The 144179-nt window shown below is 40.9% G+C and overlaps 3 long non-coding RNA genes across 3 annotated transcripts; 1 reads left to right on the top strand and 2 right to left on the bottom strand.

The window, feature by feature from the left end:
- Positions 1-70663: 70663 nt before the first annotated feature.
- Positions 70664-101904, bottom strand: LOC105482346 (uncharacterized). The gene is made up of 4 exons (XR_987553.2): positions 101708-101904; positions 98287-98527; positions 78194-78388; positions 70664-70793 (listed from the first exon to the last, which is right to left on the bottom strand). It is a non-coding gene; the product is annotated as an uncharacterized lncRNA (long non-coding RNA).
- Positions 101905-105390: 3486 nt separating this feature from the next.
- On the top strand, positions 105391-121152 carry LOC139363716 (uncharacterized). The gene is made up of 3 exons (XR_011624514.1): positions 105391-106249; positions 118516-118963; positions 120966-121152. It is a non-coding gene; the product is annotated as an uncharacterized lncRNA (long non-coding RNA).
- A 4805-nt stretch (positions 121153-125957) lies between these two features.
- Positions 125958-128528, bottom strand: LOC139363564 (uncharacterized). Its single transcript, XR_011624208.1, has 2 exons — positions 128109-128528; positions 125958-126121 (listed from the first exon to the last, which is right to left on the bottom strand). It is a non-coding gene; the product is annotated as an uncharacterized lncRNA (long non-coding RNA).
- Positions 128529-144179: the final 15651 nt, after the last annotated feature.

Here is a 144179-nt window from a genome sequence, read left to right as displayed (position 1 = left end):
AGAAGATAGCAGATAGGAAACAGTACTAACATGCAGCTCTCACTTGGATGGACAGAACAGCATGTGGAGACTCACATTGTGAACTTTTGCACAGGAACATACCAGGAAAACTGAAAGAATTAACAGACTCTTTGAAAGAAGTGGCCTGCCACTACAGACTTCACAAGACAGCTGAAAAACTGAGTTCCTAAAGTGTGAGCGGGAAATGTCTGCCTCTGTACACACCTTCCCACTGGGGAACCTGAAAATCCAGATCATGGGAGAAGGATTTAACCTTACAGAGAGCTGACATGGATTTAGGGAGTTGAACAAAATATAACAGTAGAAGAAGCAGTGGGAAGAGCCTTGTAGGTACTCCTGGTCCCCAGTTTGAGCCCAGGGAAGCTATTTCCAGCATTATCTCACAGGGCTCCTACGGAAGGCAGCCGGTGGAATTGAGGAGGAGCCACAGAGTGAAGGAAGCTCCTAGCTGAACTCTAATAATTGCGACTGAGCATGAATTTTCCTGAGCAGAATCTTGGAGGCAAGGATAGGGGTACAAATGAGAAGTACTGATAGGGGCGCAGAAGTGCAGCCATCTGTGTGGGCAGGCAGGGAGGGGCAAGGCCTGAGAGCCCTGCTTGCTTTCTCATCAGGGAGGCTCATAGCCTGAGGCAAGATCTCAGCCCTGCTCACCAGCTGCCTCGTGAGCACAGGCATAAACTCTGTGCTGTTGGTGGAGCACAGTGGAAGTGAGATTGGCCTTTCTGGCTGTGTGAGACCTGGGTGAGGCCTGTCACTTCCAGCTTTCCTCCACTTTCCTGGTGACCTGTATTACACAGCAGAGATAGCCATAACTGGCCTGAGAACTGCCCTCCATCCACCACAGTGATCACAGTAAGCCCCACCCATGGAGAGTCTGAGCTCAGACATGCCTAACGCTGCCCCCACCTGATGGTCTTTCTCTATCCACCCTACTAGCTGAAGACAAAAGATATAAACTAATGGGAGCTCTATGGCCCCGCCTATTGCCTGAGAAACCCAAATACTTATCCAGGCATCTTAGGGCAAGCTTGTATCCCCTCTATACTACCACAGATGATGCTCTCTTGAAAGCCCTATCTTTTGGCTGGAGGTCAACCAACTCAAGCCATGACAGCAACTCAGGACAGAAAAACCCTGCTCCAAAGAAGGAGAAAACAACAGCTCATTCCGCTGCCTGCAACACCCTAGCTAACCAGAGGTCCTGAGTGTGTCCATGTGACAACTTCACTGTTAGCATAACCAGCATTCAGAAAGCTAGTGCACTACACAAAACTACAACCGAGGACTCCCACAGAGGCCACTTCACTCTCCTGTCACCTCCACCAGAGAAGGTGCTGGAATTCATGGCTGAGAGACCTGAAGACAGATGACATCATAGGACTGTCTGCAAACCTTCTTCAGCACCAACCCAAAACTTGGTAGCCTGGCTGGGTGGCTATACCCAGAAGAGCAATGACAGTCACTGCAGTCTAGCTCTCAGGAAGACCCATCCCTAGGGGAAGACACATCAAGGGATCATCCATGGGACAAAAGAATCTGAATAGCAGCCTTGATTTCCAGATCTTTCCACTGAAACAGTCTACCCAAATGAGAAGGAACCAGGAAAGTAATTCTGGTAATATGACAAAACAAGGTTCTACAACACCCCCCAAAAAATTACACTAGCCCAGGCCGGGCGCGGTGGCTCAAGCCTGTAATCCCAGCACTTTGGGAGGCCGAGACGGGTGGATCACGAGGTCAGGAGATCGAGACCATCCTGGCTAACACGGTGAAACCCTGTCTCTACTGAAAAATACAAAAAAAAAAAAAACTAGCTGGGCGAGGTGGCGGGCGCCTGTAGTCCCAGCTACTCCTGAGGCTGAGGCAGGAGAATGGCGTGGACCCGGGAGGCGGAGCTTGCAGTGAGCTGAGATCTGGCCACTGCACTCCAGCCTGGGCGACTGAGAGAGATTCCGTCTCAACAAAAAAAAAAAAAAAAAAAAAAAAAATTACACTAGCTCTCCAGCAATGGATCCAAACCAAGAAGAAATCTCTGAATTGCCAGATAAAGAATTCAGAAGGTTGATTATTAAGTTTCTGGATTCAGAAGCTTAATAATCAACCTTCTGAATTCTTAAAAGCTTCTGATTAAGTTTTCGCCATACTATTAAGAAGGTACCAGAGAAAGGTGAAAACTAACTTAAAGAAATTTTAAAAAATACAGAATTCGGATGAAAAGTCTCCAGAGAAATAGATTTCAAAAAGAAAAGACAATCAAAACTTCTGGAAATGAAAGGCCTACTTAAAGAAATGCAAAATATACTGGAAAGTTTCAACAGTAAAATCAAACAAGTAGAAGAAAGAACTTCAGAGCTTGAAGACAAGGCTTTTGAATTAACCCAATCTGACAAAGACAAAGAAAAAAAATTTAAATGAACAAAGCCTCCAAGAAATTTGGGATAATGTTAAGTGACCAAACATGAGAATAATTGGTGCTCCTGAGGAAAAAGATAAATCTAAAAGTTTGGCAAACTTATTTGAGAGAATAATCGAAGAAAACTTCCCTGGTCTTGCTAGCAGTCTAGACATCCGAACACAAGAAGCTCAAATAACACCTGGGAAATTCATTGCAAAAAGATCATCACCTAGGCACATAGTCATCAGGTTATCTAAAGTCAAGAGGAAGGAAAGAATCTTAAGAGCTGTGAGGCAAAAGCATCAGATAATTATAAAGGAAAATAAATCAGATTAACAGCAAATTTCTCAGCAGAAACCCTACAAGCCAGAAGGGATTGGGGTCCTATCTTTAGCCTCCTTAAACAAAACAATTATCAGCCAATAATTTTGTAGCCAGTGAAACTAAGCTTAATAAATGAAGGAGAAAGTCTTTTTCAGACTCACAAAAGGAGTTCTAACTCTTGAAATAAAGCCTCAGAATACACCAAAATAGAACCTCCTTAAAGCATAAATCTCACACGGCCTATAAGACAATAACACAATGGAAAAAAAAAAAAAGGTATTCAGGCAACAACTAGCATCACGTGTAGAATAGTACCTCACATCTCAATACTAAAGTTGAATGCAAATGGCCTAAATGCTCCCTTTAAAAGACACAAATGGCAAAATGAATAAAAATCCACCAAGTATCTGTCATCTTCAAGAGACTCACCTAACACATAAGGACTCACATAAACTTAAGATAAAGGGATGGAAAAAGATATTTCATGCAAATGGAAACCAAAAGTGAGCAGGAGTAGCTATTTTTATGTTAGACAAGACAGACTTTAAAGCAACAACAGTTAAAAAAGACAAACAGGGACATTATATAATGATAAAAGGATTATTCCAACAGGAAAATATCACAATCCTAAACAGATATGCATCTAACACTGGAGCTTCCAAACTTATAAAACAATTACTTCCAGACCTAATAAATGAGATAGACAGCAACACAGAAATAGTGGGGGATTTCAGTACTTCACTGACAGCACTTGGTAGGTCATCAAGACAGAAAGTCAATAAAGAAACAATGGACTTAAACTATCCTCCAAAACAAATGGGCTTAACAGATATTTACAGAACATCCTATCCAACAACTGCAGAATATACATTCTTTTCATCAGCACATGGAAATTCTCCAGGACAGACCATAATATAGGCCAAAAAACAAGTCTTAATAAATTTAAGAAAATCAAAATTACATCAAGTACTCTCTCAGGCCATAGTGAAATAAAGGTGAAGATTAACTCCAAAAGGAACCCTCAAAACCATAAAAACACATGGAAATGATTATCTGCTCCTGAATGATCTTTAGGTCAACAATGGAATTGAAATGGAAATTTAAAAATTCTTTGAACTTGAGGCAGGAGCATAGGGTCTGGGGGCAGGGAACCCAAGGACTTCCTAGAACTAAAGCAAATGGAAAAACCCCAACTTTCTACAACCAAGTAAATAACTTTGTAACTCTATTTCAGCTATGACAGGAAACATCCTCTTCATTTGCATAGGTTGTACACCAAGTAAATAACTTTCTAACTTCACTTCAGTCTCTTCATTTACATAGAGCATACACCAAGTAATCAATGGGAAACTTTTGGAGAGTATTTAAACCCCAGAAAATTCCGTAACCCAGCTCTTGAGCCGCTTGCTCAGGCCCACTCCCACCCTGTGGAATGTACTTTTATTTATATATTTATTTATTTATTTATTTATTTATTTATTTGAGACGGAGTCTCACTCTGTCTCCCAGGCTGGAGTGCAGTGGCGTGATCTCAGCTCACTGCAAGCTCCACCTCCCGGGTTCTCGCCATTCTCCTGCCTCAGCCTCCTGAGTGGCTGGCACTACAGGTGCCCACCACCATGCCCAGCTAATTTTTTTTATTTTTTGTAGAGATGGGGTTTCACCGTGTTCTCCAGGATGGTCTCGATCTCCTGACCTCGTGATCCACCCGCCTAGGCCTCCCAAAGTGCTGGGATTACAGGCGTGAGCCACCACGCCCGCCTGTACTTTTATTTTTAATAAATCTCTGCTTTTGTTGCTTCGTTCTTTCCTTGCTTTGTTTGTGCATTTTGTCCTATTCTTTGTCCAAAATGCCAAGAACCTGGACACCCTCCACTAGTAACAGCCTGAACAATAATAATGACACAACCTATCAAAACCTCTGGGATACAGCAAAAGTGGTACTAAGAGGAAAGTTCGTAACATTGAATGCCTACATCAAAAAATCTGAAAGAGCACAAACAGACAATCTAAGGTCACACCTCAAGGAACTAGAGAAACAAGAAAAAATCAAACCCAAACCCAGCAGAAGAAAAGAAATAACAAACATCAGAGCAGAACTAAATGAAATTGAAACAAACAAACAAACAAAAAACAATACAAAAGATAAGTGAAGCAAAAAAGCTTGTTCTTTGAAAAGATAAGTAAAATTGATAGATCATTAGTGAGATTAACCAAGAAGAGAGAAGATTCAAATAAGCTCAGGAGATATTACAACCAATACTGCAGAAATACAAAAGATCATTCAAGGATACTATAAACACCTTTATGCACACAAACTAGAAAATTTAGAGGAGATGGATACATTCCTGGAAATATACAATCTTCCTAGATTAAACCAGGAAGAATTAGAAACTCTGAGCAGACCAGTAACAAGTAGCAAGATTGAAAGAGTAATTATTTTTAAATGTCAGCAAAGAAAAAGTCCAGGACCAGATGGATTCACAGCTAAATTGTATCAGGCATTTAAAAAAGAATTGGTACAAATCCTACTGAAACTATTCCAAAACTTGGAGAAAGAGACAAGCCTCCCTATATCATTCTATAAAGCCAGTATTACCATAATACCAAAACCAGGAAAGGGCATAACAAAAAAAGAGAACTATGGAACAATATCCCTGATGAACATAGATGAAAGAAATCCTTAACAAAATACTAGCTAACTGAATCCAACAGCATATCAAGAAGATAATACGCCATGATCAAGTGGGTTTCATACCAGAAATGCAGGGTTGGTCTAACATACACAAGTCAATAAATGTGATACACCACATAAACAGAAGTGAAAACAAAAATCATATGGTCATCTTAAGAGATGCAGAAAAACATTTGACAAAATCCAGCATCCGTTTATGATTAAAACCCTCAGCAAAATCAGCATAGAAAGGACATATCTTAAGGTAATAAAAGCCACCTCTGACAAAGCCACAGCCAACATTCTACTGAATGGAGAAAAATTGAAAGCATTTCCCCTGGAGAACTGGAACAAGACAAGGATGCCCACTTTCACCACTTCTATTCAACATAGTACTGGAAGTCCTAGCCAGAGCAATCTGACAAGAGAAAGAAATAAACGGCATCCAAATCAGTAAAGAAGTCAAACTGTCACTGTTTGCCAGTGACATGATTGTATATCTAGAAAACCCTAAAGATTCATCCAAAAAGCTCCTAGATCTGATGAATGAATTCAGTAAAGTTTCAGGATACAAAATCAATGTACACAAATTAGTAGCACTGCTATACACCAACAGTGATCAAGCTGATAATTAAATCAAGAACTCAATTCCTTTTACAATAGTTGTAAAAAATAATAATAATAATAATACTTAAAAATATACCTAACCAAGGAGATGGTAGATCTCTACAAGGAAAACTACAAAACACTGTGAAATAAATCGACAACACAAACAAATGGAAACACATCCCATGCTCATGGATGGGTAGAATCAATATTGTGAAAATGACCATACCACCAAAAGCAATCTATAAATTCAGTGCAATTCCCATGAAAATACCATGATCATTCTTCACAGAAATAGAAGAAAAAAAATCTTAAAATTCATATGGACAAAAAAGGAGCCCACATAGCCAAAGCAAGACTAAGCAGAGACAACAAATATGGAGACATCACATTACCCAACTTCAAATTATACATAAGTCTATAGTTACCAAAACAGCATGGTACTGGTATAAAAACAGGCACATAAGCCAATGAAACAGAAAAGAGAACCCAGAAATAAAGCCAAATACTTAGCTGAGCATGGTGGCTCATGCCTGTAATCCCAGCACTTTTGGGAGGCCGAGGCAGGCAGATAACTTGAGGTTCCAGACTAGCTGGGCCAAAGTGGTGAAATCCTGTCTCTACTAAAGATGCAAAAATTAGCTGGGAGTGATGGTGCATGCCTGTAGTCCCAGCTACTCGGGAAGCTGAGGCAGGAGAATCACTTAAACTGGGAGGTGGAGGCTGCAGTGAGCCAAGGTCATGCTACTGCACTCCAACCTGGGCAACAGGGTGAGACTCCGTCAAAAAACAAACAAATAAACAAACAAACAAACAAAAAGCCCGTCAAATATTCATATCCAACTGATCTTCAACAAAGCAAGCAAAAACATAAAGTGGATAAAAGATGCCCTATTCAACAAATGGTGCTGAAATAATTGGCAAGCTCTGCATAGAAAAATAAAACTGGATCCTCATCTCTTACCTTATACAAAAATCAACTCAAGATGAACCAAAGACTTAAGTCTAAGACTTGAAACCATAAAAATTCTAGACCATAACATCAGAAAAACCCTTCTAGACATTGGCTTAGGCAAAGACTTTATGACTAAGAACCCAAAAACAAATATAAAAAAAAAGAAAAAAGAAAAAAGAAAAAGAATAGTTGGGGCTTAATTAAACTAAAAAGGTTCTGCACACCAAAAGAAGTAATCACCAGTGTACACAGACAACTTACAGAATGGGAGAAAATATTTGCAAACTGTGCATCCAACAAAGGACTAATATTCAGAATCTACAAAGAACTTAAACAAATCAATAGGAAAAAAACAAAACAAAACAAATACTCTCTTCAAAAAGTGGGCTAAGGACATGAATAGACAATTCTCAAAAGAAGATATACAAATGGCCAACGACCATATGAAAAAATGTTCTATAGCACTAATTATCAGGAAAATGCAAATCAAAACCACAATGTGATACCACCTTACTCCTACAAGAATGGCCATAATTAAAAAATAAAAAAATAGTAATAGACATTGGCATGGATATTGTGAAAAGGGAACACTTTTACCCTGTTGGTGGGAATGTAAACTAGTACAACCACTATGGAAAACAGTATAGACAGTCCTTAAATGACTAAAAGTAGAACTAACATTTGATCCAGTAATCCCACTACTGGATATCTACCCAGAGGAAAATAAGTCATTATATGAAAAAGACACTTGCACAAGCATGTTTATAGCAGCATAATCGCAATTGCAAAAATATGGAACCAGCCTAAATGCTCATCAACCAATGAGTGAATAAAGAAAATGTGGTATATATGTATACCATGAAATACTACTCAGCCACAAAAAGGAACAAAATAATGGCATTTGCAGCAACCTGAACGGTGTTGGAGACCATTATTCTAAGTGAAGTAACTCAGGAATGAAAGACCAAACATCATACCTTCTTACTTAGAAGTAGGAGCTAAGCTATGAGAACACAAAGGCATAAGAATGATATAATGGACTCTGGGGACTTGAGGAGGATGGTTGGGAGGCAGATAAGGGATATAAGACCACACATTGGATTCAATGTACACTGCTCAGGTGATGGGTGCACCAAAATCTCAGAAATCACCACTAAAGAACTTATCCAAGTAACCAAACACCACCTGTTCCCCCAAAACTATTGAAATAATAAAAATAAAAACAAGAAGGATGATTTTTCTCACTGTGGGAGCCAATGTCATTTAATGCAGCAATGTATCAATGATGCAAGTTTTTCTAGAACATTTTGGAAAACCTGCGGGATGGGGCAGAACAAACATGGCCCTATGCATTAGAAGATGAGACTTCCAGTTCTCTGCCACCATCATTGGGTCATCTTTGATATGTTTGCTTATGATGAGTCTCAATTTTCTCATCTGTTGGAAGGTGTGGAGCTAAACTTCCCAAGAAATAGTATTTGGTTTCATCTTTTGGAGTTAAGAACAATTCTGAAGTTTGATCCAAGTTCAGTGGGAAAGAACGCCATGGTAGATAGTGATGTCTGCCATAGGTGCAGAGCTGGAAATGGTGAGATGCATGTTAGTTATCTGCCATTCTTAGATTAGAAAATCTCCAGGTTGCCCCCCCAATTCTGACAGCCTGTGATTGTATAATTTAAATAATCATCCAAGAGCATGTTTGGCTTGCTTGTGACTTATGGCAAATTATGAAACAAGACAATTTTGGTAAGTGATAGGCCAACAAGTCAGTTCCGTTCAACAAACACTCATCTAGCACTATATTATGCCAGGCTCTGAGTTGGGAATGCAAAGATGAATAATAAGACTTAGTCCCTATCTTAGAGGAGCTCACAGTCCTAAGCAGTGTGTGTAGGAGGCTTGATGACAGAAACCTAAACAGATGTCACAGAAGTTTCAATATGATGTAATAAGTACTGTGCTAGAGGCACATGTGGAGTCCTGGGGGACCTCAAGATGCATTCAAAGGATTCCTAGAATTACATCCTGACCTGAGGGATGATGAAGTTATTATGGAAGTTCTCAGAGATTCATGGGAGCCCACTGTTTTAGGTTGAATTGTGTTCTTCAACAACTTATGTTGAAATCCTAAGTCCCAGGACCTGTGAATGCAAGCTCATTTGGAAATAGGGTCTTTGCAGATTATTAGGGGTTGAAGTGTGCCCCCTCACTAACTGTCCCCCCAAAAGATATAGAGTCTTAACCTCTGATACCTTAGAACTTGACTCTATTTGAAGATAAGCTTTTTACAGTGGTAAGTAGAGTAATAAAGTTAAAATGAGGTCATCGGGGTAGGCTCTAATCTGATATGACTGGTGTCCTTATAAAAAGAAGAAATTTGGACACAGAGACAGACATGCACATAAAGAAGGTGATGTAAAGAGACAAAGGAGATGACAGCCATCTATAAACCAAGGAGAGAGCCTGAAACCTCTCTTTCACAGCCCTTGGAAGGAACCAACCCTGCTGACAGCTTGATTTTGGATTTCTAGTCTCCAGAACTTTAAGACAATAAATTTTTGTTGTTTGAGTCACCCACTTAGTGGTATTTTGTTATGGCAGCCCTAGCAAACTAATAAACAGATGTAACTAAGTCAAAATGAGGTCATATTGGATTAGGATAGGCCCTAATCCAATGACTTGTGTCTTTATAAGAGAAGGAAATTTGGACATACAGAGACACACACAGGGAAGAATGCCATGTAATACTGGAGGCAGAGATTGGAGTGATACTTCTACAGGCGAAGGAATGCCCAGCACTGCCAGCAGCCACCAAAAGCTAAGAGACAGGCACAAACCAGACTCTCCCTTAAACCCATTAGAAGGAACCAGTCTTGCCAATCCCTTGATTTCAGACTTGTAGCCTCCAGATAACTATGAGAGAATAACATAAATTTTAAGGCACCCACTTTATGGCTATTTATTATGGCAGCCCTAGGAAATGAGTGCACCGACGCTATCTGTATCTTGCCCTCTCCTTCCACCCCATCCCACCCTAAATAGCCTCTTGTTCCTCCTTCTTCGGGAAATTTGCTCACAAAATAGGTTATACAGGCTACCAAAATGAACACCATGTTTATCAGATGAAAAGGTGAGAAGGTTGTAGTTTTGAGATATTGGCCTGTGGTTTTCCCATGGTATTTTCTGTAACCACAACCCTCCTCCCCTCCTTGCCACATTTGGACAGGTGGGTGCCAGCTCTCATTGCTTTGGAAGAATGCACAAGGCAGGTCTTGGTTTTGAGTCTACCAAGTAAAGCTAAAGAGGTCTTATGATAGGAAGTGAGGACAAAGCAGTGACCTGTGTGGGCAAATAGCCAGAGGTTGATGAGGACAGGGCCTTCTCAGTGCATGTCACCTGAGTGCCAGGCTATGACACCAAGATCAGCCTTCCTCAGCCCACTCTAGCTTGTACAGGACCACTAAAGCTCTGACACAATCCAGGGAGATGGAGGTGAGAGAGATGTATAGGCTTGACTGATATTGTTTCTACCACTGGCAGAATGGGACGTGCATGGGAGGACAGGGTGAGAAGAGGTACTGAGAATACAAATGAAGTTCAATGTAGAGAGCCAAAAGTGGCATTGTTTTTTAACTATCCAAGGTTGAGCACGGAGATATGTACTTGCTGCAAGAATGTGACTCTTCTTTCCCTTGAGGGAAAATAAGTTCAAACATGATTTGCATATTTGAGCTTTTATTTTTTGGTAAGTTTATTGAAGTATAACATATATGCAAATCAAAAGTATATAGCACAATTAATATTCAGAAAGTAAACTTGCCTGTGCAACCAGCACCCATAGCAACAGAACATTACCAGCACTGCAGAAATCTTAGGGTCCCCCTCCTAATCACTAATCCTCCCTAAACGGTAATCATCTCCTGACTTCCAACAGATTAGTTTTTATCATTTTTAAGTTTTATATAAATGGAGTCAATCAAAATATACACTTTCATGTCTGGCTTCTTTTGCTCATCATGTTTGTGAAATTCATTTATGGCTTCGCACATAGCTATAGTTCATTTCATTCTATGGCTGTAGGTGTTTCATTATATGTATATACCAGGATTCATCCACTCTATTCTAAGCAGGCATTTGGGCTATTTGCAGTGCTGGGCTACTGCATAGAGTGCTGTCATGAACGCTCTTGTACATGTCTTTTGGTGCACATGGATGGGTATTTCTATTGAGGATAATCCCAGAAGTGGAATTCCTAGGTCTTACAGTACATGTATGGTTCAGTTTTAGCAGACACTGCCAAAGTTTTCCAAACTGGTTGTACTATTTACACTCTCACCAACGGGGCATGAGGGTGCCAGTCTCTCTACATTCTTCCCAAAATTTGGTGTTGATTGTCTTTCATTCTGGCCATACAAATCTTTGTTAGGATTTTAGTCAGCATGTTTCTAGGGTGAACACAAATAATGAGGAGCTAATTTCAAGATTCTGCAAGGCTTTTTCTAAGTAATTCCCTATTTTAGGTAGCCCAATCCCCTCCTCCTTTCTGTCTTTCTTAGCCCATTTGTGTTGCTATAAAGGAGTACCTGAGACTGGGTAATTTATGAAGAAATTAGACTTACTCGGCTTATGGTTCTGCAGGCTGTACAAGAAGCATGGTGCAGACATCTGCTTCTGGTAAGGACTTTAAACTGCTTCCACTAATGGTAGAAGGTGAAGGGGAACAGCCATCACATGGCAAGAGAGGAGAAGAGAGAGAGGGGAGGAGGTGCCTGGCTCATTTCAACAACTAATTCTCATGGTAACTAAGAATGATAACTTATTCAGTCCCACAAGAATGGCACCAAGTCGCTCATGAGGGACTTGACCCTGTGATCCAAACACCTCCCACCAGACCCCATATCCAACAATGGGGATCAAATTTCAACAAGAGATTTGGAGACCACAGATATCCAAACTATATAACCCTCTTCCAGAGAATTTTAGAAAATGGAGACAACTCTGTTCTTTACCATTGTAGAATATTGCAACTGAAGAGGTGCGCTTCAAGATCATCTATCCCACCTCCCTATCATACACATGAGAAAACTAACCAAGCAGGGGAAAGTGAGCTCTGAAGAATCTTACCACAAGCAACTGCCTGAGACAGGACTAGGACTCAGGTGCCCATGATGTGTCTACTGCTTTATCTGCCTCCTTGTTCTATTTCTCCATTATAACTTCCAAATTTCACTGCCAAACCCAACAATAGAGGATATTCTTTGGACAGAGTGATAAGTACATCTTAGCTGCTGTCTAGACTGCTCACTCACCCGTGCAGCCCATCCCTTTGGGTGGTAAGGACAATGAGGGTGAGGTTTCTAGACAGAGTGAATGAGCTGCACCTTCCAGCCTTGTAGTCTGCCTGCAACCTGAGGTAAGATTTGCATCTCAAAGCTTCCGGTAGCCTCCCTAAATTTCATTTCTTACCACCCTTGGCATCTGCTCTGAAACTCTGTTGTCCTAGTTCCCAGACAGAGCCATGACATTACACTGGGGTAGAATGTGGTGATTTATGCTTTCTCTTTCTTTCTCTCTCTTGCCCTCTCCTTCTGTTTATGCATCTTTTTATGTCAATAAACTGATCTAGTCACTTTTTCCTATGTGAGCGTAATATCAACACTTACTGAGTGCTTACTATGTGCGAGGCATTGTATCATTCAATGCTCACAATAGCCCTTTGAGGCTGGTATCATTTTATCCACATTTTCCAGACAGAGAATGGGAGCCTTTGAGAAGTCATCTTGTCCAGACCCACTGTGAAGTGGCTGAGCCAGGACTCGAACTTAACAAGTCAAGGCCACACCCTCAACCATGACTCTGCAGCCTCCGTTACTGGGAACTATTAACATGGGATTGAGTAGGGAGAAAATACTGGCTTAGGGCATGCCTTTCTTTAAGAAAGCCATATAAAGGAAAATCTGAGGCTATAAAGCAGATGTGTTGTCTTGCAGGAGGAATGCAGTTCAAACCCACAGCTCCACCGGGAGCACTTAATTGTTTGTTTTCACAGAATTTACTGCTTGACTTGGGGGCTTGGCAGAGTCAGAGAAACTCAACCAGAGTGTTGGGGAACCTCTAGCCTACAGTAATCATTGGGAAACCAGGATAAAACATCTCTTCTTTGGAAGAGAGCCAGAGAGGCATTCGGTAATTGTAGATTTGGGAGCTGCTTCACAGGCAGGAATAGCTACAGGTGCACAAGGTAGTAGGGAAAGGAAATTGAGTTGCACAGGGCAAATTCAAGAGGGCTTCCTTTAAAAAATGGAAGTATACCTGCCATTCTTTTCCTGGGAGTAGAGAGGAGCCTATAAACAGAGTTAAGGTGGGAGATTCAAAAGGAAGAAGTCAGATGTACATCTGGCTGTGATGGCAGACTGGAGTAATAGATCAACTTGCATTAGGGAGAAGGATGTTTAGAAAACAGGGTCAAGAACCTATAAAAATTTATGTGGAATCTTAACCGAGGGTAGAGGTCAGTGTTGAAAATTTTGATTTTAAACATCTGAATCCTGCTTCCCACAGTATCTCTCATGTCACTGTCCCCACGTTTCTGCCTAAAACATTCCAGTGGTTTCCCATTGCCCTTAGAATAAAACTCAAACTCTATACCATGACTGATCTGGCTCCCGTCTGCTTTCCCAGCCTTTCTTCTGTCACTCTCCCCTTTATTCCTCCAGCCGCCCTGGTTTTGTTTCTGTTCCTTCAACATATTCAGATTCCTCCTGACTCGAGTCCTTTGCGTTACTCGTTCCCCTCCTTGGAATGCTCTTTTCTGGTTCTTTGCAGGGCTGATTCCTAGTCTTTCCAGTCTCAGCTCCTAGGGCACCACCTGAGAGAGCCTCACATTTATCAGGTGATCCTGCTTCCTTTGTAGGATTTATCATCATCTCTAATCACCTTGTTTATATATCTCTTAACTTTTCTTTTCTTTTTTTTTTTTTTAAATGCGGAGTTTCACTGTCGCCCAGGCTGGAGTGCAGTGGTCCGATCTTGGCTTACTGCAGCCTCTACCTCCCGGGTTCAAGTGATTCTCCTGCTTCAGCTTCCCAACTAGCTGGAATTACAGGCACATGTCACCATGCCCAGCTAATTTTTGTATTTTTAGTAGAGATGGGGTTTTACCATGTTGGCCAGGCTGGTCTCGAACTCCCAACCTCAGGTGATCCACCTGCCTCAGCTCCCCAAAGTGCTGGGATTACAGGCATGAGCCACCACACCCGGCCTTCTCTTTGTTTATTACTTGTCTTCACCCACTAGATTTCAAGTTCCAACAACAACAAAAAAAGTGTGTGTGTGTGTGTGTGTGTGTGTGTGTGTGTGTGTGTGTGTGCATGTTTAGCTCAGAATCATCAGCACCTAGAACATTGCTAGGAATTTCTGGACATTTGACATAACTGTTGAACGAACGAATGAACTGCTGGTAGAACCAGACATCTCACTAACGGTGAAAGGAATATTCAGGCTTCTAGTTTCTACTAATAAACACCAATTATAAAATGAAATAGTATCAGTTATTCTTTGAAAATCAGTGTAAGTCTTCTCTAATGATCAGGAGTACCACACATCACAGATCTAAAACTATCAAATAAAAGATCTTAAATGTAGACCATAAAATTGATTTCTGAATGACAGTGTAGGGAGCTTTGTGGGCCTACTACCTAGTGAAACCAGTGAAAATTATTTAAAGCAAACATTTACAGCCTCTGAAAATGGCCCTAAGGGCATATAACAAATGAAAAAACATCTATTCAAGACAATCTATGAAAATTCAATAAGAACCAGGTGCGGTGGCTCACGCCTATAATCCCAGCTCTTTGGGAGGCCGAGGAGGCATGGATCAGGAGGTGAAGATATAGAGACCATCCTGGCTAACATGGTGAAACCCCATCTCTACAAAATACAAAAAATTAGCCAAGTGTGGTGGCACGTACCTGTAGTCCCAGCTACTCGGGAGGCTGAGGCAGGAGAATCCCTTGAACCCGGGATGCAGAGGTTGCAGTGAGCCGAGATCATGCCTTTGTACTCCAGCCTAGGCAACAGAATGAGATTCCACCTCAAAAAAAAAAAAAAAAGAAAATTCAGTAAGAAAAGTGAACCAAGTATTGATATTTGAACAAAGACGGCTTCCTTCATCCTCTCTCCCAACTCAGTGAGGTGGAAATTCTACTCTAGACTGGTACAGTCAACACACAAGGCACCTTCTACCCCCAGCTGCCTGTCCGGGGCTTTCTTCTTAGGAGAAACAAGACATCAGCATTTCTCATCCTGCCCCCAGTTACCTGTCACTAAGGCTAAGTCCTGAATTAGTGTGGTCAAGGAGTTGGGAAGCTCCCTTGTTCTACCCATTTCCCACTCATGAAATGAGGGTCTAGCTTGGACACAGTGTGCTGAGAACACTGGAGCCCTGATTGTTCTAGCCTTGGGTTGCAAGTTGGAGATTCCATGCCAGAAGACTTTAAGTTACTGAATCCCCTCCACTAATGCTCAGTTCCCAAAGTTTCTCTACTCCCAGCTCCAGAGCTCTGGTTCAGAAATTCTGCCTGGGGCAGAAACAGGGGCAGAAACAAGCCACACTATTGCTTCTCTCTTCCCAAAGGAATCAACTTTGCTTGCCACAGAGTATGAAGAAATTGAAATCAATGAGTACTCTCAAAATCAGTGGAGGTAGGTGTGAAAAATTATTTGAAAAATTTGTGGCTGAAAATGCCTCCATTTTATTGAAAAACACTAACCTACACATCCAGGAAGCTCAATGAACTCCAAATAAGATATACACAAAGAGATCCACAAACAGATAAATCATAGTAAAAATGCAGAAAGTCAAAGACAAGGAAATAATCTCAAAAGTAGCAAGAGAAAAACAACTCCTTTCTTACAGGGGAATCACAATAAAATTAAAAGTTGACTTCTTAGCAGAAACAATGGAGACCAGAAGACAATGGGATAACATATTCAAAGTGCTCAAAGAAAAGAACTGTCAACCAAAGATTCTGTATTTAACAAAACCAGCTTTCAATAATGAAGGCAGAAGAAAGACACTCCCAGATAAACAAATACAGAGAGAAATGTGTTGTTAGCAGACCAGCCTTATGCAAAAGGAAGTTCTCTCCACTAAAGGAAGTTATTCAGGCTGAAAGTAAGTGACTCTGGATGTTAATTCAAATACACCACACACATACACACACACACACACACACACACACACACACACACACACACACACGTACTTATAAAAAACAGTATAAATGCATATTTTCTCTTTTCTTGTCTTAACTGATTCAAAACAGAATGTAAAAATAATATGTATATAAGATATTGGATCTGTAACATATAGATATGTGACATATTTGTAATATGTTTGCCAATACAGTACAAAGGAGATGAGTGGTAGTGGAGCTGTATTGGGCAAAAGAAATGACTACAGATGGTAAAGCAATAATTATAACAATGTAGTGTTGGGTTTCTAACATTAAGATGCAATATGAATGAAAATACTGTCACAAAAAGGTAAATAAAGCTATATATGTACAAAAACATTTCTATGTATCACTATAACTAAGCTATCATAACTCTGAATCTAATTGCTATAAGTTGCAATGTACATGGCATACCCTAGAGTATTCATTTTGGAGAAAACTCAAAAAATAGTAAAAAAATTATTAAAGAAATTTAAATGCTTCATTAAAATTATTCAGTTAATGCAAAGGAAGTAGTGAAGGAAGACTGGGGAGACAAAAAACACAAGACACATAGAAAATAAAAAGTAAAATGCCAGACATAAATCCATTTATATCAATTATGTCAATAAGATTGTAAATTTATTAAAGAGTCTAATCAAAAGGCAAAGATTGTCAGCCTGAATAAAAAACAAGATCCAAGAATGGGCTATCTACAGGAGGCACATTATAGATTCAAAGATACAAAGAAATCAAAAGAAAAAGAGTGGAAAAAATATACCATGCAAACAGCAACCACAAGAAAGCTGAAGTAAGCTATATGAATATGAGACAAAATAGATGCTAAAATGAGAAATATTACTAAAGACAAAGAGAAATATTTTATAATGATAAATGAGTCAATCCTTCAGGCAAATATATCAATCATAAACATATATGCACCTGATAACACAGCATGAAATACATGAAGCAAAAACTGACAAAAAAAGGCAAAAATAAATAATTCAACAATAATAGTTGGAAACTTTAATACCTCATTTTAACAATGGATAGAACAACCAGACAGAAAATCAAGAGGAAATAGAAGCCTCCTAACAATATTACAAACCAACTAGACTTAATAGACATCTACAGAATAGTCTACCCAAAAACAACAGTACATTATTCTCAAGTGTATAAGGAATGTACTCCAAGATAGATCACATGCCATGTGAAATTAGAAATTAATAATGGAAAAAAAATTAGGAAACTCATGGATATATGGAAATTTTAAAATATACTCCTACATATCCAGCAGATTAAAAAAGAATCAAAAGGAAAATCAGAAAATACTTCAAGATGAATGAAATTAAGACAAAACTTACTAAAACTACGGGATGCAGCTAAAGCAATATTCAGAGGAAAATTTATCATTGTAAATGCCTATGTTAAGAGAGAAAAAAATTTTAAATCTATAACCTATCTTTTTACTTTAAGACACTTAAGACAAAGAAGTACAAACTAAACCTACAGAAAACAGAAGAAAGATAATACTAAAAATTACAGTGGAAATTAATAAAATAGAGAACAGGGAAGCAACAGAGAAAAAGTGATGATGCCAATCTAGTTGTTTTAAAATATCAACCAAATTGACAAACTTTTAGCTAAGTTGACCAAGAAAACAAGACTCAGATACTAGAATCAGAAATGAAAGGATATCAATACTGACCTTAGAAAAATAAAAAAGATTATAAAGAAATATTATAAATCATTGTATGCCAATAAATTAGATAACTTAGATAAAATAGATAAATTTCTGGAAAGACTAAATAACTGAAACTTACTCAAGAATTAGACAATCTGACTAGACCTATAATAATAAGTAAAAAGATCAAATTAATAATAAAAATAATAAAAACCTACCCACAAAGTTAAGCCCAGGTCCAGGTGGCTTTCCTACTGAATTCTACTAAACATTTAAAGAAGAATTAATACTATCTCTTTAAAAACTTCCAAAAATTTAAATATTTTCTAGAAATTTAAGTATTTATTTAATGATTTTAAAGAAAAAGGTCAGTATTACCCTAATATCAAAGCCATACAAAGACGTCACAGGAAAACAAGAGATGAGTATCACTCATGAATAGGGGTATAAAATTCTCAACTAAATACTAGCAAACTGAATCTAATAACATAAAATCCAGGAAATCTAATTTTCAGTCAAAACAAGGAAAATTTCTATTTTCAATGCAGTTCTGCCTCCATTTCTGATTCACAAACACACTTTCTGGGGAAGTAAGCCTCTTCTATAGGTATACATCTCGTGCTAGTGTGCATGCAGCTTGAAGAAGTCAGCTGCATGGAGAGGAGCTGGTAGAAATAAAAATTTTTCTGAAAAATTCAGAGAAAACAACAATTGTAACGTATGTATCATTTTGCACAATGACCCTTGGCCTCAGAAAGTTATAGAGAAAGAACATAGATGATGTGGAGAAAAAGAATATGAAGAAAATTAATTTTTGTTGGGTTTTCAGACTTTCTTGGGAGAAAAAGTTTTTTTTTTTTTTTTTTAATTATACTTTAAGTTCTATGGTACATGTGCATTACGTGCAGGTTTGTTACATATGTATACTTGTGCCATGTTGGTGTGCTGCACCCATCAACTCGTCAGCACCCATCAACTCATCCTTTACATCATGTGTAACTCCCAATGCAATCCCTCGCCCCTTCCCCCTCCCCATAATAGGCCCCGGTGTGTGATGTTCCCCTTCCTGAGTCCAAGTGATCTCATTGTTCAGTTCCCACCTATGAGTGAGAACATGCGGTCTTTGGTTTTCTGTTCTTGCGATAGTTTGCTGAGAATGATGGTTTCCAGCTGCATCCATGTCCCTACAAAGGACACAAACTCATCCTTTTTTATGGCTGCATAGTATTCCATGGTGTATATGTGCCACATTTTCTTAATCCAGTCTGTCACTGATGGACATTTGGGTTGATTCCAAGTCTTTGCTATTGTGAATAGTGCCGCAATGAACGTGCATGTGCATGTGTCTTTATAGCAGCATGATTTATAATCCTTTGGGTATAAATGGGATGGCTGGGTCATATGGTACTTCTAGTTCTAGATCCTTGAGGAATCGCCATACTGTTTTCCATAATGGTTGAACTAGTTTACAATCCCACCAACAGTGTAAAAGTGTTCCTATTTCTCCACATCCTCTCCAGCACCTATTGGAGAAACAGTATTTCTTTCCTCATATCCATACATGTTAGGAATTCCTAGGATGTCTCAAGCACTCCATCAACAATTTACAATTGTCAAGCCACAATTTGTGGACACTCACAACTTTAAATTAAAAGAAATTCCTACAGAAAAGTTATAATAATTAGTTCTCATATTTGTGTTGTTTCAGTTAGGATGCTTTTGTCCATAAATTATAGAATATCAGATGAACAGTGGCTGAGACAATAAAGTCATTTATTATCTCACCTAGCCTGCAGGTAGGCAGTTCCTGGGCTAGTTCGTCATCGCAACAATGGCACCAAAGATTTAACATATTTCTACTTATTTCATCATCCTTAACTGTTGATATTGTGTCCTCATGCTCACTGCCTTGTTGTCATAAAACGGAAGCTACAGCCCTAGACATCACATCTGTGTTCAAGGCAGGAAGAAAGAAGAGATAATACCAACAAACTCTTCATTCACTTGTATCTTTTATTTAAAAAACACAACAAATGATTTCCCCCAAGGACTCTCAGCAGACTTTTGCATAAATAGTTGACCCTGGAACAACATGGGGGTGAGAGGCACTAATCTCCATGCAGTTGAAAATTTGCATATAATCTTCAACTTCCCCAAACTTAACTGCAAATAACCTACTGTTGACCAGAAGTCTTACCAATAACATAAATAGTTGATTAACATGTATTTTGTATGTTACATGTATTTTATACTATATTCTTATGACAAAGCAAGAGAAAAATAAAATGTCATTAAGAAAATCAGAAAAGAAAATATACTTACTATTTATTAAGTGAAAGTGGATCATCACATAGGTCTTCATCCTCATTGTTGTCACGCTGAGTAGGCCAAGCAGGAGGAGAAAGAAGAGAGTTGGCTTGCTTTCTCCGGGGGCAGAGGCAGAAGAAAATCCACGTAGAAGTGGACAAACACAGTTCCAAGTTGTGCTGTTCAGGGGTCAACTGTATACGACTAGGCTGAACTGGGTCTCACAGTCATCCCTAAATATGAGTAAAACTGGAGAAAAAGCCAATTAGTAAAAGTGAAAGGCTGCCAAGACTGGCTTAAAACAACCATGATCTAGTTCTTGAAGCAGGAAAAAGTACTTCCTTGAACAAAATCAGGATTCAGTAGGGAGGAAGTTGAGAATGGCTGTTGCTTGGGCTCCTCACAGTGTCTGCCACAAATGCCATGTAATGTTCTTTTCCCTGAGCTATTTTCCCTTCTATCTGATCCCATTCTTAGAGTCTCCCAAGGAGTTAGATAGGTTCTGTGTGTCACAGATAAGTAAAGTTAGACTCTAGTAAGTGAGCGGCTCAGAGTGCTCTACAAATCTTTCTAAAACATTTCTCAGAATGAAAGCTTAATTCTGTGCTTAAATTCTTTTGAGGAAATACTATGTTTAAAACATATAGCACTTAAGCATCTCTTATAAGACAAGAGGTATGCTAGATGCCTTAGATGTATTATCCAACTTAATCCTTTCAGCAAGCAGATGACACAGGTCCTGTTATGATCATCTTATGTAGATAAGTAACCCAAGCTTTTGACAGGTCAAATAACTTTTTCAATGATGAGCTGGGAACAGGCAGAAACCCCACCCCATTCCAAGTTGGCAGGGTGGGAGCCTCATGCTCCCTGAGTGCAGCTGCAGCTGCCCAGCCATGGTTCCGGACCCAGGCATTCTTATGTTCTTGGGGGCCAGAAGCAGGCAGGAGCTCCACCCTTCCAGATGCAGCTGCAGCTGCCCAAGATGTGGGCTGCAGACCCAGGCATTTCTGCACTCTCACTCGCCCAGGAAGACACACCTCACCCTGTGATCCCCGCAGGCTGGGAAGTGCCTGCTCGCACTGCCTGGCCTCTCACAGCTCCTGGCATCTGCTCCAATCTTGGAGCAAAGCTGAGGCTGAGTTTGGACACTGTTGCAACCCACTGGGTGTTTGTACTCTCAGGGCAGCACTGACTCTAGACTTTGGATGCCAATGAGCATGGGAGGGAGGCTGGCAGAGGGGCGGGCTAAGGGCAGCTTGGCACTAGCCTGCAGGTGCCCCTCAGCACAAACTGCCTGGGTGCCATGAACAGCCACAGGAGGCAGACAGGCTCCAGGGCAAAAAGGGGTGGGTCCCCAGTGAAGCCCCACCTTCAAATCCAGGAAGGCCTAAAGCCTGGGGGCTGGGCTGCCAGTCCAGTGGACCAGAGTGGGAACTTATGGTGTTTTTTCCATGCCCGCCCATAGTTGTCCATGGACCAGTCAGCACATACTTCCTTCCCTCTGAAGCCCATAAAAAACCCAGACGCAGGGAGATGACAAGATGGCCAGCAGAAAACAGCTACCTACTCCAGGGTCTCCTCTCTGCTGAGAGTTGAACACTCAGTAGGATGACCTGCCTGTGGAAAGGAGCTACCCACTCCAGGGTCTTCTTTCTGCTGAGAGCTGAATACTCATCAGGACACCCTGCCTGTGGAGAGGAACTACCCACTGCAGATCTCCACTGAACTGTTCTGTTGCTCAACAAAGCTCCTCTTCACCTTGTTCACCCACCACTTGTCCTTGTACCTCATTCTTTCTGGATGTAGGACAAGAACTCGGGACCCAAAGAATGGCAGGGCTAAAATAGCTGTATCACAAACAGGGCTGAAACATGCCCCTTGCTTGCTATGTTGCAGGTAGCAAGAAGGAGAGAAGAAAGAAGGAAAGAAGAGCTGTGGTTCTTCGGGGAGTCTAGGCCTAGGAGCTCCCCAAGCGAGGGCTGTGGCACTCTCTTTGGGGCTCTGTGGTTCCTGGAATCTCCAAGTTTCTGGGTGTCACCAAGTTCCCCACTGCCAGCTGTGGGAGCTGTTGGCTGTACACCTGGTCCAACCACAGCCTCTCAGGGAGCTGGCGCCCTCACCAGCACCTGGAGCTGCCTGCCTCACCTCAGTCAGCATGCCTGACTGTGTGCAGTGGCCAGACCCCATGCTTGCTGGCTCACATACCCCTTGCCATTCCACTCACCCTTGGCAGGCATAGGATCCAGGACAGTAGTGTAAGCCAAGCACAGCTTGCCAGGCTGAGTGGGCAGAATGAGCCCAGTGGGCCCGAGCAAAACTCAGGCAAAGGTGTCACTGGCCACAGAGGTTTCCAGTTGGAAAAGCATCACCCTAAGAATCTCGTGACAATACCACTGGTCAGTGGTAGAATCATAACGCAGATCAAAGGAATCTCTTTCCAAAGCCTATATTCTTTACCAAAGAGTGCTGCAAAAAGATTGCCTTGTCTCAGGACTTCTCAGAGCCAATTCCAATGCATTTTATTTTAGACAGTACATTTTAGTACAGTAAAATGTATTGGATGCCATGGAATCTCCAAGAGAAAGATCTAAATGATTGATCAGAGAGCTCTACTCACTGAATGTCTAGGAGGACTTTGAAGCATTAGTGTCCTGAGTAACACACTTCTGAAAATACTGGTGCAGTGAACAAAATGTTGAACCATGAATTAGAAAACATGAGTTCCCATTGTCATTTCCCATCCCAGTAAACCTTTTTCTTGTAACTTATTCCTATTTATCTTTCAAAATTTCAACACTGCATTTCAGCACCTCTTCTCTAGGTAGCTTTTCTGGATCTCTAGGTCTGATTTTAGTGTCTTTTCTGTGATTTCATATTTCTCCATGTAGTTGTTCCCACCAGGGGGCAATTTTGCCCTCTCCCAAGGGGACATTTGTCAACATATGGGGATATTTGGCAATGTATGGGGATATAGTTGGTTGTTATAACTGATGTGAAAGACAGTGTTCTATTGGCATTTAGTGAGCAGAGGCCAAGGATACTCTGAACATTCTACATTACACAGGACAATGCCCTCACCCCCACCCAGCAAAGAATTACTCAGCCCAAAATGCCCAGAGTGCAGAGGTTGAAAGACCCGTCTCTATAGGACTTTCACACCACCTGAATCTTGTATTTTCTTGTGTGTGTTGGTCCCTCTTTCAATTGTCAACATCTCGACTAGAGACCTGGGTTTCTTAGAATTTACTGGGCACAAACAGATCTCAATATTTCCTGTTGAAGGAGAGAAGTTAGTAATAGATTTTAGTAGGTGCATTTGGAGGTGTCTACCTACCTCATAGCCTCCCATTCTCAAGTTCTACCACACATTACATTGGTGGGTCCCAGCAGCCATGTTTGTACTACACAACTCTATTTATTTGTTCTAGTCATTGGAACAGAGGTGGACACTGATCCTCACCTCAGTCCACTGTATTTTCTCCACAGTGAATTTAGAATTAATACTCAGAGGCACTAGTTAGTTGCCAGTGGTTGAGGGCTATAGAATAGCGTCTTTGGCATAGTAAGTGATAAAATCTGGTCAATTCCAATTGAGAATTGGAATTGATAATCATTAGATTGATGCAAAAGTAATTGTGGTTTTACCATTACTGTCAATGGCAAAAACCATAATTATTTTGCACAAAACGAATAGCATGCTACAAATAGTAACCTTGGTTTTCACAGTGGCTTTCCACTGAAAAGCCATTGCTGGTTCCACAGAACCCATGTGTTCCCCCTTGTACATTCTGGGGTTTCATTTCTTTACACTATATTACATTCCTTCTTTTTTATTTTGGTCAGAGTGAGTTTCTGTTTACATAGAACCAAAGAGTCTTGATTAAGATACAAGTTGGAAAACATAGCCCATTGTTCTTAACTTTAATATAAGATTCTTCCTTCTCCCAAAACATGAAAGTTTGAAGGAGGAAAGAAATAGTGTGAGAGAGTCTATTAAATGGCCCTAGAATACTATCATATCACTTTCGGTGTTCTACAAACAGTAGCTGGAAAGGCCATTCCTATTTTTAAATGAACACCCAGAAAGGGTGACTAATGCCTGGGGGTCTTGCTTTAGACTCTAAACTATATAATGTTGCAGAGGCATAAATTCTCCTCTGTAAATGAAAGGCATTACAATCTACTTCAGTTTCAATACATCAAAAGAGGCTTGTGGAGACAATTATTTGCTGAAGGGGCACATGACCTTGTTGGACCTGACATTTATTTTGTCTTCCTTTGAAAACAGTTAAAATTGCACAATTGATATTTTTCACTTCTAATCTTTTGCTTCTTGATGACTACCACAAAGAAATAATAATAATAGATTAAATCTGGCTGTTGGCTTGAAATAGACTCTGTATTTTTTTTCCCCCAAAGGAAAACAAATAGAAAACTAGCTGTACAATGTTTCATGGATATGGCCACACAAGTGTAAAGTGTTCCTGATCACCTCTAGCTGTGATGGCCTGGAAAAGCACAGAAACAGCAGCTACAGTTGCTGGTCCAAGTCCAGCCATCTTCAAGTGCAAGTTCTTTGCCTGGCTCCAAGTTTGGCATGAGGACAGATTTCTGTCAATGGTGTGGTTTCTAGTACAAGGGTGGCCATTTCCCTGAAGTGGATCTATCCTCTGCTTGTTCCTTGACCTCCTCCCAAAAAGCTGGGAGAGTTTTCTAGATAAATACCCATTATATCCCCCCACTTATTTTGTCCTTGATTTACCCAGCATGGATGCCAAGGAACATTTATATGATGAATTGAGACCCTCTGAGATCATCACTGCTCTTCTCCATGGCAGACTGTATTTGCAAGAGTTTGACTACACTTTCATCAACACCAGCCATTTGTTCTTTTCTTTACCTATTAGAATTTCACTCATACTTCTTTTCCCTTTCTAGGCCTATTCATTTTTTCCAGATCACGAAATAATTTTTCCCAATCTGTTTTTCTTTGGTGACCCCCAAACACCTTTCTTCTTGATGCTAGCTGAATTATTATTTTTTAATCTTGTTTTTTTAGAGCCTTGATTTTAGACTATAGACTTTCACTGATGTAGCCTCTGACACAGGAGGCTGTTTTCTGCTTCCTAAAGCTCTGGTGTCAGGCTTAGATGTGGAATAAAGAGTTTAAAGCATCTTATTAACTTGGTAGTCAAACAATAATCTCAGATTCAGGAAATGTTCTATCTGCATGAAAGGATTTTGTATATTGATTTTTATAAAATAGACAAAAAATAAGCTGATTCCTTGGATGTAAGGTCAATAATCAGAGTCAGGACTTCTTGGACTCTCTGGAGACAAATCCCACACTAGCTCACTCACACTTTTTCCCCAAAAGCCTGTATTAGAATGTGGAAAGCAGCAGGGATGGCGGGGAGAAGCATCTGTAATTTTAATGGGACTGCAGAGACCACTTTGAAATATTGAACACCTCCATGAGAACAAATATAACAGCTTTCACCGATGTCATAGTCACTGTTCTCTTTAAGGATCCAAGTGTGCAGGCGAGTTTTCTTGACGTAGAATATGACTAGGTCCTTTAGGATACTGCAGGATGTCATTTGCAGGTCGCAGATGACTCCCTGCTCTGTGAATCTGCCATGAGCCGGGGCTTTGATTTCAGTGTTCCTTCTCTAAAGCCATGGCCGTTGCAGGCGGGCAGTGACTCAAGCAGATGGCTGATGGTGACAAGCCCACTCTGATTGGTAATAAAAATACCAGAAGCTAAACTGCATTGTGTACAAATACGTGAGGCTATTGCTGATTCCTTTGTATCTCTAGATTCTATTTTGAGAACGAGTTGATCTTTTCCATGCAGAACTCTCACAGAATGAGCCATCGCGCCAGGTGTATTTGAAGCATCTACTGCCGTTTGTGAAAGTCGGGATTTTTTTTTTTTTAAATTAGGCTTCAAAACCACACTCTTACCCTCTAAGGTTTCTGGCAGACTACCCATGATTTGGGAGTGGGGAAGAGAAGTTCAATCTTCTTTACAGAAACCATCAGAGGCACTCCCAAACTGAAAGACTAAATTGTGTTGTTTCTCTCTTCTCTTAAGAGATATTGCTAATGAACCCCCAAAATGGGAAAATGTAGAATTGGAGGCAGAGATGGGAGAGAGAGCAGAATGTAAACACTGAGTAATCCATTCCCTAGGTAGAGTCCAGAAATAGTTGAGAGTCGATTTTGAACTAGGCAATTCCTGTGGTTGCTTTGCTTAGTTTATTACATTGCTTCTCAAACCTTTGAACATCAGAATCACCTGGGGAGCTTTGATAAAATTACAGCTTCTGGGGCCCCACCCTTGGAGGGTCTGATTTAGCACATTTAGGCTGGTTCTAGGAAATCTGCATTTTTGAACAAGAACCTTGGTGAGTCTAACCTGCTACTACTGCGTCAAAATGCGATATTAGTGAGTCTGAAAGTCTCAGGTCCAATTGCAACACCAAGTCAGCTAAATGCTCATTCTGTGGCCTCTATCTGCCAATCATGAGCATTCTGGTAAATGGAGTGAGAAGCAGGGAATGGAAAGAAAGGATAACAGATGAGAGATGGGAAGGTCCATTATCCAGTCCTTGCTCCATCATTTATTAGCCATATGACCTTGGGCAAATGTCTCTGAGAGGCTCAGTGCCTCATCTGTAGAATGAGGATTATAATTCCTGCCTTGCTTACCTTATTGGGTTATGATGACCAAATGAGAAATAACTTTGTAAAACATTACATGTTAGAAGTAGCAATATTTTTATAGAGAAGCTGTATTTTTTATTCCCTTGGATCTCATGATGACACACTCACACTCAGAATCCCCAGACCCAAATACCTTCATTCAGTAAATCAAAGGACATTTGCTTTATTGCAAGGGCTGGTTCCTTGAAAACAGTCATTGTGGCTGGGAAGGCAGTGGTTTTCAGAGTCACCAGCTGCACATGGGAAATGGGAAAATGCTGGGGCTCCTTCTTGAATGAGAATCTCTGAGGGTGGGTGGGAATTTGCCATTGTAATAATGCCAGAGATCATTCTTAACATATTAAAAGTGAAGGAGTCACTGGGCATGGTAGTCACAAAGGTTGGGGGTTTCAGAGTTGAACATGACCTTGAAGGCCTCTTTCCTACTTCTTTTGGCCCTGAAAAAAAAAGTGTCTTGTTGCCCAATTCTCTCCTTCCCCACTCCCCCCTCCACCCACCCTTCTCCTCTATCCTATTTACTCTTTTTGCCCCTACTCTGCCTGGTTCAACTGCATACTCCTGAAGACTTTGCCCTCTGCTCGCCTTCCTCCATCAGAACTCATTTCCTTCCTGCCAATGCTCAAGCTGACTTTCCCCAACCAATTTCACATGAAGGGGCCAGTTACAGCTTCCAGCACTCTCAAGTGTCAGCTTTTGTTTTTAAGCAGATCTTTCATCACTTTATCAAGGCATTCCTAGAGAAATTCCAATAGAAGGATATCCATCATCTGTCCCAGGTCAGTGAAGAATATACTGTGGGACAAGGGCCCCATTCCCCAGCCTGTGTAGCCATCATAAGCCAGGCCAGCAGGTCCTCATACCTGACAGCCTGATTCCCAGATGGCCAATTCCTGGACTCCTTCATCCTCTACCATCTCCTACCCTCCTCTGCTTTCTAAAGCGAGCAAATAAGTTGTTTCCTTTGTGCACAGGAAAAGCCTCCTTCCCTTGGCCTGTCTTCATCCTATTACCCAGCTCCAGATCTCAGATTGCGACCTAGATTTCCTAATGCCTCCAATTCATTTTCCAGGGAGCTGACCGCTTCCCTCCCGGGCAGGACCTGGCCCATGGAGCCCTATTCTTCTGTTTGCTGATTTCTGCTGTGACATTCAGCTCATAATATCAGAATTTTCAAGGCTGATGCTTCCCCAAAGAATTATTAGTAAGAACCCATTCCATGAGTTTTTTGTTCTATGAAGGGAGTTGTCTTCAGCCTATATATATATGGGTTTTTTTTGAGATGGAGTCTCACTCTTTTGCCAGACTGGAGTGCAGTGGCACGATGTTGGCTCACTGCAACGTCCGCCTCCCGGGTTGAAGCGATTCTTCTGCCTCAGTCTCCCGAGTAGCTGGGACTACAGGTGTGTACCACCACACCCAGCTAATTTTTATATTATTACAAAGAAGTTTTTTTGAACTTCTTTCTTTTAAACTGAGAGGAAGAATAAAACAGACCCGAGGGTAAAAAGATAAAGATAGTAGGTAGGGTTGAGGAAAAGACTAGTATTTAGCAGTCCCCATTGGGGGATGGGAGATGGTCAGCCTTCCAGCTGGGGAGAAGCCAAATTCAGGGAGTCAAGAGTGAGAATCCTGAGAACTAGCAACACTGAGACTGGCCAGAAGAGTCACTCTTTTGTGGTATGGTATGTCTTACAGAAATACCTTCAGAAAGAATAGGCTGAAAAAGCCCTGCTGCACCTCATCAACATCTAGAACAGGGGTCAACAAACTATAGCCCGCCCCCTATTTTTGTAAAGTTTTATTGGAACAGAGCTACACCCAGTAATATTCTCTACAGCAATTTTCACCTTACAACAGCAAGAGTAGCTGTAACAGAGACCATATGGCCTGCAAAGTCAAAAATATTTACTATTTGGCCCTTTACAGACAAAAAGTTTGCCAACCTCTAGTGTAGAATGCTGTATCCTGTAATGCACCACTTTACAAACTTGTTTCCTTAGCAACAGAATGCATTTCTGTGAAAAATACTTTAAATGTGGAAACCCATGAAAAAGATAAGTGCAGAGAAGAGATAGCAGTCACAGTCCCAAGACCTCAGTCTTCCCTTTGCTCCCCTCTCCTAAGGGTGTTTCTAGAACCCAGGGTTCCATGAAATTGAGTTTGAAAATAGCTTCAGAGCACATGCTTTTTGAGGGCAAGACACTGGTTTAATTTCTTGTGTCTATTTAGTGACTGGCAGATAAAATATACTCAAGTTTGACAGGATGAGGGATGAAGTGCTTCCAATCAAGACCCAAATCCCCATGGTTGCTGTTGAACACCTTTCTGTCTTCTGTCATCCAAACTCCCCTCAAGAGTGACTCACACCCACCATCTTCTCTTCCTATACCCTCATGTCACTGGCTTTTGACTTTAGCCCCATTGCTCTGCTTGAACTCCTGTCACCAAGTTCCCTAGTGATATCTTTAACTACTACAGTCCATGGGCATTCTCCAGCTCTTCTCTTCCGGTGACCCTTTGAACATCTGACAACTCCTGAATCTCACTATGCCTTTGGGTTCTTTTTTCTAACACCTTAGTTTACACATATTTTATTTTATTTTTAGTTGACAAATAATAATTGTATATATTTACGGGGTGCCATGTGATGTTTCGATACATGTAGACATTGTGGAATGAGCAAATCAGGCTAATTAACATACTCATTACTGAAACTTTCCTTTTTTGTGGTGATTACATCTAAAATCCATTCTTCTTGCTATTTTGAAATATATAATACATTATATTAACTGTATTCACCATGCTATGTAATAGAATACCAGAACCTATTCCTCGTGTCTACTGGAAACTTTGTACCCTTTGGCAAACATCTCCCTTGTCCCCGTTCACACCGTCCTCCCACCTTCTATTCATAGAATAAGGGGTTAATATCCAAAATATACAAGAAACTCAAACTACTCAATAACAGGAAAACAAGTAACCCTATAATAAAATAGACGAAGGACTTGAATAGACATTTCCTGAAAAAAGACATACAAATGGCCAGCAGATCTATGAAAAAATTCTCAACATATTGAAGCATCAGAAAAATGCAAATTAAAACCACAGTGAGATATCACCTTACCCCTGTTGATCAGCAATTGTAAAAAAGATGAAAAATAAAAAATGTTGGTGAGAATGTGGAGAAATAGGAATGCTTATATACTATTGGTGATATTATAAGTTAACACAGTCATTTTGGAAAACAGTGTGAAGGTTCCTCAAAAAGCTGAAAATAGAACTACAATATGGGGTGGGCACAGTGACTCACACCTATGATCCCAGCCCTTTGAGAGGCCATGGCAGGTGGGTCAACTGAGGTCAGGAGTTTGAGACCAGCCTAGCCAACATGGGGAAACCCTGTCTCTACTAAAATTACAAAACTTGGCCAGGCACAGTGGCTCACACCTGTAATCTCAGCACTTTGGGAGGCTGAGGCAGGTGGATCATGAGGTCAGGAGTTCAAGACCAGCCTGGCCAAGATGGTGAAACCCCATCTCTACTAAAAATAAAAAAATTAGCTGGGTGTGGTGGTGGGTGCCTGTAATCTCAGCTACTTGGGAGGCTGAGGCAGGAGAATTGCTTGAATCCCAAAGGTGGAGGTTGCAGTAACCCAATATCGTGCCACTGAACTCCAGCCTGGGCAACAAAGCAAGACTCCATCTCAAAAAAAAAAAAAAATTAGCCAGGTGTGGTGGTAGGTGCCTGTAATCCCAGCTACTTGGGAGGCTGAGGCAGAAAATTGCTTGAAACCAGGAGGCAGAGGTTGCAGTGAGCCAAGATCGCACCACTGCACTCCAGCCTGGGCACAGAGCAAGACTGTCTCAAAAAAAAGAACTAAAGAACTATGATATGATCCAGCAACTCAACTCCACTTCTGGGTATGTATCCAAAGGAATTGAAATTAGTATGTTGAAGCGATGTCCGTATTGTCATGTTTACTGCAGCATTACTTATAATAGCCAAGATATCAAAATAACTGAAGTGCTCATCAATTGATAAGTGGATTAAAAATGTGGTCTACATACATGACACAGTACTATTTAGCCTTTAAAAATAAAAAAATTCTGTCATTTTCAACAACATGACATGGACCTAGAGGACATTAAGCTAATTGAAATAAGCCAGACACAGAGAGACGAATACCACAGGACTGCACTTACTGTGGAATCTGAAAAGTCAAAACTCTTGGCTTCTTGTTAGTCCACAATCTCCGGTTATTTTTTACTCTCTTTGGACATTGCATCCCTGTGTCTGAAGTGAGCTCCTCTTTCTCTGACCTCTTCTTAAATGAAGATATACTTTAAGCATTGACATCATCTCAAATCTAAATCTAAATGTTAAGTGCTCACAAGTTTCTATTTCAAGCCCAGGCTCACCTCCTAAGTTTCAGACTCATTTATCTAACTCTCTGCTAGATAACTCCACCTGGCACCCCAAACTCAACCTGTCCCAATTTGAACTCACCATATTCCTTACAGCTGATTCCTCTTTGGAATTCTCTCTGTCACTTGAGGATATCATCATCTGGCTAGTTGTTGTCAGCTACAACCCTGTGACCTTGGCATCTTAAATCAAACACCAAATTCTACCCATTTTGTGATCTAAGACTTCTAGGCTCCATCCCCTGTCTCCTTCCCTTATTATCTCTCTCAAGATGACTAGAGCAGCCTCCTACCTGGGCTCCTGAATCTTATACTGTAATCCATTCTGCACTCTACAGCTACAGGGATTATGCCACTCACCATCCCCAACATCCACATACCTGTAAGCTGTCTATGGCTTCCCAGTGCACACAGGGTAAAGGCCAGATCCATGGTGATGGTTTACAAGGGTCTACAAAGGCTGGTCCTTGTTTGTCTTTTCCAGTCTCATTTTCTATACTCTCCTTCACTCACTGCCTCCCAGCTACACTGATCTCTCCATTTGTCAAACATGCCACGCTTCTTCCAACTAGAAAGCCTTTATCCATGTTGTTCCCCCTGCTTGGTGATTAACTCCTATTCATCCTATAAATCTTAGCTCAAACACCACTTTCTCTGGGATGCTGCCTTCCCTGACCAAAAATCAATTATAGCCATCATGGGATCCTAGGGCACCACAAACGTCTCCTTCTTAACTCATCACAGCTATAATTTCACACTTGTTTTTATAATTATTGCTTAATATATATATTCACTTACTAGACCCTAAACTTCAAGAAAGCAGGAACCAAGTCTGATTTTTCTCCTAGACGTGTCCCAGTGGCTACCCCAGTTCTGCATATCCACAGCCCTTAGCACCCGGCTGGCTTCTGAAAGTACAAATAATTACTGTGTGAATTAAACTATTTACTGCTGTGGTTTGAAGGAATGCTCTAAACCTCATGCTGACACGTAATCCCCAATGTGGTAATATTGAGAGGTAGGACCTTCAAGAGGTCATTAAATCATGAGGCTCTGCCCTCATGAATGGATTAATACACTCATGGATTAATTGATTAATGGGTTATTGTGGGAGTAGAACTGGTGGCTTTGTGAGAAAAGGAAGAGAGACCTGGGCTAGCATGTTAGCACACTCAGCCTCCTCCCCATGTGATGGCCTACGCCACCCGGGCAATCTGCAGAGAGTCCCCACCGACAAGAAGGCTCTCACTAAATGCAGCCTTGGATTTCTCAGCCTGCAGAACCATAAAAAATAAATTTATTTTACCTATAAATTACCTAGTCCCAGGGATTCTGTTATAAGCATCATTAAACAGACTGATGTACTTACCTTTCATCCAGACTTGTTACCCTGAAATCCACCCTGAACACATTCTACCTAAAATACCCACCAGACCTTGTCCCTGCCCTGCCCTTCAGTGGCTCCCCTTGGCCTGCAGGATGAAGTCAAGCTTCATTCTATACAAGCCTCATCATGATCATTACCATTCTCTGGGCTCATCTCTGCCCTCATTACTGGGCATATTATGCTCCAGAAGCCCAGTTCTGCTTCCTGATTTCAGCACACATCATGCTATTTCACACCTAGGGATGGCTGCTGCTGGGATATAATTTACTGGGATTCACCAATTGTTAATGTTTTAGCACAATCACTTCTCCTCTCTCTCCCCCTGTATGTGTGCATATGGGTGTATGTGCATTTGGGGAAGCATTTGGGAGTAAGTTGAAGCCATCATGGCACTTCACTCCTGAACGTTTCTGAAGGTATCATCTAAGAATAAGGTCATTCAATTTCATCATCACAACATAATGGTCACACCTGGGAAATTAAGCATTAATATAATACTACTCTAAAGACCATATCCCTAATTGTATAGTTTTTGGTTTAGTTTTGTTTTCTCTAATATCTCATATCATCCCCCTGCCTCCTGACCCATCTCCAGTCTACATCTGGTTTGCTGACTCTACTTCCTTTTTTCTGCAATGACTTCAGAAACGGCAGAGATGACCAGTTGTACACCAAAACCTGTTTCTTCTTCTTCTCCCTCAGCACACAGCTTGACCTCATTTCTGAGCCTCCCTTGAAGCTGTGTATGTGACTGTGTGGCTGAGTTCTAATGACAGAGGTGAGTATGATTCTCAGGCCAGGGTTTTTATGAAGCAGCAAGTTCTTGTCCATGCTCTCTCTTTTGTCAGCTTAGCGCCAACGATGAAGACAAGCCTTTAGGGAGGAGTGGAACCACAAGATAGAAAGAGCCCTGGGTCATCATATCAGTGGGTGGAAGAGAGTCTCATATCAAGCAGGAACATCTGCCTTGGGTTTATAGGTAGGTAACAATAAGCTTCTTTTATGTTTGAGCCTTTTCACAATTGAAGATCTATTTGTTATAGCAGCCAATGTCACCAAATGTGGTTAATAATTCTTCTATAGAAAAGGGACTAGATGGATTTTCTTATCTAGAACCTCTTACCTCAAGAGAGAATGAGAAGTGCAGGAAAAGCCGTGGGCATCATTTTCTAGGCAGAAGTCATCCCAGGAGCTAAAGGGAGGAGAAGGAGGATGGATAGATGTAAGAACTCAGCGCATGGAAACTCCATCCCCAGATCTCTGTCTGCAACATGCGTGAGTGTGCTTGCATCTAGTTATACCTTTGTGCAATGAGGGTTCCATTTAAATCTTAAGGAGCATTGAAGAAAACAGTTAACACAGAGACTGTTTATGAATGCAGAACGTCTAACAAAGTGAAAAGAGAAAATCTATAAAAGTTTGCTTTAACAATATGAAAGTAAATGAATAAATAATTATAGCCATTATGTAAACTTCTCATTTTGTCTAATTACTATGCAATATAACAATAAGATTTATCATTAAATATGTCAGATTCACTTTGTTGTTAATTCATTTGATCACAATTCTGAATTTTGTTCTTGAATGTACAGACTGCACTGTTTGTTGTTCATGGCTGAAGAAATTAGAGGGAAACTTACTCAACACTCAGCTTTATGGCTGAGGAAAACTTGAGAACATTTCATCAGCATCTAAATGTTATGGTTCTTCATAACTTGTTTTAATTTTCGACCATGTGGACTGAATTGGAAGTAGGCTGAAAAGTGAGAAATGTTGCTGAGCCAGACATCTCAGGCTTTTGATGGGTCCTCTGGTTCCATCCAGTCTGGGGTGCTACGTGCCACACTCTTGCTCAGTTAGATGAGGCTAGAATTTGTCAACTCCAGAGTCTGACTTCACTTCCAAGCCCTGGGCATCTCGGTATGTCTAATTAATTGCATGTATATTATTTGTATATATTAATTGCTTAATAATATACCAATGATGCTAAAGTGCCCCAGCAGAGTTATTCTATGTGAGCAGAAATGGAAAATATTCAACATTTCACCACCATATAATGCTAATAACATAATATAATTATAACATAATAACAACATCTGACACTTACATAATTATACATAATTACAGCATCTGACACTTACTGGGCATGTACGTGGTGCCAAACACTGTTTTCCATCTTAGTGCAGCTTTACAACAATTCCACGAAAGAGGTAGAGTGGTTCACTGCTTTCCGACCTTAAAGTTTGAGGGCCTATGGAACTTGCCAAAGTTCCATAGTCGTCCGGTTACTGGGACTAACTGTTGGATGAGGTCATAAGCTACGTTCACCTCTTTCAACTTCTCTCAATCATTATTTTTTCTTACGGTATCCTGAGATAATGTCAGTCCTGGTGTAGGCAAAACTGTGAGGTGAGACAATTTGTGTTCACGGCTCCTTCATCGCTCCTTGAAGAATTTGGGAATACGGATGTTGGTTTGGGGTTGAGTGCGAGGGCTCATTGGTTTGGGGTTGGGTGGGAGGGCTCATTGCAACAAGTTATATATATGCATATTATTTACTTTGTATATATTTTGCTGAGGCCAACCCAATTCTCAATGAGCCTATGATCTAGTTGAAAAAGGCTAAAGAGTCAACAGGCAGTTGCAATCCAGTGGGATAAGTGCTGTGATCAGAGAAGTAAGACTCTGTGGAAACCTCTAACCAAATTTGAGGGCAATCAGGAAGGGCTTCCTGGAGAAGGCATCTATGTTTAGGCCTGCAGGATAGGAGGCAATAAACCAGAAGGAGTGAGAAGGCAAGAAAAGAGGGTTCCAGGCAGCAGAACCAGTATAGCTGTGTAGATGAGAAGAGACTGGCGAACAGGTGTTGATGGTACGCTGGCGTCATCAGATAAGCATTGAGTGCTCGTTTCCAGAAAGTTCTTCCTTGCCTGCTACAGTGCCTGGTTTTCTCAACATTGATCCATTAACAGATAATTTTACCAATAAATCTATAGCATTTATTACATATTTACTACACAAAGTGTTGGGTGAAGAATTGAGAATTCAAATAACTCTGAGACCCTGCCTCTGCCTTCTAAGAGTTTACTGAGTGTGGGTGGGGTTGGAACATTCTCAGATAAAAAAGAAAAATGTAAATAATATGGGAGGTTTTTGAGTAAGAGGAAGAAAAATGCCATGGTGAATCACTCAAGCTTTGGAGTCAAACCTTATTTCCACCATTTACTACCTAGGTGACTTTGCACAAACTACCTTACCTTTTTGATCCTCAGTTCTCAATCTATGCAATTGTTGCAAGGACTAAACCAGTAATGTTCTCACAGCACTTAGAGCATGCTGCTCAGCACAGAACAAGCGCACAATAAATGTTTTAGCTATTATGATAATACTATAATTAATTCACCACATAAATACTTGAGTGCCTGCTCTGTGATGCCTTTCCTGCTTTTTACTTCATGCCCTTCTGGCTTCGTGCCATACCAGCCATCGCCCTAGCACCCATGTCTCCTCTTTCCACTGGATTCTTCTCTCTAGTCAGCATCATCTGGCCAAAGAAGCATAAACCGTGAGCTCTGGAAAAGCTGGTTTGTCTGTCTCACAAGCAGGCCTCAGAGTCCCCTGGGCACCTCTCGAAATCTCCCTGGAGATTGTCTTACCATATGGGGAGACCACTCTCTCCTGACCGACTGCAACCTTCTGCTCTCACTCACATAGCAGTGAGTTATATACCACACGGGGACATCTGTCACTGTGTTATGGTCTGCTTCTATCTATTACTAATTCTATTAACATCTAACATTTGCTGAGCCTGTATTAGGTACTGGAAGGAGTTGACAAGGGCCTTGCATAGGGGATAGAGGATTATTAAGTTGGGATGAAACATCTAGCCTGAAACCATTATAGAGTGCATGCTCAAATAGAATCAGCAATCAAAAGCAGATTTTTTTAAAAAGACTAAAATCTAGTCAATGTATGTATTTACTTATTTGTTTACTTATGGTCAGTGTTGATATCTCCTGTATTTCCAAACCCAGTGCCAGGGAAAACTGGAGCACCATTAAGATAAGCTGGAAAATGACACGGGAGAGCAGCCTGATGATGCTGGTGGGACATGGTAGGTTTAGAATTGTGGACAAGTTAATTTCAGGGCCATCCAAGACACGGTGTGCAAGTGGAAATGTCCAGTCAAGCAGCTGGCAATTTGGGAATAGAGTTGAAGAGAGGGGACAGGCAGAAGTAGATTTAGGCATCCTTCCCAGAGGCATGGCCACCCCTTAAATAAAAGTCTTCTGGGATCGAAAGTCCCGCTGAAGGGGCAAATATTTTATGAGGGTTGGTAACACTTCACCAGTGTTGGTAACACTTAGACTTCTTTGCCCAAGGTAGAGAGAGAAAGTTGATTAATACCCAAGGGGTCTGGGCTGCAATCCCTAGCCGCTTATCTTTGAAGTCTCTTGTTTTAAAACATCATGTGAATTTTTCATTCTATTCCACAATATACAAATAAGATTTTAAATTACCTTTGAGTAAAACTGACATTGCAATATGACAGGTGGCATTTAGCCTGCGGCTCTACATAGGATAAATTATTCTGAGCACACATGCATAGAAGGAGCTCCCACTTCAGCTTGAGACACAAGGCATTCAGCGAGGAGCAGGAATGCCACCATCAGATGAGCTGGAAGGTTAGCAAGGGAAGCCCTGGAGGGAGTGGAACTCCAGACCAAGGAGTTTCGATGAGGGTAAGACCACGTGGAAAGGTCTGGTTGCCGGGAGGGTATAAGGTGGAAGGGTTACCTGGGTGATCTCAGGTCTTGCGGCTCTGGGATAAGGACCCAGGAAGGGATAAAGAAGTGCTGAGAGACCCAGCACTGGCAGTGCCTGTTGACTATGGGTAGAAGGTCGGGAGACTGCATGGGACTAGGTGATCAGGGAGCCCTTTGCTTTGGGATTCTGTAAACGAAGGACTTTGGGAAGTTCTCCGTGGGGCCACTAGCAGGCTGAGATTTCTCTCCTGAGTGGAAACAGATTGAAACAGAGCTTCAATCCCACAGCATATTTCACTGACAGATTGGGTGCGATTTTTCCCGAGATGAGGGCGTTTCAAAAGCAGAGGAGGAAAGGGAGGCTGGGAGGGGAAGGTGGGTGGGGGAAGACAGCTGTCAGCTTCAGCGTGGCTTCAGGACAGCTCTTGCAGATGTGGGCAGAGCAACAACTGCCAATTTCCCAAGCCTCGGGTGATTCTCCAAATCCGGGGTCGCAGGAGGGCGGGGGCAATCCTGATTGTACAAGAGGGTCCTAAGAGGCTTTGGGGACATGGAGCCTAGCTTCAGGGTGGGCTCACTTTGTATGTGAAACGAACATAGCTCCTTGTACCAAATTAAACCAATTTGATCAAAATTTGTAATGCAGAGGAGCATAATTAAATTGAAGATTTTAATTAGGCACAGTTTTGATGAAACTTAACGGGAGCCGGCAGGAACAGTCTTGCTGTCTGCTAAACATAATCCTGCCTGGTGAAGAGCTCTTTAGTTGATGATCTTTAATGACTGCCCAGCTCTCAGCTTCTTAGATGGTGTTGCAGTCAGCTTGGAGGAGGCTGGGGAGGTGGGAGCAGACTGGGGGAGGAGGAAGTGAGGTGGGACTTGCATGCGCAGGGAGGCGTCTTGTCTCTTTCAAAGGAATGCTGCTGCTAAACTTTCGGGGTCCCCAGTTACTTGCTTTTCATTGCCAAAGTGGAGAAATTCGTAGTGGAGAATTACATTGAGAGCTGTTTCACAGTAATGAGGCAGGAAGGAGAGGGCAGGACTCCCTCCTAGATTGGAAGGGCCTCTGCCGGACTTCTTTGCTAATTGCTTTGTGCCTCTCAATTTCACTTCACAAAACTTGAATTTTCCCTTCGCTCCCAATAACAACAAAACATAATAAAAGGCCTCTGGGGACAGAGATGTGGGAAGAGCCCTCAGCTTTCAGGATTAGATGCTGAGAAGGGCCTGGCCAGGATCTGTTTCCCCAGCACAGCACTTAGTATATAGGGGAGACAGTAAACACCGCATCACTGAAGGGATGAAGGAATGAACACAACAGTAAATGGATAAGTCATTTACCCTAGGACTCTTCTGACAAAGAGAAAGAGTTAAAAATATGAGCTAGTTGGCAGGGTGCGGTAGCTCACTCCTGTAATCTCAACACTTTGGGAGGCTGAGGCGGGCAGATCATGAGGTCAGGAGTTTGAGACCAGCCTGGCCAACATGGTGAAACCCTGTCTCTACTAAAGATAAAAAAATTAGCTGGGTGTTGTGGCGGGCGCCTGTAATCCCAGCTACTCGGGAGGCTGAGGCAGGAGAATCGTTTGAACCCGGGAGGCAAAGGTTGCAGTGAGCCAAGATCGTGCCACTGCACTCTAGCCTGGGCAACAGGGCAAGACTCCATCTCAAAAAAGGAAAATAAAGAAAAGAAAAGAACAAAAACAAGCCAGTAATGGTTGCTGCCTTTTAACAAAAAGTACCTGTACTTGAAGAAGGAATCCTCCCCTCCTTTCTTCCTTTCTCTCTCCTTTCCTTCCTTTATCCAACATATGTTTACTGAGGCCTCACTGTGTGGCCAGTACTTTACAAGGCTCTATATTCTAGCAGATCCTTAAGAGTCCAAGTTCCTTCCTGCCCTTATAGATCTAGCAGACTAATGCAAGTGACAGTAGTGGGCACATATTTATGATTTATAAGAAGCTCTGCATAGGAATAACAGAGAAGTCATACTTTGGTTTAAATCAGGGATCAGCGAATGACAGCTGAGGGCCAAATCGTGCCATTGTCTATTTTTGAAAATAAAGTTTTAATGGAACAGAACCATGTCCATTCATTTACATATAGTCTATAGCTGTGTTTGCTACAATGTCAGAGTTGAAGTTGAGTAGTTGTGACAGAGACCTCATGGCCTGCACAGCCTAAAATATTTACTATCTGGCTCTTTATAGAAGACATATGCCAACTCCTGGCTTAGATGGTCAGGGCAGACCTCTTAGAGAGGATGAGGGTTAGCTCAGATTCGGAGGAGAATTTTAGCTGGATAAGGGGTTCCATACCCTGGGGTTGGTGGGGAAAGAAATGATGGCCCTGCAATGGAGATAAATGTGGAGTGTTCAAGGACTTGGAGGAAAGTCTGTTTGATTGGAAGATGGTGATGGGAGGACACAGGGCTTGGATGAGATGGAAGAGGAGGGAGGGCCATTTTATTCAGAACCTTGTAATTTGGCTCCTGGGAAGGGATTTGGATAAGATTCTGAGTGCATCGGAAAGCTCCTGGAGGATTGTAAGCAGGAGCATGTTCTGATGTAATTTTTAAAGAGCACTCTGGCCACTGTGGTGAAGGTAGCTTACACAGGTAAAACATTCAGACATTGGTGGCTTGTATCAAGTTCATGTTAGTACCAATGGAGAGTCGTGGGCAGATTTGAGAGGTAAACTGACAGGATTGAGAAATACATTAAATGTTGGAGGGGGTGGTTAGGAAGAAGGAGAAGTCAGGAATGATCCCTCCCAGATTTTTGGCCTGAGCCACTGGGTGGTCCCATTTGCCGAGATTAGGAAGACTGGGACTGGGTAAAGAGAAATTTGGGTGAGTGATTTAAGAGTTTAGTACTTTTTGTCCTCCTTCAAATTGAGACTCGTGTGAGGCTCCAAGTAGAGGTGACAGGGAGACAGTTGAATGTAGGACCCTGAAGTGCAGATGAGCGGCCCAGGCTAAAGATAAAAATGTGTGAGTCATAGGCATAGAGATGGTATTTAAGCAATGAGGCTGGATGAGATTACCTAAGGCAGGAAGTAAGGAGAAAGGGAATAGGACCCATAGCTGACGATTTTTGCAGGCTGCTTAGCTTTAATTTGGTCTATTACTACTCCTTGCTATGTATCAAAGCATTAGACTGAGAGTAAAATACTAAAGAGACTTAATTAAGGAATATACTTAAAGAAATGCTACGAATTATTCTTAGGCATATAGGCATATATAGTTATTCATATGATTAAGAATAATTCATTGCATTTCCTTAAGCATATTCCTTAATTAGATGACCCCTTGACCAAAATTGGCATCAAATGGAGGGCCTTGTAGCTTTCTATATAGTGAAAATATAAGTAGAATATGCATTGCATAAATGGTACAGGAATCGTTTGCTCTTCTGAACATTTTACATCCTTTTTCAAGTTAACTACTAGTTGACTTATTTCAAGTGGTGGTTGCCACATCACAGCTGCCCAGCGGAATCATCTGACCAGCTAGTTAAAACTATGGACCCCTAGGACCCCACCCAGAGAGATTTAGTAGGTCTGGGCTAAGTTTCCAGGAATCTCAGTTTTTAACAAAGACCCCCAAGGGATTCCAATGGCCATGGTTCAGCATTTGGTAACCACAGTCTTTCTGGATATATCAAAGGGCAAACTTCAGATCTGCCCCACTAAATAAATAATCAATTTTCTAAACTGACAGAGTTCTAAATTAGCAAGGTTGAGGGAGAATATAAATGTTTTGCTTATACAGGCAACAGGATTATTGACTTATCACATGCTTGCTTCCATCCTCTTCCTTCCTGTCTCTCACCCCTCATTAAGGCCTGAAGATCTTAGTTCACACAAATCTTTCAGCCAGCGCACGTATATGTCCTGCTCACATAGACACACATAACGTCTTTCTTTCTCCTTCCCTGTCTCTCCATCTTGCACATATACACACACACTCTCTTCTCTATTTATCTTCACCAACACTGCCTCAGTTCAAGTTCTTGTCAACTTTCACTCAGGCCATGGTCACAGTTTCCTAATTTCTTTCTTTGCCAGACCAGCCACTATCACCTCTAGTCCATTCTCTAGGTGTTAAGTGCTGGAATTAACTTTCATAAACTCAGCCTGATTCCTTCAGGCTCCTTCTCTATGAGAAAATTCTCTATTGCCTATTGGGAAAATTCCAAACCTCTTGGCATAGCATTCAATCGCTGTTATAGAGTGATACCAATGTTCTTTATCAGTGAGGCTTCCTCCATTACCGATACCAATTCACTTGAACCCCATCCATACCTACCAATCCACGCTTGTTTCTTCACACCTGCCCTCCCACACCTGTCTAGCCACCTCTGCCCTTTGACACCTCCTGTACACACCTGTCCATACACACCTCCATGCCTTGGTCTGAAATCCACTCATTCCTAGAACTGCCTGGTCAACTCTTCCTCATCCGTTAAGAACCAACTGATACGTTTCCTTTGCTCTAAAGTCTTCCTCAGCTCCACAGCCAGAATCTGTTATTTCTTCCTTTATTCTCAGTGTAGCAATTTGCATATATCTTTATTGGAACATTTACCATGTTTTCTTATAATTATTTATTTCTTTCTCACCAATCTCCAATTCCTAAATCAAACTGTAAAATTATTCACCATTCTATGCATAATGCCTAGCTCAATGTCAGGCTTACAGTTTGGGTCTTCAATAAATATGTGGAGAGATTTTTTTTTTCTCTTTCCTTGCTGTCAAGCTTTCAATAAGCTAAGTTCTTAAAGTGAACAGTGTTTCTGTCTGTAGTAGCCCATCTTCCGACTTCTGATTGATTTGCTGGTATCTAGGAAAGCAGATAGCTGAGCTTATTAGAATTTTGTGAAAAACAAGAGGTAATAGTTTCCTAGAGGGCACCAGAGTGACTCTCTTAGAATAAAATGCATCCGCTTTAGTGTGTGGTCTTCCTGCAGTCTCATACCTTGCTTCTTTCTGGGTTATCAGTATGTTCTGAAGATTTAGGCTACTGGGTACCTATCCCTGGACAAGTAAGAAATATATATTATGCAAATTGAGCCATGTTGTTTATTTTTTATTCCCCAAAATTAAAACAAAAAAAAAACAGGAATGAGAAGCCATGAAAATTCACAGTAGTTCTTTTTCTGTTGCTTATAACAAAATACCTGAAACTGGGTAATTTATAAAGAAAAAAACTTATTTCTTATAGCTATGGAGGCTGAGAAGTTTGAGGTTGAGGGCTCTCATCTGGTGAGGGTCTTCTTGCTGGTGGGGACTCTGCAGAGTCCTGCGATGGTGCAGGGAATCACATGGTGAGGAGCCGAGCACGCTAGCTTAGGTCTCTCTTCCTCTTCATATATATATATATATATATACACACACACACACACACACATACTCATTTTTATTTATTTATTTATTTTTGATACAGGGCCTTTCTTTGTCACTCAGCCTGGAGTGCAGTGGTGTGATCACAGCTCACTGCAACCCCTGCCTCCTGGGCTTAGCGATCCTCCAACCTCAGCCTCCCAAGTAGCTGTGACTACAGGTGTGCACTGCCACACCCAGCTAATTTTTGAATTTTTTTGTAGAGACAGGGTTTCATTATATTGTCCAGGCTGAACCCCTGGGCTCAAGCAATCCACCCTCCTCAGACTCCCAAAGTGCTGGAACTACAGGTGTGAGCTACCGCACCCAGTACCTCTTCTTATAAAGCCATCAGTTCCACTCCCAAATAACCGTCAATCCATTAATCCATGAATGGATTAATTAATTCATAAGGGAAGAACTCTCATGATCCAATCCCATTAATCTATGAATGAATTAAACCATTCATAAAGGCAGAGCCCTCATGATCCAATCCCACTAATCTATGAATGGATTAATCCATTCATAAAGGCAGAGCCCTCATGATCCAATCACCTCTTAAAGGTCCCACCTCTCAATACTACTACATTGGAGATTAAGTTTCAACATGAGTTTTGGAGGGAATGAATATTCAACCCACAGCAATGGGTGTCCTTGACCTGGAGTACACAGACAGACATTAGGCAATCCATGAGCCCTTGCTGCATTGTATGCAACATGCATGCGCATGCATGTGAATTCTAGGGGTAGGTTCCATAATTTTTATAAGGTTCTCAAAGGGTTCTGACACCCATAAGAATTAGGACCCACCAATTTAGAATATATTTTTGTGCCTTTTGAAAAAATGTTCGTATTTAAAATTAACGCATGAATCTTAAAAGTCCTTGGGAATGTGAGTAATTTTAATGCTATATGCTGATTTTCATGTCCTCTAATCTTCTCAAGAATCTCCAGACTTGCATTCTTCACCCATTATTTTAGCCTCCAAGCCAAGAAGAGAGCAAAGTGGTATTATTTCTAATAGGTCCTGTAAATAAACACAGCAACTGTTGCATTGGATCACTACAAAACCATTCCCCAGGGCCCAAGAGATTAAATAATAAAAGAAAATGCTTTCTGCTAAACCACAAATCATAAAAAATATTCTCACTTGGATAATTTATACAGATTACTTCTTAACAAATTGGTTGTTTGTGCTGATCATATTGATCACTAAAGCACCATGCAGACTTTCTTCTGGGTTTGGAAATGTTACAGACGCATGGTGAGGCCCAGGGCCTCTGCTACTGACTGACTCACTAGCTTTCAAATGCAGCTTAAGAAATGCTTGGTGATCTTAAAGCCAGAGTGAGCATGTTTTGCTTACAAAACAGTTGTCTTCAATTTTACATGTCAACAAGGAGAAACTACCAGGGCCCATCTAACATTCTTTGAGCAGTGCTGCCACCAGAGTCTGCTGGGAAAAGGAGACGAAGTACCACATGATGGTGGGTGGCCTTGATGACTTAATCTCATCACCTTTCCCTACTGTTCCCAGCTTGTTCTTCCTCATGTATTTCCATTTCATTGAATGATGCTCATTCAAACACTTAACTAAATACAAGCACCATCTTATTTCCTCTCTCTCCTTTCTCCCCACCTCTAAGTCCTGCTGAGTCAACCCTCTTATCTTCTCATATCTGTCCATGTCCTTTGGTTTGGGACACTGAAGTCTCTCATGTGGATGAAAGTAGTGGCTTCCTAACTAGTTTTCCTTACTCCTGCCTTGCCCCGACTCCAGTTCAAAGAAATTTCTTGAAGCACAAAACTGGCCATCCCTTTCTTGTTCTCCCTCATGCTTCTTTTCCACCACTCCTCCACCCAGAGCTCAGCAAATAAATGTTGAACACACTTCAGTTTGAAGAATAGTCACACTGAGAGCCAGCAGGATGCCCCGGGGTCTGGCCACACCTGGTCGACATAGAGCCCGCCATTCTCTGGGTAACTGCCTGCTTGGTTGTTGTTCTCTACCAGCTTGTGAACCCTGGGAGAGAGGGTGCTGGGTCTTGTTTATAGCTATAGCTGTTTTGTACCAGAGTGCCTGGCACATGGTAGGTAATCAGTACATATTTAATGAATGTATAAATACAACTTGAAGGCAACAAAAAATACTTTTTGATGGCAACATGGATAATGAAAGTTTATTTTTAAGTAATAAGCATTGATGGGACAGAAATAATCTGAGCATGTCTTTTTCTGACGCTTACTAATCCTTATTTAAGTTCAGTAATTTTTAGTACAAAATGCTTTTCCTTGGACCCCAAATAGTAGTGAGAGGCACAGCTGGGGTTCCAGACCTCACTCCTGGTTCTAACTCCTTGCATTCAATTTACCGTGCTACACTACACAGAGGATAAGTGAAGGGGGCCAGTTGGTGGTATATCTGCAATTAGAATGAGCTTCTTCTCATTCTAAAGACAGGGTGATATTATGTAATTACCTAAGTCATAAATTTATCATTTTATGCATAGCCAAGTTTATTACATTAGCGTCAAAGCCTAAGCAGCTCCACACAAGACCCCAGGCACTCACATTCGTTAAGGACTGGAGGGCATAATTCAACACACCTTGTCTGCCAAAACTTTCCTGTGCTTAAACTAGAGACAAAATGAGGAACTCCTAAAATAGTTGACAATTTCTACTTCATTAATTTATTTCCAGTGCCTTTGTCCAAGCTGTTACGGTATAATTCTGATAAACAAGTACAGGTATCCTTTCCAGGTATCCAGGTGCCAAGTGCCCATGACCTTTGCCATTCTGCCCCAGCCTGCATGTCCTCATTTATCCTGGGATAGAGTGTTCTTCTTTGCTACAAATTATAGGGCTACAAAATCCAAATTGAAGCTGAGCAAAAGGTTTAGGAAACTCAGTTTGAGAAAAGCCCTCCTTGGTAATAATATTTTTTTAAATTATCTATTCCCGACCTTATTTTTTCTCTAAGGAAACTCTTCTTCCATACTCTGAGACCCTGGGGGAATAGGAATCAGTGTCTCAGCCCCACTACAGAAAAGACCTGTGATCCAGACTGGCCGATCTGTGTACTGGACCGCAGTGACTTGTTCAAGTTTGGGCACAGAATTAGAGTCTCCTAGGATTAATATTTGAATACAAAGAGAAAAATTCTTCTTCCTTTGAGGATACTAACCTTGAAGTCTGCAGATAGATGACTACTAGTAACCATTTTGCCATTTGGCGAGCTCTTACCTGCAAAATGAGGTTAACAAACACAAGTGATGATGATGGTAGTGGTGGTGATGACAGAAGACATTTATTGAGTGTTACTTATATACAAAGAACTACTTTAATATACTTAAAGTATATTAAAGTGTAAAGAACTACTTTACACTTAAAGTATATTAACTCGTTTAATCTTCACAAACCTTATAATTATGATTACTGTTATTATGCTTCTAATGATTATTGCATTATTATCCTCATTTCACAGAGGAGAAAACTGACACACGGAAGTGTTGAGTAACTCAAGGTTTAAAAACCTATTAAGTGGGAGAGGCACAATTTGAACCCAGGCAGCCTGGCTCCTGAACCCATGTTCTTAATCATTTCACCCTGCTGCCTCTAACAGTACTGACCAAGGACGAAGAGGAGGAAAAAGAGAAGACCTAGGTTTCCACGATATTGTGAAGCCCTTGGATCCAGCCATGTCTGAACCTAGGGGACCTGGATTCCCAGTTAAATGACCCGATACATCTCAATTGTTATTTAGCCAGTTTGAGTTGAGTTCCTATTCCTTGAAACTTGCCTAAAATACTCTACCACCAGCATCTCTCATTCTGATTGCACCTTATCATACTGCCTTACCATAAAAAATAATAATTCACAAAATAATACTAGACCACTGTAGAAATTTGGAAAATGCAAAAGGATACCATAGATGAAAAGAAATTGCATATGATGCAGCCAACTTGAGATTATTATTTTTGTTTTCTTCCAGTCTTTTTTTTAAATCATGTGCATATACACATGTAAAGTTGTATATGTTTCTTGTCTTTCCTTTTTCACTTAACACTACATTAAATACGGTGTTATTCCCTTATATTAAATAACACGTGTTCCCCCATATTAAATATTTTTGAGACCATAATTTTAATGGCAATATAATTCCTGTGCACACGTGTGTGTGTTCGTGTGTATGCATGAGTGTGTGTGTGTCTTTCCATCCAACTCCTGTGTGCTGCTTAGTGCTTTACCTCTTTCCTGATTTCACCATCTCCTCTGGAGCCAGGAAGGATACCACAGCCTACAGAACAATTTTGGCCTCTGCCTGTACTCCTTGGCCTCTGTCTTAGTGTTCAGGGCCTCAGGACCAGTCCCACAACCCACATCAGCTCATGCCACAACTCAGGGTCTCAGGCAGTAAGGAGGCTATGTTAGTCAGAGGCCATCTTACTCTTCCCTGTCCCTCTGCCCATGAGCAGAAGCCACCTCGACTCTGAAGCCAGTAGGTTGGGCACAAGACAGGCCCAGGGAAAGGCCCAAGCCTCTGTCACAGATCAGTAAGCATAAAGCCAGGATGGCTCAGCTGCTCCAGGCACAATTTATTCTAAGGCATGCAGAGTTCCCAGTTAGCACAGTAAGAAACCTTTTGTTCCTGCCTTTTTAACTCCACACATCAATAACAATTTGCTTGGCAAAGCCCAGGGTTCTAGGCCTAAATATACAAGCCACCAGGGGGAAACACAAGGATAACATTGAGAAATTAGCTTTAAAATACCAATAAACTCATTTCATTGTATCCCTCCCAGTCAGTGCTGTATAAAGGCTCGTAACGTTTATGAACATTAAATGCCACATAAATGACTAGTTATTGATGTGTAGATGAGAAAGAGAGAAAGCGATGGAAAGAGTAAAAATAGTGCAACTGTACATGATGCAGATGGCAGTTCCGTATTCAATAAGTCTCTGGGAGTCACTCAAAGCCATGAGCAGTGGTCAATTAAGATTACAGGCTCTTAAGCCCCAACCAGGGTACCTAAGGCAAAAGTTAGAAACAGAAGGGGTGCTAGGTAGTCCATGGTGAAGGAGAATATGAAGCCAGACAAGTTTAGCACACGGCAGTCATCCCAACTCAGGTATAATCATGAAATTAAAAGCATCCATCTATCCTTTCATGCATCCATATTTCATTAACTCTCAGCTATCCTACTACTATTGTAAATATTAATGACTCAGTTTAAGACTTACTACTAATTACTATCATTTATTGTGGGCTAACTTTGTGTCAGGTTTTTCAGAAATTGTTTTACAGGAATCATCTTGTTTTATGTATAACCATCATAACCATCCTTTGAATTGGATGTTTCCATCTCTACCTTATTGATGAGAAAACTGTAGCTCAGAGAGCTAAAGCAATCTGTGGAAGGCCTAGCAGAAGGCATGTGTCAGATCCACAGATCTGTCAGTCCAGCCCATTCTCTCCTCCATTGTGTAGTTATCAAATTCCTACCATGTACCAAGCTTTGATGAGACATTGGGCTACAAAGGGACATTAGCCATGCCCCCACAACACTATTTCCTGGAATAGGTAAAGCTGGAAATGAGTGGATGATGCCTCAGAGTCAACAAACTGATAGTTTCAGTGGCTGTCCCTGGAAAACCCAAAAGGCAATGTCCACCGGGTCATGGCAACTTCAAAAAGAGATACTTGACTCTGTTTGAATGGTTTAGGGATAACTCAACCTGGACCTTGAAGAGTGATGAGTCTTGTTCATAGGTAGGAAACATACTCTAGGTGGGGACAACAGCACAAGCAAAGAGGGAGACTTGAAAGAGTATGGCTCTAACAAACAATTTAGAGACCACATAGCAGAAGTGAGAGGATTTGGGAACCAAAACATCATCTCTACCAAACTGCACATGTTTATGTACAACTGACTGCAGCTGAGCCTGAATGTGCAAATAGGTCAGTGTCACTGCAGAGGTGACAGCGAGATGGCCAGGGCCTGTTCACAGTCCCCTACCTAAAGCCTCCACCCTACCACCCCAGTCTCATTATACTGGATCTCTTTACTTTTTCACAACACTTAACACTGAAATGTTACATCGTTTGTTTCTTTACTAGTTCATTGCTTCTCTCCCCGCTAGAATATAAGCTCTTTGAGATCAGAGATTTTGTCCATCGTGTTCTCTGCTCTTTCATCACTACTTAGAATAATATTTGGCGTGTGTTAGATCCTCGAAATTTGCTGGATAAATAAATGCACCTGACAGAGAAAAGGAGGAAGATCTTGCTGCTAGTAAGTGGCAGGAGCAATGGAAGTCCCATTATAGAACAGGGCCCTGTCACTCACCTGGGACTTATGGTTTCTCTCTAATCGCTTTTAAGTGATTTAGAATCAAAACCACTTTTATTCTCCCTGAATGACTTATAAAGCTTAAAAAGCAGAGGTCCTTTGCCTGCATCCATGTGCTGTCTCCTGCCCACCTTCAAATACCGGAAGGCAAATTGCTTGCATTTGGTCACACTTCTCCTTCCCGAGTCCATGGCAGACATTGCAAATCAAACGTGGCAATTTTTCTTGTGGCCTTAGAATCCTTGTCAATACCACACTCCAGACAGACACTGCTAATACACAGGAGGTGGCATTAGAAATGACATCTACTTTTCATTCTGAGCATGAAAAGAATTAAACAGATGTGAGAAGGAAGTAATACAAGTAGGCACAAGGAGAAAGGGACAAATCCATATTCCATGGAAATATTGTAAGCTTTATGTCTTCAGACTTGCCTAACAGTGACAAATAGAAGAGCTTGGAGACGACACAGCATGGTGATTATGAACATAACTATCGATGGCAAGCTTGCTGGGGTCCAGTTTTAGTTTCTGTCATTCCTAACCATGTAGCTGTAAGCAAATCACTTAACCTCTTTAAACCTCAGTTTATCTGTACAATAGAACTAATAACTTTTAAACCTCAGTGTCCTTATCTGTACAATAGAACTAATAACTGCATCAAGTTGCTGTCGAGGAAGCAATAATCCATGTTGGGCCTGGCTTATGGTTCATGTCTGTAATTCTAGCACTTTGGGAGGCCAAGACCAGTAGATTGCTTCAGTTCAAGGGTTTGAGACCAGCCTGGGCAACATGGTAAAAATCTCATCTCTATAAAATTTTTTAAAAATTAGCTGGGTTTGGTGGCACACACCTGTGGTCCCAGCTGCTTGGGAGGCTGAGGCGGGAGGATCACTTGAGCCTGGGATATCAAGGCTGCAGTAAGCCGAGATTGTGCCACTGTACTGCACTCCAGTCTGGGTGACAGAGCGACAGTCTGTCTCGAAAAAAAAAAATCCATGTAAAGCACCTAACCCAGTGCCTAGAACACAGGAGGTAATAAACATATATTTGTTATTGATTTTTTTATTTTTATTTTTGAAATTGACAGATTAACAAGAATAAAGGTCACCAGGGGCTGAGTCTTGAACTCCAGAAATATTTCAAATGAAATGGTCTGCTTCCTACTAGGAAAATGTAAGAGAAGACCACTTTCCACCCAACCCCAAGAAGCTTTCTATTTAGTTTTTCCAATTTTTATTCACATCTAAACCACTATTCTAAAAACATTCAAGAAAATATTTTAAACAATAAGCATTTACCCATAATCACAGCTCTCATATACAACTCATTTCATTTTTCATGTTTCTTTCCAGTCTTTTCTCCGAAGGAGAGTTTTAAAAAAATATGATAATCTTGATCTTCTTGTTTTTTTCTATTAATTCTCTGAACCAAGAGATTTTATTTCTAGGCTTCTCTCCATGACGGTTGCCACACGCAGGTAACTTGATCTGTCTTGGGCCCATTGCCCTTGTCTGTCAAATGGGAATAATAACAGGAGATTGCTGGCCTCATAGCTTGTTAGATGGAGCAGATGAGAAAATGGATATGAAAATAAGAAGTTAAAAACATAGCTGTTGTAGTCATCTCAAAGGAGAGTTATTTACAGGAGCCAGTGAAATGACAAATGTGAAGGAACTTATGTAAAGTGGTATTTTTAAGTGAGCAGGGAATAGAGCTGAAATGTAAAATTTAAATAAAATTAGAAAATAATGCATTAAATTGTACATATGATTTAAAGTGCTTCAAAAATGATGGTAAATATCACTCAAATAATCCCCTCTGGCAATTATGGTAAATTGTTGGAATTTTTTGTTTTGTTTTGTGTTTCTTTCCCTCTTTTCTGCAATACATTTTAGATTTAATGGCCATTTTTCTCTACCTTCATAAATAATACAGTATTCTCCAGGGTCCTCAAATATCTAGTGAACATATTAAACAAAATCATTTATAAGTTACACTACGTAGTAAAGAAAAAATATCAAGCTGGAATCATAGGCAAAAGTAGATACCTAAATGGAAGTGTATAAAACCCTGACATTAACAGTCACTTCATGGACCCGGAGCTTGCCCCAAGGAATCTTCTGGCATCAAAGTATTAGTGAGCAATGTTGAATTCACTGAGGATCTCATGGGGGAGATGACGGAGGGTTTACCATATGTTATGGTTTGAATGTCTCCTCCAAGTCTCATGTTAAAATGTAAACCCTGATGTCGAAGGTGGGGCCTAGTGGGAAGTATTTGGGTCATGGAGGCAGAGCTCTCATGAATGACTTGGCGCCCTCCTCATGGTAATGAGTCAGTTCTCACACTGAGTTCACACAAGATCTGGTTGTTTAAAAGAGTGACACTTTCTCTCTCTCTCTCTCTCTCTCTCTCTCTCTCTCCCCATGTGTCATACCTCCTCCCACTTTACCTTCCATCATGAGTAAAAGTGCCCTGTGGCCTCACCAGAAGCCAAACAGGTGCCGGAGCCATGCTTCCTGTACAGCCTGTAGAACCATGAGCCAAATACACTTCTTTTCTTTATAAATTACTCAGCCTCAAGTATTTCCTTTATACCAGTGCAAGAATGGACTAACGTAGAAAATTGGTACTGGGGATGAAGCATCACTATGAAGATACCTGAAAATGTGGAAGCAGCTTTTGAATTGGGTAATAGGCAGAGGTTGGAAAACTTTGGAGGGCTCAGAAGAAGACAGGAAGACCAGGGAAAGTTGGGACTTCTGAGAGACTTGTTAAGTAGTTGTGACCACAATGCTAATAGAAATATGGACAGTGAAGGCCAGGCTGACAAGGTCTCAGTTGGAAATGAGGAACATATTAGGAACTGTGGCAAAGGTCACCCTTGCTCTTTGCTATGCCTTAGTAAAGAGCTTGGCTGAGTTGAGTCCATGCCCTGAGAATTTGAAGACGTAGGGTAGCTGGTAGCAGAAATTTCTAAGCAGGAAATCATTCAAGATGTGACATGGCTGCTTCTAACCACCTAGGATCAGAGACAAGAGCAAATAAATGACTTAAGTTGGAACTTATATTTAAAAGGGAAGCAGAGCATACAAATTTGGAAAATTTGTAGGCTGGCCATGTGATAGAGAAGAGCAAAGCATTTTTAGGGGAGGAATTCAAGTGGGCTGTGGACCGATCACTTGCTAGAGAGATTAGCATGACTAAAAAGAGGAAAGTGCTAATACCCAAGACAATGAAAAAAAGGCCTCAAGAGCATTTCAGAAGTCTTCAGGACAGTCTCTACCATCACCAGCCCAGAGAGGCCTACGAGAAAAGAATGGTTTCAGGAGCCAGACCCAGAGCCCCACTGTCCTGCACAGCCTCAGGATGCTGCTCTCCACATCCCAGCTGCTCCAGCTCAAAGCACGCAGGGTACAGCTCAGGACACTACTTCAGAGGGCACAAGCTGTAAGCCTTGGAGGATTCCATATGGTGGTAAACCTGCAGGTACACAGAATGGAAACATGAAGCAGGTTCGACAGTTTCCACCTAGACTTCAGAGGATGTATTGGAAAGCCTGCGTGCCTAGGCAAAGGTCTGCCAAAGGGGCAGAGCCTCCAAAGAGAGACTCTACTACAGCACTGCCAAGGGATAATGTGGAATTGAAGCTCCACACAGAGTATACACTGGGGCACTACCTAGTGGAGCTGTGAGAAGGGGGGTATTGCCCCCTACACCCCAGAACAGTAGAGCCACTGGCAGCTTGCACCTTGAACCTGGAAAAGCAGCAGCCTCTCAATTCTAACCCATGAGTGTACACTCACTCAAGTAAGCCCTAAGGAAGGGACTGCTCAAGGCCTTGGGAGGCCACCCCTCACACCAGTTTGCTCAGGACACAGGATATGAAGTCAAGGATTGTTTTGGAGCTTTAAGATTTAATGTCTGTCCTGCTCAGTTTCAGTCTTGCATGGGGCCTGTTGCCCTTTTCATTTGGTCAATTTCTTCCTTTCCAAATGGGAATGTTACCCAATGCCTGTAGCACTATTGTATCTCAGAAGTAAATAACTTGTGTGTGTGTATGTGTGTGTATGTGTTTTATCATACAGGCTCATAGGTGGAAGGAAATTGTCTTGAGACTTTTATGAGATTTTGGACTTTGGATTTTTGATTTAGTTGATGCTAGAATGAGTTAAGACTTTGGGAGACTACTAAGAAGGGATGATTGTATTTTGCAATGTGAGAAGGACATGAGATTTAGGGGGCCAGAAGTGAAATAATATGGTTTGGATGTTTGTCTTCTCCAAATCTCATGTTGAAAGGTAATCCCCAGTATTGGAGGTGGGGCCTAGGGAGAAGTGTTTGGGTTTTGGGGGCAGATCTCTCATGAATGTCTTAGTGTCTGTCTTGTGGTAATGAGTGAGTTCTTCCTCTGAGTTCACACAAGATCTGGTTGTTTAAGAGTGTGGTACTTCCTCTCTCTCTCTCTGTCTCTTTTGCTCTCTATTCCTCTCTCTCTATTGCTCACTCTCACACTCACCATGTGACATACCTGCTTCTGCTTCACTTTCCACCATGAGTCAAAGCTCCCTGGGGCCTCACCAGAAGCCAAGCAGATGCCAACATTATGCTTCTTGATCAGTCTACAGAACCATGAGCCAGTGAAACCTATTTTCTTTATCAATCAGCCTCAGATATTCCTTTATAGAAATGCAAGAATGGACTAACACACCATAGCAAACAACCTGAAATATTCTGTATCAGTCAGTTGAGGTTAGGTAATGTTGCAGTAACAAACGTCTTCCAAATCTCAAAGCCTTAGCAAAGCAAGTGTTTATTTCTCCCTCACTCTAAATATTCAAAATGGGTTGACAGGAAGATGCTGCTCAACGAGCTTGTTCAGGGATAAGGCTGATAGGGACTCTATCGTCTTTTCCCTTGCCATGATCACCTTGGCAAAGGAAAGGAAACAAGGTCCAGAAGTAACAAATGTCTCTTCTCATCACTTCTGCTCCTATCATTGACAAAAGCCAATAACACGGTTTCACCTAGCTTCAAAGGAGGTGGGGAAGTATAATTCTGCCTGTGCCTGAGAGGAGAACCAGAAATGTTTGGTGCACAGCAACAACAGCTACTATGTAGTCCTGAGATACTTCTTCATCTCTTAGATCCTCTTATCTCTGTTCTTTCCAAGTTGGGTTGGAGAACAAAGGGAAGTACGGGAAGAGGTGAAGGGCATTCTTTTGTTTTTCATTTTTTGTTCACAGTACCGAGTCTCCCAGGCTTCTATGCTCTTCTGGATTATTCTCTATAAAAACACAGAAGTTGTGGAGGCCAGGTACTGCAAATACTTTCCCTCCAAATTCTGACTTTAAAAAATTATGATGAGCAATTCTACTGTGGCACACAGTGTCATTGGTCACAAGTTTTCATACCAAAGCTATCACTGGCCTCAGCTAATAAACTTTCTGCTATTAGATCCCACCTTCCTTGAAATGTGTGCATGTGTGTATTTTCTGTGTGTGTGTATGTGTGTGTGTGTGTGTGTTGGAAGCAATAAAATAAAACTGTTTTTCAGATATCCACATACTTATTGATAAAGTAGGAATTTCTCTGAATTTTATCTTGGAAAAGCTTTAAGTAGAGCAAAGAGTTCAGTTTCAAAGTCAAGAACATGAGATTTAGTGTCGAATTCAAATTTGGCTCCTTCACTCATCAGTTGTGTGACCTTAAGACAAATTTTTAATCCTTCTAAGCTTTAATATCTAATCTGTAATATGAGGGAATAATACTAACTTCTATCTCATCATAGAACATAGAGTTGTAATGAGGGTTTAGTGAGCACAGTGCCTGGCATTCAATAAATTCTGGCTCCTATAATAATACTCTTTTCCTCTTCCAACCAAAAATCTCTTTTTTAACCTTTGTGACCAGCACAGAAGACAAAGAGATCATCACCATCTTGAATGTGGCCTTTTTACCTTTATTAAATCACGAATATTCACTAGGGAATATTCATTCCCTAGAAATTCATTATTTAGTTAAAAAGGGTCAGAAAACCAAACACGAAATGTCTTAACCAAGAAGACAAAAATTATCTAACGTATATAAATGAAAGGCTTTAGGCACAGCTAGATCTAGTTGCTCAAATAACATCACCAGATTCAATATCTGTTGTCTTTATTTTCCCTTCTTTGGTTTTATTATCAGGCTTTCTTTCCTCTCATAGTGCTAAAAGGATTGCCAAGCAGCTTCACAGTTTTATCTTATTCTCTCAATAACCATGCTGGATAACGATAGTGAGATTTCCTTTTTTTAAAAAAAGCAAAAACTCAGAATTTCATTTCATTGATTCTGCTGGGACCACCTGATCATCCTTGAAACAATCATGGGGGCCATAGGGATGTAGTGCACTTATACAGCAAACCTGGTTCTCTTCTCTACACCAAATTGGTAGTAGAGTCAGCAACACTGGAATTATTTGTGTGGGGGGTGGTGAAGCCTTATATATCCAAAGAAAAACAGAAAAAGAGTATAGGGATGGATACTGACAAGAAAAAACCAGGTGACTACTACACATTTCATGAATATACACACTTTTGGAAACAGCAAGGTCCCACCATTAACTTAGAGCAAAAAATGCAGTATCTCCACTGGCGCCCTCCCATTTCTTGCCCATAGCTAACACTGATAATCAGTCATAGCCCTTTTGTCCATGGAGTTCAGAAAATTCTTCAGAATTCTACACAACCCAGTTATCCTGGCATCTGGTACAAATTGACAGAAGTTGCCATGAAAAATGAACCTATTGTCTCTCAAGGTGATTTTCAGACAAACTGTTAGATCATGTTATCCCTTCTTCATGTTTTCTGGTTTATTTTTTTATTTTTCATTTGTCTTTAAACTTCTTATCCACAAGCACAAACTAGTTTATTTTGTAAGTTCAGCACATGCTGTTTATACTTATTACACTTTATCTAGTCTCATTTGGTCTGTTGTCCTGGTCTGTTGAGATCTTAGGTGAGCACTCATAGTACCTGGTTTTAACTTCATATTGCTGAAAGAGCTAGTGAAGAGACTGAAAAAACAGTCCTGAATCTTTAATGCCACCCCGAGCAGTTGTGGTGGCGTGGTGTGGAGAGCATCTCTGGTTGCTGGTAGAGGAAGAATACAACAATTGTGAGGCATTGAAATCACTGCTGTCCTGTTGGAGCACTAAGGAAAACTGGACCAAACTCAGCTGACACTTGTCCATGGAGGGAGCATTTAAACCAGCCTTAGCCAGAGGGGACTCTCCAATCCTAATAGTCCAAACTTGAGTTCCCACAAACCTTGCCACCAAGGACTACAGTGCTCTGCATCTCCAAGTAAACTTGAAAGGTAGTCTAGGCCATAAGGACTGCAACTCTTAGGGGAGTCCTAGTGCTGAACTAGGCCCAGAGATAGTTGACTGGGTGTTGAGGGTAGGATGTGTGACGTACTTAGACACCAGCTAGGGCAGCCAAGGGAGTACTGGCATCACCCCTTCCCTAACCCCAGGCTGCACAGCTCCTGGCTCCAAATGAGACCCCTTCCTTCTGCGTGAGGACAAGAGGGGAAAGAGTGGGAGGGACATTGTCTTGCGTCTTGCATACCAGCTCAACCACATCAGGATAGGGTGCCGGTCAGGATCGTGAGGCCCCCATCCAGGCCCTAGCTCTCAGACAACATTTCTAGATATGACCTGGGCTGGAAGGGAACCTGCTGCCTTGAAAGAAAGAACCCAGTCCTGGCAGCATTTATTGCCTGCTAAGTGAAGAGTCCGTGGACCTTGAATAACCTTCCTCAAGACTTGCTGGCTTCAGGTACTAGCATAGCCACAGTGGGGTAGAACACCAAGTTCTTAGGGTGCATGCAGAAAGGTGGGGGCCTGGGTGGGGCCCATGAAACCATTTTTTTCCTCCTAGGCCTCCAGGCCTGTGATAGAAGGGGCTGCCACAAAGGTGTCTGACATGCCCTGGAGACATTTTCCCCATTGTCTTGGGGTTTAACATTGGGTTCCTCATTACTTATGTAAATTTCTGCAGCTAGCTTGAATTTATTCCCAGAATTTTTTTGCCCCTATGGCATTGCCAGGCTGCATATTTTGCAAACTTTCGTGCTCTGCATCCTCTTGAATGCTGTGCTGCTTGGAAATTTCCTCCACCAAATAACCCTAAATCATCTCTCTCAAGTTTAAAGTTTCACAGATCTCTAGGGCAGGGACAAAATCCCACCAGTTTCTTTGCTAAACCATAACAAGCATTCATCCTTCATGAATAGTTTAGCACCATCCCCTTGGTGACATTCTCATGATGGTGAGTGAATTTTCAAAGATGATTTTTTACAAGCCCAGTTGCTCCAGCTGTGGCTAAAAGGGGCCAAAGTACAGCTCACGCCATGGCTTCAGAGGGTGCAAACCCCAAGCCTTGGCAGCTTCCATGTGGTATTGAGTCTGTAGGTGCAGAGAAGTTAAGAATTAAGGTTTAGGAACCTCTGCCTAGATTTCAGAGGATGTATAGAAGCACCTGGATGTCCAGGCAGAAGTTTGCTGCAGGGTTGGAGCCCTCATTGAGAACATCTGCCAGGGCAGTGAAGAAGGGAAATGTGGGGTTGGAGCCCCCACACAGAGTCCCCACTGGGGCACTACCTAGTGGAGCAGTAAGAAGATGACCACTGTCCTCCAGACCCCAGAATGGTAGATCCACTAACAGTGTGTACTGTGTGCCTGGAAAAGCTGCAGGCACTCAATGCCAGCCTGCAAAAGCAGCTGGGAGTGGGACTGTACCCTGTGAAGCCACAGGGCAGAGCTGCCCAAGGCCATGGGCACCCACCTCTTGCATCAGTGTGACCTGGATGTGAGACATGGAGTCAAAGGAGATCTTTTTGGAATTTTAAGATTTAATGACTGTCCTATTGGATTTTGGACTTGCATGGGGCCTGTAGCCCCTTTGTTTTGGCCAGTTTCTCCCATTTGGAATGGGCATATATACCCAATGCCTGTATCTTCATTATATCTAGGAATAACTAACTTGCTTTTGATTTTATGAAGCTCCTCGGTGGAAGGGACTTGCCTTGTCTCAGATGAGACTTTGGACTTGGACCTTTGAGTTAATGCTAGAATGAGTTAAGATTTTGGGGAACTGTTGGAAGAGCATCACTGAGTTTTGAATTATGAGAACATGAGATTTGGGATGGGGCAGGAGTGGAATGATATGGTTCAGCTGTGTCCCCACCCAAATCTCATCCTGAATTGTAGTTCCCATAATCCCCATGTATTGAGGGAGGGGCCAGGTGGAGATAATTGAATCATGATAATTGAATAATTGAATAACAACTGTTTCTCTTATCCTGTTCTCATGATAGAGAGTTAGTTATCATGAGATTTGATGGTTTTATAAAGGGGCTTCCCCCTTCACTGGTCTCTCATTCCCTCTTCTGCCACCCTGTGAAGAGATGCCTTCAGCCATGATTGTAATTTTCCCGAGGTTTCCCCAGCCATGTGGAACTGTCAGTCAATTAAAGCTCTTGTATTTATAAATTATCCAGTCTCGGGTATTTCTCCATAGCAGTGTAAGAACAGACTAATTCATTGCCCTTGTAGAGGTTCTCCATAAGGGCTCTGACCCTGCAGCAGGCTTCTGCCTGGACATCCAGGCTTTTCAGTACATCCTCTGAAATCTATGCAGAAACTTCCAACCCTCAACCCTTGTACTCTGAAATCACAGGCTTAACACCACATGAAAGATGTCAAGGCTTTCTGTTTGCACCCTCTGAAGAAGTGGCCTGAGCTGTACCTGGGTCCCTTTGAGCCACCACTGGAATTGGAGTGTCTGGGATGGAGGGATCAGTGTCCTAAGGTTGGGCAGCGTGGTGGAACACTGGTCCTGGACCACAAGACTATTCTTCCCTCCTAGGCTTCTGGGCCTGTGATGGGAGGGGCTGCTACTAAGGTATCTGAAATGCCTTTGAGGCCTTTTCCCCATTGTTTTGGCTGTCAGTACTTGACTTCTCTTTACTTATACAAATTTCTGCAGCCCACTTGAATTCTTCCTCGGAAAACAGGCTTTTCTTTTTTACCACATGGCCAGGCTGCAAATTTACCAATCTTTCACACTCTGTTTCCCTTTTTAATATAAGTTTCAGTTTCAGGTCATTTTTTTTTTTCTCACCCATATGAGCAAAAAAACTCATATGCTCACTGTTAGAAGCAGCCAGGCCACATCTTGAGCACTTTACTGCTTAGAAATTTCTTCCATCAGATACCCTAAATCATCATTCTCAAGATCAAAGTTTCACAGATCCCTAGAGCAGGAACACAATGCATCCAATCTCTTTGCTAACATATAACATAAGTGACCTTTGCTTCAGTTTCCAGTAAGTTCCTCATCTCCATCTCAGACCTCCTTAGCTTGGACTTCACTGTCCATATCACTATCAACAGTTTGGTGACAACAATTTAACAACTCTCTAGAAAGTTCCAAATTTTTCCTTTCTTCTTCTGAGTCCTCCACACTTTTTCAACCTTTGCCTGTTACTCAATTCCAAAGTAGCTTCCACATTTTCAGATGTATTTATAGCAATACCCTACTCTTGATACCAATTTTCTGTATTAGTCTGTTCGCACATTGTTGTAAAGGAAATCCTGAGACAGGGCAATTTACAAGAAAAGAGGTTTAATTTGCTCATGATTCCACAGGCTGTACAGACATCATAGTTGCTTCTGCATCTAGGGAGACCTCAGGAAACTTACAATCATGCCAGAAGGTGAAGGGGAAGCTGGCATGTCTTACATGGCTGGAGTGGGAAGGAAGACAGTGAGGGAGGAGGTGCTACACACTTTTAAATCAACCAGATCTCATGAGAACTCACTCACCATCATGAAAACAGCACTGAAGAGATGGTGATAAACCATTCATGAAGGATCCACCCCCATGATTCAATCACCTTCCACCAGGACCCACCTCCAACATTGGGGATTACAACTCAACATGAGATTTGGGCAGGGACACATATCCAAACCATATCAATCATCAAGGCAGTACCTCTATGAGTCTATAAGAACCACAGCATCCCTGGGCTTGTGGTGCCCCTAAAGGAGATACAGCTTAGATCACAAAATCCAAGTGCTTTTAAATATCTAAAAAGCCCTCCCAAGAAGGACAAGTACAAATAAGCCCAGACAGTGAAGACAGCAATAAACACCTAACTCTTCAATACCCAGACACCAAAGAATATCTACTAGCATCAACACCATGAAGGAAAACAAGATTTCACCAAATGAACTAAATAAGGTACCAGGGACCAACCCTAGAGAAACAGGGATATTTGACCTTTCAGACAGAGAATTCAAAACAGCTGTGTTAAGGAAACTCAAATAAATTCCAGATAACACAAAAAGGGAATTCACCTGTAAAGACACACATAGACTGAAAGTACAGGAATGGAAAAAGATATCCCGTACCAATAGAAATCAAAAAAGAACAGGAATCGCTATACTTACATCAACAAAATAGATTTCAAAACAAAAACTATAAGAAGAGACAAAGAAGGTCACTATATAATGACAAAGGAGTTAATTTAGCAAAAGGGTATAACAAATCAAAAAAGAACAGGAATCGCTATACTTACATCAACAAAATAGATTTCAAAACAAAAACTATAAGAAGAGACAAAGAAGGTCACTATATAATGACAAAGGAGTTAATTTAGCAAAAGGGTATAACAATTTTAAATATATGTGCACCCAATACTGAAGTGCCTACATTACAAATGATACTGCAGAAATTCAAAGGATAATTAGTGGCCACAATGAACAACTACATGCTAATAATTTGGAAAATCCAAAAGAAATGGACAAACTCCTAGACACATACAACCTACCAAGATTGAAACAGGATTAAATTCAAACCTTAAACACATCAATAACTGGCATATATATGTATGTATATAGCAAGAGATAGGAGTCTAGTTTTATTCTTCTACATATTGATACCATTTTTCCCAGCACCATATATTGAAGGGATTGTCTTTTCCCCAGTGTATGTTCTCAGCATCTTTGTTAAAAATTAGTTCTCTGTAGGTGTGTGGATTTGTTTCTGGGTTCTGTATTCTGTTCCATTGGTCCATGTGTTCATTTCTTTTTCTTTGTTTGTTTGTTTCAGTCACATATTGTTTTGTTTACTACAGCTTTGTAGTATCATTTAAAGTCAGTAATGTAATTTCTGTAGTTTTGAAAATGAAGAGGTCATAAAAAATTGAAAAGTAATTCATTTTCATATATTGGAAGAATCAATATTGTTAAAATGTCCATATTATCCAAAGCAATCTACAGATTCAATGCAATCCCTATCAAAATACCAACAATAATTCTTCACAAAAATAGAAAAAAAATCTAAAATTAATATGAAACTATAAAAGACCCCAAATAGCTAAAGCTATTCTAAGCAACAAAAACAAAGCTGGAGGATGCACACTACCTGATTTTCAGTTATCCTACAGAGCTATCGTAACTGAAACAGCAAGGTGCTGGCATGAAACTTTCAATGAACAGAATAAGGAACCTAGAAACAAATCCATTCATCTACAGGGAACTCATTTTTCACAAAGGTGCCGAGAATATATACTAGGGAAAAGGTAGTCTTTTCAATAAATGGTTCTCAGAAAACTGCAAAGGAATGAAATTAGACCCCTGTCTCTCACCATATACAAAAATCAAATCAAAATGGATTAAAGACTTAAATCTAAGACTGCAAACTATGAAACTACTACAGGTAAACATTGGCAAAAATCTCCAGGACATTGGACTGGGCAAAAATTGTTTGAGCAATACCTCACAAGCACAGGCAACTAAAGCAAAATGGACAAATGGAATTGCATCAAGTTAAAAAGCTTCTGCACAGAAAAGGAAACAATCAACAAAGTGAAAAGACAACCCACAGAATGGAAGAACATATCTGCAAACTAACTATGTGACAAGGGATTAATATCCAGAATATATAAGGAGTTCAAACAACTCTACAGGAAAAAAATCTAATAATCTGATCAAAGAGTGGGCAAAAGATTTAAATAGGCATTTCTCAAAAGAAGACATACAAATGACAAACAGCCATATAAAAAGGTGCTCACCAGAGAAATACAAATCAAAACTACAATGAGATATCATCTCACACCAGTTAAAATGGCTTATATCCAAAAGATAGACAATAACAAATGCTAGCAAGGATGCAGAGAAAAGGGAACCCTTGTACACTGGGAAGGGTGGCAATGTAAATTGGTACAGCCACTATGGAGAATAGTTTGGAGGTACCTCAAAAAACTAAAATTTGAGCTACCATATGATCCAGCAATCACATTGCTAGGTATATACCTGGAAGAAAGGAAATCAGTATATTGAAGGGATATCTGCACTCCCATATTTGCTGTAGCACTGTTTATAATAGCTAATACTTGGAAGCCACCTAAATGTCCATCAACAGATGAATAGATAAAGAAAGTGTGATACATGTACACAACAGAGTACTATTCAGCCATTAAAAAAGAATGAGATTCATTTGCAACAACATTATGGAACTGGAGATCATTATGTTAAGTGAAATAAGTTGGGAACAGAAAACAAACATCACATGTTCTCACTTATTCGTGGGATCTAAAAGTCAAAACAATTGAACTCACTGATATAGAGAGTAGTAGGATAGTTATTAGAGATTGGGAAGGGTATGGGGGCGTGCTGGGGAAGTGAGTGTGGTTAACGGGTTAAAGAAGTTTTTAAAAAATGAGTAAGACCTACTCTTTGATAGCATAACAGGGTGACTATAGCCAATAATAACTTAATTGTACATTTTAAAATAACTCCAAGAGTATAATTGGATTGTTTGTAACTCAAATGATAAATACTTGAGGGGATGGATACCCTATTCTCTATGATGTGCTTATTTCACATTGCATACCTGTATCGAAACATCTCATGGAACTGGAACAAGACAAGGACGCCCTCTTTCACCACTTCTATTCAACATAGTACTGGAAATCCTAGCCAGAGCAATCATACAAGAAAAAGAAATAAAGGGCATGCAAATCAGTAAAGAGGAAATCAAACTGTCGCTGTTTGCTAATGACATGACTGTGTACCTAGAAAACCCCAAAGACTCATCCAAAAAGCTCTGAGAACTGGTAAATGAATTCAGCAAAGTTACAAGATACAAAATTGAAGTACACAAATCAGTAGCCCTGCTATACACCAACAGTGACCAAGCTGAGAATCAGGAATTCAACCCCTTTTACAATAACTGCAAAAATAAAATAGAATAAAATAAAATACTTAGGAATATACTTAACCAAGGAGGTGAAATACCTCTATGAGGAAAATTACAAAATAGTGCTGAAAGAAATCATAGATGACACAAACAAATGGAAACACATCCTATGCTCATGTATGGGTAGAATCAATATTGTGAAAATGACCATACTGCCAAGAGCAATCTACAAATTTAACACAATTCTCATCAAAATACCATCATCATTCTTTACAGAACTAGAAAAAAAATCCGAAAATTCATATGGAACCAAAAAAGAGCCCACATAGCCAAAGCAAGGCCAAGCAAAAAGAACAAATGTGGAGGCATCACATTGCCCGACTTCAAACTATACTATGAGGCCATAGTCACCCAAACAGCATGGTACTGGTATACAAACAGGTATCTAGACCAATGGAACAGAATAGAGAACCCAGAAGTAAAGCCAAATATTTACAGTCAACGAATCTTTGAAAAAGCAAATAAAAACATAAAGTGGGGAAAGGACATCCTATTTACCAAAGGTGCTGGGATAATTGACAAGCCATATGTAGAAGAATGAAACTGGATCCTCATCTCTCACCTTATATGAAAATCAACTCAAGGTGGATCAAAGACTTAAATCTAAGACCTGAAACAGTAAAAATTCTAGAAGATAACATTGGAAAAACCCTTCTAGACATCTGCTCAGGCAAAGACTTCATGGCCAGGAACCCAAAAGCAAACACGAGAAAAACAAAGATAAATAGATAGGACTTAATTAAACTAAAGAGCTTCTGCACACCAAAAGACAATCAACAGAGTAAACAGACAACTCACAAAGCGGGAGAAAATCTTTGCAATCTATACATCCGATAAAGGACAAATATCCAGAATCTACAAGGAACTCAAAAAAGTCAGCAAGAAAAAACACAATTCCATCAAAAATGGGCTGAGGACATGAATAGACAATTCTCAAAAGAAGATATGCAAATGGCCAACAAACATGAAAAAAGTTCTCAACATCATTAATGATCAGAGAAATGTAAATCAAAACCACAATGCAATACCACCTTAACTCCTGCAAGAATGGCCTTAATCAAAAAATCAAAAAATAATAGATGTCAGCATGGATGTGGTGAAAAGGGAACACTTTTACACTGTTGGTGGGAGTGTAAACTATGTACAACCACTATGGAAAACAGTGTGAAGATTCCTTAAAGAACCAAAACTAGATCTACCATTTGATCCACCAATCTGGGTGTCTACTCAGAGGAAAAGAAGTCATTATATGAAAAAGATACATATATATATGTATGTCAAAAATATATATACATATATTTGTACATATATACATATATGTATACTATATATGTATATCTGTACATATATGTACATATATGTATATCTGTACAGATATACGTATATCTGTAAAAAGATATATATATACACACACACACACATACACACCATGGAATGCTACTCAGCCATAAAAAAGAACAAAATAATGGCATTCACAGCAACCTGGATGAAATTGGAGATGGTTATTCTAAGTGAAGTAATTCAGGAATGGAAAACCAAACATCGTATGTTCTCATTCATAAATGGGATGCAAAGGCATAGGAATGATATGATGGATTTGGGGGACTTTGGGGAAAAGGTGGGAGGGGGTGAGGGGTAAAAGATTATACACTGGGTACAGTATACACTGCTCAGGTGATGGGTGGACCAATATCTCAGAAATCACCACTAAAGAATTTATTTACATAACCAAACACCATCTGTTCTCCAAAAACCTATTGAAATTTTTTTAAAAAGAAAAAAACCTCTCATGTACCCCATAAATATATACACCTACTTTGTACTCACAAAAATTAAAAATTAAAAAAAGATATTCAATCTTGACTCTCTCATCCAAGTTTCAGTTATACTCTAAGTTTCATGCCTCTCGTAAAGGCAACCCATGTCTGTTTGATTAATGTTAAGTGGAGGGGGCTAACAATAACAGTTCTTGGTGTGTCTCAAAACATCACTCTTCAGCTGCTTCCAGTTAGATTATAAACAACAGAACTGGTTGACATTTTAGAATAAGAAAAAGTTCAAGGTAAATGCAAACTCATATACACATACTAAGTGCTACTATATCTTCTTCTTTTTTTTTTCTATTTTTGATAGACTTGGTAAAACTGGTCCTACCCAAATTTAACAAATTTCAATCAAGACAAAAGGCAATTCTCTAACAAAGAAGGGAAAGAACGTTGACCTATCTTAACTAAATCCATCATAGCTCCAAAATAGAATATTTTTCTTTGCCCAACATGGCAAGTTTCAGGGAACACCAGGGCCCCGGAAAACAACCTACTTGGGTGAAGCAGAAACAGTTTGGTTCATGTCAACAGTTTGCTTAGCTTGCCGTAGGAAGAATTCAGAGGCATACATGGATTGGGAGAAATGTGTCCCGCCTCCCATGGGAATGCAGATATGCAGAGCGGAGAATGTAACTCCACATATTAAAACAAGCTCCTCCTGGTATTTGGGAATCTGCCTCTTGCTGCTTAATACAAACTCTGTTCTCACACCCCGGGCTGGGACCTTCATCTGGGATGCCAAGGGACAGGACCTCTGTGGGACATTTGAGTCCTATTGTAGGAGGTTAGTCGAGAAAGGTCATTTTTCTGGTTTTGCAAGAACACATGGGACCAAAGGCTAGGCTGGTTGTTTGGACAGACCCCATCAATTTTGTTCTTTGGCCCCCAGCTGCTTGTAGAGGCTTTTGAAAGCATCATCTCTGGGACTCAGCAAACGAGAAGCACAAGTGATGTCTTGCTTCCTGTTAGTCGGCCTGAAACCAGCCTGCTGTCTTCCAATTGACCCTGTAGTCTTGTCTCTCCAGCCAAGATTGTTCCTTACTTTTCCAACAACGTCATGTGTCTTCTATCCCTCTTTTTCAGTCCTACAAGTGAGACAATACATTTCCTATGGTATGTGGACGTCTCCAACATTGGAGCAACTGTATTAAGCACTTTGTTTTCATCTACTATTGACTCATAAAATACTCACCATAGTCCTAAAAGAGAAGCGTCATTATAACTTTCTTTTGCAAATGAGGACAGTGAGGTCAGATAAACCAGAGATCCATATTACAGGGACAGAAGCGAGAATCCAACCCAGCTCTGGCTGACTCTACAGGCAGACTCTTACCAGCATGCTAACTGACCCTTTACCTCCTAGTAGGCAATTCTACAGACGTTGACTGAGCTATATTGTGCTGGCCTTCTGGGGACATAATGAGAGATGTGACACTGTCCCTTAAGAAGCTTTTAGACATTACTTGAAGCATTGATTTGGAGCAAGAGGCTTGTATTCAGCTGAAAATTTGTTCCTGGTCAAAAAAAAATGCTTCCACTCCTGAGTAGGATCCAGAGCCAGCCTTAAATGTGCTATGAATGCTTCTCACCAAGCACCTGCAGATGCCTCCTGAAAGGCCTGGCATGCCTTTGTTAGGGATATGGGCCTCTGGGCAAAGGCACCTGTGACAGCACTCAGCACAGAGTCTTGGGAGTCTCTTGTGGCCTCAGCCAACTTTACCCTAGTCCCCAGAAAGCAAAAGCTGAGTCTATACAGACACATGGATGGGGGGTTTGCAACCAGCCTTGAAAAGGCATCTGTTGAGTCCTGAGTATGATTTGGGGAACAGTGTAGGGAGGGCAGAAAGTGCCCCAGAAAACATTGCCTCTGGGGAGGGTGGAATGAGAATGACTGCTTCATGGGTAAAGTCTCCCTTCGGGGTGATAGAAATGTTTGAGAATTAGAGCTGATGGTTGCACAACATTGCGAACGTATTAAAATGCCACCAAAATGCACACTTTAAGATGGTTAATTTTATACGTATAAATTTTGCCTTGATTTTTAAAAAAAGTTTTAAAAAGTCACTTCTGCCAAGTGCCACAGTTCCTGAAGTGCTACTGTTCAGAATAGGACTATTCTCTCTCTCCACTTCCCTCCAGCCCCTGTTTTCACCTGGACCTTCTGTCTCGTCTGAAGCTGTGGGAGGGTCACTTTCAGGCCCCTTTTTGTCTCTTATGCACTCTTGCCTTTAGGAAGAGGTACACCTTCCCAGGTTGGTGAGGCTCAGAGAAGAAAGAGGACCTTTTCATGTCTTTGATCTAAGGGTGTCCACGGACCTAGTCCTCAGCTCTGGATTGATATTGCTACCAAGTATAATAAATATGCAAAGGGACTGAGCCCTTCCCAGCATTGCCTAGAGCTACCTCTTCCCTCACCAGCTGCTCCCTGCATCAGTGATCACCAGATCCAAGGGTACCTCTCTCTAAATGTGTTGATGCTCTTGCTTGCAGAAGCAAGTTGGCCTTTGTTTCTCTGCGTAGGACTTTTCTTTAGGAAACATCCTACCAACTTTCTTGTCCACCTTGAAATTCTTTGTATTCAACAACCATCACCAGAAAAATGACATGAAACTATTTTTGTAGCAAAAATGTATTTATTGACTTCGTTTACATCAGTTTGCATTTTAAATTCAAGTCAAAGGACACTTCTTACTGTCAATCACCAGCTGCTTGGCCCCATTTGTCCTTCTAAGCTGGAGGAAATGTGAATAAACGTTAGAAGGACAAGTAAGATTGTTCTTGCAAAATCTACCATGTTCAGGAATCTGGAACTTCAAAAGAAAACAAAAAGATCTTTTCATCTCCTTTCTTAGTTTTAATTGTTTCTTCTTTGGAAGCTAATTTCTAACTGTAATCACAGGAGAAAGGAGGTTTGGGCAATTACGCTGCAAATCTGATGTGCGGAGGCAGCCCACTGGGATGCTATTTTCCTCAGGAGCTGGAATTTTGGCCAAAATCATCTGGGAAACTTTTCTCTTCTTCTAATTTATTCTGCCTATGGAGACCTTGTTAATAATGCCAAAAATGCTTCACATTTGTATAGCCATTTTAAATTTTTTCCAAACCCTTGTCACATTAATCATCTTACTTGATCTTCACAAGTCTCTTGGGAAGTGAGTGGAGAAAGGACTGGGATTCATACATTATGGATAAGAGAAGTGAGCTCAGAGAGGTTAAGCAACCTGACCAAGGTCACACAGCCAGGCAATCAGAACAGCCTAGAGACCTTATTTCTAACCTTGTATCTTTAGAAGTAGACTGGGTCACAAACACAGATTACTGCCCTCCTGGCCTATATCAGAAACTCAACCATGCATGTCCCAGGTGGTATAATTCTACCCCTGGCTATATTTGGTTTTCTCTTCTCATTAATATTTGACTTGAGCATCACAGTTGTTCTTTTGGGGCTATATTTATCATGCTGGTGACTTGTTGTTCTCTTCACCGTCTGCCTGATGCTTGTAGAAATCAGTGGATGAGGGAGTGATTCGGTAAATCTTTCTTTGATCTGTTTTCAATGAAATCCTATTTACAAGACACACTTCACTTCTTTTGATGTGCAGCTCACTAATTAGCTCACATCTGAGAGTAGGTTCTCTGGGAGAAAAAAAAATTAATTAGCCCATTCCATCTCGAAAAGACACAATTCTTGAACTAATTATGGTATTTGAATGATTAATCTCCTTTAAATACACATGTGTTCAGGAGTATTATAGTTAGGAAGAATGTATAATGAGAAAGAAGACAGAAAGCTAAGGGGAGTGAAACCAAGTGGCAGCTCGAGGCAAAAATCCTGCCCTTGACGTCCAAGGGAGAGTTTAGGGATTCTTTATTATCCAGGTGGAATATGACTGGCATGCGAAATGGCAGAGTAGGCAAAAGTTGGTTCTGAACCCTCTTCAAATCTTTCACTTTCTGCTTCTTTGCCAGCTCTTGATGCCAATGTCTTAAGATCAAACTACATATGTAAGCCTGCTGCCAATAAAAGAAAAGTTACTTAATTTACACTAAAGTGTTAATGACTGATCATTAACTAAATTGCCTAAATTAATTGATTAACTAAAGTGCTAATCACGTTCTATCTAGTTTTGCTCCTCCCACAATTACGTACTTTTGAATAGGAAGCTACAATTCTACTCCAATGAATGATCCTCTACTTGTGGATTTTTAGGAGATGACATATGGATTTGATTCAAAGTCCCATTCTAACTTATTGGCAGTGACTGTGTGCTTCATGCCACAACCTGAATATAATAGGTTAGTATAAAATAATACTATGGTACATTAGTGATGTCTGCCATGGGCACAGAAATTGGGATGGGTCATATACAAATTATGTACCTATCATCCTGATTATAGTTTTTGGGAAAATGATATTTGGGGTACTAGGGAGAGCTTTCAGGGGTTCATGAAATCACACTGTATAGGGTATCACCCATTCCACTCAAAAGGTTGGTGGCCACTATTGATCACCTGGCCAGTCAGTAAGTGCTTTTCTTCACTTCAACATTTATAGTGTAAATCCCTTGAGAATAGAAATTATTACTTTTTTATCTCAAGGGTATGACTCTTACTTGGTCCTAAATAAATATTTGTTGAAAAAGTACAAAGAAGATAGCACTGTAAGTGTGAAAAGAAATGTGTTACTAAATCTGAACAATTACTATAAAAGTTTAGAGCTAAGTGAGACTGAAGGAAGGGTACAAATATGACAGAACCCTTAGATAAGCTGGTTACCAAAATTAAGCACAGACCTTACAAAAACAATAAGCCAAGCAACATGTTGGCTTCTAGAGTTCTCACTATATGATTAAAAAACACTATGCAAGTCCATCTTGAAGGGCAACATTTTTCCTGGCACTTAGTCCTAGAAAAAATGTATCGTGACTTATCCCTATGAAAGACCATTGAGTAATATAATGGCCAATGGGTTTAAAAAGGATTTTGCAAAAACTCAGCAATGTTCCTTAAATGGAGTTTTCTGTACCAATCCTTTGATTATGTAGTGGGCATAGCATTAAATTGTGACACAGTGAAGCTATTTCTGAAATAATGTGTAAGAAAATAGTATGGTAGGCTCGTTATCATAGGAACTCCACCTCCTTCCCCACCAAGGTGGGTTCCTGCCTTCTCTGTGATCCTTTTCCTTGTGCCTTGCCTTCTCTTCAGGGCCTTCCTGTGCCCTTGGATGGACATGAGTGACTCATTGTGAAATGGAAGCTGAGTCCTCACTGATAAGTAGAATGCCTTTTATCATCTCAGCCCCATTGAGTAAACTGAGGTGCAATGTAGTGCAAGGAGCAGGTACAAGGTGAAGACCTGTCCCATTCTGGTATGTTCACGTGCCTTTGGGCAAGTCATTTTCCCTCTCTGGGCTTTGCTTTCTCCCCTGTAAGATACAGAAAAAGTTGGATTATCAGGGGTCTGCAAACTTTTCCTAGTTTATAAAAAATAGTAAATATGCCGGGCTTCAAACATTCTCTTTTGTAACAACTCAACTCTGACATTAAAGTTTGAAAACACCCATAGACAATATGAAAAGAAATGGATGTGCCTGTGTTCTGATGTAACTTGATTTACAAAAACAAACAATTAGCTGGATTGGATCCATAGGCCATAGTTTCCTGACCATTGGATAAGTCGATATAAAGACAAAGCCAAGCAATAAAAACAGAATGCAAGCTACAGATGCAAACCATATATGTGATTTTAAATTTTCTAGGAGCCCCATTTTAAAACAGTTTTTTAAAGGTAAAATTGATTATAAGAACATTTTATTATCTCAATATATACAAAACATTGCCAATTCAACATGTAATCAATATGAAAAAAATGTATCCATGAGATATTTTCCCCTCCTTTTTGAATTCTAGGTCTCTGAAATTCAGACTGTCTTTTACATATTAGCACATCTAGCACATCTGAGTTGAACTCATCCCCCCCACATTTTTTTTTTTTTTTTTTTGAGATGGAGTCTTGCTCTGTCGCCCAGGCTGGAATGCAGTGGCATGATCTCAGCTCACTGCAGGCTCCACCTCCTGGGTCCACGCCATTCTCCTGCGTCAGCCTCCTGAGTAGCTGGGACTACAGGCACCCGCCACCACACCTGGCTAATTTTTTTTTTTTTTTTTTTTTTGTATTTTTAGTAGAGACGGGGTTTCACCATGTTAGCCAGGATGGTCTCGATCTCCTGACCTCAAGATCCACCTGCCTCAGCCTCCCAAGAACTCATCACATTTTAAGGGTTCAGTATCCACATGTTGCTGGAGTTACCATTCTGGACAGCACAATTCTAGGAGGTTTTTTTTTTTTTTTTCCTGAGATAGAGTCTTGCTCTGTTACCTAGGCTGGAGCACAGCGATGTGATCTCAGCTCACTGCAACCCCTGCCTCCTGGGTTCAAGTGATTCCTCTGCCTCAGCCTCCCAAGCAGCTGGGACTACAGACACCTGCCACCACTCCTGTAGCCTGGAAACAAGGAAAATCAGCCACCACACCCAACTAATTTTTTGCATTTTTAGTAGAGACAGGGTTTCGTCATGTTGGCCAGCCACGCCTCAAACTCCTGACACCAGGCAATCTGCCTGTCTCAGCCTCCCAAAGTGCTGGGATTACAGGCGTGAAACACCACTCCCGGCCCTAAGAGGTTCTTTCTACCCTACACCTACTCCTTACATTCTGCCAGAAAACACACAGCAACGTGCTATTGTTCTGTTTCCTCATCCCTGATAATTTAACATATAAGTCTGCAAAAGATGTGATAATTAATGTCAGGAGGTCAATGTAGCTGCTGAGTGACTTATTATTATCTCTACTGCAATTTGTAAATAGCTGATAATGTCTTCATGCAGAGCTTCAAAAAAAGCCTCCTCCCACCTACCCCAAGCACTCTCCTAATGGGAGAGAAGTGTGAACATTTACTCTAGTGGTGATGGGGAGTGGGGGTGCTTGTAAAAACCACTCTAAATAAGATATTTCTCTGACATCTCATGTTTTGCTTTGATGTGTATTGAATTTTGCTTTCTACTCCATAATATAATCTGTTTGAATTTTTAATTTGAATTTCTTATCAGTTAAAATATTCAAACCCCCTGCCCTGCAAACACTCACTTCATCACCTATCCTTCTCACCACAAATTGGTGAGCAAAAATTCATGCTCCCAAAAGATGCATCACAGTTACCATCATACCCTTGGGAATGGGTTTATGTAACAAGGTGTTAAATTAGAAGTGTTAACTGAGGACCAAGACCTAATAGGTATTAAATGCTAAGGTGGGTTGTGGCAGACCAAAAGGCAGACATTTCCTGAGAGAACCGTTCGTCCAGAGTGAGGACGCTATCACCAGGCAGCTGGGGGCTTGACAGTGGCACACAGAGACTAAAATCTGAAGGGCAAAAGATGGGCTGCTTAGAACCTGTAACCAGCTAAGTAGAGGCTGCAGTGCTTGGGTTTTCTTGCAGCCCCAGACTACTCCAGAGCCATAGAGTTCATGTAGACCAGACACAGGCTATGAAAAACAAGGAGCAGGTGGGCAGGGGGAGGGAGGATAGGGAAAGAACAATGCTGGTCCTCTTTCCTAGTGGAGGGTGCAGCAGGTGACAAATATGAATGAAGGTAGGAGCTTTGACCTTTTGACCATCTTAAGACCAAGTGAGCCTGAAATTCAGGAATTACAGTGATCAGGGCACTTCATATTGTCTGACAGTGACCAGAAATTACTCCTCCCTTCATAAAAGAAAGAATATGAGAACAGACTATGATTGTATCATGCACTGGTTTAAGACTTCTGGCTTTAATATGTTACTACATACTCATGAGTAATATATTCACATTAAATGAGAGATAGGTAAGAGAAGAGGAAGATGACTGCCTCTTGGATTAACTCCAAAGATTGGAATTTCAGGGCCTATTTGCCAGGCTGGTCCGGGAGCTATGCGGTACAGGTGGTGGTCTTTCCAACTCCTCAAATGATACCAAACTCCCTATGCCAATACTGATGTCTATGTGTAGACAGCACACAGACTTAGTCTACAAGAAAAATTAATAACAATAACAGATAACGTTTACTGAGGAATCACTATGTTCTATGTACTGTACTTTTCTCACAACAAAAACCGAACGATCCCATTTTATAGAAGGGAAAAGTGAGATTCAGAGGGGTTATACAATTCTTTGTAAATCATAGAAGTGGTAAGTAGCAAAGACAGGATTGGAACACAGTTTTGTTCCCTGAAACCACTACCCTCTGCTGCTTCTCTTTCCCAGCCCAACTGTGCCCTTTGGCCATTTGTTGGCTTTTTCTTTTATGACCCTGTTCTCTTCGTCCTACATCCTCCTCCCTCTCTTCTAAGTGGTGGTACTCCATTCCCAGCTTAACAGAACCTCTCCTTCCCTCTTTACCTGGGATGTATGAAATGAACAAGAACTCCCTGAAACTCACCAATTTTCAGCCAACTAACTGGTGCTACAGAGAGCAACTGGTGCTACAGAGAGCACACCAAGAAGCTTCACCGAATCCTGCAAAATGCTGGCCGAGCAAAAGCATGAAGATGGAGAAAAGCAAATTCTCACTACTTGATGCAATCACCTCAGAGTTCCATTAACATGGGGTTGGGTTGAAGATGAAGAAGGGTCTGTCTGTGGGCTCCAAGCAAACATCATGGTTGTGGTCAATAGGATAAAAACAAAATGCTACCATTTCATTACTGTTTCCACCCCTGCTGACCATCCTGAGATGGCTTCTGTTTGGTGCCCACCTAGCGGAGCAATTTCCCAGTGGAAAATGGATCAGCAACTTGGCCAGATTATCTTGTGTCCTTTCAGGGCAATACTGGAGCACATTTTATCCAAAGCTCCAGGAGCGGACAGGCAGCAATTGTTAAGCACTCTCAAAATAGCTGCACCCCATTTACATTGTCTACGAAAACATTACCTCTTGCTTTTTCTTCCTTTACTCCACTGAGCTATTAGGCTTCCATTATAAAATTGTTAAAATGAGTATTTAGGCAGCCAGCATAATCACCACTTCACCAGGCCTCATGCTAAAGCAGGACAAGATCTTGAATGACATTTTTTGACGAGCAGAATCAGATTTCTTACTTACACAGGACTCTTCCCAGAATGAGATTCTTGACCTGAGAACATGCCAGAAGAGCATTTTTTTGCCCGTGTCTTCATGTGAACTCTGCCCTTGGTTGTACATTTGAAAGAGAATGATAGAAATTCCTCCCTGCAAGGAGCTGATCTGACCCCGGATTAAAATATGTTCAACTCTGAAATTAGTAAGGATCAGGGAAAAAAACTGAATGATATCTTGATTCTAATGCTGGAGTGTCTTGACCAGGAAGGGGCAAGCCCTAGAGCAGGAAGAAACAATAATAAATCATAGTGAAGCAGGACCAGCTATGATTTGAAGAGGACTCAAAGAAATTCATCCACAAATTCCTTGATGCTTTAATTTTTGAAACAAATGTTTATTGAGCACTCTGAAGGAAAAAACAAACTTTTTTTCTCTCTACTCTCTTTTACAGTCACTCAACACAACAGTTCTGACACCAGCTTCTCCAGTGGACACCAACTGGTGTCCTATAATTTGATTTAATTCTGACACCATGTAGCTGAAAATGGCGTCAGATCCCATAAGTTAAGGGTTAGTCTCACAAGACTGCCCCCCGCAGTCTTCCCATTTCACATGCCAATTACAAGCCCTAGGTTGTGACCCATGCTTCTGACCAACCAGCTTAGGTTAAATTAGGGTTCCTACAACCGCTTCCTTGGGTTCAATTAATTTGCTAGAGCAGCTCACAGAACTTAGGGAAACACTTTACTTAGATTTACCCATTTACTACAAATGATATTTTAAAGAATACAGATAAAGAGAAACATAGGAAAAGGCCAGAAGGGTCTCCAAGTGCAGGACCTTCCAGACCCAAGGAGTTGGGATGTGCCACTCTACCAGCACATGAGTGTTGTCTTGTTCACTAACTCATAAACTCCCTAAACCCATTCTCTTTGGGTTTTTAGAGGCTTCATTCCATAGGCATGATTGATTAAATATTGGCAATCAGGTCAACATTCATCCTCTCTCTCCTCCCCCAGAGGTAGTGGGTGAGGTTGAAAGATCCAATCTTCTAATCACTTGGTTGGTTCCCAAGGCAACTGGCTCCCATACGGAGGCTGTCCAGAAGCCCCCAGCCACCAGTCATTTCATTGGTACACAAAAGACACTTTTCTCACTCCAGAGAGGCCAAGGGTCTTGGTATGTGCCAAGAACCAGGGACAGAAACCAAATATATATTTCTCATTATAGCACAATATCACAAGCACCTAGAAGATATGACATTTATTTTTAAAAAAAAACAAGATGGATTATAACAAAAGAAAACATTTTGTAAGTGTGTAACTATGAGCTAGACTCTGAATAATGGCTTTAAATTTATTGATACATAATCTACCTAATAGCCTTATGATGTAGACACTAATATTATTCCCATTTGATAAATGAAAATTTTGAGGCTCAGAGGTTAAGGAATACTAATTAAGATCACAAACCTATAAAGGGTGAATCCAAAACAGGAATCCTGCCCTGATCTTTACCACTATGCAATTCTGCTCTAAAGGATAGAAGCTTAGGCTTAGGCTTTTTCATTTATGAATGAAATGTACATATAAATCCAGGTAGAAACTTCAAATAGGACTTTACTTCCAGCAATATTTTGAATAAACACGCTGAATATTACTGTCTCATAAATCTATTGCTTCACAACATACCACCCCATTTAGCAGCTTAAAACAATAATGATTTATTATTTGTCATAATTCTATGAGTTGGCTGGGCTCAGAGCGGGCAGTTCTGCTCCACATGGTGTTACCTGGAATCACTCATGTGACTGCATTTACCTGAAGCTCAGATGAGTCTGAGACTTCTATGATTGCCTCTCCTTCTCACCAGAGGGCCTCTCCAGCAGTTTAATCTGAACTTCTTAAGTGTTCAGATTAATTCTAAGGCCCTTTAGAATTGTACCCAATTTCTTAAGTGGTAGATCATTTCTTAAGTGGTGGATCTGATTTTTCAAGAGAGCAAAAGCAGAAGCTCCAGGCCCTTTAAGCTTATGCCTAGATTTGGTGTAATGTCAATTCTGTGGCAATTCTATCTGTCAAAGTAAGATAAACCAGCCCAGATCTAAGGGAAGCAGAAATATGGCCCACCTCTTGATAGGACAAGCAGCATGCGTGTATTGGAAGATGAGAAATTGTTTCCATCATTCTTGAACTTCGGGCCTACAAGGTGGAGGAGCTGAACCTTAGACAATTTCATTAAGCTGGGCTCTTCAGAGCCACTAATGTATAATAGTTCCAGGTCAATAGTGTCTCCCAGCTTCCTGAAGATGCAGATATAAATCCTCTTTGAAGGAAAGCACCTTCAGTATACTTCACCAAGATTCTTATTAAGTTTAACAAAATATGAGCTCAGAATTTTTAAAATCTCCAAAACACCAAAAATAAGCCATCATGAATAATAAGCAGTAAACACATCAAAAAATACAATTAGATCTCTCCAAAACTTCAGATTTTGAAATTTTCATATATAGTATATAAAATAATTATGTATAAATGTATATGTTTTTAGTTTTATTTTATAAATTAACCACCTAAATGACTTAGCCAATATGAAAAGTGAAAATTTTAGAAACTGTAAGTGTAATTTTTGTCATTAAGCTAGTGTTAGGGTTAAATAACATAGTAAGCATAGTTTAAACAAGAATCAGTAAACTGGAAGATGGAGCTAAACAAATTACCTGGAATGTAACACAGAGAGACAAGAAGATGGAAAATATAACAGATTAAAAGGCGTGAAGAATAGAATGAGAAAGTATAATTGCTTCCATTGCCTAGTAGAGACCCAAAAGAAGAGAACAAAGAAGATGATTATTTGCAGAGATAATGGTTTAGAATTTTCCAGAACTGATAAGAAACCCAAATCCATAGATACAGAAAGCAGAATGTATATTAGGTAGGATCAATAAAAAGAAACTCATGTCTAGATACAGTGCAATGAAACTGAACACCAAAGACAAAGGAAAGATCTTAAAAGCAGCCAGAGAGAAAATGCATGTCCCTCACATAGGCAGATGTTGATTTCTCAGTAATCAATAAGGAATATCAAATATCTTCAAAGCATGGAAATAAATTCACTATCAAGCTAAAATTATGTGCTCCATAAAGGCTATCTTTCAAGAGCGAGGACAAAATGAAAAACACTTTCAGATAAATGGAGACAGTTTACCTTTAGCATACCCTCATCAAAGAACTGTTGGGTTTCAAGGAGAGGAAAATTACCCATTCATAATTGTAAAAAAACATTAGCACATGAAAGAAGAAAATTTCCTTAACCAAATGAAGAATATCTATCAAAAACCCTACTGCAACTTTATTCTTCATGTTGATACAGTAAAGGCATTCTCATTTGAAAATGAGGCTCCATATAAGGTGCTATCATAGACTATGTTCCACAGGAAGCAGACATCGAGCTAGAGGTTGGGATACAAAATGCTTATTCAGGAGTGCTCCTGGGACTGATGTATGTGAAAGAAAAAGGAAGGAAGCTGGCTTGGGCAGAGGAAAAAGTTGAGCTAGGACACAGTTCCAATGAAGACCTCAGTCAATCTTATGGAGAGTTCTGGATCTGGCCCTTTAGAATTGTACCCAATTGGGAAATGAAGGTTAGGCCTTTATATCCCCATGTCAATCAGCCATTGGATGCTGGCTCGTCCTGGAAGATGGCGTACCTTGTGTGAGACAGTTTTTTTCAAGCAAGGTGATCCCCAAAAAGGGCTTAAAGCTGACGGTTGTCTTCAGGTAGCACTCTCAGTAGCTGTAGGCATGAGTTCTTCATTTCCAAAGGGATCTAGGCAGAGTATAATAGCAGCCAACACAGATGCCCACCACCACAACTTCTATTCAGCGTTGTCTGGAAGACAATACTGCCAATGCAATAAGACAAGAAAAACCACAAGAGTTATAAGGATTAGAAAGAAAAATTGCCATTATTTACAGATAATATGATTACCTAAAAAACTCAAAATAATGTAAGAAACATTATTATAATGAATAAAAGGTAATTAAGAAAGTGGTTGAAAATAAGAGTAATATATAAAAATTAATTGCATTTCTAAACATCAGTTAAAACAGAATTCCTGAAGAAACTCTTACATACACTCCAAGAGACATGTACAAGAATGTTCATTGCTTCAGTATTTGTAGTAACAATACCGTAGAAACAATCCCAATATCTGTTCATGGAGAATAGATGAATTATTCTATATCCACACATGAAATTGTATGCAGCAGTGAAAATGAATGAACACATAACACAAAGTATCTGAGAAATAGTTTTGAGCAAAAAAGGCAATTTCTTGAAGACTACATAAATTATAACTTTTTTAAATGAACAAAATCAAAAGTACACTCTGAATTATTTAGATAAATAAACATGGATAATAAAGTATTTTTCAAAACAAAGATCATATAAAGAAAAAGTTCAACATAATAGTTGCTGGGATACAAGAGGAGAATGGAATTGGAAAATAACACACATGTAACCTTAATAGGGAAAGTTCTTACATCAGGTGGTGGGTTCATGGGCATTTGTTTTATAATTATGCTTTATGAGTTATACATATATTACAAATGCTCTTTTTTATGTATCAATAATTTTGAAATTTAAAAAAATATCTTTAAAGAAAGAAAGTCCAGCATCACAAGACATAGTAGATATGTTCTGTTAAGGAAAAGAAATTCAATGACACTTGTTAAAGCACAATAAGGGAGATATTATTTGGGACCATCCCAATGCAATGCAATTTTTCCATGAAGGAGAGAGATTGAGCTCAACTGTAAATACAGCATAGGAAAGGGGGAATTTATAGCCAAGAAGTAAGGTAGGAACCAGTGGATAGAAAATCAGTGAGAAGTAACATCAGGAGCGATGGGGATTTTGGCTCAACCATTCTAACATGATCTTTGCTGAAGACAGGCCTGTGTGATCAGACATCACCTGGGGGATGGTGGAAGATGAGGAGCCTGATCAGTACTGAGAGTGATCAAGTAGAGAGGGTAGGGATTTCTTGCTAAACTGATTTAGCAGGGTTCTTGCTAAAACTGGATTTTACAAGGAAGTGCACAAGTGAGTCTAGAAGGTTCAGGAGGCAGACTAATATTTGGTTAACAAAGAATCTTTGCCAGAACTATAGTGGAAGGACTAGAAAAGGCTTCGTGGAGAAGGTGGATAGATGCTGGCCTTGAATTACAAATAGGATTCGAAGAACAATTACATTTATCTGAGATCCAAGAGACCCCCAGGGAGGTCAAGGTCTTCCCTGATTCCTTACCTGGTAGGTCATGAGGGAGGCAGTACTTAAAGCTGTCTTGGGCAAAAGTGCAACCTTTTCCAACATGAGGAGAAAAACTCACTCTTGCTTCTGTCTGTGACGGCTGTGGGGCCTTTGCAAAGTGTTGGCTTGAGACACAAAAGCATGGACAATGGAGAGACTGCCCAGGATAACAATATTAACACACTAGACCTGGGCTCATGTGCAAGAATCAGGGAGCATTCTAAACTTCTGGAATTTAACCAGGACAAAGTTTCTAATTGATATATAAAGCATGACCACAAGGCTATATTACATTAACATGAGTTAATGAGTGGATGTCTATTGTTTTTGCTGCCTAATGATACCTATCTACTTTTCTTCAAGGCACCAGACCTGACTTTTGCTTATAGCACTATTCCTTCAACTTTCAGCCCCTGTGGTTTAGATGGATTTTTCTCCCACCAGCTCCAGGAGTGGTGGCTGACCCAGGTCTAGAAAATCAAATCACTTCTTTCTAATTAGCCACAATGATAGCTCAGGCTTGGGCACTTAATGCAAGTCAAACCAAAAACACACACTCTTGGGTTTTTACTAGGGCTATAGAGGAAAATAATTGCTTTTCCTATTGGAGTTGTTGAAGGGATTGGCGCAAAGTCTGGTGCTGATGGCACCATAGAGGAAGGGACTGAGAGTGAAGTGGAAAGCAGAGGCACTAGAGAAGAGGAATAGCTTGCTCATGGTGAGTCTTCTGTTAATTACACTGAAAGAGACTTGGGTGATGCCTTGGGGTGATTTGAGAAAAGCCCTGCAGTGCTGGATTGAGAGAAGCAGTGTGGCGTGGTAGAAGAAGAAAGAGATGTGACTCACAGATTTTCCACTTCTACAAATTCACTGCAGGACACTGAAAAAATTATTTAATCCCCCAGGCCTAAATTTTCTCATCTATAAAAGAGAGATTATTAATAGATTGTCATAGTTTGTCATGATTAAATGTGTTAGCACCGTGTTTGACACACAGAAAGTACCCAATAAATACTACCTTTTATTCCTTCTATTAGCATTCTTACCTCCTTTTCCACCCTCTGCAGTTCTACCTGCTTTACTTTCCCTTCACCACAAAAAATAGTACTTTATTTCTGAAAAATTGACAGAGAAAGAGAGAGAAGAGATTCAGATTATTGATCTGGTATCCTAGGCAAATAAAAGCAATTGAAGCCTGAAACAAGTCAAAAAAAAGTAGTTGCCAGAGAAAGATGCTAACAATGACTGCTTAACAGATGCCAGCCCTGTTAGGTTTTCCTTGACATTGCGAGCCAAGCTTCACTCAAGCCTAATCCGATTGTTCCAACCCCAGAGAACTTGTCTGCAAGTTGGAGAGGATTAACAAAAGATACCTCATAGCTCCTGCAGTTGTGCGAACATCTAATGCTTTTCATGTCTGATGTGTCCAGACACATTCAATGTCACCTGAATTCTGATACGTTATGAAGCCAGAGATTTGTAATAACAGTATATGTAATAACATGTGCCCCATTTTTCAAAAAGGGATAAGAACATCTAGAATCCATGAAACACAGAATGCTTGAATGGAGGAGCCCCGGGAATTCTCTGTTTACAAATCAGCACCCGAAGTAGGTAACCTGCCTAAGGTCCCTTATCTGTTTTAAATCACAAATCCTTTTTTTATTGCTTTTCTCTGCTTGAATCAGGAGGAAATTTGAGGCCAAGATGCAAATAGACTTCAGCTTATATGCCAACTCCAATCAATCATTGCTGTTTGGAGAAGCACTATATTGAGAAAGATTTCCAGTCTAGCCTTAAAAGAAAATAGTGCTATCATCAATAAGCAGATTCCACCATGGACAATGGTTAGGATGGGAGGCCTGTCTGCCACGTATTTGCTGACCTTGAATTCTGGACCAACAAGGTGGTTATAGCAGGGATAGGGATGGGAAGGTAAAATTTTAGGTTACTTGTACTCTCTGTCCTTCTTCTTAGACAGGCCCTGTATTTCTACTTATCCCACTGTGTATTTCATTTTATGTGGTGAACCTGGTGGTTAGGATGGCTGTGAATCCTTGCTCCAAGTTTTTTCCATCCTACATTAAATAAGAAGACAAATTGCAACATTGGGTCTTCAGCCAGTCAGATAACAGGTTTTGTTTGTTCCTCCTCTTATGGGGATGATCCCCTGGCCAAAGATATCACAAATTCTGGAACACAGGAGAGGCTTCATGCATTATTTGATAAGACCTGATTTTATAGGTGAGGAAACTGAGCCCTGAAGTAGGGAAATGGCTTTGAGGTTATAGAGAGAAATACAGACCGCCGGTTTTCCACAATACCTTAGGCATTTGCTTTATTCTTCCCCCAACTTTATTTCCCCAGTTATGGTAAATCTAGAAAATTTTGGAAAAATAAAAACTAAATTACTGGCCCTATGGAATACTGCAGTTTTAGCAGAGAAAATGCAACATAAATACAAAGTGGCAATGACTAGCTTATGTCTCAAAGGCAACTGACAAAGAGTGACAGGAAGACTTTGAAATGGCAGTGGTAGTGTTATTCTACTAAGGAGAACCTCCACTTTCTAATTACATCAGGAGTCACTCAGAAATCTTTTCATATGGTCCAGAAAGTAACACATCCCTTTATTGTAATATCTACTAAAGACAATAGATGAATATATTGATAGTCTTGCACTTTGATGATTCTGAAAGTTTTGATGGTTTTGTGATTGTTTTAGCCTCTACTCTGGGCCAGGTATGTTGCTAGGTGTCAGAAAGACAGAAATGATAAAGCACAGTCCCGGCTTTGCAAAGCTCACACCTAGTTGGAGAGACAAACAGGCAAAAATAATAATAATAATGTATGGCACAATATAAATGGAATTATGAATGTGTACATAGGTTCAATATCACAAAGTTGAGAATGATTAACTTTGGAAGGCACTAGGAAATTTTTTACAGAAACAACATCTGGACTTCATTTAAAAGGGCTAGGCTTAATATGAAGAGGAATTCATTACTAGCTTTTGTACACTTACCCATTCAATAAACATGCTAACTCACCCAAGGCATGTCAATCACCGTGTTAGGCACTGAAGATTGGGAGATACATAAGACAGGGTCCCAAACTCTCTAATCGCCAGACTAAACAAGAGGTGTTTACATAAACAAAGTACTACATTACAGTGTGTTCAAAGCAATAATCAGCGGGAGCACCAAGTAAACACATAGGAAAGGCTGTGCTTAGGAAAGGATGTGGCTGGTCTTTTTTTCTCTGTGTTTGGAATGCCCCTTTTCAGAAAGTATGTATGGATCATTATGACAAAATTGGAATATCAAGGGGACAGTGACTGTTTATGAGCAAATCAATGAGCAGATAAGGAACTGAAAAAAATTACTGAAACCCAGCTATCAACCTCCATTTAACAAAAATTCCTACGCATTTATCTTGCACTAGGCGCCATACTAATTTCAAAAGACACAAGAGAGAGAAATACTAAGCAGCCATGAAACCAAGAGGGTAATGGTGTAGTGATAAGAGTCAGCCTTCCTGGGCTCAAATCCTAGTTTCTTAATCCACTAGCCTCAGGATCCTGGACAAGCTGTTCTCTGTACTTCAGTTTTTTTCATTTACAAAAGGCAGATGACAAATAACTCTGCTAGTTGTGATATTAAAAACATAAAAGAGGCAAAGTGCTTAACCCAGTCCCTAGCAAATGCTAAATACCCAATAAAAATGTTATCAACAAAGAAGAAGACATTAATCATGCTAACAGTCTAAGATCCAAATGATAAGTAGAACTTTGTCAGAAAAAGAGGAGGGAACATACAGGTTTTAAAGAAATGACATAATTAGATTACATTTTTAAAACATTTGTATTAAGGAAATTTAAAACATATACAAAAACAGAGACCATAACATAACATGCTCTAATATTCATACCACTCAGATCCCACAATTACCTAGATTTTGCCACATTTGCTTCATCTGTCACGTTTTTATTTGCTTAAGAATTTTAAAATGTTATAAATTAAAGACACAATTTTACCTTTATATACCTAAGCATGCATCTTTTTAAAATATGGATATTTTCTTACAAGATTCACCTTTATCTCTCTGCCATGAAGAAAAATGAGAGGGCATGTCCAGATAGACTCCCATCAGCCTGGGCCCTTAGTAGATAAATAGTTCCTAAGATTTTAGGTTATTTTCATTGCACTATATTCTAGTCTATTTTATCTAATATAGGTGGTATTGTGAACCACCTGTTGCATCACATCACAGGGCACATAATTTCTGGTTGCCTCACTTTCAGTAACGCTAACATTCATCAGTGCCCTCCCTCTTCTCAAGCACTTATGAAATATTCTCCAGGATGGATCACATGGTAACCCATAAAATAAGTTTCAAAACATTTTTAAAAATTGAAATCATATAAAATATATTCTTCAAACACAACAGAATTAAATTAGAAATCTACAGCAGAAATAACTATGGAAAATCCACAAATACTTTGAAATAAAGCAACACATTTCTAAATAACCCAAGGATCAAAGTTGAAAATGCAGGATAAATCCTAACTGAATGAAAATGAAAACACAACATATCAAAATTTATGGGGTGAAGCTAAAATCGTGCTTAGAGGGAAATGTGTAGTTTTATATGACTATGTTTTAAAAAAGGAGAAAAATCTCAAGTCAGTAACCAAAGTTTTCACCTTAGGAATCTAGAAAATGAAGAACAAACTAAATGCAAAGTAAGGAGAAGAAAGGAAACAGCAAAGATGAGAATGGAAATCAGTGAAATATAAAACAAAAAAGTAAGAAAGTTAATAAAATCATAAGTTGATTTCTTTGAAAAGATCATCAAAATTGTCAATCTTTAGTGAGACTAATCAAGAAAAAGAAATCAGGAAAAAGGTCTACAGAAATTAAAAAGGAAATACCACAAACAATTTTATACCAACAAATACATACTTTATATAAAATAAATTCCTAGAAAGACACTGCTTACCAAAACTGACGCAAGAAGAAATAGAAAATCTGAATAGATCTGTAACAAATAAAGAAATCAAATTAGTGATTAAAATATCTTTCCACACACACACACAAAAACAAAACAAAACAAAAAAAAACCTCAGGCCTGGATAGCCTCATTGGTGAATTCTTTCAAACCTTTAAAGAAATAAGAGCAATTCTTTACAAATTCTTGCAGAAAATACTGGAAAAAATATCACTTCTCAACTCATTCTATGAGACCAGTATTACTCTGATACCAAAGCCAGACAAAGATACCACACAAAAAGAAAATTACAGACCAATATCCCTCATGAATATAGACATTTTAGTTATATCAATTATTTCTATCTATGAGCATGGAGTGTTTATCCATTTGTTTGTGTCATCTCTGATTTCCTTGAGAAGTGTTTTGTAATTCTCATTGTAGAAATATTTTACCTCTCTATTTAGCTGTATTCCTAGGTATTTTATTCTTTTTTTTTTTTTTTTTTTTGAGACAGAGTCTCACGCTGTTGCCCAGGCTGAAGTGCAGTGGCGCGATCTCGGCTCACTGCAAGCTCCGCCTCCCGGGTTCCCGCCATTCTCCTGCCTCAGCCTCCTGAGTAGCTGGGACTACAGGCGCCCGCCACCGCGCCCGGCTAATTTTTTGTATTTTTAGTAGAGACGGGGTTTCACTGTGGTCTCGATCTCCTGACCTTGTGATCCGCCCGCCTCGGCCTCCCAAAGTGCTGGGATTACAGGCTTGAGCCACCGCGCCCGGCCTATTCTTTTTATGGCAATTGTGAATAGGATTGCATTCCTGATTTGGCTCTCAGCTTGGCTATTGTTGGTGTATATAAATGCTAGTGACTTTTGTACATTGATTTTGTATCCTAAAACTTTGCTGAAGTTGTTTATCAGCTGAAGGAGCTTTGGGGCCGAGAATATGGGGTTTTCTAGCTATAGAATCATGTCGTCTGAGAACAGGGATAGTTTGACTTCCTCTCTTCCTATTTGGATGCCTTTTATTTCTTTCTCTTACCTGATTGCTCTGCCCAGGACTTCTAACACTATGTTGAATAGGAGTGGTAAGAGAGGACATCCTTGTCTTGTGCTGGTTTTCAAGGGGAATTGTTCCAGCCTTTGCCTATTTAGTATGATGTTGGCTGTGGGTTTGTCATAGATGGCTCCTATTATTTTAAGGTATGTTCCTTCAATACCCAGTTTATTGAGAGCTTTTAATATGAAGAGATGTTAAAATTTTATTGAAAGCCTTTTCTATGTCTATTGAGATAATCATGTGGGTTTTGTCTTTAATTATGTTTACGTGATGTATCACATTTATTGATTTGTGTGCGCTGTACCAACCTTGCATCCCAGGAATAAAGCCTACTCGATCATGGTGGATTAGCTTTTTGATGTACCCCTGGATTCCATTTGCAAGTATTTTGTTGAGGATTTTTGCATCAAGGTTCATTAAGGATATTGGTCTGAAATTTTCTTTTTTAACTGTGTCTCAGCTAGGTTTTGGTATCAGGATGATGTTGGCCTCATAGAATGAATTGAGGAGGTGTCCATCCTCCTCAATTTTTAGAATAATTTCCATAGGAATGGTACCAGCTCTTCTTTGTCATCTGGTAGAATTCAGCTGTGAATCCATCTGGTGTGGGTCCTTTTTTGGTTGATAGGTTATTTATTGCTGATTCAATTTTAGAGCTTATTATTGGTCTGTTCAAGGAATCAATTTCTTCCTAGTTCAGTCTTGGGAGGGTGTTTATGTCCAATAATTTATCTATCTCTTCTAAGTTTTCTACTTTATGTAAATAAGAGGTGTTCATAGTAGTTTCTGATGGTTGTTTTTATTTCTGTGGGGTCAGTAGTAACATTCCCTTCATCATTTCTAATTGTGTTTATTTGGGCCTTCTCTCTTTTCCTCATTATTCTAGCTAGTGGCCTATCCATCTTATTAATTTTTTTCAAAAAACAAACTCTGGATTCATTGATCTTTTGAATGATTTTTCTTGTCTCGATCTCCTTCAATTTTGCTCTCATTCTTGTTATTTATTGTCTTCTGCTAGCTTTACTACTCCCACATGTTTTAAAGAAATTGCTGGACATTCTATCATCTGTCTCAGTACTTTCTAGCATCTTGAAGAAACATCGTTATCCAAATCCCTGTCCCTTTTCTCAATTTCTGCCAATCTGGTGTTTCATTAAAGTTCATTTCTTTATTGAAAGGCTTTGATTCCCTTTAAAAATTCAGCACAGCTGTGTTTCAGAGAGATACTTAACGCACAGTTTGACTTAAAAATAGAATCCTTCTGTTAGCCAGAAGATAGCGGAGAAGAAGTTCAGATGTAATGGTAGCTTCCTTCTCAAATCCTCTTTGGATTCTTGACTTTCCCATAAAAATACTGAGGTTTGGTTGGCACTAGACAGCCCTAGTCAAGTGTACCTGTGCATGGGGGCAGAGAAGAGATGCACCTCATTCTTCTTAGAAAAGCTTTTGACTGATGGCAACCACTCAGCCTCTTGTCCTCGACTTCTTAGAGTCATGGTTCAGAGATAACTTCCTACTCACATCCCCAAACACTTGAATGTTGTGTTACAGCCCTGCATACTTGTTAAGTAAAAGAGCTTTTGTCCCACTTGGAGTCTTTTTTGTTATTACTTGCAGTCTGAAGCTGTTTTGACTTATCTCAATGCCCTTTGTCACTGATACCTGCTTTGTTCTATAAACTGTGCCTACATGAGGGCTGAAGCCCAGTGCTCACTTGCCAGTGATTTCCTTAAGCTCCCTGAGACCTCCATTTCCCCACCTCTGAAACAGGGCTCATTTTCCTACCTACTTCATATAATCACTATGATGATTAAAGTAAATATAGTACCTAAAGATGCATAGCACCATGCCTTGAATATGCTGTTATTATTGTACTTACCAATTTATCTCATGTGCGCTGGTTCAGTCTTCCACATTTATCTCCTATTCTGAGAGACCTTTTTCCTGTCCACTTGGGTGATGATGGTTAAGATGATTATGATTGGGATTATGATTATTATGATTGTCTGTCCAAGGTAAGGTTCTTAATCATCATGAATCTGAATATTCTCATATGTAAAATGGGATTTTAATATGTTTTGCAAAAAAAAAAAAAAGTTGTGTAGATTAAACAAATTGTGACTATAAAAGCAGCCAACACTGTGCCTGACACATCGTAAGTACTCAACAAAGATTTGGGTGATGGTAAGAGCCTAGACTGGGTCACTGGTTTGGGTGGAAGTATTTTTCTGACAAAGTGAAAAGATTCAGGTGTCATCCCACAGGTGGGTGGAAAGACACAGTTCTCCTGTGCCTGTGTAGGAGACCCAAATCAGTGTCATTTTCAAGCATAAAGTTATTTGAGCTAATCTGAATAGTTTAATAAATGTCACAAATTTCCAGAGTTCTCCAGGCACACTAAAATGAGGTTATTCCATTACTGTCAATTCTCTCCAAATTATCAACTGTAGTCAACTAATCATTTATCTGTTCCCAGAGCTAGAAAATCAATCCATTTTAGGTAGATTATGAATCTAGCTCTAGACCTCAGTAGCCTTTGTGCTACTAAGCTCAGCTGAACAGGCCCCCAGGGATGAAGGAGTGGGAAGGAGACAGCAGTATAGTGGAAAAAGTGGTTTTAATTTTAACTTTTATTCTGTATTAACCATTTTCCCACACTGCTTTGTAAATCACAGCAAGGAAAGAGAACAAAGTAATAAAAACAAAATATATTCAAATAAAGCCCCACAGTACAACATAGTAGTAGGTGATGGTGCCCTTGGGGGGCTTATTTTTTTTAATGCCTCATTTGCGTCTGATTTTGAAATTTCAGAAGCAGAAAAAATCCTCAGTTTTGACTTGTTTAAAAAAAAGTAGAAGTTTAGATTGCCTTTGAATCAATGTGCAAAGCATGGCCCCTTAAAGTTCCTTTTTTTTTTTTTTTTTTTTTTTTTTCCAGGACACCATTCTGAGGACCTCATCCATTTCTTGGTAAAAATCAAAGAGATTGTTAAGGTTCTTACTTCTCAGATTTGTTTAGGGCTATTACATTAATCTATCTCTGTGTACAATGGAGTTGCATCATATACACATTGAACTCCGTGAATTCGACTTCGTGCATTTGGCAAAAGAGAACTAGCTAGAGAGGACTGGGAAAGTTCAGGCGAGGCCACCTGCCATTTTTCTTGTCCCTGAGCAACTGCTGGTTGGTTTCAGGGTAAACTCTCATTGCAAAAGTGCTTGTCCAGGCCAAATGTCAATCTGTGTCGGAAATTCAAATTTTTTGCCTCTACACTTCTTTTTTGGTGATCAAAGGAAGAGACAGCAATGTCTTCTGATCCTGGAGGGAAATGTAATGGACTTTCAAGAGTAGTTTTAGCTATATAGTCAACGTCAAACCAACCCCCAAAAAGATGTGACTCTCCTGCACAGCAGATGCAGGAGACACGAATTGGGATGGCTGCCCAGATCACAGCAGTTGCCTCAGTGGCACCTTCTGTCCCGTCTTCGTGGCTGAATAATCCTGGGACAGAGACATCTGATCCAAGCCAGAACAATCAGCTCCTCTCTTAGGAATCTGAAACCCTAAAACCTGAGTAGAAAGGTGCAGAGGGGCGTCTCTGCAGCAAAGTCATTTGAGTGGCGTTTCCAATGACCCCCAGGGCTGAAATCCCCCAAACTGCTCTGGTTTTGGCTCTTTTCAAATCCTAATTGTTGGCAATGTTACGAGCTTTCTTAATATCTTCAAGTAAGTTAGCCAGTTTCTTTCTGTTTGCTAAAAGAACCTTAATTAATACACCAAGCTACCATCCCCTTAAGTTAACAGCTTCTTGGAATTAGAACAAAAGTTCAAAGGGCCCAGAGGGTGCCTAGTGCATAAACAGCTCCGGATGGCACAAAAGAAAGATGTCAAAAGGCAGAACCAGAGCAGTTCAGCGGCGTAGGCTGGTGTTTTCCAAAGTGGTTTCCTCAAACCCTAGTTCAGCAAGATGATCTCTGATAAAAAGGTCCCATGGTCAAATAAGTTTTAGAAATGAAGTACACTCTATTCCTCACCTACAAAGTCACATGAACAAGCCTTTCAGATGCACTTAAAAGCCCTGAAGTAAAGACTTAATTTCCTTAAACCAGAATTTCTAAAACACATGAAAAATAGCCTCTAATCTTCTCTATCTCCATCCCTCTTCCTGACCCATCCTGTAACCCAAATCCTATTAACATACACTTTGAGAAGCACTAATAGAGGCTATGGGGAGGAAATCTCTAGTGCAATGCTGCCTGGGAGCTTTGGCTTTTACATTGATAACTCTGGTTAAAAGTTTTGGTCCCTCCATCACTTCTCAGGTGTCTACTGAGAATTACAAAGGGCTCAGCCCTGTGTTGGATGCTCTGGGAGCAACCATACTGTGATTAGAGGAGTGGCAGGACATGATGGGAGTCCTAACTCTGATCTGGAGCTCAAAACTGGCTTGCTCTCTTCGGAAAAACTTGATCTCTTTAAGACTCCGTTTCCTCATCAAATGGGGCTATTGCCATCAACCTCACCTCACCATTGAATAAAACAGATCTAATAGAATAATGAATATAAAGGCACTTTGCCAACTTCAAAACATCAAATAAGTATCAGCTATTACAGAGAATAAATAACTTAGAGAGTGATGCCAGATATTATGGAGAGAAAGCCTGCTAACCACAGGATCACAGCCTTATGCCTTGTGATTTTTGAATGCAATAAATACTTTAATATCTAGACCAGACGTGGTGGCTCACGCCTGTAATCCCAGCACTTTGGTAAGCTGAGGTGGGCTCGGGGTCAGGAGTTTGAGACCTGCCTAGCCTGGCCAACATGGTGAAACCCTATCTCCACTAAAAATACAAAAATTAGGCAGGTATGGTGGTGGGCACCTGTAATTCCAGCTCCTCAGGAGGCTAAGGCAGGAGAATTGCTTGAACCCGGGAGGTGGAGGTTGCAGTGAGCCCAGATCTTGCCACTGCACTCCAGCCTGGGTGACAGAGTGAGACTCTGTCTCAAGAAAAAACAAAAACAAAAGCAAAAACTCTAATATCACAGCTGAGTATTAAGTCTGTCAATAATTTACTAACCTACCAAAATAGGAACTTTCATTTGTACCGGTACCTGTTAATTATTTTGCAACAACAAACCACCTTGAAACTCACTAGCATGCAACAATCTATATCTATTTCTCAATCATGTGTCTGGGGATGGCTGGGGTTCTTTGTGTCTAGACCAGGCTTGTTCAGGTTTGGCTCCAAGCTGTGAGTTGGTCCACATCTACTTCACATGTCTCATTCTCCTTGGACAGGTGGCAATGACGATGGCAGAGGTAGAAGAGGACACACCCAACTACATAAGCACATTTCAAGCCCTAGTTTGGTCAGGTGCATTAATATCCCATTGAACAAAGCAAGTCACATGGCCAAGTTCAACATCTGTGGGTGAGGGAAGAAAACTCCTCTTCTGGATATGGGGTGGGAGGAGAGGAAGAGCATATTTACTGAACGATAATCTAATCTACTACAGTACGGGTTTTGCCTGCTTTCATTTCAAGCAGATAGTCAGACCCATAAGGAATTACTTCCTTGGGGACTATGTTGTGTAGAAGAGGCAGAGGAGGAGTTGAAATTACCTGAAGGCAACAACTTTTTCTGTCTTTCATAAAAGCTTAGAAATTATTGAAGAAAACTGTACCTTTGAGGTCAACCAGAAATGAGAAAATGGCTTTGAAGTTACTCAGAGGAGAAAGGAAGGCAGTTTGCAAAATTTAAAAAGAGATTTTAAATCTCTTTGTGTTAGGATGGGGAGATCATCTGCTAAAACATGGCTCCAAAGTGCAGAGCTACTTTATCTTCAAAAAAAAAAAAAAAAATCCTTCAGCCCCATAGGGAACTCAAAATACTCAAACTAGAGACCTCATATCTACAGTGACCACTGAGCCCCAAGCTGTTTGCACATCTCTGGCCATCATGATAGCATGGGGTTTGGAGCCCCATCCCTGTCCTCTGGACACTATCTAAGAGTCCTGGATTCAGATGGGACCCTGGGATGGCACAGGGCCCTATCATAGCTGTGGTTAAATTTCTTGCTAGGTTGCACACTCAGAGGCAAAATAGGTTTCCCTTTGAAAAATTAAGGAGATGATACATCATATATGCCTGTATTTATGGCCTAAGATTCATACCTACCACATGGATAATTAATTTATCTGGTTTTATTTTTGCTACTATGAATAGTATCCTGGCCTCTTTGGGTGACTTGATGTTGGTTGCCAAATTTAGCAAATATGTATAGGATGTCCAGTTAAATCTCTATTTCAGATAAACAATAAATAATTTTTGGTATAAGTGCATTTCATACAATATTTTGGACATACTTATGCTAAAAAACTACTCTTTGTTTATCTGAAATGGAAATTTAATTGGATATATTTTATCTGGCAATTCTATGTAGGGCTTTATAAGCTTGAAGCATTTTTTGACAAGTAAAGGATAACTTTTGCCAGCCTGGCCTGTTCTACAGCTATACTTTGAGGACTAGGGTTGCTCAGAAGTTACCGTGGAAGAAGCAGAAGGTTGACTCTCCACTGGGGACACAGAGGGGTGGTGAGCTCTGCTGTCCCTAGTGAACCAAGTGCTTCACCCACGACGTGCCTCTTCGTTTGGAAGACATGTCAGATGAGAGCAGCAGGAATTCTCACATCCAGCCTGCTTCTTCCCTGACCTTACTAATTTAAGATGGTTTCCACAATTTTGTGGACATAACTGGGTAATCTAATAAAGGTAGATTAAATTACAGCTGAGTATTTTCAGAAAATCCGAACATGGGAAAAATGTATCTTGTTTCAAAAAACGATAAACCACCCCACACTTGTTTTGTTTTTCTTTCATCTGGGAACTGGGCAAACAGGAACTATCTTGAGTTATTATATGTGAAAGTCTGTGCAGTTGTGTTGGTTTCTCTAACCAAAAAAAAAAGAGGAAGAAAAGAAAGAAAAGAAAAGAAAAGAAAAGAAAACATTTAAAAAGACAACCTTTAAATCCATAAAATTGTTTTTTTTTTCTCATACCAAAAATGTAAGGGACCTGAACTACAACTTTAGAAATAGATATTTCATTTTTTAGAAAGCACCAATGTTTCATCAACACGCACACACACACACACACACACACACACACACTTCTAACCAATGTTTCAACACACACAGACACACACACACATTTCTAAGGGCTTTTCGAGTAAAAAAATGCCAGCTACCAAATCACTTAGGTGATTCCGTGAGCAGGAAAAAAAAAAAAAAAAAAACATGGATTTGAAACAAATGAAATATTGTTCCTATTCAGGTTCAGCTGGCAGCATATTTAAATACAGAGATTTTGATCTGGTTCAATAGGTTTAGAAAATTAGCGTGGTGAACTCTAGGTTTTAGTTCACATTGGAGGTTGAGTCCCAAGAGAGAAAATGATGGTCTTTTCTAACTTGCATCTTTAAACAAGCTTTGTTTAAAGTGTCCCTTTACCTACTTTTTGTTCAGCAATATTAGCTTGGCCTGGTGGTCTCACAAATAACAGCACATCTCCAGTGAGGCAGAGTTTGTTTGCTTAAAACTTGTGGGTGATTCTTGGGTATTTTCTCATGAGCAGAGTGTGATAGACAGGACCCATGTGGAGTCGCGCAGGCCAGGGTTGACCAGAAGACCATTGGCAGTGCAGTCTCATTCTCTTTCGGATTCCCTCCAAGAATTGTGTTTCCTTCTTGCCTCAGCAAATGGATTTGGAGCTTCCCAGAACCCAGAAGGTTCAAGATGAGATGCTCAGTGCTCCAGAAAATGCAAGATGCTTTCCTTAACTCAGACTAATGCAAATTCTTAATCTATTGGCTGATGCTGACCTTTCTATGTTTTAGGAATAAAGTATCTGAAAACAAAATGAGAATATGTACAAAAAAGCAACAACAAAAAACTTTAGGGAGTAGAAAATATCCAAGAGAACAAACTGTTTAAAGCACTGTAGAACTCTTCAGAAACACCTATATATTCAGCATACAATTACAAATAATTCATAGGTGGTTTTTGAAATGTTTTATTTTATTTTAAGTTCCAGGATACATGTGCAGGATGTGTAGGTTTGTTACATAGGTAAACGTGTGCCATGGTGGTTTGCTGCACCTATCAACCCATCACCTAGGTGTTAAGCCTCACATGCATTAGCTATTAGCTGTTTATTTTTAAAGTTTAAAAAAATGTTTTTAATAGGTAAACCCTCTCCCACCACCACCACTCCACAAATATACCCCGCACATCCAAAATGTATTTATAAAGCAGGAGGGGTGTCTATCCTGGTTTGATCATACACTCAGCCTTATATCCTAAAATTGCACAGACCTTTAAATTCAGCTGTGTAGGAACTTCAAGCTCTGCATGGCTACAGTTCCTTGAATTTGCAGTTGAGTGAACTGAAATTCAGAAAAGTGAGGTAAAGCGACTCATCCAAGGTCACATGGTTCATGATTTATGAAGGCAGAATCAAAGCTTAAATCTCCTGTTCTTGAGTCAGAGCATAAAAGGAATCAAAGCTCATAACAGTGTTCTTGAAGCCTCACAACAATGCAAATCATACCGGGATAACTGACCTTTAGCCATCCTCCAGTCCTTACTAGGCCAGAAAGAGAACCTGGATGTTCTGGAAAGATGTTAAGTAATCCCAGGATTGGAACAAAAGCATTTTCTGCTTGACCCTTAATATTTTTAATACTCTGAAATACTCTTAACATTCTGAAACAACTCAATTTCTCCAAGCATTTATAGCTGTTTTGCATTATGTGGGGGAGCCCTTACATTCTAGGTACCCCACTTTTCCATATCAATCAGAAGGGTCTTCGTTAACACAAGCTTAAGCTATGGGATTTTCTAAGCTTTCCTACGAGAGTCCTGCACACCTGAAACTTGCTTTTCATTACAGTTTGGGGGTCTTGACATTTAGGACACCACTGTCTATTAAGCATCACTGGATGATTAATCAATATTTTGCCATCTCCCTAATTCTATGAGGAGAACATCATTGTTCAGCTTCCAGTCTTTCTTTTTGCCAACAACAGCAAACCCTGACTCTAGGTTGACAAAGAAGAAAAAATTTGTAAACATCCTGGGATTAATTACTACTGGGATCTGTCTGCCCATCCACGCTAATAAAGTATGAGACTTCCCTCTATTCATCATCTTTATTTCCTCTGAGACATCAGAAAACAGCCCTCCCTAACAAAATGGAATGAATCTGATTAATGCAGGAGCTCAGCAGCCCGAATCCTTCATCACACCATCAGAAACAAAGAGGGAGGGGGGCATCCAATACAAAGTGCCTGCATAACCTTTTGTCTCTCATAGCCCACTGTCACCAGCCAGATTAGCATCCGAGGCAGGGAGTGTAAAGGCCTGACATTCAGCTCTGTGTTTTAGCCGAAACTAATTTCCTTTCCAGCATTCGAGGCCTTGGCCACTGGGCCTTCCTGGCAGGTCTAGTTCTTTTGCCAAGGAACGAATGTCAAGGGCTTTCTTGTCTTGGAAAGGAATGCGCTGTTTCACTGGCCTGCAGTAGGTTGCAGGGGACCCAAACACCAGGTCAGAGCCCCGTATGTGCTGGCTGTGGACTAGCAGCAGTGCAGGCTGACCAGAACAATGCCCATGCCCTTGACACAGTGCCCCCTTGAGCAGGTCTTCACATTCTTTTGAAAGAGAAGAGGACAGCAGGGTTAAGAGAACAGATTCTTGAGAAAGGAGAAAGACTGGAGTCAGCAAAAATAAGTCATAAAATCTGGTAAACATAAGGTCCCTAAGGACCTAAAATGGCCTTTAAGCCCCTGCGTGGTTGATCTGTGTCCTTTTCCCGCTTCCTCTCCTTTCACATATCCTAACATCCTGTGCCCCAAACACACTGGCCTTATTTCAGAGCCAAACTCCATCCTTCCACAGGACTTTTGCACAGGGCTGTCCTCACCTCTTCAGCATCACCCATCCCACTGCTACCCCCCTCCCCTTTATCTAGATAACTCCACCAAACTCTCAGGTCTTAGTTCAAAGATCAGTTACTCAGGCTGTCTTCCCTGAACTTTTAAGCTAGGTCAGGCCCACCTGGGTAGCAATTCAGAACACCTGCTTCCATTGGGATTTTACGTTTATTTGTGGGGTCATTTGAATCATGTCCGTTCCTTTAACAAGACAGTAGTCTCCATGAAGCTAATTCTTACATCTTGTTTCCATGGTATCTGCAGCACCCAGCACTCTTCATGGCATGGAGGAGACACGACTATGCAGGAATCATGAACAGCATTTTTACCAAGAAGAAAACTAAGCCCTAGAGACTTTAAGCACTTAACCCAAGGTTATGCAGCTAGTAAATGCTAGACCAGAAGTCTACTTGGCTTCTAATACAATGTTTTTGTAATGCTTATAACCAGGTAGCCCAGGGGACCTGGGTTTAAATCTTGACTCCTCCATTTCATTGCTGTGTACATTTGGCCAAGTTACATAACTTCTCTTAGCCTCATTTTCCTCTTTTACAAAATAAGATTAATAACATACCCTCATTGGCCAGGTGTGATGGCTCACACCTGTAATCCTAGCACCTTGGGAGGCCAAGACAGGCAGATCATTTGAGGCCAGGAGTTCAAGACCAGCCTGGCCAACATGGAGAAACCCTGTTTCCACTAAAAATACAAAAATTAGCTGGGCGTGGTGGTGCACACCTGTAATCTCAGCTACTCGGGAGGCTGAGTCACAAGAATCACTTGAACCCGGGAGGCAGAGGTTACAGTGAGCCAAGGTCATGCCACTGCACTCCAGCCTGGGTGACAGAGCAAGACTCTGTCTCAAATTAAAAAAAAAAAAAGGTAAAAAAGAAAAAGAAACTTCATCATAAATTGACAAATGGGATAATATATATAACTAATATAATAATTATCAGCTATTATTATTCCAAGAGTGTGCAAAAACTCAGATTTTATTAATTAAGAATTTATGATAATTCAGATAAGAACTTGACTGGTGTTAACTTTTTCAAAATCTATGAAGAACTTCAAGCTCATAAGAGTGGTTCAGAACTTATTAGAGGGGAAGAGGGACAGAAGAGAAGAAAGATTGAGAATGCAAATGGAAGGTTAACATTTTGGAAAGAGTACGTTTAAACTGCTTAAGAGGACAAATTGTTTTTAAAATGTCAAATTAGGCATTTTTAGAAGCATTTATTTACAGACAATTCTGTTATGATAATTACAAATAGTTATCATTCTCTATGCATCAAAATAGGTTCCCTAAGGATTTCTACAGTACAGTTATTTATTAGCCTACTTCCAATTAGTATTCATGCTTAAAGGTAAGAAAACTGCATACCCCTTCAAACGTTTTATATTATAATTGATCTCTGTGGTTCCAGCAAGCCTGTCTCTCCCAACTCCGATGCTGCCATTCCTTTGCTGTGTTGCACAGAGTAAGCTCCTTCCTGCCTCCAAACCTTTGCACTTGCTCTTCCCCCCACCAGGAGCACCTCCCCCTAAATCTTCACAGGGTATGTTTCTTCCTGTCACTCAAGAGCTAGGACAGGTTTGTTCCTCAGTGATCACTTTTCTAAGAGGGCCCTCTCCTACTCACTCTACTTTTCTTGGTTTGGTTTAAATTATTTCACAGCTCCAATTTTTGTTGAAAATTACCCTGGATCCGTGTGGGTTTCTTTAATGTCCGACTCTGCCCTCTAGGCTGAGGGCTTCCTGAGCAAAGTGGTTTCTCCTGTTATGTCCCAGTGCCTGGAAGAAGGTCTGGGACATAGTGAGGGCTTAGGAATTATTAATTGAATGGGTGATATGTACAGTTTCTACACCAATTTGAGTGGATTAGGAAAAGCTGATTCGAGAGCTAATGCTGATAGATCCAAATAAATAAACAGAAAGCCCTTTAACCTCTTCAGCGTACGAGTTCTTTCTTTCAGAAATAGTGTACAATTTGGCATTTTTACAGAAAATCAGCTGCCATACCAGCAAACATTGTGTAGTCAGGGAGACGGGAACTGTTTAAAGGGTGGTTAAGATTGACTGATGTTTTAATGAAACAATCGACAATAAACCTCCCACCTTTCTCTCTCTCCCTACCCCACCCACACAGCTCCACCACCCTTTATGAAAGCTTTAACTTAGAAACACTTGGGACCAATTGCTTTGTTTTGTGAAATTAATATGAGCTGGAAGAAAGCAGTAATGGTGTCGTTATATGGTAGCGCAAATTCTAAGCTCAATAAACATTACATTCGTCATCCTGGAAAGCTAATATAAACAGTGTGTTGTCATTGATTAATTTATTTAAGAATCTCCATCTGATTCATTCTCAGAGGAGCACTATGGAAAGTTCATTATTTGATGATGAACGTGTTGATGCCGCCTTGCACTAATGAGAAAAGTTACTCACCCGCAAAGATGACATGTCTTCTTCAAGGAAATTGAGGGGGGCCAGTTGGGCCAGGTGGGAAAGGAAAATCCTAATTCTTCCTGTTCTCTCCACCTGTCTACCTTCCCACTCCCTTGCCCTCGATTTTTCCCTTCCTGCTTTCAAATTTTCTTTCCTCTTTCATCTCTACCTCTTCTTTTCCACCCTTCAAAACCATCTCTTAGTTACTGCCTCTGTGCTCAGGTCTAGATTTGGAGAGTAGCTGAAAAAGAAGAAGATATTTCTGATACTAAAAATGACACAAATAAGTGAAGGCTCCCAACCCCAGGTACCTATAGAGACTGGGCAGATAATTTAAGCAAGTGAAGCAGGCTGAATGTGACAATAGAGGGTGGTGGGGACTGTGGCGACCTTGAGAGGACATGTGCCTCCTCTAGAGGGAGGCACTGCCACCCGGCTCCATTCCATGTTGCCATGAAAAAATGTTAACCTTGCATGACCAGATCTTTCAAGCTGGAAACCTGAGTTTTTATGGGAATTCCAAATTTTGAAACCCTATGTGAGCCCCTAGATTAGTATTTGACTGGATTCGGCCCACAGGCTGCCACTTGCAGCCCCTGGTGTTATTCCTGGCTCAGAGTCTCTCTCCATGGCTCACTCACTCCACCTCCTGAGTACTCATCTTCCCTTCTTACCCCCATTTCCCCTCGTGCCCCAGCTCTACTCCTTTTTAGAAAATTTTACGTTCTCTCTCTCATTCCCTCTGTGCCCTGTGTCTCTTCTCCTTCCATTGCCTCTGATGTTTTCAGAGTCATATCCCCTTTCAAGGCTTGCTCAGACATCAGTAACACAGCGTTAGTGGAGAGGAGAAGCAAAGTGGAGCTAGAAGTATTAGGACCAATTTACCAGGCTGGGGAGGTGTGGGGTGGAGTAGGAAGGATGGGGAGAAAAGAATTTGCTTGGCCAGAGCCCCGGGCCCTTTCAAAGACCCATCTTAGAAAAATGTAGAGAACAACAAGGAGAGCTACAAGACACTGCTAAAAGAAATCACAAATGACACAAAGAAATAGAAAAACATTCCATGCTCATGGATTGGAAGAATCAATATCATTAAAATGGCCATACTGCCCAAAGCAATCTACAGATTCAATGCTATTCCTATCAAACTACCAGCATCATTTTTCTCAGAACTAGAAAAAACTATTCTAAAATTCTAAACTATTCTAAAATTCATATGGAATCAAAAAAGAGCCTGAATATCCAAAGCAATCCTAAACAAAAAGAATAAAACTGGAGGCATCACATTACCCAACTTCAAACTATAGGCTACAGTAACCAAAACAGCGTGGTGCTGGTATAAAAACAGACACATAGACCAATGGAACAGAAGAGAGAACCAAGAAATAAAGCTCCATACCTACAGCCATCTGATCTTTGGCAAAGGTGACAAAAATAACCAGTGAGGAAAGGACTCCCTGTTTAATAAAGAGTGCTGGGATAGCTGTCTAGCCATATGCAGAAGAACAAAACTGGACCCCTACTCTTCACCATATACAAAAGTTAACTCAAGATGGCTCAACGATTTAACTGTAAGACCTCAAACTAAGAATCCTAGAGGAAAACCTGTGAACATCATTCTGGATATAGACCTTGGAGAAGAATTTATTACTAAGTCCTCAAAAGCAATTGTAACAAAAACAAAAATTCACAAGTAGGACCTAATTAAACTATGGAGTTTCTGCACATGAAAAGACACTATCAACAGAGTAAACAGACAACCTACAGAATGGGAGAAAATATTCATAAGCTATGCATCTGAAAAAGATCTAATATCCAGAATCTATAAGGAACTTAAACAACTGAACAAGCAAAAAACAAATAACCTCATTAAAAAATGGGCAAAAGACATTAACAGATACTTCTCAAAAGAGGACATAAATGGCCAATAAACATATGAAAAAATGCTCCACATCACTTATCGTCAGAGAAATGCAAATCAAAACCAATGAGATACCATCTTACACCAGTCAGAATGGCTATTGTTAAAAAGTCAAAAAACAAAAAAACAAATGCTGACAAGGCTGCAGAGAAAAGGCAACACTTATATACTGGTGGTGGGAAGGTAAACTGTGGAGTCCTAATTAGGGAAAAGAAGTCAGGCTGATGGGAACAGAGGAAAACACAAAGAAAAACCAGATAAGCTCCAAGTCTGCCTTTCTTCATGGTCCAGGACACATAGCCCTCCTGCACAAATTACTCACAATCTTCCTGCACCCAGCTATCATCAGACCTTTAGCTAATACAAAAAATTGCGAGTTAGTTCACTGCAACCTTGGTGTTATTGATACTGCACAAGCCCTCTTCAGCACACAGCACAGCACCGTTCTATTAAATCTCCAGGAAGCTTTTGTTTCTTTGCAGTCAGCCCCTCTTCTGCTGATTCTGCCCATTGCCCCTTGCAACATATTTTCATACTCTCTAATAAGTTTGCCTTTCTTTACCTACAACCGTCTTGGTAATTTCTTTTACCCCTGTGCTACTGGCCCAGATAGTCACTGCTCACCTGTGATATAAACTAGTTTAACCACCGTGGAAAGCAGTTTGGGGATTTCTCAAATAATTTAAAACAGAACTGCCATTCAACCCCACACCCGATTACTGGTATATATATCCAAAAGAAAACAAATCGTTCTATCAAAAAGACACATGCACTTAAATGCTCATCACAGTACTATGAACTATGCACTATGCACTATGCACAAAGACACGGAATCAGCCTAGGTGCCCATCACTGGTGGACTGGATACGGAGAATGTGGTACATATACACCATGGACTACTACACAGCCATAAAGAAGAAAGAAACTATGTTCTTTGCAGCAACATGGATGCAGCTGCAGGCCATTATCTTAAGCAAATTAATGCAGGAACAGAAAACCAAATGCCACATGTTCTCACTTACACATGGGAGCAAAACATTAAATACTTATGGACATAAATACAGGAACAATAGAAACTGGGTACTCCTAGGGGAAGGAGGGAAGGAGGTGAGCAAGGGTTGAAAAACTATTGGGTACTGTGCTTAGTATCTGGGTGATGGGATAATTCATAATCCAAACCTCACCATCAGCCAATATACCCAGGCAACAAACCTGTGCATGTACCCCCTGAATCTAGAATAAAAGTTGGAAAAAAATTAATTAAATTAAATTACAGTTGTAAACACACACAAAAATAAATAATAAAATACCTAGGTTCTGTGATATCACACCTCCTCGTATACCTGTTTTCTGGTACTCTTTAGTTTCCTTCACTAGTACTGTTTTCTGCCAGGCCCTTAAAGACTGATGTTCCTCTTGGTTCTGTTCTTGAGCGTGTTCTCTCCATACACTCCCATATACTCCCTCTGTTCTCTCAACCCCTCGTGTAGCTGCAACACTCACCTCCATGTTGGCTCTCAAGTTAGTGCCTCCACACTAAATCTGTCTTTTGATCTTGAGAGCCACCACTCTCTCTTGTCTGAATGTCTGAAACAATTTCCTTGCTTCTATCTTTTCTCCAAAACTTGACTCCATCATCTTGCACTGTAGCCAGAGTGATCATTTTAAAATGCAGCTCTTGCCATGTTACTACGTCTTGTAATGACTTTCCATTGTTCTCATGATAAATATAAACTTTTTGACAGATCTTAAGAATCCTTCACGGTCATGTTCCTATAAAGCCTTCCATCCTTACTTTATTCCACTTCCCCTCTTCCATGAAATATGGTAGCTTGATTGCTTATACCAGTGCCTCCAGAAAAAAATGCCCTGAATGCATTCATTAATGTTGCATAATGTCGAAATGTTGCTAAAAAGTAAAAGTATCTGGCTTCAAAAATAAAATTAAAATTAAAATTAAAATTTTTAGAAAACAAAAATATACAGAACAAACATCAAGGCAAGAATGTAGGAGTGGCCAGCACCCCTCTCCTTCCCCATCCTGTACTCTTCTCTGATTTTCCTCCCAGCTTCTCCCTTGCTGGTTCTCTAGTTCTATGATAGCACTGTCTGAAGGTTCCAGAGGGCTTTCCACATCCTTGGGAACAGGTAAACAACCAAGGAAAAAGGATCTCTAATGCCTTCTAAAGCAAAATTCCGGACTAAGCTTGTGAGGCCAGAAGCATCTACCAGCCCACATCCTGTCCTGTGGGGAGACTGTCTGCCAGCTGGGTCACCGTCCCAGATGGTGACTTGCGATGGTGTCACAGTCCGGATGGTGACAGCCACAGCTTGGTCTCCACATCCTAAGGCACTACTTATTGGACCACTTTCTGAGAGTGAAGAAACAGGCCCCAATAATGCAGAAGGCACAGTCTCTAGGGGAGGACTCTAAGTGCTTTACATGTATCATGGCATTTAATTCCAACAACGATTCTATGAGGTAGGAACTACTATGGCTTCCATTTTACAGAGGGGGAAACCAAGGCACAGAAAGATTATGTACTCAAGGTCACAAATACACTCTTCCCAAGATTACTGTGGAAACAAACTGGGATTCTTCATGCATTACATTAATAAGATACAAAGAACCAAAGAAAGGTTTTTTTTTTTTTTCTCATTTTAAGCTAATTTGCACAAATCCATTAGCAGCAGATAATATATTAATATATTAATATATTACCTTCCCAAGGGACTCATTAACCCAATAAATATTGATTGAGCATCTACTATTGCACCCTAGATAGGGATGCAGAGAGAAGGTTCTAGAACCTCCATGACTCAGAAGGCCTCCCCCTCCTACCATGTGGCCCTGGACTAACTGCACCACCTGGCTTTGTCTTTAAGCTAAGGAATACCTTCCAGACAGCACCTAGTGCAGTAGGAAGGGCCTGCCCTGATAGGGCCCATTATTCTTTGCAGGACTGTGCTGCAGCTCTCTGCCTAGTCTTTTATCTGCCTCTTGAGTCAATGATAAATTCTCAGGTCCTTGTTCCACTCAACACCACCTTTGCTGTCTTTGCCTGCCCTGCATCAAGCTTTTTCTTCCCCAACCTCCCTTTCTTCTCTCATTCTAATTCCTGGACTCCAGAGCCAAGTCCACAATCAGTCACTTTGACAGGATCGTAAGTGGGCAAGTCCCAGGAAAGTCCCTGGATGGTCATACTTTCCTTTCCCTTTTCATGGGGGAATCCTTTTCTTTGACTTTTTAGGGGCATTTCAGGGGCATCCAGAAAGACCGAGTGATGTAGTGATGTACTGAGTGTAGCATGATGGTACATATGGGGAGATACTGGGATTCGGGCCAGTTCATGCTTGTCAGCTTAGAAAGGGACTCCTCTTTGGGAGTTGGGCGCATTTTCTTCATGTGTGAACTGAGAAGGTCAGTCAAGACGTTCCCTGACCATTGTCACCATCATGTTCAAATGATCTTCTCAGATGCTCAGACAGACCAAAGGGGAGTAGGGTGCTCTGGGCAAAACCAGAGTTTTTCACAAGCAGGGTGGGCACCCCGCTCTATGGTACAATTCCAGGGGTGAAAAGACCTCCCACCTTTCCCCCTGAAGCTCCTACCTTCTCTGCTACCAAAAGCTGTCCTGTGATATCATTTTGGGAAATAAAACCAATTTTATTTTATCATTTTGGGAAATAAAATCAATTTAAAATGCAATATCATTACAGAACCTTAGCTTTAAGGATCCTTAGCTCATGAGGACAATTCACCTTGAGTTTGCATAAGAAAATGTTCACCATGATGTGAAGCTGGCAGTTGCCAGGGATCATAAATAAGATAGGACTTTGGGGAATATCAGTGAGAAAACTTTAGCTTAGAAACAGTGTTTGCCTTTTTCACTGCTATATACCTGTTGTATCCATGGCCGTCTTCGGTCTTAAGCCCATCCACTTTATTTACAAACAAATGAAAAACAAGATTCCACATTGGATGAAGGAAGACAGAGAGAAGTTCTGGGAAGGACCTTTGCTTTTTGGCAGAGGGGGAACAGAACCTACCCATGAGGGCAGGACTCTGATCTAAGTGCCCATGTAAAACTTATGAAAAGTAAAACCCACTTCCTTCTTGTTAGGGGTTTATGATAAAGTAACTGCATGCCAATAACAGAAAAGCAAGACTGAACACGCAATGCATTTCTAAAGCGATATGAAGGACATACATGGCAGAGGCAGAGTTTAATTTTGGCAACAATAAAGTAAGAGAAAGAATTGAAAATACTCCTGGAAAAGGTAGATTTTAAAGGGTGGATCAACAAGTGAAGATGGCATTCCTGGTGGAGAACCAGGCACAAGTGAGGGCACGGAGGTGGGGACCAGCATGCCATCTTGTCTGGTCCAGCAGTTGAAATGTGTTGTCAGGCAAGGTGGGAAGTGGAGACTAGAGAATTAAATCAAGTCTTGATGGTGGAGGGCCTGGACTATCGGGTCAAGGCTGTGGGATTTTATCCTGAAGACAACAACTGATGTGTGAGAGGGAGGGGAGCATCGTGCTTAAGAGTGTGGTCTGTCTGGCACCACGCAGCTGCCCTTGCTTCCAAAATAACATCATTTACTTAATGTCTCTGAGCCACAATCTCCTCATCTATAAAAGGTAGATGATCCTAGTCTTATTTTACATACTCTTGGTGAAGATTCAATAAAGCAATGCACGCAAATGCTTGCACAGGGTTGGCCACACATTAAGCATTTACTAAATGCTCGTTTTTAACTTTAAAGGTTCTGACATGGGAAGTGATAAGATCAAGTCTTGTCTCAGGATGCCATTGAAAGTAATGGCAAAAACCACATGCCATAAATCTGCATGCCAAAACAATTAGGTTGGTGCAAAGTAATTGAGGTTTTGCCATCAAAAGTCATGGAAAAAACTGCAATTACTTTTGCACCAACCTAATTGTTTTGGCATGCGGGAGAGGCTGATCTAGATCTTGGGAACAGCCAAGGAGAAGCATGGGACAAATCTGTAACTGTGGTATCCCTCCTGGGCCCAATTTGTCCCAAGGAGAAGCATGGGACAAATTGGGCCCAGGAGGGATACCACAGTGGAGAGTCCCGGGAACAGGCAGTCAAGGGAAGAATAGTTTGCTTTGCTTCTCTTAGAGGAAGCAGCTTCTCTTCTTGAGGGAGGGTAGAAAGAACCTCAGAGGGTCCAGAGTATCACTCAGGAGCTACTCAGTCACAGGGGCAAGGATAAAAGCAACAGCTTGGACAAAGTCCTGGAGGCAGGATGGGATGTGTGGAATGGCCACATCAATACAAATACAATTGCTGAACACCAATGCAGTATCCTGGTACCAACACTAAAGGTGTCCAAAGGGTGAGATTGGCACCCTATGTACTGTACTTGTCTCATTTATACCAAAGCCTGCAATGTCCTCCTTGGCTCCTCTGTTTGTACAGATTCTACTTCTCCCTGCTTAAGTCACACGTCCTCCTTGAGACCTTTCCCAACAACTCTAGCCTATACTGAGCTCTCCCTTCTCTGAACTCCAGAAGTGCTTGAGACAGACTCACTCTGTTCAGCAGCTAGTTGTTCTTTCAACTACAAAACAGGAGAATAAGTACATAGAGGTTTCTCATGTACGTTAAATGAAACAATCCTTGTTAATGCACTCAGCATAGTACCTGCTGCCTCATCAGTGCACAATAAACATTGACACTTCTGCTGTTGCTCCTCCTTCTGCTTCACACTGATATTATTATGATGTCCTAAACACATATGGTAGATGACATCCTTGGGAACAACAAACTCTGGGAGACAGGGGTGCGTGGGCCATAGCTGTTATGCCCACTCTTTCTCTCCCACTCAGGAAAACGTTCTAGAGAACCAAGTGAATGAACATGACGTTATTATTGCGATAACCTTGAATCCACTCTACTTCATGTTTGTTTTTTAAATCATCTGTCAATATTGGTACTTTAGCTTCATGAGTCACAAATTCTTTGTGGTACAACTCATAATATATTGTGACTCACCAATGTGCCGTGGCCATGAAGGTAAGAACTTCTGCTTGAAGTATTAACCTATGTTAGTCCAGCCTTCCTGGCTAGACTGCACACTCAATGAGAACAGGGATCCTAGTTGCGACCCTGTTCCCCATCATGGGTACACAGCACAGTGCTTGGCAGCTAAGCTCTTGATTGTCATGTGCTGTTGTACTGATACCTAACAGTACTTTTAGAAAGGTATTGGTTGCTCAAAGCTAGCATTTTCAGAGTTATATTTAATTCTGCCCAATTCCTGTGAAAATCTCTGTGAATGGAGAACATTTCATCAGGACTTTTCTGTACATTCATCAGAACTTTTTGGGGTGCAGGTGACAGAAACCTAATTGAAACTTCCCCCAGCAAAAAAGGCATAAATTGTTTCATATAACCAAAAAGTTAAATCCAGGTAAGGCTGAATCCAGATGCTCAAATCATACAGTGTAAATGTGTTTCTCTCAGTTCCTCAACTCTGCTTTTCTTCTGAACTGTATTTTCTAGCATGCTCTACGCTACTTGTGGGAAAGGTAAGACACCAATGGCTCCAGGCTCATATTTCATCAGCTTGACAACAGCCAGCAAAATCCTGTCACTTTCCTAATCACTTCAGCAGAATCCCAGAGCTGACACTCATGAATGCAGAATGGGTCACATGTCTATAACTGAAAACTTCCTGTGACTTAGTTTGACCAGATATAAATCACATGCTCAGCTTAGGGCTGGGGTAGAACACATACTATCTAAAACAACAGGTTTGGTAGTTCAGCAAGGATGATTTCCCAAAAGATAATCTTTTTTTTTTTTTTTTTTTTTTTTTGACGCGGAGTCTTGCTCTGTGCCCCAGGCTGGAGTGCAGTGGCGCGATCTCGGCTCACTGCAAGCTCCGCTCCCCCGGGTTCACGCCATTCTCCTGCCTCAGCCTCCCGAGTAGCTGGGACTACAGGCGCCCGCCACCTCGCCCGGCTAATTTTCTTGTATTTTTAGTAGAGACGGGGTTTCACCGTGTTAGCCAGGATGGTCTTGATCTCCTGACCTCATGATCCGCCCGTCTCGGCCTCCCCCAAAAGATAATCTTGATGCAGTTCCTAGAGGTAGAAAAAATGGATGCTGGGCAGACAAATATTTTCAACATTTGGTAAGCCTGGGTGAGGCATAATGGTTATGTGTAGAAGCAAGAACAACCGTTTCCACGTCAACTGCTGTCCCCATGGTGAGAAAGACACTGACCCATTGCATCATCTGTGGACAAAGGGTGGCCTTTGCAGACAGCTCTGCACCTTGACTTTGGTGCCAGCATTGCAGAGCTGCAGTTCCAAGGCCCTCGCAAACAGAGACTGATCCCATCAGAATGAAGAGAAGTTGATGGCATCTGCTGAGCTTCATAGAGAAGGGCTTTGCATGTGAATGAGCCTGGTTTACATAACCAAATGGGGGGACATCTGGAAACAGCTGCTAGCCAGTTAGCAAGAAGGTGAACACACATTGTCCTGGTGTGATTAGTCTGTCTCAAGAATAGACTTCTCATGGGGCCCTAAAGAAGACAATAACTTCTTACCCAATCCCACCTCCATGCCTGGCTTTCTCTTGTTCATTGCTTTCCATTCTCTGTAAACTAGAGTTGACCCTGGCCAAGATTACCACTGTCTATGACTATGGAGAAATGTGCAAGGTGAAGATTTTCTTGGCCAGTGTGCTCTTTAAGAGAAAAAGTTACGATGACTGAAAGACAAGTCTTACTATGCAGACACCTTTTGTCTACATAGACATGAAAGGTGTCTACATGGAAGACTTATGGGTTTTTCTGCTAGAGAACTGGACTGAGTGGTCCTAATGGATGTTGCTGATATTTTGCAATAATCCATTAACAGTGATTGGTGGGCAGAACAAGAACCACTAAATTTTAGGATAACAAAGCAAGAAATGACCCTAACAATCATTATGACTCTGTAAGATTTATGAGTTCATCAGCTGAATCTGTCCTGTTCAGTGATACATTCCCAGTGCCCAGCACTCTGGCATTCTGGCACTCCATCTAGCACTCTGGGAATTCCACCATACCTCTTTACTATGTTCATAGCAGACATCACTAATCAATCACCATGCTTTTTCCCACTGATGGGGGATATGTCCTCAGAATCATTTTTCAGCATGGAATTCCAAGGATCTAATGCCAGTCAATGAATAGTGACACATAAACCAAAACTGATTTTTCATTCCTGATTAATGGCTTCTCAAAAGTTTGTAGGGTCTTAAGGACAGACAATTTTTTTTTCAACCATGTAGCTTCCATTTGGGAGAAGCCAGAAACATAAGCAGTTTTCTTGGTCATATTGAATGTTGGCTTCTTCAGGCTTTAAAGTTTGTACAGAACGAGTTCATTTTATACCTGTAGCATCACTTCTCAGAAGAAATTCAAAAATCAGATGTTGTATGGCATAAATTAAATTGTAGAAGCTGTATATGCTTTCCCTTGAATATTAACTCCTTAGTAAACTGTTTGATAATAATTAGCATGTGTAAACCAGTCTATTTCAGAGAAAGGTTGGAGATTTAGGTGCTAAAGAACATTCCCAGGAGTTCTTTTCCCTTCTTTGGTGCTGGCCATTTAGTATTTCAAGTGGTGGAGAAATGGCACTCAGAAAGAAGTGCTCACTCAGGGAGCACACTCCCTCCCTTTGAGATTTCAGCCTAAGTGGCATTAGGAAGTAGTCAGTCATGGACAATGTGGGCTCCTGCAAATAACTCTACAAGTTAAATTGACTTTGTATGTAACAGGAACATGCCACTGGAAGACATTTATTCAAATAACCCATTGTGCACAGTCGTGGATGCAGCCAGAAAGATCTTTAGCAGGCTTGTCAAATTACTGTAGTAACAGGAGTAAGAAAGGGGCTGGATAACTTATATAATTGAAGCTGCCAGATGATCAAAAATTCTTTTGTTGAATTGGACTAATAGGCTCCTGAGCAGCATCAGTCCTAGTGAACAAGGAGTAATACTACATATACTAGCAATAAGGTAGTGCTTCTAATATCTGACCATTAAATTCAAAAGAAGAGAAAGGAAAGAGCCATTTCAAGGCAGGTTGACTTAAAGGCTATTATGCAAATTCCACAGACATATAAATAAAACCTACTAATCCAGAGGCTCTCTAAGCATCATTGGGCTTTAAGGGACAATCAGTCATTCCCTGCTAGAAAGAGGCAAAAACACCTAATGTCAGTCTTTGTTCTTGGGTGTTTTTAGAATGATCTGGAGATTGAGCATCAGTCAGCAGCAGGGCTCAGTAGTAAGTTTCTGACTTGAATCAGCGGTTGGGCTTTGTGCATTTCTAACCATCAGACAGAACTCACCTTTACATCTGTATTAGCAACTGATGCAATTGTGTTTATGCTAGAAAGGAGCAATTTAGGAGTAGATTTCAAGACTTTGAGAGAAAATTAGCCTCTGAACTCAGCCTCTTTAGAATGAGTGGTCCTACCCAGCTTATGAGGAATGGATGTGAGTGGGGTAATCATGAAAGACTGGTTTATAACTTGGTTTTGGTGTCAGATGAGAGCATATTCCAGTTCTCCTATTTAATAGCTGTCTGGCATTGAATACATTATTTAAGGTGATTGATTCTTATCCTTTTCTTTTTATAATTAGGAGCACGGTATCATCTCTTGGTTCTTTATTAAAATGGAAATGATAGTAGCATTCTTATAAAGATTAAATATAAAAAATAGCATTTAAGGTGCTTAGTTATATGGAACATCTATGAAGTTACACTATGTTCTGGAACATAAAACAAGTCTTAATACATTTAAAAGGATACCAATGATACAACATGTTTTCTGACCAAAACAGAATTAAATTAGAGATCAATAACACAAAGATATCTGTAAAATCCCCCAATTATTTGAAAACTGTATAAAACACAGCTTAATAATCCTTGGATTAAAGAGGACATCAGAAAGAAATTAAGGAAGTATTTTGAACTGAATGAAAATGAAAATAAGGCATGAATTTATGAGATGCTGCTAAAACAGTATTTAGGAGAAAATTTATAGCACTAAGTGCCTGTACTAGAAAATAAAAACAACAATGAGACACCATCTCACACCAGTTAGAATGGCTATTACTAAAAAGTCAAAAAATAACAGATGCAGGTGAGGTTATGAAGAAAAAGAAACACCTATACACTTTTGGTGGGAGTGTAGATTAGTGCAACCATTGTGGAAAGCAGTATGACAATTCCTTAAAGAGCTAAAAACAGAACTACCATTCTACCCAGCAATCCCATTACTGGGTATATACCCAGAGGAATACAAATCATTCTACCATAAAGACACATGCATGTGTATGTTCATTGCAGCACTATTCACAATAGCAAAGACATGGAATCAACCTAAATGTCCATCAATGGTAGACTGGATACAGAAAACGTGATACATATACAGCATGGAATACTATGCAGACATAAAAAAGAACGAGATTATGTCTTTTGTAGGAACGTGGATGGAGTTAATGGCTATTATCCTCAGCAAACTAACACAGGAAAGGAACAGAAAACCAAATACTGCAAAGTGGGAGCTAAACGATGAGAACTTATGAACACAAAGAAAGAAATAATAGACACTGGGGTCTACTTGAGGGTGCAGGGTGGGAGGAGGTAGAGGAACAGAAAAGATAACTATTGGGTACTGGGCTTAATTTCTGGGTGATGAAATAATTTGTACAACAAACCCCCATGCCATGAGTTTACCTATGTAACAAACCTTCACGTGTGCCCCAGAACCTAAAACAAAAGTTAAAAAAAAAAAAAAAGAAAAGAAGAAAGTTCTCAGATCAATGACCTGAGAGTCCACCTGAAAAAAAAAAAAGAACAAACAAAAAAAAGAGTATGTTAAGGCCAAAGAAGCAGAAAAAAAGACACAATAAAAATCAGTGAATATGTCAATGAAATAGAAAAACAATACAGGAAAATCACTGAAATAAAAAACTAGTTCTTTTAGATCAATAAAATTGATAAACCACTAACTAAACTGAATAGGAACAAGAAGACATTAATTATAAAAGATCAGAAACGAGAAAAGTGACAGAATTACAGATTCTACAGATATTAAAAGAATAATAAGAGAATATTTTGAACACTATGCCTGTAAAATAAATGATATATTCTTATAAATTTGACCAAAAATGAAATGGACAAATTTATTGAAAGATACAATCTATCAAAGATAACTCAATGATAAATAGCCTGAATTTGTAGTTAACAACCTTCCCACAAAAATGCACAAAACAAACAAACAAAAAACCCACCAAATTCCAGGCACAGATAACTTCCTTGGACTCCTATCGAAAATATAATAAATAATACACAAACTCTTCTAGGAAGTTGAAAAGAATACTTACCAACTTATTCTATGAGCCTACCATTAAAAATGATATTATAAGATAAGAAAATTATAGACCAATATTCTTGAAGATTATAGAGCAAAAAATCTTAACTAAAACAGTAAATCAAATTTCAATGAATATAAAAGGGATAATATATTATTGATACGGCTCTGATGAGTGGAGAATACCAGGTTCTTCGTCTCTAGTGGAATTAGAAAAAAATGACACGGACACATGTTGAGTAGTTTTAAGGAGCAAGGAGTTTAATAGGCAAGAAAGAAGGTGTAAGAAGGAAAGAAGCTCCCCTGTACAGAGACAGAGGCAGGGGGGCGCCAAAGTTGAGAGATGGAACTCCACTTTCAGGTAGTATCAGCCAGCTACATTCGATGGCGGGAGGAGGCGGTGTTTGATTTCCATAAGGCTCAGGGGATTGGTTAGACCAGGCATGTCATTCATGTAGCCCGCGGAAAAAACTGGCCCTCCCACCCTAGCCTTTTAATATGCAAATGCAGGGCACCATGATGTTCCATACATACGAGGATATGTGGGGCGGCCATGCTGCTAGGCACATATGGGGGCAAGGGCAAGAAGACAAAGGTGGAAATAGCCATGTTGGGTAGACCCAGTTTCTAAAGATTGGCATTTGCATATCAAAGGTTGCCTGCCTGGGTCTAAGAGCCAGGACTTTCATACTAGACAAGAGCTGTCAAAAATCTTCCAAGGACTCCGTTTTTCTTTTCTATCTGCCTAAAATAATTTCTTAATAATTCGTACCTCAAGTAAATTACATTATTCTGGAGTTTATCCAAGATGTGAAAAATTGATTTAACATTTGAAAAATCAATCAATGTAATTCACCATATCAACAAACGAAAAATACACACACACACACACACACACACACACACAAAACCACCAAAAATGTAGAAAAACACTTAACAAAAAATAATGTATATTTATGAAAGAAAAAAATGTCTTAGCAAACTAGAAATTTGCTCAGGAAATTTGTTCAGGAAAATTCCTCAACTCGATAAAAGGCCCATAAAACACCTATTTTGTATGCAATAATAATAAAATTAAGTGCAAGTTTGAATGCTTTCCCCTCTATAACCAGAAACAAGAAAAAGATGTCCATTCTTGCTAGTTCTATTCAACATTGTACTGATGTTTTAGCTAATAAAATAAGAAGAAGAAATAAACAGTATATAGAATAGAAAGGAAAAAGAAAGCTGTCTTTGCTCTCAGGTGATATAATCATCTACATAGAAAATCCTATAAACCTACCAAAAAGTTACTAGAAGTTGTAAATATGAACTTGGTTTCAGGATAGAAAATCAATATAAAAGATTACATTTATATATCATGGCAGTAAACTAAAATTAAGAAACTATGTCACTTATAGTAGAATAAAAAATATGAAATAGGAATTATATTTGCCAAAATATGTGTAAGATGTACACTGAAAACTGCAAAACACTGTTAAAAGAAATTAAAGACCTATAAATGGAAATATATACAATGTTCATGGATCAATGAAGATGATGCAATATTTTTAAGATGTCAATTCTCCCCCAAATTAATCAACAGTTTTAGTGTAATCCCAATAAACATCCTTGCAGAGTTTACTGTACAAATTTACAAGCTAGTTATAAAATCTATATCAAAATACAAAAGACCTAGGATAGCTAAAATAACTGTAAAAAAACAAAGTTGGAGGGTTAACACTATCTGATTTGAAAACTTATAAATATACAGTAATCAAGTCAATGTGATGTTAGTGTCAAGACAGATAAATCAAACAAAAAATAGTATAAAAATAGACTCAACAGACATATGGGCAACCGATTTTTGGTAAAGGTGCAAAGGCAATTCAGTGAAGAAATGATAGTCTTTTTAACAAATCATGGTGGAACAGTTGAGTATCTGTATGGAAAAAACAAAGACAGAACTTCATCCATCTCTTGAACCACACACGAAAGTTCACTCAAAATGAGTCATAGGCCTAAATGAAAAACCTAAAACTATGAAACTCCTAGAGGAAAGCATAGGAGGGAATTTTTGTGACCCTAGATTAGGCCAAGATTTTTTTAGGTGCAACACCAAAAGCACAATTCATGAAAGAAAAAATTGATTCATTGTATTACGTTGAAATTAAAGACTTTTGCTCTTTGAATTACATGGTTAAACAAATAAAAAAACAAGGCACAGAATGAGAGAAAATATTTGTAAATTATATATCTGACAAACAATTGTATTCAGAATATATACAGAACTCTCAAACCCAGTAATAAAAAAAAAAACTCAACAAAATAAAGAAACCTTTTGCATTTATAAAAAAGTATATAAAAGGTTTGAACTGACACTTTACAAAAAAAGATACATGGATGACAAATAAGCACAATACAAAAATGTTCAACATCACTAAGTAAATGCAAATAAGACAATAAGATACCACTCTATCCCTGTTAGAATGACTGCAGTTAAAAAGACTAATCATAGTAAGTATTGCCAAAGACAGAAAGCAACTGAAGCTACACTGCTGGTCAAATGGCCCAAGTACATTGGAAAACCTGTTTGGCAGTTTCTTAAATAGTTAAACATATGCCTACCCCATGTCCCAGCCATTGTACCCCTAGGTATTTACACAAGAGATATGAAAGCATAGGTCCATACAAAGACTTGTGCATGGGCCAGGTGCAGTGGCTCACACCTGTAACCCCAGCACTTTGGAAGGCCGAGGTGGGTGGATCACCTGAGATCAGAAGTTTGAGACCAGCCTGGCCAACATGACGAAATCCCACCTCTACTGAAAAAATAAAAAATAAAAAAATTAGCTGGGCATGGTGGCACACGCCTGTAGTCCTAGCTACTTGGGAGGCTGAGGCAGGAGAATCGCGTGGACCCAGGAAATGGAGGTTGCAGTGAGCCAGATCACACCACTGCACTCTAGCCTGGGCGACAGATTGAGACTCAGTCTCAAACAACGACAACCAAAAACAAACAAACAAACAAATAAAAACCCCACAAAAACCTTGTGCATGAATGTGTATAGCAGATTTATTTGTAATAGTCCAAACCTGGAAGCAACCCAAATTTTCATCATCAGATGAAAAAAATAAAGAAAATTGTGTTTTACATTGAAATGCTACTCAACAAAAAAGCAATGAACTACCAATATACACAGTAACATGGATGAATCTCAAAATCATTACACTGACTGATAAAGACAGACAAAAACGGGATTTATTGTATGACTTCATTTATTTGAAATGCTACAAAATGGAAACTAATCTATATTAATAGCAGGTCAGTGGTTATCTAGGAATAGCAGGAGATAGGATGGAGTGGACAAAGGGATATAAAGGACAAGCAGGCTCTTGGTGGGAATGGATATGTTCATAATGATGCTTGTCATAATAGTTGCATAAGTGTATACATAAGTCAAAGTTTATCAGATTGTACACTTTGAACATGTACTTTGTTACATGTCGACCATATCTCAATAATGCTGTTTTGATTTTTTAAAACGTGTTCAGCACATGGTAATTGCTTTCTTTTGCTTCCAGTTCTCTGACTGGCTTTGTTTTGTATCTTTCCTGATGAATCTCCAAAGCATGGATAGCTCTGACTTCACAGACCAAATGGATTTAATGTCTCCGATCAAACTCTGATCCACTAATAGTGGCTGCCTATACCACTGCATTGAGCAGTGTAGACAGAATAATGGCCCCCAAAGATGACCATATCCTAAACCCTGGAGGGCAAAAGGGACTCTACAGATGTGATTAAAGTTAGGGATCTGGAGATGGGTAGGCAATACTGGATTATTCAGTAGTCCCTAAAAGCAAAGGACACTTTCTGGCTGTGGTCAGAGAGAGAGAGCAGTGTGGGAACGGTGTGGCAAGCTGTTGCTGGCTCTGAGACTTAAGGGGCTATGTGCATGGACCAAACAGAGGCCTCTGGAAGCTAAAAAGAAAAAAAAAAAAAAGGCAAGGAAAATAGAATCTTTTTGGAAGTTCTAGAAAGAAAGGCAACCCTGCTTGATTTTAGCCCAGTGAAACCTGTATTGGACTTCAGACCTATAAATCTGTAAGATAATAAATCTGTGTTATTATAATCCACCAAGTTTGTGGTAACTTGTTATAGCAGCAATAGAAAATTAATCCAAGTAGCAAAGAATATCGTCATTGGTTAATTATGTCTACCACTAATACCACAGGGGAAAGAAGCATGTGTGCTGCCTGTCTGCCGTCTTGGTTCTCTGTTGAAGGTATACTGGCAGTGGCAGCTATGGAGGCACCTTCATTTATGATGTCTACTGTGTGCCAACCTCCACATGAGGTTCTTTGCATATGTTCCTTCAGTTATCTTTACACCAGTCCTTTCATGAAGTAAATATGACTTCCTCCTTTGAGAGATGAGGATCAGAGAATTGAGACCTTACCTAAGTCCTTAATTTCAAATGCTGTTTTTTATTCCTCCTTGCTTGCAAACAAAGCAGGAAACCTCAATAGAACATAGGTGAACTAGGTTTCAAGTGTTGATGGAAAACAAGAACAAACACAGATGAAGAGCCTTTGTCTTGGAACAATACTTGTGGCCCTGGGAGTGGTGCACCTAGTGTTACTAGCACAGCTGGAGATCCTAGAAGTATCTTGGGAGTGGGGAAGGAATAATACATTTCTAATATTTGGTAATTATCATGAATCTGCTTGTTTACACTTAAAATTCAGCACAGAGGACTACCACTTATTTTCTCTCTCAGCACGGTATGTGTGACGCATCCAGCCAGCTGCCGCGTTGGGCTCCTGGCCCCTCTGGGAGTGGGGACCTGTGTATGCCCCTGCTGAAGAGGCTGCACTGCCTGCATCCTTCCTGCCTGCTCTGTGTCTTCCAAGATTGCTCCAGGCAGCCACGCTGCGGACAGCACTACTGAAGTCTCTTTCTTGGAGTGAAATTGCAACATCATGTGTTGGGGCAAGTGAGGGAGCAAGACCCCAGATAACCTTCAAAACAGAGCTGTGGAACCAGGCCAGGCCACTGTCATTTGCCATTGCACAATTTTTCTTTCAAAAAAAAAAATTAGCGAGTTGGGGAAGCATAGAGAAAGGTTGAGGGCCTGGGTTCAGCACTGAATAATTCCATGACTTAGGCTTTCTGAGCCTTAATTTTTTTCACTTATAATGTGAGAGTAATAACAGCACCTCACATGGCTACAACAGTGGCTACCATTTACTAAGCATATACTATGTGTCAGACACTGAGCTAAAAAGTTCACATGCAAATCTCATCCCAATATTCTTATGAAAGACAGACCGTTGCCCCTAGAGATAAGAATACAGAGGCTCAAAGAGAATTAGTTACTTGCCCAAATTCACACAGTAGTAAAGAAAACTAAGCAAGACGCTTGACTCTAGTACTCAGAGAAGTTTACTGCCATGGTAAAGGACTTAGCATAGCACCTTGCACATAGTACATGTTCAGTAGGTTTTAGCTAGAGTTACATTGGCTTTAGTGTTAGTATTCAGTAGTAGTTTGGATCTGAGGTCCCCTTAACCTCACTCCTTTTATTACTTGTTTACAGTAAAATAAAACACAGATATAGAAACCCTTACAAAAACTGCTGTCTGGCTCAATGAGTTGTTATATGACACACACCATTTTAGCCACCACCAGGTCAAGAAATAGAACTTTCCAAGCCATCCCAAAGCCCACCATGGGCCCCATCAAATCACAGCCATCAACCAAAAGTAACCAGTCTTGACTTTTGTGGGAATAACTTTGTTGGACTTCCCTTTCATCACCCAGTGTGTGTCCCTAGACACTATGGTTTATTTTTTGGTATATGTCTTGTATGTCTTTTAATTTACAGACATCCATCCCCACCTCAACCCCTCCCCCAGTTCATTCTTTCTTTCTCTCTCTTTCTTTCATTCCTTCTTTCTTTCTTCCTTTCTTTCGTTCCTTCTTTCTTTCTTCCTTTCTTTTTTGAGACACAATCTCACTCTGTCGCCCAGGCCAGAGTGCAGTGGCATGATCTCAGCTCACTGTAACCTCCACCTCCCTGGTTCAAACAATTCTTGTGCCTCAGCCACCCAAGTAGCTAGGATTACAGACGTGCCCCACCACACCAAGCTAATTTTTGTATTTTTAGTAGAGATGGTGTTTCACCAAGTTGGCCAGGCTGGTCTCAAATGCCTGACCTCAAGTGATCCACCTGCCTCAGCCTCCCAATCTGCTGGTATTACAAACATGAGCCACCCCACCCAGCCAGTTCTTTCTTTTTCTTACAATTTACCTGACTTGCTTTCTGGGATTTTCTCACTCTTCCTCCCCACCCCTCTACTTGTAACTGGACTTCTTTTTCTTCATCTCTGTTGTCTGTATCCTGCTCAGTTTTTATTCTACTCCCAACAGTTTTTCCCTGTGTGAGCCCATGTCCTAGAAGGGAGACCAAGGTGTCAGTTTAGGGAGTTCATAGGGGCTAAATTGCTCCAGATCCTCTACCTTTTTCTCAGATCCCTTATGCTCCCCAGCTGATGGCTCAGGCAAAATGCCTCCTAGTTTTAGCTGCCACTCTCAAATTGCTTCATGCATTCTGCAGTAAGTTCTTGTTCCTGTTTTGAGTTTCTCCTGTTCTCAGGTCTACCAGATACCCATTGCTTCCCTTCCGTCTGCATGCACAGACACCAACACTGTGTGAGTATTGGGGAAGTTGCTGTTTTATCCCCACAGTCTGTATCTAGGATTCATGGAAATATCTTGCCATTTTTAAAAAAATTTTGTTATGTATTTTCTTTGTTTTTATGTGGATATCAGGTAAACTTAAATAGGATACTACCAACGCTCTCATCTACCAAAGTCTCCTAGAACTTTTTATTCTTCTTTGATCACAGGATCCTGTTCAGATCTTGCTTCTCCTTGTGTGCATGGAAGACCACCAAAGTTACCCTACAAGGACCTGCCTCATGATCCACTAAACTCTGCTTTCTATCAGTGATGATAGAAAAATTGTGTTCTAGCGAGAGAGGTTCATATTCCATCACAACAGATTTTCAATTCAATTTAGCCATGAAAGAAGCTACCAGGCAGAGAAGAGATCAAAGATCCTGTAGTAGGAGGCAGCTGGACTGGAAATTTACGATCCCTTCCATCTCTAGTATCTTGGGGTCTCTGACAGTTTAGGAAGGACCCACCAAACATCCTCAGCTTCCTGTAATTAATCTTATCCTGAGAAAATAGTAAAAGTCTCTGCGGATTAGGCCTCTAAGCCTTTGAATATGAGATTTCCAAAGGTCACCAGAACAAGACTGGAATCCTCTTCTCCCATTTTCATCATCATAGGTATGTAAGTGGTTTTATAAGAGAAGTTCCCATTTTTACTTAACTGAATGAGAAACTATCCAAAGAAGTTAGCATTGCTCCTGCTTTTCATGAACTCATGGTCTGAGTCAACAGTATAAATTGCTGGTTTTTATATTTACCTCACACTTTTAAGGAACCATGAAATAATATTTGGCACAAGGAGGAAAATTCTTATATGATCATCAGCATTAATGGCTCATCAATGAATCTTCCCATTTATAGAAAAATAAAACTTAAGTACAACAAAGAGTTTTAGGATTTTGCTGAACACCTCTCACCAGTTATATTTTGCAAAAATATTCAAAGCTTTTTAGAATTCTGATTTTGGAGGAGGAAGAAAGGAGAAGATGTTAGCCTCTCTCTCTCTTGGCCCTTCCCTTTCCATCCTTTTCCAGAAGAAAAGAATAATCTGATGGATCTCACCTGAGGATGCCAATTAGGTCCCTATAATGTGTCCCAGAGTCACTGTGTATGTCATGTTTTGTTCTGGTGATAAAAGACGTGTTTTAGAGGCCTAGAACATTCTTTTAGACCCCTTCCTGTTTTGTTCTATCACTACTTTTTCAACCACATCCTGAGGACCCAAAAGATCTGAAGGACATCTCAGGGATCCTAAAAAATATTCTTCAAATTTCATTTTTAAATACATATAAACCACTTTAAAACTGGCAATAAACAAACATACCTTCAAATGTGCCATATATCAATTTTATTGCTTTGAGTCTAACATATACATTAATGTATCTCACACTTTTGTGTGAAAGTATATACAAATCTTGGAATAAATCTTCTGCTATCTTTTTATTAAAGAATTTCCTGACATTACAAGATAAACTGCTTTTAAAACCATATTATTATTACAACTAATCTGTTTGAGTCAGATTTTCTTAATACTGGATGCATTAGATATGTTTTGGTTGCACAAGATAGAAATCCAAATCAAACTGACCTAAAAGACAAAAGGGATATTACTGGTTTGTGTAACAGAAAAGTCTAGGGGTAACACTGGGTTAAGTTCCAGCTAGATCCAGACACTTCGGTGGTGTCCTGTGCAGTCCTGAGCCCCTGCTCATCTGGGTAGTGCTTTCATCTTGGTTGGCTTCTTCCTTTATGTAGTGCTGAGATGACCCCCAGCAACTCCAGACTGATGCTCTTCTAGCTTCAAGGCAGCAGGAAGAGCTTCTGTTTCCTGGTGCTCCCGAACCCCGCCTCCCAGACCCACCTCTCTACCTGGGAGTGGGACCAACTACTCCAGAATGACATGACCAGAATTGGGGGTGTGGAGAGGTGTGGAAAGTAGACAACAGAGACTAGGTCCACAACAGCAGTCCACTCTACTGGGCAGGCTAAACAAATTACAGGAGCACACTGGACCCCAAGACTGCACTGTCCCCATTTGATATCAGTCTTTGATTTCAAACATCTGAGTTCCCCAGAATGGCCTCATTGTTCTTATATATTGATGGCATAGTAGGTAAACATTATGCATTTGAATCTAAAAATAAAGTTAAGATATAAAATAGCTTTTTATCCATTTAAATACTTGGAGGTTCTACATAAGATCTGTCAAAAAAAAAAAAAAAAAGATGGGTTTGGCACCTTAAAAAAGTTGAAACTTATTGCTGTACATGCATTTACATCCAAGGTAAGTTCAGTCACTACAAAGGCTTCTTGGCCACACAAGCTTATGGTGATAACTGTCTCTTTTTTGTGTGTTTTACTCATTTGGCTGTTGGTCTAAGAGGCTGTGAGGCAAAGGGGAAGCTTGTAATCAGAAGTTCAAGTCCAGGCTTTACTCCTTACTGTCCTTCTGACTTTCCTTATCTGTAAAATGGAAACGGTGATGGCTGTTCCCTTATCATAGATGATAATTAAGCCAGAAGGTTTTGAGGGAAGGTTCTTTAGAATCGGTAAATGCTTTTTACTGCAATCAGTAAAAATCTTGCTTACTCTTGCTCCTATACCTTTTCCATGAGAACAGGCCTAGGCCAATCTGCTGGAGGATGAAACACATAGAACAAAAGCCATGTTGACCAGGCAGTCATGCCAACTGAGGACATCCTAGACCAACGAATAGTCAGTCAACTCCCAGACATAAGAGCCTAAACCAGAAGAATTGCCCAGCTGAGCCCAGCCTAAACTTCCAACTTCCAGATTTGTAAGCTAAATAAATGCCCACCATTTTAATTCCCTAAGTTTTTCCTTGGTTTTTGTTTTGTTTTGTTTTGTTTTGTTTTGTTTTTGGCATCCTGTTGTGGTCATCAATAACTATTTCACTCCCAGATAATGAGACCAAGAATTTTGTGTTACATCTTATCCATCACTGCGTCTTACAAACAAAAGTTAATAAATATTTGCTAATGGAAGTATGTTAAGGACTCTCAGCTTTTATAAGGTGTCAAATTCTGAAGTTCTTCAATTTCTCCAACCCTCTAAAGTGATATGAGAGAAGTGGAATTCCAATATTATTTAAAGCTTTCTAACATTCAGGTACTCTATGAGGTAGTTTTTCTGCAGTACTTCATTTAATCTCCACAGTATCCTTGAGAGGCATGTATGAATTTTCCCATTTTAAAGATGAAGAAACTGAGGGTAAGAGAAGTGAAGTAAGTTACCTACTTACTTCACCTTACTTGACCTTTCTCTAAATACCATCTTTTTCTCCAGTGGTGTCATATTTGTTTATCTTAGATCCTAGACCTTTATTAGATTTTATTTTCTCTCATAATGAATGATAATCTATTTATTGATTAGCATACTTGTTTGATACTTTAAAATTACAAATTGTTGGTTTTCTTGTATTTGTGTCTAAGAAACTTCATTCGTTGTAAATAAATAAGGGAAGAAGTTGCTTTCCAAAGATCTCGAGAATCTAGCATTTTCTTAGCCCAAATTTGGCCCTTACTCTGGGTTTCTGGCCCCAATATTTGAGTTGTTCTCCTCTCCACACCCAACAGAAGTTATTTTTAAGTTGCAGTTTTATCCAAAGAGCATTTTTCAAAGAATGCCTTGGAAGGTCCTGGAGTTTCTCTTCAGCTCAAGAACTGTCCCTTAGCCCCACCCCCTCAGTCTGGGGAGTTTATTTTGGTCTATGCAAGAGTCACATGTTTTCTTTTGATGAAGTCATCTGGGTATTTTGCTTCCATGCCCTTGGTCCTATTTCCTTAAGAAAGGCTGGTCTCTCTGTGATCTGCCAGGGACAGAGAGGTGGGCACTCTTTTCTGTCAGTTAAGAAGCAGAATCACCATAAAGACCCTGCCTCTCCAACCCTAACTACACCCATGGCTTCCCCTGGGTACCCCCCAATCCAAATCCTGCTCTTTCTCCTAAGCCCAGCCCATCCCCCTCTCTGCCAAGATGAACTCCCTGACTCATGAATTTATAATAATATCCCTCTTTTCTGAATGATTAGAAAACCTAAAACACTCGATTGTCTATTCATTTAGTAGATACAGACAGTCTGTATCTACTAAATGATGTAGATACATTTAGTCTGTATCTACTAAATGAATGATGATTTAACTTATAATTTTTTGACTTTACGACGGTGTAAAAGCAGTACACATGCAGTACAAACCGTACTTTGAATTTTGAATTTTGATCTTTTCCCAGGCTAGCAATATGCAGGATAATACTCTCTCATGATGCTGGGCAGCAGTGAGCCACAGCTCCCAGTCAGCTGTACCATCAGAAGGGTAAACAACTGATATGCTTCAGTGTGCTGTATCCGATAAATTACCTAAGATAGTTGACACTTTATTATGAAATAGGCTTTGTGTTAGAGGATATTGCCCAACTCTAGGCTCATGTAAGTGTTCTGTGTATGTTTAAGGTTGTCAAGTCTAAGCTATGGTATTCATTGGATAGGTTTGGTTTATTAAATGTATTTTTTTTAAATTTATTTCCATACGTTTTGGGGGGACAAGTGGTTTTTGGTTACAAGAGTAAGTTCTTCAGTGGTGACTTGGATTTTGGTGCACCTATCACCAGAACGGTATACACTGAACCCAATTTGTAGTCTTTTATCCCTCACCCCCTCCCACCCTATCCCCTGAGTCCCCAAAGTTCATTGTATTATTCTTATGCCTTTGCATCCTCATAACTTAGCTCCCATTCATGAATGAGAACATGTGATGTTTGGTTTTTCATTCCTGAGTTACTTTACTTAGAATAATAGTCTCCAATTCCATTCAGGTTACTGTGAATGCCATTAATTCGTTCCTTTTTATGGCTGAGTAGTATTCCATCATATATATATAGCACAGTTTCTTTATCTACTCGTTGATTGATGGGTATTTGGGCTGGTTCCATATTTTCGCAATTGTGAATTGTATTACTATAAATATGCATGTGCAAGTATCTTTTTTTGTATAATGACTTCTTTTCCTCTGGATAGATACCCAGTAGTGGGATTGCTAGATCAAATGGTAGTTCTACTTTTAGTTCTTTAACGAATCTCCACACTGTTTTCCATAATGGTTGTACTAGTTTACATTCCAACTAGCAGTGTAGAAGTGCTCCCTTTAAGTGTATTTTTGACTAACAATATTTTCAACTGACAATGGGTTTATCAGACCATAACCCCATAGTAAGTTGAGGAGCATCTGTACTTACTGGGTGTATACATGTGCCAGGTAGAGAGCTTACAGTCTACCATAGATGAAAAACCACAAATAAATATGATACATTCAGGTGGTGACAGTAATTATTTTAAATACAATATAATGGAATGTAATAAATAGGAGGATGAGGAGGGTTACTTCAGATAGGGTGATCAGGGAAAAGAACTCTGGGAAAGTGACATTTGCATTGAAAGGACTCCGCCTTTCCTCTGAGGGAAGAGTGGCCCAGGTGAAGTATATGATTAAGTGCAAACGCTGTGGGGCAGAAACTAGCCTGGTGTGAGAGAAAGAAGGCCTGTGTAACTAGTGCAGAGAGGTAAGCGGACAGTGGTGCAAGATAGGGTTGAAGGGGAAGGGTGGGCCTATCAAGTACACCAGAGGAAGGAGTTTGGATTTTGCACTAAATGCAATGGAAGTATTGGAGGGTTTTGGGCATAAGAGGCATATCTAATTAATATTTATTAAAAATCCCTTTGACTGCTGTGTGGAGACTAGAATAACTACAGGGATGCAGGAGGGTGATGGCTATTTCAGTAGAAATGCTAGAGATTTGTACAAAGATGGAAGAAAGATTGTCATTTTTTTTAACCAGCTTTTCCCTACATGTAGTAATCTCCTTTCTAAGTATATTAAGTTCATTTACTTTTAAGCTTGGACTGTGTCTTGTATTTTGTTCTATTACTTACAAACCCAAGCCAGACTAGAACCAAGACAGGTACTTAGATATGTGACCAATTAACTCTGTTTAATTAATTATTATTATTATTATTATTTTCGAGACTGAGTCTCACTGTATCGTCCAGGCTGGAGTGCAGTGGCACGATCTTGGCTCACTGCAACTTCCACCTCCCGGGTTCAAGTGATTCTTGTGCCTCAGCCTCCTGAGTAACTGGGATTATAGGTGCCTGCCACCACACCTGGCTAATTTTCGTATTTTTAGTAGAGATAGGGTTTCACCATGTTGGCCAGGCCTGTCTCGAACTCCTGACCTCAAGTGATCTGTCGGCCTGGGCTTCCCAAAGTGTTGGGATTACATGCGTGAGCCAATGCGCCCAGCCAACTCTGTTTAATTTTAAATTTCTATGTATTTAGATTAGGTATCTGGTAAACCACCCCCTCCCCCAAACTATAAGTTAAATTTGGAATGCACCTTTGAAGTCTTTGGGTCTAAGTTTACATTTCAATTTGCCACCTACTAAATCTTTGCCTACCAACCTTCTTCTAGACTGATTCACAACGGAAATGCCCATGCCATTGAGACCAGTGTGAAGCAGTGTCTGCCTACTTGCAGATGTGTGATTACCTGATAAATCCTGTCTTGTATAAGACATTCTCCTCTGGTCTCTGTAGCTTGCAGCCACTCACAATCCTAATTGATATAATTGATCATTTGAACATTGTTCAGACACGCCTATACCTTCTTCCACTCTGTGAAACAGTCAATGACATATGGTGGGTGGGTTTGAGGGCTCTGCCAGACACCCTTCCAAGGATTTCACACATTTACAAGGCAGCAGGTGACACCTGGGAAGTCTCCGGGCATTTTCAATGCCTCCTCTTCAACAATTTCCTCACTCGCTGTCAGATCTCACATCTCACCAGCAAAGCTTATTATTCAAGGTGGCTAAACTCCTCCAGGTGGAGTGAGAATATCCTGACCTTTCTCTGTGAAGCGTCACTCTTTTTGTAAGCTCAAACAGTGTTGCTAATGGATGATGAGGTGATCTGCCATGCACTTTGGTTCCTATAGATTTCTCAGGTTTATTTGAACAAGTCTTTTCTCTGCCTCTGGTAGTTGGCTGGGTCGAGGAAAGGCAAGCCAAATAAAACTTCTGACAAACTTAAAGTTTCCTGTTTAGCCAGAGGGTACTTTTAGGGTAAGGGACTGTTTGGTTCTTTAGTAAAAGATTAGTAGAAACAGAGGACTCTAGAGTAAGAAAAGCTCTTACAGATCATCCAGTCACTTGGCAGAAGAAAAATGTGGAGCAGAAAGTTTAATTCCCCATGACATTGGAGCTATGCACTCTTCTGAGTACCATGGCAAGGTAATCTCATGTGCTTAAAATATTATTTTATGCTAGGCACTAGAGTAAGTTTTATACACAAATTAATTTTATTTCTTCCTCCCAACAATTTTAGAAAACAAATGCTGATATCACTGTATTGCACAAGGGATAACTGAAATCCAGAGTTTCAAAATCTTTAGACAGTGTGGTAGCTTGCATTATTATTTTCCATTTTCACCTCCTTCTCCCCATGTTGGTATTTATCCCTACCACATAGATGTTGGCCTTGGCAATTTGACTTGCTTTGACCAATGGAACATGAAAAAACACAGCATAGGTCACATCCAACCAAGCAAACGTTTTTAATATGATTGCATGATTCAACTTGGTTTATTGCTCCTGTGCCCTCTGTTATGAGAAGTCATGTCCCAAAAGCTGCTTCTCCATTAACTTGGGTCTTGCAGTAAGAAATGAATCTGAACTCAACAATGCCTGTTGCTACAACTGACCTGTAGCCAACACAATGTAATATGAGAAAGAAAGAAATATTTTGTAAGCCATTGAAAGTTGGAAGCTATTTGTTACACAGCATGGCCTAGTGAAAGGTAATGAACGCAAATGGACAGAGCCGGGATCTATACCCAGACCTATCTGCCTCCAAATGCAATACCCTTTTCCCCACAAAACATTCCTTTCTGTCCACTCCAGTATGCTTTAGCCTCAGTAGCAAATACTGCTTTCTCAGACCCATACCTTTAAACTCCCCTCTCTAGCATCCAAGACATTTTCCTTGACCATTTTCCTTAGGTTCAATATCTTACTAACACAAGTGCCCCCCTATAAGCTCTCACAAAAATGATGAACCACCCTAGCCCACAAAGGAAAAGAGGGGCTGTCATGCATAAACTCCTTCAGCTTCCCTCTTGCATTTCTGGATGTATCGATACCACTGCCTATTCTTTTTCCTCACCTCTCACCTCCACAGAAAAGCTGTTCTATCTCCTGTTTGAGGTTGATCTCCCAACTGTTCTCTTCATCCTCCCGAATCTCACTCCAGCAATTATCTCTTTTTCTTGTTTCATTCCTTCATCTCTCTCTCTCCACTTCCTTTTTCTGTCACCCTACAAGCACATAAGTTTCCCTATTTTTCTAAAACAAAGCAAGAAACATCTCTAATTTTCTCTTCTTCCCAGGTTACTTTTTTAGTTCTCACTTTCTTTTGACACCAAATCGATTCCCTCACCAGTTTTGCTGTTCTATATTTTTTACTTACAAAATCTGACAGTTCTATCAACTTGCTTCTCTTCCAATCTGATCTCAATAGCAGGTTTTTCTTCTTTGAAATCTTCTATCTCAGAGTACAGTGATATTTCTCTTCCTACCTTTGTGACCACTCTTTTTCTATCTCCACAAGAGTTCTTCTGTTTTTACCTAGGCCATAAAAGTTGGTGTTCCCCGGGTTATGTATTCAGTGCCCTTCTCACTCTAGGAAAACTGATCCACGGCTCTGGATCATTTATGGATGAAACCACTGTTATGATTTCATCTCATTAATGCTGACTTCCAAATATTCACGGCCAATTCTATTTACTGTCTTGCCTTTTGAACATTACATCAACATACCTAGTAATTAACTGAACATATCCTCTTGGGTGCCGGCATGAAAATCTTGACCTCGACATTCTTTAAACTATACTAGGTCCTTCCTGGAAATACGTTCCTCCTCCTATGTTCTCTTCCTCAATTAAAAGCATCATCAAGCCCAAAAATCTCAAAGATGTCATTGATTCCCACCTTGTCCTTTAAGCATCTCATGAACTTAATGTCTGTCTTTATTCTGTTCTCTCCTATCTACACCATGGCTACTGTCCTAGTTCAGGTCCTCATTGTGACCTTCCTGCCCATCTCCTGTTCACTAGTCTTACAACCCTCCTGGCCATACTCTGCACTATAGCCAAAGTGATCTAAGTTCTTTACCTCTCTCCTACTTAATAATGTGATTGTTCATAGGACAAATCCTAACCACTTAATATGATATTCAAGGCTCATCAAAATCTGGTGTCACTTTATCCTGAAGCAAGATCCAATCTTGGACTTTTCAATTACATGCACCAATAAGTCCTTTTTCTTGCTTAATCCAGTGTGGGTTGAGTTTCTACCATTTATAACTAAGAGCCCTTATAGTCCTTAGTCTCATTTCAATAGAACATCTTGAATATATCATCTAACACACTTTACATATAACATCTCACCCTACACCCTTCTACTATTCTCCCAAAACTTGTTCATCCATAACTGACTAGATTCCCCCCACAATTTTCTGAAGTAAAAATAAGATTGGACAAGCATCATTGGCCCCAGTTGATAGAAGCATTGACCTTAACCAAAAGGGGCTGAATTACTGATGCTCCGAATGGGAGTCCCCAGGTTAAAAACAAAAAATGCCTGGACTAGAGCCCAGGTCTCTTGATTCTTAGCGCTGGTACTAAATCTTACCCCCACTTCCAAATTTTCCCCCACATTTCATTTCTGCACTTACTCATTTGTAGCATCATTCCAAGAACTGTGATTCCTAGTCTGATTTGAGTAGAATAGAAACATCTCTTCTGTTGAAAAACCTTCTAAAGGTTGCCGCAGGACCAAGGAGAGTTTGTTGATTAGGGCTTCTTCAGCCAGAAAATTACCCCTATTAAAGGATAATTGGTGCCTTGTGATGGTGATGATGATGATGATGATGACGACAATGACAACACAGCCTCAGAATGAAGAGCACTTCAAATGAGCAGCAGGCTCTGAGGAACCAAGACCCAGAGACTGATCACATTTGTAACTAGCAGTGACCACCACTGACAAGTCATTGCCCTCAGCAGCCTTCACCCTCGCAGTGACACCTTGTGCTGAATTAAAATGTACTCAAGCTGGTCGGGCGCAGTGGCTTATGCCTATAATCCCAGCACTTTGGGAGTCCACGGCAGGTAGACCACAAAGTCAGGAGTTCAAGAGCAGCCTGACAAACACGGTGAAACCCCATCTCTACTAAAAATACAAAAAAATTAGCCAGATGTGGTGGCGGGTGCCTGTAATCCCAGCTACTCAGGAAGCTGAGGCAGGAGAATCACTTGAACCCAGGAGGCAGAGGTTGCAGTGAGCAGAGATCATGCCACTGCACTCCAGCCTGGGCAACAGAGCAAGACTCTGTCTTTAAAAAAAAAAAATGCACTCAGGCTGAGTGATGGAGTGCAGCATCATTCAAAATCAGACCCCCAGGTTCTAGAAGCCACTAGAGCCTGGCACGTAGACAGAGCCACTTGGCAGTACAATATCCCCCTGAGGGAGCACATTGGAAGCAAAATAAATGTATTTGACAGTGTGAGCTGTCACCAAACATAAAACTATTTCCCATAAGCAATCGTATGCAAGACAGTAAGATAATTCTGTCCTCTAGAGAAGGGGTCCCCAGTGAGAAGTCAGAACCTGCCTGGTGGGTCTCAGTCTTCCCAGGAGATCTTAGATGCCAGGGTGTAGCCTCCCATATCCAGCCTACTGACATCAAGAGCTGATTTGCCTCTAATCCAATAGTAACCACCACTCAACCTACCCTTGCTCCTCCTCCACACTTTCATGGGTCTCCCACAGGGAGGTTAATTCTGGGCCTGAATCTTAATTCAACCTCCCCATTTCACTCAGAAATATTCGCCACACCTCTTCTCATCCCCACTCTTCATGGAATAGTATTTACTACCCTTCCAAGAAAGACGGAAATCCTGTATTTATAAAGGCAACTTCATTGTTTTTAAGTCAATTTACCACAATCAACTTCAAATCGGTTATGAATGTTCATGGATTCACCCCTTTGGCACAAATTTATTCGCCATCTACTGTTGCAAAGCACCAACATGTCAGAATTTAAGATGTTAAAATTTAAAAGTTCTAACTATGTCAGGTTCACCATCATATCCCTAATCCATGACTTGGCACATAATAGCATTCAATAAATTGTTTTTGAATAAAATAATAAGGAAATTTAAAGAAATTGAACATAAAATCCTGTGCCTCAAGAAGCTTATAGAAAGTCTTCAACTATGCAAAAGTGAAGAAAATATTGCTAAGACCCTTCCTCACTCTAAAATCCTAAGAATCTATGATTCAAAGTCTTAGTTAGAAGATAAAAAGGTTAAAAGACAGGCCTGGGGTTGTCACAAAGAGTCAATAATAAAAATCACAGGGCTGGGCACGGTGGCTCATGCCTGTGGTACCAGCACTTTGGAAGGCCAAGGCAGGCGGATCACCTGAGGTCAGAAGTTCAAGACCAGCCTGGCCAATATGGCAAAACCCCGTCTCTACTAAAAATACAAAAAAAATTAGCCAGGTGTGGTGACACACACCTGTAGTTCAGCTACTCGAGAGGCTGAGACACAAGTATCGATTGAACATGGGAGGCAGAGGTTGCAGTGAGCTGAAATCATGCCACTGCACTCCAGCCTGGGCAACAGAGCAAGACTCTGTCTCGAAGGAAAAAAAAAAAAGAATAATAATATGAGAGGTAAGGATTGAATGTGTTAGAAGTGATCAGAAGAGGGAGAGATCTTTTAGGCCTGCAGAAGGAAGTCAGAAAGAAAAAAAATGTGGAGGAGATGGAACTTACACAAGACCTTGAAGAAAGGAATTGTTGGGAAGGGCACAGAGCTAACAAAGCTGGGAGTTATTCCAAGGGAACAGAGGAACTCAGGCTTCAGGGGGCTCAAATGGGACAGAACTTTGAGCAGGAAGAAAAAGCAGCTAAAAGGAATGCAACACCTACTATGTGGGAAGTACTGTTCTACTTAGTTTATCGAAAGTTTTTGCAAACTTTTAACATTATTTATTAAGCACCTATTATATTCCAGACACTCTGCTTAGATGCTAGGGGCACTGCAGTTAACAAAATGCTCTATGGCCTCATAGAGCCCCCATAGTCATGGGGAGAGCAGGCAATGCACAAAATAAGTAAAATACAGAGTGTGCTGAATGATGCTAAGTGCAATGAAGAAAAATTAAGCAGAGAGCAGGGATGAATGTTTGGAATAGAATGGAACAAAGTGGTCAGGAAAGAACTTGCTGAGAACATGGTATCTGAGTGAAGACCCGAGGGCAGTGAGGGAATGATACTTGCAGGTGAAGAGCATTGACAGCAGAGGAACCAGGAGTGCAAAGGCCTCCAGGTAGAACATGTCCCATGTGCATGAGTCCAGCTGGCTGGAGTTAAGGAGGGGAGGGAGAGAAAGTCAAAGAACTAACACGGGTCAGATCAGAGAGGCCTTGTAAGCTATTGTAGTGAACGCTGAGCCTCTGGTTGACTCACAAGCTACCTGTCATTCATTTCCCTTTACAAGGGGACTGAAGCTCTGCGAGGCGATGTGGCTTACCCAAGAGCATACAGATAACAGGTAGCAGAGCCAGGGTCTAAACCCAGGCCTCCATGGCCCCTGCTACTTCACCTGACCCCATCCTCCCCTCTCTTCATGATTCATTCTTGTGTGTGTGTGCACGTGTGCATATACTTGCATGCGCACTCACACCTTACCCTACTGTTTTCAGTCCTCCAACACATCCAGCTCCTCCCTGCTCAGTGTCTTCCCTCGTGCTGTTCCCTTTGGTTGGAGTGCCCTTCCCCTACTCTTGATCTGATGGGTGCATCTTTCAGGCCTTGGATCAAACATAATAGCCTTTCCCGACCCTCTCATATAATTTGGCTGTGCCTTGTTGTACCTTCTCAAGGCCTCCAGTTCCACTTTCCTTTGTAATTACATGTTTATTTGTGTGTTCGCTTTTCTTCTCTCTCCTGCCCCGGATTGTGTCTCTACCCAGCACCCAGCCCAGTGCCTGGCACATAGGAGGCACACAATAAACATGTACTGAGTAACTGAGAAGACCAAAAGGGTAAAGACCAAGTAGGAAGGCCTCAGAGAGGTTTCCAGGCATCTGTAAGAAAGGGAAACCAATGGTTGCTGCGAGAGAGATTTGGGGTTATCTGTGGCCCGGCCTGTTTCCTGCCTGGTTTTGGAATGAGACGCTGCAGCCTGTCTCTGGCTGCTCCACAATCTAATACATTCATCATGTGACTCACCCCCCCAGCAGCCTCTGGAATGAATGTTATTTGGAGTAATTGGCCAAGCACTTAGAAAATGCTAAGGTTTATTTTTAAATATGATTACGACCTGTCTCTTGCCTTCCGGAAAATCACGTGCGCTCTTCAGAGATACAAAATCCGATCATTGCACTTTTAAAACCAATGTTTTAATCTTGTCATCTAAACAAACTTGCTAAGTTGGTTTAGGGGAGGAGCATAACCATCCCCATTTGATTGATAGGAAAACTGAGGCTTAGGGGAGACTAAATGCACCATCTCAGGCCAAATAGCTATTGAGAGTAGCTGTCTTGAAACTAGAGAAAGCTGTGTCCACTCTACTATCCTGCCTCCCCCATGCAAATAACGCAGATGGTCCCCCAAAGAGAAGAAGAATCTAGAAAGAGGAAACCATGACCTTCTTGGTTTAGTGTTTTATGTGGCAGCAGGGCAACCAATCGTTCTAATTAGGCCACAGGAAGCCTGTTTCTCTTTAAGAACCTATTAGCAAGCTGGCGAAATCTCATCCTATTACCATGTAAATAAATAAGGATAAATTTTCCCACATCAGCCTCCCAGGGCTGAACCAAAACTCTCCTCCTTTGCACATTTTTGATAACCTGCTTATTCTGGAATACCTCATAATTAAAGATAGCATGCTCTGGACGTCAATAATTCATCGTGGAGAGGGAAAAAGGATGAGATAATTAACATTCTCTGGCTGGCTTTGGCTGGGAAGTAGCTTAGTAAGCACAAGGGCATGTTTTGGGCTATTTCCATCATGAGGGTAGAATAAATAAAACGGATCCTTTCGCACACTAGACTTGAAGGATTTGTGTCAGGCTAGTTGGCCCTGGGGCTTTCTGAGTTGAGTTTAGATCTCCACTGTGGCAAAGTAAGCTGACCAGCAAATTCAGCCCCAGGGCTGGACTGGGTAGGTGGGTTACAAGGAGTAAGGGCAGCATGTCTCAAAGCCACTCCTTAAGCCTCTAGCTCGTACCGTAAGCTTTAACTTTTCGGTGAACTTCTCTCTGAGCTTCCATTTTTTTCTTCTCTGATTTCTTTTATCAAGTTATGTAACTCTGATGGACCCTCCTTCGTTTGCCGTTCTGTAAAATGGGAAAGATAATGTGATTTAGAGTAATTGACCAAGGACTTAGGCAGGGGTGTCCAACCTTTTGGCTTCCTTGGGCCATATTGGAAGAAGAATTGTCTTGGGCCATAAAGAAAATACACTAACACTAACAATAGCTGATAAGAAAAAAAAAATCACAAAAAAATCTCATGTTTTAAGAAAGTTTACAAATACGTGTTCGGCCTCATTCAAAGCTGTCCTGGGTCACATGCAACCTGCAGGCCTCCAGTTGGACAAGCTTGCCTTAGAGCAAGCAGGATTACTGAGGACTGAAACATCATTGTTATCATCATCGTCATCATCATCGTCATCACTATCCCTTATGAATCATTTATGATGTGTCGGGTTTTATCATGTGCTAGATGTATTTCATTTGCATTTTTAAGTTTGATGCCTACTGGGATAGATGATCAGTCTTTGAACCTCAAAATAAGCTGGAAATAGAGTTTTTAAAATTTTGTATCACCCAGTTGAAAATAAACTAATGAAATACATAACCCCAAGGGGAATAGTGCAAGCAGTCAGAGAGTTTGAGTATATTTATGCATGACAGAGCCATAAATGGGTGCTGGGATATACCTAACCTTTATGGTTGACGTCATGGGGGAAATGGCTTCTGTGCCTACTAACCGAGACCAAGGGAGGGTACAGCATGACTGTGCCCTCTGGGTGCCCATCCCATGGGACCTCTGTTGGCAGCACAATATCAGCCTGTGTGGACTTGTGTCTGTCCCAGTATGGCAATTCCTATATTTTATGTTGTTATGATTCCTAAGAGAAAAAATTTTTTTCAGCTGAGATTTTTGTTTCTGTGATGATGCACTGACTGCCTCTATTCCCTCTACATTCTATGTTCTTAATCTAAGTAGCACAGATTGGTAGCAATTTACTATAGCAAGTCAGAAAGGAATCGTCCTAAAATGTCTGAGCATTTTAACCAGCACATGGAAAACTGTCCCCCACCTCTGTCCTATTTGCACACTGTAACACCCCTCGCCCATCTTTGCCTCCTTTCCTTCAGGCCTGGTTGAAGGATCAGCCTCCTCTAATCTAAGAATTTAAGACTAATCTTGCCACCTGATCTTTGTTTTGGTACATACTGCTCAGGTATCTGACCTTATCCATAAACTTTTTCTCTGTCCATCTTCAGTTGCCCTCAACTCTCTGGCTGGCTCCTTCACAGAAGTAAACTTTTTCATCTCTCCCCCTCTCTCATCTTAAAAATAAGCCCTCCCTTAATCCCTTATCCTTTTCCAGCTCCTGTCTTATCTCTTGCTCCCCATCAAAGCCAACAGCCTGAGTTGTCTTCACTTGTGTCTCCCCTTCCTCACCTCCCACTCTTGCCCCTGCAATCCAGGCTTGTTCCACTCCTGGTTGGCCTCTGAAATTGCTCTCATCGAGATTATACACTTGTTGGTCCAATCCAACAGGCACACAGAGCCACCTTATTCAATGGCTCTATTGTGGTTGACAGGGAGGGCCTCCTTCACAGGTCCTGGAATTAGAATGTGGACATTTTGGAGCAGCATTTATTCAGCCTGCCATCCCCCTAAAACTCAGTTCATGTCTGAATCTGAAATCTTTTTTCCCACCAAGATGAACTATGACTATCCGTCCTGTTGAGTCAGCCAGAAACAAACATGGCATTATCCTGACTCCTTTTCTCACATCCCTATATCCAATCAATGAGCAAATCCTATCAATTCTTAATATCTGGCCAATAGAGTCACATCTCATCTCTCCACCCCTGCTACTGGTGTCTTGATTTGAGCCACCACCGTTTCTCATCAGAGATACTGCCACAGGCTTTTTTCTGCTGTTCTTGCCTCTGATCTTGACCCTTTCCTCCATTCTGAATGCTGTCCACAGAGTATTCTTTAGAAAACACAGATGTTAAAGTTCCTCCAACTACTACCACCACCACCACCATTACCAGGATAGGAAAGGCTCCTTAATTATAATATTTTGATATGATAAAAATACATATTTAGTCTTCATCCTAGACTCCTGGCACAGAGCTCCTAAAACCCTTGGAATTTCCTGAGTCTTAGGGGCAAGATGAACGTCTTTTGTTATTCACAATAAGCCTAATGAGGTGACTCCTGGAAGATGCAGGATGGTTGCCAGAGAAACCGACCATGTGATTAGAGGATTGGAACTTTTAACCCAGGCCCAGACCTCCTTAGAAGGGAGAAGGGCTGGCCGGGCACGGTGGCTCAAGCCTGTAATCCCAGCACTTTGGGAGGCCGAGATGGGCGGATCACGAGGTCAGGAGATCGAGACCATCCTGGCTAACACGGTGAAACCCCGTCTCTACTACAAAATACAAAAAAACTAGCCGGGCGAGGTGGCGGGCGCCTGTAATCCCAGCTACTCGGGAGGCTGAGGCAGGAGAATGGCGTGAACCCGGGAGGCGGAGCTTGCAGTGAGCTGAGACCCGGCCACTGCACTCCAGCCTGGGCGACAGAGCGAGACTCCGTCTCAAAAAAAAAAAAAAAAAAGAAAAGAAGGGAGAAGGGCTGGAGATTGAGTTCAATCCCCAATGGCCAATGATTTAATCAGCCATGCCTATGTAATATAGCTTCCATGAAAAAAAACATAAACTAGGGGTTCAGAGAGCATTCAGACTGGTGAATACATGAAGGTGCTAGGAAGGCGGATAAGCTCAGACAGGGTATGAAGCTCCAGACAGCCCCGCATCCCCATACCTTGCCCTGTGCATCTCTTCCATTTGACTGTTTCTGAGTTGTATCCTTTGTAATAAACTGGTAATAGTAAATTAAGCACTTTCCTGAGTTCTATGAGCCACTCTATCAGACTGTCACACCCAAGGAGGGTGACCTGGGAACCTCCTTGGGTGTCCTGGGAACCTCCTTGGGTGTCCTGGGAACCCCCAATTTATAGCCAGTCAGAGAATATGGATCATAACCTTGGACTTGTGACTATTGTCTGAAGTGGGCTTCGGTGCTGTGGGACTGAGCCCTTCACTTCTGGGGTCTGTACAACACCAGGGAGTTAGTGTCATAATTAAATAATAGGGCACCCAGTTGATGACCAGAGAGCTGGAATATTGCTTAATGTGAGGAGGGAACTCACTCATGTGGTTGCCTACATGTTCTCTGAGTATAGAGAAAAGCAGTTTATCCCTTTTACTAATGTGTAATAACTTCAAGGCCCTTCAAGACCTGGCTCCCTATTTACCTCTCCGAAATCATCTCCTGCTACTCTCCTCTTGCACTCTTAGCCTTTAACCACATGGAACCACCAGCAATTCCCAGATGGGGCTGTGGACTTTTGCACTTGCTGCCTCATCCACTCTAAATTCCCTTTTCTGCAACACACCTGTCACTCTTCACCTAGCCAACCTCAATTCATCCTTCAAAACTAGTTCAGTTACCACCTCCTTCAAAGAGTCTTCCCTGATGTTGCAGATGGCACTACTGGCCTGAATACTTCGCCCCTTTCTACATCCTCACCCTTTGCAGGATAGCTTAACAGCTCATCCCATTAGGAAGGAGAATCAGGGCAGGGCAAGGTAACTCATGCCTGTAATCCCAGCACTTTGGGAGGCTGAGGCAGGTGGAGCACTTGAGGTCAAGAGTTCAAGACCAGCCTGGCCAACATGGAGAAACCCTGTCTCTACTAAAAACGCAAAAGTTAGCGGGGCTTGGTAGCATATACCAGTAATCCCAGCTACTCAGGAGGCTGAGGCACAAGAATGGCTTGAACCCAGGAGGCGGAGGCTGCAGTGAGCCGAGATCACACCATTGCGCTTCAGCCTGGGAGACAGAGCAAGACTCAAACTCAAACAAACAAACAAACAAAAACAAAAAACAAAAAGGAGAATCTATTTTCCTACTCCCCACAATTTTCTCATGTGACTTTCTGTGGCCAATGGGGTGTTAACAGCTTCACATGCAGAGAAGCTTTGCTTTTGGGTTTTTGTTTTGTTTTTATTTTGCTGTGACAGCAGTTTCCTCATCCTGCAGCTCCTTTGGTGGCCCAGTTCTGTGTCATGGTTTGCAACGTTGTCTTTCAGGAAGCTTGCCCTAGAGATTGTTTATTCAGCCCACCCAACAATTATATGAAGTATTTAGTAATAATACTCTAACAATAGCAACAAAAATAATAATCAACATTTCAATCTATTTATTAATAAATTCCTTCCTACTTTACGAACTAGAATGGATTCTGTTGTCTGTATTTAGGACCTCTAACCATTATGGAGGAGGAGAAAAGGAAGAATGAGAAGAGGAGGGGAGGAGGGAAATAAGTGAAAGGGGAAGCAACTGGCCAGGCGCGGTGGCTCACTCCTGTAATCCCAGCACTTTGGGAGGCCAAGGCGGGCAGATCACCTGAGCTCAGGAGTTCGAGACCAGCCTGGCCAACATGGTGAAACTCCATCTCTACTAAAAATACAAAAATTAGCCGGGCATGGTGGTGCATCCCTGTAATCCCAGGGACTTGGGAGGCTGAAGCAGGAGAATTGCTTGAACCTGGGAGGCGGAGGTTGCAGTGAGCCAAGATCGTATCACTGCACTCCAGACTGGGAGACAGAGCAAGACTCCACCTTGGGGGAAAAAAAAAAAAAAAATGGAAGCAGCAACCAAGGTGACGGCTTATTTTCTATTTATAGATTTATTTAAAGTATGTTAAATCCATATAACTATGTTAATGTCATACTACATTTTTAAATTTTTTATTTTTTAAATATATAATATAATCAATTTTTGCAAAGAAAAAATAATGTACACATATATGCATATAGATCAATAATAAACATTTTAAAGAACAGAAATGTAACATAGAAGTTGTTATTTCTAGATAATGGAATCAAAGAGATTTTCTTTTTGATTATTTTTAATTGTTCAAGAATAAGCACAGATAATAATAATAGGCACATCTCATTTTCTCCATACCCTATTCTTATTCTCTAATCTCGGTGGGTAATAAGTTTTTCAGACATATCAGTCCTTGCAAATAGATGCAAGGCTAAATATACAGTACACATTTATCTCTAAAATGTGTCCCTATTTTTACAGAAAAGCAAGGCTCAGAGAGATGGCATAACTGATCCAACTAAACTCCTTTTAACACGCTAACCTCTCCAGGTAACAAATGCCAGCCAGGACCGTAGCAAGAAGCACTGACTTCTAATCATTTTGGTCATCTAATAGCTATGTAAGCACTGGACTTTTTTTAACTTCTGTGAGCCTCTGTTTCTTTCATCTCAAAATTGAGTATCATAATGGTACCTACTTCCCAGGGTTGGTGTAAGTCTCCAATGAGATATACATATGGAAAGCTAAGGACACTGCTTAGCAAATCATGCTCAATAAATATTAGCTACTACTACTATTGTTATCCTACTGTAATAGGGTTACTATCATTAGCCTACATCATTACTATTTTTATATTACTCTAATTACTATTACTACAGTTCTTATCATACTATAATAGAATTCTATTACTCCTATTTCTTTAATTCTGATAGAGTCAGGTGGAGATGCTGCCCTAATCATCTTTGTGCTCCCAGCATCCAGCATAACAGATGCTAATTTAAACGAGTGAGGGTGTGGGTGGGTGGGTGGATGGATGGATGGATAGATAGATTAATGGATGGATGGATGAACTGAGACAGGTAGAGAGATGGGATGTAAATAAATGTGTGCTGTGGACAGGTGGATAGAGGAGACCTTAAGTAACTTAGTATGTCAAATGCCTGAATGGGAACGTAGGTAGGTGGTTGGCAGAAGAGTGGACGGGTGGATGAATGATCAAACGGATGGATGGGTGGGTGGGTGGATGGATGGAAGAGAAGGTCTTAAGTGACTTAGTGTGAGAGCCTGAATGGCTAATGGTAGAGCAGGCGACTGAACGAGGGGTGGACCGACAGCCAGATGCCCGCTTCCTGGCTTTTCTCCCCCTCTGTCTTCACAGCCTGCCCTTCCTCGGCTCCAAGGCGCCCCCGAGGGGTGAGCTTCCTGGGCGCGCTCTGCAGCGCCCTCCGCCCCCAGCTCACGGCGAGGGCGTCACGCAGCTGCTCAGCGGGGCAGCGGCCTAGCGGCGCGGGCCGGGGTCTCCTCCCTCGTACCGGGCCAAGCGCCGGGCTCGTCTGCATTGACGTCTGCGGCGGCGGCAGCGGCCGGGCTCTCGGGAGCCTGGGTGAATTATGATGCACATCCACCGCGGCTGCTAAAAAAAGGGCAGTGACTCACCACCTGCCGCGGAAACTTCCACGAGCGCCGGCCGCACAAAGACGGGGGCGCCAGGCCAAGGGCGGCTGCGCCCGGGGCGCCGGGCAGCGGCCAGGTGTGTCTCGAAAGCAAAACGCCAGGACCGTGGCGCGGGGTCGGGCGGGAGCTGGAGAGACCTGGGGCCTGCGCCTTGGCTACCTGGCCTGGCTTCCACAGCTTGGAGCTCAAAGCCAGCCCTTCATCGGAAAAAAAAAAGAAAAAAAAAAAAAAAAAAAGAAAAAAAAAGATGTGATTTGGCAGGTGACAAAGGGGAGAGCAATAGCTCATACTCATCGCTGTCCTACATGTACTAAGGTCATAACCCTCAAAACAGCCCTGAAAGCAGGTCACGTGATTATCCCTGCTTTGCGATGGGGATACTAAGGCCAGAGAGGGAAAGGGGCTTGCCAGGGGTAGCAGAGCTCTCAATATACCCAATAAAATAGTAATGTGACAGCACTGTGGAATCCCTGCCGTGTGCCCAGGCCTGTGCTGGTGATACAGAGATGGACGAGAGTGGTCCCGCTGCGTGGAGCTCACTGTACAGCACTCTTTCTATGTCCAGAAGCATTTACCTGGGGGGACTCAGTTCCATCCCTTGCCACCCAACAAATATTTTCGAGCTCTGCTGTGTGCAGAGAACAGTGGCAGAGGGGACATATAGAGGGTTACAAAGGTGACTAAGGCAGCTTTAATTTAATTTTTGTGCATTCACCAAGTAGTTAGTAAGCACCTATCATGCGCCAGGTGAGCAAGGTAACGCTGACCTGTCCCAGTTTTCATGGAGCGCACGTTCTAGCAGTGAAGACGGGTAAACAGGGTGTGAGAAACGCTACCTTAGGGGCTGGAGGCACACACAACACAGTGAAGGAACACCCAGCCTAACGTAGGCCATCAAAGAAGGTTTCCAGGTGGCAGTAACTTTGAAGCCAAGGCTGGGAAGCTAATTAGAAGTTAAGCATATGGAGAGGAGTTTCGGGAAGAGAGTTTCACTCAGGGAGAACAGCATGTACCTAAGTCCAGAAGTGCCAGAGATCATGACGGGTTTGAAGAACTGAAAAGCATTCAGTATACCTGCAGCAATGGGGGCAAAGGAGGAAAAGTGGAAAACAGGAAGCTGGGAGCAGGGGTCACCCCACGCACCTGTTTGAGGACTAGGGACTTAGCCAGAGGGCAAACGAGCTAACAGCTCAGACAATAGCCAGCTGCATTTACAAGGACAGGGAAATCAGTTATATTGGTACCAAAGAGGCAGAATGAATTCCGTACTGGTGGGAAAGGGAGATCAGGGAGAGCTTCCTGGTGAAGGAGGCATTCAGGCTGTCCCTGGTTGATAGACTTTCTGCAGAAGAGGAAACAGGAAGAACTAGGAAGTGGCATGGATGCCATAGCGCCTCACCCAGGCTCTTCATGGACCCTCTTGAAAGGCCAGAGAGCCATTTGCAAGACTAGGGCTAATGCAGTAAGCTTCTTCTAGGGTCTGGGGTATGGGCAAACTGGCCTACAATGAGCTCCATGTGAAAAGGAGGCACAGCCCTGGTCTTTAAAGAAGCTTCTATCCATTGGTGCTGGCAACTGAAAAACAAAATTCATGTAATTATTCTACAGTATGTACTGAGTATTTACTGTGTGCCAGGTGCTGTGATAGGCACTAGAAATTCATTGGAGGGCAATAACAGATATGGTGCCACTCTCATGGAGATCAGTTCTGGAAGGGAATAGGTTAATTTTTAAAAACACACAAATAACTGTGAAATTCCCACCATGAAAGTGCCCCCAAGACACAGGTAAGTGGTCCTATGAGAAGGCAGGTGAGGACTGCTGTATTCTGAAGGGCATGGACAAGATGCTTTAATGATGTGACGTTTGCACAGGATCTAAAGGATGAGAAGAAAGTAACAAAACATGGGTGGGAGGGGCAGTGCTTCAGGCAGAGGGGACAGGGCAGGCAAAGCCCTCAGGGAAAGGCCAATGTGACTGGAATAAAGAATGGGGAGAGGGTTGGGAACAAAATAAGACTATCCTAGGAACAATGGGACGGTCATCCTGCCTGTAAGCTGGGCAAGTGCCATGGGGATGCAGAGAACCGGTGAGAACCAGAGAGCCTTGCTCTTTATTCCTTGCACCTCATTTCCGTTTAGCAATAACTCTGCAGCTGGGCGCGGGGGCTCATGCCTATAATCCCAATACTTTGGAAGGCTGAGGTGGGTGGATCACCTGAGGTCAGGAGTTCGAGACCAGCCTGGCCAACATGGCAAAACCCTGTCTCTACTAAAAATGCAAAAGTTAGCCGGCCATGGTGGTGGGCACCTGTAATCCCAGCTACTGAGGACGCCGAGGGAGGAGAACTGCTTGAATCCGGGAGGTGGAGGTTGCAGTGAGCCGAGATTGTGCCACTGTACTCCAGCTTGCGTGACAGGGGAGACTCTGTCTCAAAAAAAAAAAAAAAAAAAAAAAAAAAAAGCACCCTGCAGGATTCTAACCTCCATCTTAATGAGATGAAACCTGACACTCTGAGAAATTAAGTGACTTGCCCATGTCCACAGCTAGTTAAGTTGAAGAAACCAAGATCCAAACCACAGTCTCCGTAACCCATGATCTTTTTACTGGGGATGAGATCAGCCTCCCAGAAGAAGGTCGACCCAGAAGTTAATAGAAAGTGGGATATGGAAAGCCAGATGGGAGGTGAAGAGGTCTTTCCCAGAAGGGCAAGATATCATCAGCAATGTAGGGACGAGACTACATTGAGAGAAGCAATACAGAAGCTACCTACATAGAAGAAAAGACTAAAGGAATTAAAGAGATTTCTCTCAGTGGCTTGTATCTGAGGATTGTGCGTCACTTTTTCTTTTCTTTTTTGAGACAGAGTTTCGCTCTTGTTGCCCAGCATGGAGTACAATGACATGATCTTGGCTCACTGCAACCTCTGCCTCCCAGGTTCAAGCAATTCTCCTGCCTCGGCCTCCAGAGTAGCTGGGACTACAGGCATGCTCCACCACGCCTGGCTAATTTTTATATTTTTAGTAGAGACAAGGTTTCTCCATGTTGGCCAGGCTGGTCTCGAACTCCTGACCTCAGGTGATCCACCCATCTCGGCCTCCCAAAGTGCTTGGGATTACAGGTGTGAGCTACTGCACCTGGCTAACTTTATTCTTTTTTCTTTTTGCTTGTCTATGCTTTCTAAATTTTCTATAATGGGTGGATATTGCTTATGTAAATAGGGGAAATAATAGCAGTTACATATAAAAGGGATCATGTAAGCTTTTTAAGTCCTTGCAGGCAGTATCTATATTGTATTTATTTTTTCATCCTCCTACAGAGCTCAGCACGATGCCTGGCACATAGGAAGTTGCTCAAAAAAAGTAAACTAAACAATGAAGTAGTTGGAGATAAGGGTTAGGCAAGGCAGAACGATAGAAGGCCAAATCCAGCATTTTGTTTTGAAGCAAAGTTCAAGCCTATGTGTCAAAAATCAATTAGTCTTGAAATAAGCCCTTGGAACTGAATTCACCTGCTGTTTCCTTCATAGCATGTAGTGACCACACTCTGACCACATGCCACCCTCCCAGCCAACAGATTCCTCCACAAATTTTATTTGAGCTCCTTCAATGTGTCCAGCCCTGCAAGGGCTCCACAGGGGAAACAGACCCAAGAGAAGAATAAACCAGCGCCCCTTGCCAGAGCAAATATTTTGGTGCTGAATGATTTGGCGAAACCTGAGAACATTCGCTCAGAGGAGGACTGCCTCTCCTCACCAAATGGCACAACATACTATGATGTTATAATATTAGGTTCTTTATCACAGAAACACTGGCATCTGTTTCGGAGGAAGCACCCTCCCAGATGGTGCATCCCACTGTTTTTGTCGTCTGGAACAGTGTGAGGTTTCTTAAATGGCTTTCAGCTTCCAAATCATCCTCCATACAATGGCAGCTTGTTAATTAAGTGGTCCCTTTGTGATTGCATTTGATAAATATAAGATGAGAAGGGTTTATTGAGATGTGAAGGAAAGCAACAGGGAGGAGCTCCTCGGAGCAGACAGGTCTTTGTGTGGGCGTCATCCACTGGGCTTCAAGGGAATAGGGTACAGCTTTGGATGAGCACAAAGGAGTTTGGGATTCGCACAGACAGAGCCGTCTCTACCCAGTGGACACCCAGCCATATGCAAACAGTGTATAAGGGGCTTTGTGACAACCTCACCTCATCCATCTCTTTCCACCAAGGGCAGGCAGGGAAATGGAAACCTTCCAGTTCTTTCCGGGAGCTGAGTGATTTGTGCCATTCGCAGATGTGCAGTTGTCAGTTACACTGCCAGGAGCTCTTTTGACTCCAATGGACAAGATTTGGGAAGTGGAGGTCCAAAAAAGGTATCTGCTTTGGAAGCAGTGGTCTGTGTTCTTGGAACAGCAGATGACTGGTGACAACATTTAATTAAATATAAACTCTCAGGCCAAGAACTTGACTTGGAGGGTTGGTGGACTTTCAGATTTGACTTGTGAAATTTGGCCTTCTCCAAAGACCAGGCAACTTTCTCCAAAATACAGCACACCAAGGAAGACTAAAGACACATAGTTTTCAAGGGAATAGAGATCTCTGTCAACCCCTCTCCTGCCACCAGGCAGAAATAAATCAGCCTCAGGCTACATAAAAGGATCTGTGATTACCAGATGGCATCTTTGTCTTTCCTTCTGGTTCAACCTTAATTCAATCATTTATGCAACAAATCTATATTAGGCATCTACTAGGAGGAAGGCGCATATCTGGGTATGTAGTGGCATGGCTCATGCGCCCCTGCGCTGGAGGGACTTACAGTCCGACAGACGCATGACTCTGTGAGCCACTTGGGGGCACAAGATTTGGCTTTGATCTTTACCCTCCCAGCACCTAGCACAGTGCTTGCTGCATGGTGGGTGCTCAATAAATGTTTGTTGAATGACTGCATGAATAAATGCTATTTCCCACCCTCTTCTGCAGTTAATATCACTCTATATCTTTTATATCTTCCTGCTGTCATTAATGCTTATTTTCTGGCTTTGGTTGCTATAAAGAACAGCTGTTTCTCAACTTCTGTACCCTAATGCTTCATACAC

Source organism: Macaca nemestrina, chromosome 6, assembly GCF_043159975.1.
Source record: "Macaca nemestrina isolate mMacNem1 chromosome 6, mMacNem.hap1, whole genome shotgun sequence".
Classification (NCBI taxonomy): Eukaryota; Metazoa; Chordata; class Mammalia; order Primates; family Cercopithecidae; genus Macaca; species Macaca nemestrina.
The sequence above is the reverse complement of the archived record's forward strand: the minus strand, read 5'-3'. Positions and strand labels throughout refer to the sequence as shown.